The sequence below is a fragment of the Apostichopus japonicus genome, chromosome 12, assembly GCF_037975245.1.
Source record: "Apostichopus japonicus isolate 1M-3 chromosome 12, ASM3797524v1, whole genome shotgun sequence".
In the NCBI taxonomy this organism is placed as follows: domain Eukaryota; kingdom Metazoa; phylum Echinodermata; class Holothuroidea; order Aspidochirotida; family Stichopodidae; genus Apostichopus; species Apostichopus japonicus.
Genome location: NC_092572.1, coordinates 2,573,174 through 2,699,822, shown reverse-complemented (window position 1 = coordinate 2,699,822; position 126,649 = coordinate 2,573,174). Strand labels below are relative to the sequence as shown.

General features: G+C 37.3%; 3 protein-coding genes across 16 annotated transcripts; 1 reads left to right on the top strand and 2 right to left on the bottom strand.

Annotated features, from left to right (window-relative positions):
* Positions 1–15,285: 15,285 nt before the first annotated feature.
* LOC139976784 (uncharacterized) lies at positions 15,286–33,271 on the bottom strand. Of its 4 annotated transcripts, none has more exons than XM_071985553.1 (18): positions 33,078–33,271; positions 32,434–32,517; positions 24,222–24,539; positions 23,292–23,609; positions 22,190–22,522; positions 21,773–21,922; positions 21,370–21,394; positions 21,084–21,157; positions 20,727–20,760; positions 20,164–20,228; positions 19,810–19,977; positions 19,328–19,438; positions 18,368–18,534; positions 18,033–18,152; positions 17,226–17,303; positions 16,263–16,356; positions 15,939–16,020; positions 15,286–15,374 (listed from the first exon to the last, which is right to left on the bottom strand). In XM_071985553.1, exons 1-15 carry the CDS (start codon positions 33,178–33,180, stop codon positions 17,232–17,234), a joined length of 2,142 nt encoding a protein of 713 aa, XP_071841654.1. In that variant the 5' UTR covers positions 33,181–33,271; the 3' UTR covers positions 15,286–15,374; positions 15,939–16,020; positions 16,263–16,356; positions 17,226–17,231. The 4 variants fall into 4 exon arrangements, with proteins under 4 accessions (XP_071841654.1, XP_071841653.1, XP_071841652.1 ...); XM_071985552.1 differs by having other exon boundaries at positions 17,226–17,341; positions 32,434–32,718; positions 33,078–33,270; XM_071985551.1 differs by having other exon boundaries at positions 32,434–32,718; positions 33,078–33,270.
* Positions 33,272–46,966: 13,695 nt separating this feature from the next.
* LOC139976780 (uncharacterized) lies at positions 46,967–71,829 on the bottom strand. Of its 5 annotated transcripts, XR_011796255.1 has the most exons (11): positions 70,165–70,445; positions 67,927–67,986; positions 66,922–67,254; positions 58,840–59,085; positions 58,111–58,242; positions 55,756–55,811; positions 53,934–53,964; positions 53,159–53,241; positions 52,655–52,697; positions 48,230–52,120; positions 46,967–48,183 (listed from the first exon to the last, which is right to left on the bottom strand). XR_011796255.1 is itself a non-coding variant. In XM_071985540.1 (10 exons), the coding sequence occupies exons 1-10, from the start codon at positions 71,430–71,432 to the stop codon at positions 52,011–52,013; spliced, it is 1,110 nt and encodes a 369-aa protein (XP_071841641.1). In that variant the 5' UTR covers positions 71,433–71,829; the 3' UTR covers positions 46,967–52,010. The 5 variants fall into 5 exon arrangements, 4 of the variants coding, with proteins under 4 accessions (XP_071841641.1, XP_071841640.1, XP_071841643.1 ...); XM_071985540.1 differs by lacking the exon at positions 70,165–70,445 and adding an exon at positions 71,417–71,829 and having other exon boundaries at positions 46,967–52,120; XM_071985539.1 differs by having other exon boundaries at positions 46,967–52,120.
* Positions 71,830–73,136: 1,307 nt separating this feature from the next.
* LOC139976985 (uncharacterized) lies at positions 73,137–122,132 on the top strand. Of its 7 annotated transcripts, none has more exons than XM_071985922.1 (20): positions 73,137–73,263; positions 78,160–78,257; positions 80,860–81,180; positions 81,553–81,792; positions 85,083–85,403; positions 85,780–86,013; positions 92,369–92,521; positions 93,660–93,742; positions 97,890–97,920; positions 98,911–98,990; positions 99,808–99,838; positions 109,050–109,114; positions 109,991–110,027; positions 111,395–111,483; positions 114,035–114,077; positions 116,076–116,099; positions 116,300–116,339; positions 118,984–119,021; positions 119,640–119,768; positions 120,537–122,132. In XM_071985922.1, the coding sequence occupies exons 2-20, from the start codon at positions 78,200–78,202 to the stop codon at positions 120,833–120,835; spliced, it is 2,316 nt and encodes a 771-aa protein (XP_071842023.1). In that variant the 5' UTR covers positions 73,137–73,263; positions 78,160–78,199; the 3' UTR covers positions 120,836–122,132. The 7 variants fall into 7 exon arrangements, with proteins under 7 accessions (XP_071842023.1, XP_071842028.1, XP_071842025.1 ...); XM_071985921.1 differs by having other exon boundaries at positions 73,153–73,263; positions 78,171–78,257; XM_071985924.1 differs by lacking the exon at positions 85,083–85,403 and having other exon boundaries at positions 73,152–73,263; positions 78,171–78,257.
* The last annotated feature ends 4,517 nt before the right edge of the window (positions 122,133–126,649 follow it).

Sequence of the window (126,649 nt, the reverse complement as noted above, 5' to 3'; positions counted from 1 at the left end):
TGAACTATCGAAACGTACGGTTGTCATACTTCAGCTACTTGGAAGAGGTTGGTCGTTTAGAAAATGTTGAACTAGGCCTAACGTTAGGCCTACCACTGGAAAACCAATAGGCTAAGCTACAACACTCTTGCTGAGGATCATCGTCAGGAATGCTGTATAGGCATCAGATACTAATCACAGTTGTGCTGATAATCGGAAATAAAGCAAGACCAGAATTCTGAAGACACATTTTTGCATTTCATTATTCCCCGACGATACCACACTTCTTTTTCAAGGTTCGTATACTTATTAGTACAGAAGGTATAATTTATTTAAATTATTTAGTTCATTGCTTGGTTTATGAAGCTAACAACATTATGAGTTTCAAAATTTGGAAACTAAACTATCTCTGACGCGACAATATATGCTATGAATAACAGGTAGCCTTGGCAGGAATTCTTGCTGCGCAAGTAAAAAGTTCAAAGAGTAGAATATCAATAGAAGATCGCTGGAAAAGTGCATTGACTTTCAGTATTTGTTTGTATGATGTGCTTTGTCAGTATAGCGTCCTTTAAACATTACACTAACACTTCGCTATGTTTCTGGCAACAATAGAGTGTCTCTCCTCCCTCCAAAAATGTATTTGCGCATCTGAAGGGAACTATTCAATATTGCAGATTGACTGATAGTCACACAATGTCAAATCAGCTAATGATATGTAATATTGAAAACATCAGAAAGCAAGGGATACGTTCTTGAATCATATTTCAGAGTGTCGGATATGGAAGCAAATTGTCGAAATCACCATTAGGGTCAATACAAAGATTTGAGATACCAGCTGCATATACCTACTACACGTCATAACTGTGTATCCGTAGATGTTTGATATCGTCAACATACAGTCTTACATCACTGCAGCCACTAGGAGTATGTCCACGCGGCCTCCTCTTCTCTCTTCAATTTCCTTCCAAGTGACTTCCATTTAATAGCACACAGTTTATTTCGGCCTGAGCATTATTCCAGAGTTCGGTTTATAGAAAAGTAAAATTTTTGTTCCAAATAACTTTTCACCCATCATCAGTGTATTGCCTTGTTTAATGCAGTTATGGCTTTTATGTGTTATTTTACCCGTTTGTTCTTACTGTTCTTCACTTATATATTTACCTATTTATTTAGTTTAACGTTTCGTTGGTTAGCAGCCTTTGTGCATTTTGATGGTGTTGTATCTTAAGTATTGGATAATGAAATATTTTATACTGTTTAGGGGTAATTTTCAGTTTCAGTGATATCTTCTTGTTTTGTACTGTTTGGTTTTGATATTTCAGTGAATTATATTATGTAAATAACATCTATTACCAGTGGCAAGTTAAACATAACACATTTGCTAAGTTTCCAAACGTACTTGGTCGTTTGATTTTTGACCCATCTTATTGTGTCGAACCATTGGTAGGGGCCAGAACAAACTTATATATTCAGTAGAGATCGATTCGTTATAATGTAAAGGTACAAAACTGACATGCAATGCATCAGCACACGGTATTGAAAGTTTAATTTCTCATATATGACCTAATATGGATGAGATCTATAGCATTGGTGTTACGTGTGTTATCAGTGAGTGAAAAGAATTAAGCTCAAGACACACAAGTAGTTCTATGGTCTAAACTTCAGTTTGGTAACAGATAATAAACCATGACTATATAATGACCTACAACAGGTGACCGACCTTAGCAGCTGCAAACTTATCAAGGTGGGCTCTTACTTTATATTCACATCAATATGACATAGAACTAACAAAAACAGAAGAGTATGGTAATGCCGACAAACTTTCAATGTTACAGGCACCGGTATGTAACCCTGAGGTTTCCGGATCCTTTTAGTTAAATCAGTTACTGTGAGATAGAGTCTGAATGCTTGAAAGACGATAAGCAGGAGTTTCTCATTTTGTAGTATATTGTTCTTCTTTTATGTGTACTTACAATATGTACAGAGATTTTGTTTGAGTACACCTCAGAATGTCACACCGATAATTGGCCACAAGCCGACACACACATATGCAATGTCTATCTTTAATCTGGATGTCATAAACATTACATAAAAACCCTAAGAAGAAGCTAGAGAAAACTCTTATAATCTGTATTCATCAACGTATCACCTATAACCCATTGATCCTCAACACAAAACTTTCGATTATTATAACATACGTGTTTATAAAGACTACCCTCGGCCGGGTGGAATCTTTAATATAATCGCTTTCCTTTCATTTAGTCTACTCATCGTTTTGTTAACCTTTCCGTACATCCATTTACCATATTGCCTTCTACATCCTACTTTCCCTAAAGGGCTTAATTGAATCAAATGGGTAGAAATTTGACTAACAGTCTCGAACTCTTCGTTACACCTAATTTTCTATCTTTGGTCAAAGTAACCTTCGAGTACTCCTACAAACATCTTCTCTCTCAGAGAGTTGAGTCGCAACTGACCAGATTTTGCGTAACGGGTAATGAAGAAAAGCTTCACTGCATTCATAATAAAGTCAAACCACTACATTCTCACAGTACCATTTACCCACTGAGATTTGAGAGAACATGCCACAAGATTAAAAATTCTCTCTCCCCAAACCTCAATGGACAAACCCTTAAGAGGATAATTGTGTTGATAACACGTATACGTTTAATTTATGATATTATCACAATAACGTGAGCACCTGTAAAGCAGATATCAGTTGAACTGGTCATCTGTAACATTTCTTGTAGCCTATGTATATTGTAGTTTAATTAGTATATAGTTCCACGTGCAGCCAAATTCACTTTTAACCATCTATTAAAGATTAACACTGCCAGCTTTCGTGCTTAATGACTAAAGGCACCCATTTGACTTTGAAATGTCACAGAACATTAAATATAGTGTGTGATGTGCAGTCGAGATTGTATTGTATAGCACATTTTAGTTTTGTTAAATGGCTCTTTAAACAGCTGAGATTCATCAAATTAAAGTGTGTGGACTATAAAGTCTACTTAATAGACCACACTGTAGATACATTTAGTTCCTCAGATGTTACACAGATCTCAATGGGAATACGTAATTCTATAAAATGCATAGCTGGAGGCCAACAAAATGTTCCTCTTTTGTTTTGGCTCATACTAAAGCATTTAGGAACAGAAACAATACTGTGGTTCCCGTTTAGTAGAAAGAGACAGTAATTCAGATAAATTTGAAGTCAAAGTTAGCAGATTCTCACTGACCAAAAACGTGATGCGTAAAAGCTCATGAACGCAAGGTCACCATGTGAGGTCATTGTGCGGGGTGAGCATTTTATTAACTGTACTCTTCCAATAAACATTCAACTACAAGAGAACGAAATGTTTGTTACAATTGTTCACACATTTGTTAAACTCATTTAGGAAGCATTTTTTTAATTAATAGTAAATTTTGGATAAAAAACGCCTCAACTTCTGGTCACATTTCGTCAGATTCGTTGCTATGTTACGTCAGTATAGGCCTACATACTGTGCCGTAAGACATCGAGGTATTGCCTACGTACCGTTTGAAATATGTCAACATCTCGGGTATTTATTTATTTTTTGTTAAAATTAATCATGTTTGCAGTTAGTTTTCAGCCAGTGGATACAATATTGAATCCACGAAATATAAAGCTTTGTGCGAGTCTCACTCTCGTCGCCATATTGTAAGGCTATAAGAAAGTCACAACATTACGAAAACAGATACACAAGCGAAGGGAAAGCGCCTGATAGAGTCCATATTTTCATATTCCATATACGAGTTTCAAAAGTTATATAAATTTTAAAACTTTTACCGTCTCAGTACAATATATACATGCCGACAATACATATCGTTCGTACGAGTTAGTGTGCATCACTTAGTGGGTAGTGTCGTTGGTTGTGGTTAAAGGTCAAGTGACACGTAACAGATTTCCTTCAAACTTACACAAATTGAAAAGCTACATATCAAAACCCTATATTCCAAATTTGGAGTTCCACAATTGTTTCTTTGCTGTTTTAATTAAGTTAATAACCAAGCTAATTCCGTAAGATAATGACGTCACGGGGGGAACCGCCAATGTTACCAAAGCTAGATATGCCTAATATGCTAACCGAGATCAAAGCCGTAAACAATACGTCACGAACAGTAAACAAAATATCAGATGAGAATGGGTGCACAACAGTACAAGAAAGTTTCGTGTTCGTCAAACACTGTATACAGCGATAGCTTAGTACCAGTGCACTCAGCCAGCCTAGCTGCCTAAGTACAGATTGGCTTGGACCTTCGAGGAATCTTATGTGTGCAGTGCGCCCTTCACCAGTTAAAGTTTCGATTCCTATCGCCTATCCGCGCAACTTGGACTTGGAACACCCACAGCTCGCCGTCTACAAGACAATGCCGTTCCTTCTCTATTTGGAGAAAGTATCTTCAAATCTCGAGGAGATATAGAAACAAGTAGACCAGTAGTTGCGAAGCTGGATCGGAAAAGAGTAAGTGTATTTTCTGGCCTAGGCCTACTACAAGGACTAACTTGGTATTATTACAGTAGGCTAATTTTTATAATTTCGTTCAGTTAGTTAGGGCCTAAATTAGGTAAGGCGACGATAAAGTTAGGCGTAGGCTAGGGCTATATTAACTTTTATCTGTGGTACATCATGAAAAATCCAGAATAACAAGCATAAGATGTTTACATGTCATTTTGCCCAATATTATGTGCTTCCACCTATCTATCTATATTCTCAGAGTCATAGCTCATATGTTTGACAGTAAATGACATCCTTATATTTTGCCATTTTTGTTGGTAGGGCAGCATTTTTTGTTACAAGAGAAAACGCTTGTGATAGGTACTTTCAAACATATCAAACTGCTTTCTTAAATGAACTTTCATAACTTCCTTGTTATTTTCTTTCCCAATTTTCAATACTTAGATTAATCTAGAAGCTGTTCCCCAACCAACTGCAGTGAAAATAAAGTCAGGATTCTGCAGAATGTACATCTCCATCTAAATGTAGCATTATCTTATAGACATGTGCTTGATATTACTGAAAAACAGTTGGGAAATGGGGGAGGGGAGGGTGGTGACAGGCATTAAAGATTTAAGTAGTCAGTTTTGAACGGGATAAAAGAAATCCCCACCAGTAAAACATCGAGGCATGTATATGAGGGGCAAGCTACCAGACAAAAAGGAGGCAGCAGTATTACGGCCGAAAGGTCCCCATAAATAGGTTTTAATAGAGTGATGAATGGGGAGGGGAGGGGGATGGGGGAGAAAATGTGGTACAGAAGTGTAAGCTAGGGTAATACAAGGAAGAATGGAAAACTTTCATACATCTATAGAGTATTCTATAGCAGAAGTGAGTACAGGGGCCACAATTTTAGAAACAGTACTCGTTGATAGCAAAATAGCAATTAAAACTGCACATTGGGCAGGCTGACTAGGGGATAATATACATTGTATTTTATCCATCATATCCGCCTGCCTGACGAGAGTGGTTGAGGAGGCTGTACCTGATGGCTTCACAGGAAAATATAAAGGCTACATCTATAATTACTGAGAGAAGGGAGATTACATTGTAGTTATACTATATGAATTCAATTCAATTTCAATTCTTTATTTCCAGTATAAATCATTAAAAATTTATAAATAGGAAAATAAATAAAATTATGATAAAGATATAAAATAGTAAATACTAGACAAAACACTGAAAAACAAAATCGCAACAATGGTTCTAGAGCACCATGCTGTATGAACATGGACGCCCTATAAACAAAAGAATTCCTATAAAGTTCAATCCTGAATCTGGGAGTTATTGCAGCATTCCTCAAATTGTAGTTTGTCTTATTGCACAGAGAGTTTATTGCACAATGGAGTGGGTGTCCTTCATTTCTTTGGATGTTATTTAGTAGCCTCTCAAATTCCTTCCTAGCAGCCGTATTAACTTTATCTTTAAGTAGGTTATGATTTAATCCAAAGATTCTCTCACAGTATCTCAGGAAACTTAATAATCTTTTCTTATCTTTTATTTGGACAAAGTGATACCAGACCGGGACAGCATATATTATATTTGGCAAGATAGAGGCCTCAAACACCCTTTCCCGTATATGGACAGGAAAGTGAGGAGCAATATACATGAGTGTGGCGACAATGTGATACACCTTGGCTAATACCTTCGAAATATGATTTGAAAACGTCAGCTTGTTGTCAATGCAGACTCCTAGATACATTGTACTGGAAGTACGTTCAACGGATGTATTGTGAATAATTGTCCTCTCGTCTCTCTTCTCGATTAAACCCCTGTGCTTAATATTGACGTTTTCGAAAACCATTTCCTTACACTTCTTTTTGTTGAGAAGTAGGTTCTTCTGGTCGCAAGTGCTAACTATACTAGTGATAAAATCCTGATACTCATGCTGATTTTGCTGGTGGGAGCCTTTGGTGATATTGCACGATAAAACAGTGTCATCAGCATATTTAATTACTGAGCAATTAGAATTAGAGCGAATGCAATCTGTATAAATAGTAAACAATAGGGCTGATAGAGGGCCACCTTGTGGAACTCCTACTCTGATTTCAGAAGTTGTTGTATAGCCTTTGTCTAGTTTAACTTGTCTCGACCATCCCTGCATGACATCCCTAAGCCAATGAATGAGCCATGGCTCATCGATGAAGTTACACAGGTCATTTAGTAGACGATTGGGCAGGACTGTATTAAATGCACTTGAAAAGTCCAGAAATAGGACTTTAGATATTGTCGTCTGTTTACAGTTTAGCCCAGACACTATGCCATGGACAAGGGTGAGGATTGCATCAGTGCACGAGATACCTTTTCTGTACGCAAACTGATTTGGATCACCATGTTCATCAATGGATTGTGTGACATACGAAAGTAATAACTTTTGCATACAATTGAACCCTATGCTTGATATATCAATTGGGCGATAATCATTTACTGAAGCAGGGCTGCAAATTTTGGGCACAGGAGTAGTTTTGGCATGTTTCCAGTCAGATGGAATAATACTCTGTTTAATACTTTCATTGAAAATGACTGTGAAAATGTCAGCAATTTCATTTGAGCAATATTTAAAAACCCACCAGGGTATGTTATCAATACCTGATGCGACACCTCGCTTGACAAGTCCAAACTGTCTTTTAACCTGATCTCGTTCTATTCCAGGAGTGTCATTGACAGAGCGGTGCGGTAAGTTCAGAGAAATGTCCTTTATAACCGCACTGTTGAATCGGCCGAAGTGGGTGTCTAGCTTAGATCCAAGCTCCCTCGATATGGTGACCTTGTTATCATTTTTGTGAGGATTCCGCACTGATTTCAGAAAGTTCCATAATGACGTGGAATCCGTCGCTATCCTCTCGAAGTGTTCACTCCTCTTCCTATAGATGTATCTATTTATAGTCCGCTGCAACCTATTCCGTTCTGCGTTGTTCCCCACCTCAATTGCCTTCTTTTTTCGTTCTTCCATTCGTCTAATATTATCGTCGGCCGGTAATCTCTTCATCATTTCCGCAGTTGGTACAGTTCTAGTTGGAACGCAGATGTCCGATACAAATTGAATATAACACGAAACCACTTCAGTCAGTTCGTTGAGTGTAGGGCAGGTTTCCGTGAAGATATTCCAGTCCGTAGAGGCTATGGTCTCACGAAGAATACATAAATTGTTGTCTCTAATGTCCCTTTTCCTTCTCCTGGGCCTCTGCTTGGTCTCTCTGTGCTTCTCCGTATACTTAGGCATGAGACAAATTGAGTAGTGGTCCGACGATCCGATGGGATGGCGTCTTGTTGCCCTGTAGTAATGATTGTTGACATATACAGCGTCTAATATGGAACCAGATCGCGGGAAGGTAGCAAAGTCCACAAGGTTTTGAAAGCCCATTGTCTCAAGGAAAGCGATTTTGCTTCGATTTATAGCTGAAGTCATTTGCAATGCTCATGGTGTGAGTGGCCCATATTTTTGCAGCCACACAAAACAGGAGGATATGCTCTCCTTCAGAAAAGATAAGTGAACCATCTAGGCAGCTGACCCCTGTCCAAGAGCAGCCTACTGTATGTGTGTGGTATAATAAGCGTTTATTCTAATTTTCAGTGAATGTAACACATGTATGTAGAAGTCCAGTGTTCACTGGTCCCCCTACCACCATTGAAGTTGCTGACTGGACCAACAGAGACAAGAACACCATCAAAGCAACCAGGGCCATCTCACAGTGGCGATGATGGTCCGTCTGCTGCTGTGGCATCCACATCGGGATACACCGAAAAACCGCCAGGTAGTCCGGACTACACTCCATCAGTTAACTCATCTGAACATGACAAAGATGACGCTTCAATGTAATTTTCAAGATTGATAGTAGATTAGTCTGGAAAATCAATTGGTGCCATAACTTTCTGGAAAGAGGATCATTATTAATTTTGACACCAACACTGTGGGGTAGTCTGGAATGTGTGGTGAGGCCATCAGTCTTTACTTTAATTAGCATATACATACTGTATCTGGTAGAGTTGTCACAGCTGTATGTGAATAAGGAATAACGGCACAAACAAGTAGTTGGATTTAACAGAGTATATTATATCTTCACTCGGCTGGATATCTGCTACTGAATACAAATGGTGAAAGTTGCATCTTATACACTCTTTTACCATGGATTACGAGGGGATGGGACAGGATGTTACTCTGTCCACATGTTTACTTTACTACATAAACAGTGGTTAAGCTACTGAGACAATGACCACACATCCTGCTGAAGATTACATAATCCATAATATTAGGTGCACAAACAGGTGTAGGGTTTTGTTGTAATCAGTAAAAAATATATTGGAATTGTTTAAGCACAAGTTGTCAGGTAAAACCTGACCCATGTATCCACACCAATTGAGGTGTACTCAGCTGTCGCCTTAGTTGGGCATCCAAAGACTTGACTGATAACTGTGCCATGCCTATTGACCGAAATGGAGTGATTGGAATGCCTCTATCTAAATGGTATGTTTTTATGAACTATTATTATATTATTCTTCATATCTTTACTATTCTACAGATTATGTATGGGAACTTCTTGACTGCTTGCAACAACTTCTGCAGAAGTGGAACTCTGGGAGAGGATTGTCCTGTTCCTGTCAGAAAAGAGCCCCCACCACTTGCAAGCTCCTATGTTCATCCGAACAATGAGGATGCCATAAAACAACACCGAAGCAGATTTCAAAAGCTTTGCTGAAGTACTGTAGTTGATGGCCTCCCAATTTCTAATTTTGTTTCATTGTAGCGGGGAGCAATCGACTCTGTGAATCGTCTGTTCACATGATGTTTTGGCACAGCTGCAGAGCAGTGTTAATTAACAGGTCACTACCAGCCTTTAGGGAAGTTGCTAAAGTTTTACATTAAAATTTTACTTACATCTGGTTTCCATTCTAACTAACTAAATGATAACATTATATTTAAAAAAAAGTTCCAATGACAAGTATTCCTCTCTAGAGAGCTTAGACTTCATAAATATAAATTTCATCCTGACTTACTATATGTATGCAACTTTGGTGTTTCAAACATGTTGCCAATTTTTTGTTTTTCTCGAAAAGAATTGACAGAAATTTGCTGTTTGTTCCCCGCATGGGATAAAATGTGATTTTTTTTTATCCCATTTATGATCAAGTAACCTTGATATTCCATGGATTAATGAACAATTTCAGATTGATTCCCATTACACTTTTATTAAAATGAAAGCCCTAAGCTCTCCAGATCCCATTGACATAGCGGTTTAGGGTACTTTATTCAAATTATTCTTCTATTTTAACCTAGTATATTTGAGGTTTCAATCATCCAGATTTTGTTGGCAGGCTACTAGAAGTGACAGCTTTGCTTACAAGAGAGAATACATACAAAACATTAACTTGAGTTTTTATTATTTATTACTGTTATGTACTTCCCGAACTTGAAAATGTAAAATTTCATCCAAGATTGTAGTTAATACCATGAACCAGAAGAATGTAAGCTGGGATTCCAAAATGTTCACCATTCAGCCACAAAACAGACAGGACTGAACCCTGTTTCTATAAAACTTTTCAGAAATGATACTATGACTTGGCATAAACAGTCCACATTCTCACAGTCTTGATAATTTAAATCCTTCATACTGTTCAGATGGTAAAGCTTCTCTAATCCTCCTTACTGCATAGGATGGGAGAACAACACAATATCCTTCCCTAAAAACTGCTAGCTCATCCGTGCAAGTTTTCTGTATGCTCTGTGTCTGCATTTCCTGTAAAATAATCATGAAAACCAGATATAAATGATGAAGACACACAAAAGCTTGGTAGCCATCTGGGGACGTCAATTTTAAAATAAATTTCTATATGATTTCCAGAATTTGCTTGGCCCCTAAATCTGCCTCCCCTAAAGTAAGCCTAGCTATGCCATTTATACAAACTGATCATTGTATCTCGGGGACTAAAATCTGTAAATGGATCGTGCACAAGCATGGTGGACATTTTTAGTGTGGCATTTGGTTCCATGGCTCAGTGTTAATGACTACTATGTCAGTCAGCATGATAAGGGTTAACCTCAAGGGCATTACACCAGTTTTTGGACAAAATGACCTAATCAGAAGCAGGTTTTGAACATGGTGCACAAATTTTCTTGATCAAATCTATATCTTAATGTTATTCCTTTCACAACAAAACAAAACTATGAATACACTCTCTGTATTGTTACATCTTTCAACAGCAGGTCAGAGCAATGAATAAAGGTATACAACAAAAATAATGTATTCTATACTTACTCTTGGATCCTGTTTTCCTGTGCATGTCCACCATACTGTTGACGGTACATGTAGTAGGTTGTCTGAAGGAACAATGGGTTCAGACACATAGCTTCAAAACCTGGGTGTAAGGTGATGCATGCAGCACCTTCTTCATCTATCACAGTCCTTACTTATCTATTTCGCTGCAGCATCTACACTTCCTTGCTGTAGGCATCACAGCACATTGGCCACAATGACACCTGTAAACAATACAAACCAGTTCAAATAATAAAGAGCCAATTCAATGACTTCATACCGACCTCAATTATTGGGGCATACTGTACTAACATGTCAAAATAGAAAAGGGGCACCTCTGAAGGGCAATCTACCGTTGAAGCTCCTTACAAATAACATCACTAGTAAGGAAGGGGTAGCCTCTTATGAGAAGTCTTGCCTCTGTTGGGAGATTGCTGCAAAGGAAAATAAAACAGGCCAATGTTGCCTCGTTTCGAACTCTTTCCCACTTCTGAATCCATTCCCTAGATTGAGAAATCTGGTTATGAAATTAGCTCAAGCAGAAATGACAAAAAGGTGGTGTGAGGTGCCACCTTCTCCATCCCCCCACCCTTTCCCTGATTTGTGGTAACTTCACTAATTTGCCACTACAACTGCTAGGAAATTAATAATAGGCCACCTCTGAATTTGTTGTGCACTCTTCCAATTGGCTTCTTCAATCTACTAACCAAATGAAATATGTCTTTGTGACATGTTCCGGGGCATGTGCTGCCACAACTTTTAAGGAAAATAGTAACTTCCTTAACTTAACTCGACCGCACTTTCATGTTAATTTTGCTGCCCCATCAACAAATTGGCTAGCTAAGAGTATGAGCAAAGTTAGGAAACATTTATCGGTTCTAGGCCTAACTAGTGACACAACTACCCTATATCCACTATAGTACGCTAGGCGTAACGTTACCGTGGTATTCCATCAAGACGATCAATTTCGACATCGCGGTCCGATCCCGCTTCCTCTTCGCTGGTCTCCGGTTCGAACATGTAGGGAAAAACTTCCCCACGATCGCCTACCATGTCCTCCATTTCCCTTACTTCTTCGCCGTTGCTATCTAAATACTGTGTGTCAATGCCACCGGCAGCCATTTCGCGATATGTATACAAAGTGGCTATTCTTACAACTAGTTGTAACAATAATTCCCTTTTGCGCATGCGCAGTTGCTACTTTTACAACTAGGAGTACTATTTTTACAACCAGGAGTAACAATAATTTTCGGTTAGGGTTAGGTTTAGGGTTAGGGTTGGATTGAGGGTTAGAGTTAGGGTTAGGGTTACCCCTACTACATGCGCAGTTGCTTTATTTACTTTGAATTCGCATGAATTCGCCGATGTCATAAGAATAGTTTATAAATAATTGTTACGACTAGTTGTAAGAATAGCCACGGCCATATGTATAAGCTATGCTGTGCTGTGTATATATGCGTACTACAGTGCGTGTATAGAAACTGTATGTGGTAGCAATATCGTATGCGACGATATCATGCACTTTCGGCTTGGTAAACAAATGACGTCTTTGTTTTCGGCTTTCCCTGAACGAGTCAATCTAGCCGATTTTTGCGGAGTTTATGTTGCTTGATAGGAAGAAAATGCAAGGAATTTATGAAAAAAGAAGTCAATGGATGTTTTGTTCGATGTCTTATGTATAAATTTGTAATTTTTCATCTTAATCCAAATCTTAACTTTCTTGTAACAGACTGCTGAAAAAGGTAACATTTTCGAGAAGTTTGAGATTTCTACATACCCAATGCACTGCGCAGAACATATACAGTTTGCACTCTTCTGCGCCCCCCGTGACGTCACTGAATCTATTACGTAATAGTACTTTTTACCGATTTTTACCCCTTTTGAGACGGAAAAAATCGCGGTGTTGGGTTTTTTTTAATGTAAGAATTGTTAAGTTTAATATTATGTAAAGTCAAGTCTACGTGTCGCTTGACCTTTAAGAGAACTAAGTAACACAGGGCCTATTGTGTAACACTGTAAAACTCTCTTTGGTAACATGATTTTAACCCTGCACCTATGTGGTAAATCACGGCTGAAGATTAACAATTGAGTATGCACATTAGAATAACATGGCAATTGTGGCTAATGAGTGTTTAGGCATACATCAAAATTAGGGAAAATTTACCTTGGGAAGGCCTCTGCGTAGACTATGCTGCCTATACGTGTATGTTTGATGTGCGCTGAACATATATTCGCCTGCAGACGATTGGAAACCCCGGAAGCGAGAACGTCCTTGCGGGTGCTACTTAAGAAAACAATCGAAAGCCTTCGACGTTTTACGTCGGTTTGATGACTGGGAAAGTAATATAATGTACCATTCATCAATGTATACGTACTAGTGCAAAGATTTAATGTATCATAAATTTGAACGTGTTTAAGGATATCAAAAAACCACCAGATATGCATTTTCAATATGTGGCCTTAGATGACATGGTTATATACATATACAAATTGACAAAGACAAGTGGTGTTGAATCTGTATTTTACAACGTTGCACATCTAGTTGACTTGTACTTAGCAAAGAATGACAGAATGTATTGAAATTGCATCCTTACACATGTTTCTGATCATGCGGTAGCATACATAGAGTCTTCAATACCAAGCAACAATATTCACATTTTAAAACTGCATGAACATTCAAACAACTGCTCTGCAATAATGCTACCACGGTCGTGATACTTTTTAAATGTTGGCCATGCCTTTAAACAGTGACGTCAAATAATTACGTTGCAAGCCTTTACAGCTCATTAGTCGTTTTAAGATTTTGCTAACAGCATCTCACAGCATGACCCATGTGTAGTATCATGTTACAATTATGGGCATGCACAGAAAGCAGAATCTATCATGGTATTGGGGAAATTAAACATATTACTGGTTCGCCATTTTGATCAAACTTAAATAAAAAGTTTTGCTGACAAAGTTTGTTACGTGGAACCTTACAGGATGGATTTTTTTCGTTGTATTAATGTCTACAAGTGTTTGTGTCAACCAAAAGAGTGTTATTTCAGGTATATAATGTAAAGGTAGGGGAGATGGCAAAGGGAGAGGATTTGGTTCCCCATTCTCAAAATCAGGTGCTTGGAAAATGTGAAGGAATCAAAATTACCAATATCGAAATAAACCATGGATGGTATCATACATTTAACAATGGGTGGTAAATGCTTGAAGCCTAAGGACATAAGGGCATAGTCGATCTGCACGGCGAAGAAGGGGAGAGGGTTCTGGCTTTTGGCTACTTTGGTATACTGTTCATCACATCTAGCTGTAATCGTTTGCTCCCAAACATGTTTATTGTTGTTGTATGTCATGTGATAGTATTTAATTTGCTTAAATAATAACTTGGTCAGTGTTACCCCATCATGGCACATCCTAATCATTCTTTCTTTCAAACTCCTCTGTCACAGTATCTCATTTCTTGTCATCTGTACAGATTTTATGACGTCATCCGGTTTCTAAGATTATGTATTAACCGGAAAACAGAGGACTGTGAAACATGTTGGATCTTTATCCGCGCTTAATAAAGATGCAAACTGGGTAAATACCGCGATATATAATGTACAACTAGATTGGGTATATCATCGGCTAAATGATAAAAAACTGTATATACAAAACCAAATATATAACTTAAGAGCCTCTTACCATATTCAAACCCAAATATATAACTTAAACGCATCTTACCATATATACAAACCCAAATATATAACTTGAACGCCTCTTACCGCATATACGAACCCAAATATATAACTTAAATGCCTCTTACCATATATTCAAACCCAAATATATAACTTTAACCTCTCTTACCACATAAACGAACCCAAATATATAACTTAAACGCATCTTACCATATATACAAACCCAAATATATAACTTAAACGCATCTTATCATATATACGAACCCAAATATATATTTTAAATACCTCTTACGATATATTCAAACCCAAATATATAACTTAAACGCCTTTTACCATATACAAACCCAAATAAATAACTTGAACGCCTCTTACTGCATATACAAACCCAAATACATAACTTAAATGCCTCTTACCATATGTACAAACCCAAATATATAACTGTAACGTCTCTTGCCACATAAACGAATCCAAATATCTAACTTAAACGCCTCTTACCATACATAAAAAACCAAATATGTAACGGCTATACTGGTGATGTTCTACATAGGCTACAGAAAGATGTCTGGCGTTGTGAGTTATCTCAGTGTAAGACCTCAAGAAGATGGGCATCATTGGTCGGATGTGATAACCACAACAAATATATGAAACGTAGTCAAATGTGTTGAATTCAAATTTAATATTTATTAACACATCATATTTTGTCTGTCACAGTAAGCCGCGTTTGAGATAATTGTATGTTCAGTTAAACTTAAAGTATCGATTAAATGAAGTCTTAGCTATAAACATGCACAGTTCAATGTATGGCTTATATCGGTTATAAATAATGGTAAATTCATATTGTAAGGAAACAATTGTCGTTAATATTCTTCGACGTAACTTGCACCCATTGGTGTATATAAAGTTGATTTTGGGATCTCGTAAAAGCTGTGGTCAATCAATTTCTCGAAAATCTGTTAAAAAGTAAAAATATTATCAATAATCAACATCGCATATATAAGTTAAAAAGCAATAACAGAATGAAAGGTATATTTTACTGTTGAAATTTTGTATATCCTTTTGTTTTTGTCTTTAACATAGCCATGTTATTTTATAAAGGGCTTGCAAGCAGCAGCTCTGTTACAGCCCTGTCAATCATAAACGCCTTGTAATTATTCTCAAGGTGATTAAAAAACGAATTATTTTCGTGTATTACTTGATGGAAATAACGATATGTCTTAAAACAATAAAAAAAAAACTGTTATGTAGTTTTAAATTTAACTAAAGTTCGTCTGACAGAAATAGGTTCAAATTTTCATTAAATTCATCCAACATTTTTAATCGAAACTTAACTAAATACAATTTACTTTCATTAATGAATAAATACTAAGCATAAAGTTTTTTAATATCATGCAGTATGACCAAAAGAATGGAATGTATTCCTTCTGAAACGGATGCGTTTAGTCATATGGTAAATCAGTCATTTAATGAAACATGACTTTAACTGTTATAAATTATTTAGCTATTATTATACGAACCGTTTTAAAGGAAGCTTTTAGCGCATGGATGGATGGCCTTAGAGCACAGTTTTCATTCAAGCATTCAAACAGAACAAGGTTTCTAAGAAAAACATGGAGAAGCAAAAAAATATAGTACATTGACAAGTATTTATTTAACCCACATATGTGTGCGAGACTGAAATATCTTCACTTTACACTGTCAAATGTAAAATACCCATGTTGACGATGTTTTTGTTTTTTATGTATTAATCGAATGTATAATAAACAAGACCCAATCAGCGGACTTACCCTACGGAAGTGACCCCAAGAACAAGATATCATTTGTGTTATGGCAATACCAACCTTAACTGTAGAAACCTTTCTGGCCATAGTAAATTAGGAGCGATGATATTATCACCAGGTTTGATCTCTTTATCGACGGAGAAAGGCGGCTTTCCTATAAGAATCAACACAATGAATATTTATAGATTATGTGGTTTTGATAGTATGACAATAACCACGATCTATTTAAAAAGATATATATCACAGCCCAATCCGATTCCAAACTCAAAGTTTGTGCGTACACAATTTCCATGGTTTCATATAGTGTGTCCGGCTGACAGTCAGACAATCAGACAAACAAATGTACAACGTTTCCAAAAGAACGCTTGCAATCAAAATAAAAGAATATATAATACTGTAAGATTCAATCAGTGTAATAAAATAATGATTAAATAACACTACAAGGTTCGATCAGTGTAATATAATAATGAGTATATACCACTGTAAGCATCAATAAGTGTAATATATTAATGATTATGAGCACTACAAGATTCGATCAGTGTAACATAATGATGATTATATAACAATGCAAGATGCAATCAGTTTAATAATGAATAAATAACACTGCAGGATGCAATCAATGTAATCTAATAATGATTAAATAACACTGCAAGATTCAATCAGTGTAATATAACAATGAATATATAACACTGCAAGATTCAATCACTGTTATATAATAATGATGATGTAACTCTGCAAGATTCGATCAGCGTTATAATGATTGTATAACACTGCAAGATTGAATCACTGTAATATAATAATGATTAAATAACAATGAAATATTCAATCGGTGTGATATAATAATGATCATATAACACTGCAAGATTCAATCAGTGCAATGTAATAATAATTGTATAACACTGCAAGATTTAATCAGTATAATTAAAAATTGAATATATAATACTGCAATATTCAATCGGTGTAATATCATCATGATTATATAACACTGCAAGGTTCAAGCAGTTTTATATAAGAATGATTTACCATCTGCTATGACCTCCCATATAACAATAGCTGTAGCCCATACATCACTCTCGGTTGTATATTCACTCCGAAACAAAGCTTCAGGAGGGAACAGATTTAAGGTTTTTGAAACCATTCTGTAGATAAAAGGATATTTGTTTACAGATATGTATTCAAAAATGTCGGGGATGTTGGTATTACCCCCCACCATCTCACCATCCCCCATCCGTGCAGAAAGAGATGTGTTAACTTCATTCTCCATTGATGTATGCGTGTAATGTATATGTAGACATACTAAATTTTAGAAGTGTATTGTCGACATAAATTACACTTATCATAGATATAAGAAATTCAATTTTACAATATAAGAGGTAAAGGCAAAGTATACGACTGTTCTACTACAACAGGAAAAGTTGTCATTGCAATTATCAATGATTGAGTCAGTTATGGCATAGTGATACCAAAAAATTACAATTAGTTTATCATTCATAAACTGTGGAAACTTATTTACAGATTGTATAAGTCTCGATTTTGTAAGTGTAACTAACACCAGAAATCAACCCGTCTTTTATATAAGCTAACTAGAACGAGTAAATTGCAGGGGTTCACAATTAATTTTATATATAAGGGCCAGAAAAGAGGAACCCTCCCGTAATGTTGACCTAATGAGTTTTTCCCCTCATAATTTAAACGTTTACTTATTATTTCCGATAAAATCATGCAGACAGTTATCAATAAGACAACAAGGAGGACGTCTCGTTGTGTTACTCAGTTTAAGAAGAGTTTAGCACATGACGAGAACCATTCATTAAGAAGTTTATTGTTTACCTGTGTTGTCTTGAATGCTATTATCTTTGGTGCATCTTCGGCGAGACAGAAATCATACAATTTACATTGTCCTTGTTTGGTGTACAAAATCTTCTTTGTTGATAAACCAGGATGGAGAAACTAGAACAAAATGTCACAAATAGATAGAATTATATACATTTTGTTGCTTTCGTAATGAATGTCTCTGTTAAGTCATGTACATCATAACACAATATTACATAGAATATCATACCACATCACATTGCAACGCATTAAATCACATCATATCACACTACATTACAATACAACATGGCAAGTCATTGTATACGGTACGTCATATTCAAGAATCAACTTACTCCATAAGACTGTAAGATTTCCATTCCTTCCAGTATGCCCGCTAATATTTCCATAACTTCTGTCACCGACATGATAGTAGTTACCTCTCCCTGCATACTGGAATCACCCGTTATAATGCTATCCAGTGGATCACATACAAGATGTTCGGTGATAAGATAAAGGAAACCTAATAGTATACAAAATAAAATACAAGAGAAAATAATGATGAACAATTTATTGAACTAATTATTGCACCTTAATGACACTTTCTACTACAAGATCATATTAACTGTCTATAAAGTATATAGTGTACGCTTGCAATTGTTATTATCCATTATTTTCAGCCAGTCAAACAACGTGATTCTAAAGAAATTGAAAACATAGTCCAGGTAGAAATTTACTTTTGTGGCGGATGAAAGAGGAACATATGATAAGACTTCTGATGAAATTTCCACATAACTGAAACTGACGACTGATAACTGAAACTAAAACAGTTTTTACCATTCATGAACTTTCAACAAACACCTAAGCCAGACGTGATATCATAGTTGCACGCTGACAGCAACTATATTTCATTTTAGCTTTACCGGTCATTTCATTTTTTTAGAAATGCATTGAATAGGGTTTCAGCATTACTTATCGTGATGTGAAATTAGCAATATAACAATGAGCGTAGCCTATTCGCACGTTAGTGCAACCATTTAAAATCGGAAGTTGAAATTTTGATTTGAAGTTTAAAGTTAACTAAATTGTAGTTTTCAAAATAAAGCAAAATAATATTCAAAGATCTTGAGGTCAAAGCAAGGTCAAGCTACAATGCCAAAGCAATGTCTAGCAACAAGGTCAAAGCAAGGTCAATTTACAATACCAAGCCTTCGGTATGTAAGGAGAGAAATGAGCGCAAGCATAAAATATAGCGAAACTGTCTCAGACCTTATCACATATCGATGAAATCATTTTAAGAATGAATAATGTCTCACTTTTTTCAATGCCAATTCCCTCAATTTTCACAAGATGATTTGTTTTAGGAAGATCTAACGTTCTCTTGACAAAATCATCCCAATGAACATCCTTGTTTTTCACAGCACCATCTGAAATAACAAATTAATAAATACTTGAGTTGATTTGATTGTAACTGAAATAATGTAAAAAATACATATAAACCTTTAGGACGCAATGTTACATTATCAAAAGCAACCGAAATGAAAGTCTTACGTCGCGTTCAGGTGACAATGACATCACCGTGTTCCCTTTTAGAAGTCTTCTTTTCATTTTGTAAGTTATGAACTTGAGACATTAATTATTTTTTATTCTTTATTCACCGGGTACCCTAGTTAACAATTGAGCACCCCCCCCCGCTCCCCCTTCTCATGCCTGCATGAAAGAGAGAATGTATGTGATGGAAGGACTCCCTCAAAAATATTCTGTGACATCATAGAAGATAATATTGGCGGTATCCTACCTCCTAAAGCAGTTAATACAACACATTTACTGACGTCACGAGAGACAGTTATTGTTCCCATCCATCTGTCATAGATCCTCCCTTTCTTCATTTTTAATACGAGACAAATGTCTTTTTCATTAAACATTCTTTCTCGACAAGGACTGTCCTTGGTTGCTGCATAATAATCTGGAAAGAGACCCAAAAAAAAACATTCTAGACATACAGTAATAATGTTTGACTGAATTGATGAAAGTCCCAAGCTATCTGAGGTTTGTGAGATGTTCTGTTAGCGATGGTCAGTAACTACATACATTTAAAACACTTTTAGACTATGAGAACTGTCACTTTGTTTATTTGAGATAGATGACTTACTGCTCTCGCTGCTTTCAGAATGCTGAGAAATTTGCTCTTCAGTTGGTATGTCAGGTAACTCTGATCTTCAATAAAACAATAAATTAGAAAAGAAAATCAAACAGTACACTTATTACTCTTTCTTTTTAGCCCACGAAGATTTAGTGGGGGTGGGGAGGGTTGGGAGTTTATAAAAGTAAACGCAATGCACAACATTCCGCAATTCATTAAGCTTAGCTGTACACCAGCTGGCTACATCAGTTATGTAAATGAAAAAATACCATCATGCCCTTTATTTCTCATTCCTATTAGGTTATCCGTACTGCCCACTTAAAATGCTAACAAGTCAAATAGTGGTCCTCCACGTTCAATATCGAAGAAGCATTTAACTGCCACATCCAAAGCTTTTTTTCTCACTGAAGCATTGGATTGTCTACTTGGCCATTCCTCAATGGCGTCCCTAACATATGTAGGCAACATCGATAATTTCTAAATAAACAGAGAAGCATGTCGGATCGTTTCACACAACAACTATATGATACTTTATTATTTGTTATCTGTAAATGTTATTTATAATAACTTACTGTGGTTTCTTCTTAGGAAGAGTTTTCCCCAGACCTGTTGAAAAGCAGAAACTTGTTTGGTTTTTGACACGAAAGAGTAAGAGAGAGAACATAGATCTGAGACCAGGTCAGCCTGTTAGTGAGATCCAGTATGAATGTTTGGCTCGCTAGTATTAACAAAAGTCACATTTGTACGTAGCCTGATTTATAGTTTATGTGGATTTTCATCGTTTATTGGAGATGTACAACATTTTATTGTTGCCGGAATGATGTATAATCATCCTAATGAAATGTTGGAGTTTGACATATACAAAATTTTGAATTGATTATTATATTGAGCGAGTGTCATGTAAAGCTATACAAAATGAGTTTAGTTACTTGATTGGTCGATTGGTTGATCTAAATGTGTCATCTCAACGTTTGCTCGTCCATCCGATGCAGCACCGATATTTCTGGAAGGAATGACATCAATAAATATATGAAGCTTTATTGTATCACAAATTGATAGTGAAAAATAGCCTACATTTAATTTAGGCAACCTCATTAATGTAAGCTGTTGCACAAAGCTATAAGAGTTAGCATATTTCACATTTATTTATAGTAGGAAAAAATTCTTTTCCAAAAGAAATGTCAGTAATTATGTGTGAACATATTTTTAACTTACGTCGATAGGCTAGCCCTCCTGGAGACTGCAAGAGAGAGAGCCATAGAATGAATTTTTGATAGAGATTCTTTTCTATCCTCACACTTATCTGAGAAGCCAGCGATATCGTGTATAAAATAAGCGTATAATTGATTTGATTGATGATGGAAGACTGGCACTTATTTAGTTCACCTCCATTTTTACAACGACTGTGTTTTTGGGGAGGCAGGGAAGGGAGGGAATGAGGGAAGGGAGGGAAATGTTTTGTTTACCATCACGTGGGCAAGGTGATAACATAAACTCAGTGATATTAAACTTGATGAGTCCTCGAGAGTTGTAATTTTACTATTTCCTCTCATAATGACGTAAAATACTTTTATTTTACTTTATGGATGGATGGATGAAAGCGGTATAGGCTACTCACATTTGCATTTCTTGATTATTATGGAACAGCTAACGATAAAGAGGCTGATGAGGAGAGCCACTGTCCCAATAATTACCCACTGAATATAACCATCTATTGATGCCTTAGTAGTGATGCGTGGTATTACGGATACAAAAGGCAGTTCAGAAACTTGGAAAATAATAAAAATGCAATACAGTGATATGTATGCTTATTTGAAAATGAAATAATTTGGAAAAGAGTTGATTCACATCAAAAGTATTTGTAGATACCAACAATAACACCAAAACAGCGATGTTTAAGGACACATATAGGTACAAAGTAAGGGTTTATAAGAACACTTTGTAAAAAAGTATGGGTTTTTACCAAAAATTTCATGAAGTTAGGGGTGGGGGGCTTGTTTCTTAATCCGCCCGGTGTGTTTTATTTTTTACTCACCAGGTAGTGTGACTTTCCTTGATACATTAATTTTTATATCAACTTCTTGTAATTTACTAAGACAGAATATCGTAGTTTCTTGTGTCAGAAGGAAAAATTGAAACGACAGAGACAGGTTGAAAATGTTTCCATGTCTGGTATAATCCTGTATTCCTGATATATTCCTGTCGGTCATGCTGGAGTTAGGATCACTCAGTTTACAGGATAACGATGAGTATGGTCTTCCTCCAAAAGAACGGAACGTAACTTTCACAAGAGTGTCATTGTCCGGAAGATGAACCGTATCAAAATAATCTTGGTCATTAATTATAATTGATAGATCTGTCGGTACAACTGAAATCAAAATAACGTTAAATGTCTTAAAATAATGTATCAACTATTTTTAAATTTTAAACCGTTAAGAGAAATAAACAATTTATCTGAAAGTATTTTAGTATAAAATTGAACAACACCAATATGTTAAACCTTTTAAATTAAATTAAAATTGTGGTTACATCGGGCAATAGCACAGTAAGTACTTAAAATGTTTATGAAGGATATAACATTTCCAAAAGTTAGTTCATTTTGATATCATTTTACATTATAGATAACGTTGACAGCTAAGCATGCACTCCAATACATTTGAAGGGTAAATGAACAAGAAAATTATGTTTGGAGAGTAAAGTTTTTTGAAGAATATCTGCCACGATGACGTCACAGACCACCTATACTGTGTTCCACTAACTGAAGTGAAAGAGGGTTTACCCAGTTAAACCATGTTCCATGTAACCAACCATATTTCGAGTTATTGGGAAAAGATATTGATATGGAGATTTCCCTTACCAATATTTTCCTCTCTTAAGGTAATTGTTGCGTTTCTGCCACCGGAATACACCTTTAAAGACACTCGAAACACATACCGTGTTCTGTATAAAGGAACTAACGTTATAAGTTTACATTTAAAGGTGAGAATTTCTAAGGTGAGCCTGCTTGTTCATTTCAGTACCTTTTTTTGCATGTTTGAGAGGGTGCCTTCCTTGTTACAGTAATACTTTCATCTCTCTCCCCCCTCCCCAAATGTACTGAAACCCGTCTTTTCACTAGTGTTTCGTTTTCTGCTTACCGTATGTGTTCAGCGTTACTGACGTATAGTAATTTGTATCCGACTTGCGTCCACCAAATGTAGCCGTACACGAGATATTTTCTTGTTCGTTTGTCGGTACGTGATGCAGAATAGATGTTGTATTAAACAAGATGTTATCATTTGTGACACTGGATGAGGAAGCATTTTTACTCTCGTTCCTAATTGTCCAGGATAAAGTCATCCGTGGTTTTGCTCCCACAGCAGTACATATAACAGTAATACTATTTTTTTGTTCTACCCATTGTCCTATTGCAACATTCTTACTGTCTATTACCTGGAGAAACATAGTTGGCGGAACTGTATTAAAACGAGAGAAAAGTATTACTTATCCGCCAAGGTAGAAAGAACTATAAACAATTATTCTACTGGTATTCAACTGTGATACATATTTTTCCTGCAGTACTGCTAGTATATTGAAGCAGTAAGTTAAAATCAGTCGCTGTTGTAGTCCATGTAGGCCTATAGCATCACATCATAGACTGTTGCGCAATGCACAAATAACAAATTTAATACATTTTGATATTTTATACTTCAGAAAAACGGATCTAGCTTTGTGACTGGGCCTAATACCAATGTGCGTCACTTTACAAGATATTTATTGTGTACATACATTTTTCGTGCGATGTAACATAACATGTACGATGCTCCCTCGTGTTTTTGTCACTTGAAACGTAAACCACCACGTTTTATTACATTTTGAACAATCAAATAATCGTGCTCTGTATAAAAGGAACCAACGTTATAAGTTAACATTTAAAGGTGAGATTTTTTAAGGTCAGCCAGCTTGTTCATCTCAATATCAATTTTTTTATGTTTGAGCGGGTGCCTTCCTTGTTAAAGTAATACTTTCATTTCCCCCAAATGTACTGAAACCCGTTTTATTCCACTAGTCTTTCGTTGTCTGCTTACCGTATGTGTTCAGCGTTACTGACGTATGGTAGCTTGTATCCGACTTGTGTCCATCAAAATTAGCCGTACACGAGATATTTTCTTGTTCGTTTGTCGGTACGTGATGCAGAACAGATGTTGTATTAAACAAAATGTTATCATTTGTGACACTGGATGAGGAAGCATTTTTACTCTCGTTCCCGATTGTCCAGGATAAAGTCATCCGCGGTTTTGCTCCCACAGCAGTACATATAACAGCAATATTACTTTGTAGTTCTACCAAGTGTCCTATCGCAACATTTTTACTGTCTATAACCTGGAGAAACATAGTTGGCGGAACTGTATGAAAACGAGAGAAAAAAAATTGACTTTACCGCCAAGGTAGCGAGGTAACTTTATAACAATTATTCAACTGGGATTCAACTGGGATACATATTTTCCTGCAGCACTGCTAGTCTAGCTGTAAGTTAAAAACAGTCGTTCTGTAGTCCATGTATGGCATCATAGACTGTTAGACAATGCATAAATAAATATTGATATTTTATACTTTAAAATAAACACCGATCTAGATTTTTGACTAGGCGTGATACCAATATGCGTCACTCTACATGCTCCTTATTATTTTCATATATTTTTGATGCGATGTAACAATAACATAAGCAATAATCCCCCTGGTTTTCCGTCACGCGAAACGCAAACCTTCACGTATCATTACACTTTAAAGAATCGAATAATTGTTTCTTCCAAATTGACTAAAAAATACAACAAACGAGAAAAATGGACGAAAGATAATGTCTCGACAAGCCGGAATTCGCATTCGACGGGTCGATATGACCAACGCTGTACCTTAGCAGAACCATATCTCTTAACTTGAGCGAAATGAGTGTACCTCATATCCCAGGTGAAAATTCCAGTTAATACCTGTTGAACTGGTTTTAACAGGTACCTGTTGCAACTGGTATTGGTGACAGGTAATAACAGGTTTTAACTGGTATTAACAGGTTTCAACTGTTTTCAACAGGCATTACAGCTTTTAAACTAGTATTAACAGGCATTAACTAGTATTAACAGGTTCCAACTGTTTTCAACAGGTTTCAACAGGCGCAACAGCTTTCAACTGGTATGAACAGGTATTAAATTGTGTTAACATGTTTTTAACTGTTTTCAACAGGTGCAACAGCTTTTAACTGGTATTAACAGGTAATAAATGGTATTAACAGGTTTCAACTGTTTTCAACAGGCACAACAGGTTAAATAGTAGTAACATACTGTATGGACAGGTTTCAACTGTTTTCAACAGGGGTAACAGGTAACTGTTTCCAACAGGTCTTAACTGGTATTAAAAAGGTTTCAACAGGTAAGAACATGTATTAACAGGAATGTTTTAAAAGGTTTCAACTAAAGTTTCAACTGGTAACTACTAAGTAGGATTTAACACAAGTTCATTTGTTTTCAACAAGTTTATCTGGTAAAAACAGGTGGCGATGAGTTTCAGCAGTGTAAAATTACCCTTTACAGTTGCACATGATGTAGGTCCAATACTTCACAAGCAAGTAAAGGCGATGGAAAACTTTCAACTGAGGAGTAAATATCACTGTAAACATAAGTCTGAAAATATCATTTTATTCCAACATAGTTACGACAAGTTAATGGACCAAACATGAATGGAAAAGTATAGTACTACACAATGATGCAAAGTTGAGGGCAATGAAAAAGAAAACATAAATTTGGAGTTTTAACAAGAAAGAAAACTTCTCAAGTAAACACTTTCAAATAACGCATTAAAAAACACATATATTATGAAATACCAGCTAAATATGTTCATGAAAGCAATGATTCCATGCATTGCTGTGGCAAGTTAGAAGGAACTTCTATCTGCTTAAACAATATGAAGGTTTTCTTTTCCAATCATTATATCAAAATAAAAGTTACAGCTGCATATATAAAGTTATTCAATAACTAGCATAACCAAACCATGTAGTCTGCAATTCTGCATGCTAGGCAGACAATAATAAATAGCTAGTCAGACAGTAACCTTTAGAAGGGAATTCATTCTTAAGTTGGCTACCCATCAGATCTTATAAAACAATATTTACCTACAAAGCATGTATTTGTTGAGCATATTTAAACTGGAACACATATGTGACTACAATATACTGTCTATTTTGGAGTTTAAATAAAAATCTGAATACTGTGTAATGGCATTTGTACAAACTGATTACTAGAAATGCTAATTCTTTAAAAAAAAAAGACAAAAGTGGATGGATGACTTTGCCAAGTAAAATTCAACATCAGTCTATAATAGTGTTGGTTAAACCGCTTTCAAGAAACAAAAACTGTCCAGAAGATATCCATCGAAAAGTTAAGTTGTTAGTGACAGCAACATACTTTCCATTTCCTGGATTTGAATAGAAACTAAATACCATCTAATGGTAAACAATAATTGTTAAAACAAAATAATAAATAGGGGTTTAATCCCACTTTAAAAAAAAGAACTGTCTGGAAAAATTCCTCTGAAAAGTTAACTTGTCAGTGACAGCAATATGCTGTCAGTTTGAATAAAACTCAAGACTGTTTAATGGTAAGCAATAACCATTGAAAACAAATAGTATATGTCAGGAATGTTTTAAGGCCTTCTTCGTTTTACGATTGATGCCAGTTTCTCGGATATGGATTTGCTGAACCTTGCAGCTTCCTCAGTAAATTGCAGCTTTATTTCAAACGCTCCATAAATTGTTCTGCAAGAAACAAAGTGAATGAACACTTAAGATTGACTCATCATGATTCACAGCAACAGTTTGATCCTAAAACTTAAAAAAAACCTCTTGCATTGCTAGATGAATGCTTTCATGGAAAGTTAAGTTCAAACTTTCTGGGGATTAGAATGTTTCACGATATTTATCTATGTTGGTATCCAGCCTGTATGGACTAGTAATCACCGTCTAACCAAGTACATTGTTTTGTCTCAAATCCAAAGGGACAACCTTCTCCCCTAATTGAAAGATGTACTTTAAAGTTGAAGCAAAAATGGTTTCTTGAATTATGACAATCACTAAGTTCTGAAACCCTCCAAGGGCAAAATATACACCATGAATTAAAGCAACTTTTTTCTTGGAGTTATAGCATTGACAAGTATTTTAGAGTTAGACCATGAACCTATAACAACAACATATAGGTAGAATGCTTACCAACAACAATTAACATGATTGCACAAACTTGAAATTTCAAGTGAAATTATGCATTCTATCATAATCAGAAAGTAATGCAATATCAAGGTAGCTTAAAGAACATAATGTTAAAGAACTTCTACCACCCAACGATGGTTCTATAATTAGAAGAGATTAACTTATTCATGTATGTACCTAACAAAGAATGTCTCTTCTGTTTTGCATGCATTTGAGCTGTTGCCCTTGGTAAAAGGGCAAGCTAGCTTTTGTTTTTAAACATTGGACGGACAATTTTGGTTTGGTTTAGAGTTTGGGTACGCTCAATCTTTTGGTTGGAAAAATTCATGAGATTGTAATATAAATGGTTACTTGTTTGGAAGATTTTCATAATGACGAACCTTTCATAGCATTAACCTTCACGGGAGACAACAGCGGTTTTGTATCTCTGTCACTGTTGAATCTTGGGAAAGCGTTCCTCACGATTTTCGTTTTAAAGCGTTGGTACCCCAAATCGACACCAGTAAAGTCTTTACGAACAAAGAGTGTTTCTCTTAACTACAAATGGCCTCCCACTTATTTTCGGGAAGCCAAAAATCTGCACCAATATTGACCTGTGAACAGAAAATAAGATATACATGTAAGCATAGATACAGATATATCACGTGATAACTCACATTATCATAAACATACATTTACATTACAATTTTTATAGTATATTGGGAGGTCAACATTTAAATCCACAGTAGGTCCCTCAAATTATAAGCCAGGGATAGCAGCTTTACCAAATAATTATGAGCTTTGCACAGCATAACACCAAGTTATTTTTCAAAGCTTAATAATCATGATCACAAATCAGTAAGAATGTTGCCGAACTTATAAAGCTTGCACGTAAATGATATACCAGACTGTTTTTTTTAAACAGGTTATGAAAAGTATCTTTAATATCATTAAACAGTCAGGTACAATAGTTAAACTCACTCTCCCATCTTTTTCTCTATGGTTCTTGTTCCTTTGCTTTTTGGACTCTCGGATAAACTCTTTTGTTCTGCGTAGGGTACCAATACATCATCTTAAAACATACTGTCTTTAAGCCATATATAACACAGTTCTCCTCCTCTGTTGTTGCCTCCACACTTGTGTCGTAAATCACAGAAAACCTTACCCTTGACCTGGATATTTGGCTTTTCAATTCTTCCTGGAAAAAGGAAACAGCACAGCAGAAGTATTCATCATTTGAAGAAAATGAAATTAAGTTGTCACCATAAAGTTATGTGAGCTTCACTTCCACTATTGTCTCAAAAAACAATCCCAAAGTTTGAAGCAGACTGTATAAAGCTGAACATTTGAACCACGTGTCATCATCATTGCAACCAGAATCAAATGCCCAGACTACAGAGATAAAACATGGGCTAAATCTTTGATTGTTTTTATGATCGAAAAATATAAAATTTTAGAAACAAAAATGCACTGAGCCAACTTATTTATAGGCCTAATCGTTATTTAACTTGCTCACTTAACAAGCCTGTTTAGACCTTGGCTAGAGAAGAATCAGTACTTTGTTGCACTAAGTTTGTCTTTCGGTCGTTTTGATTTAGTACTGAAGTATATAATACCAGTGACTATCCACTATAATTTGTTCAGCCTAATGTAACTGTAAGTTTGAAGGTCTAGCCTTGCTTATTCAAAATCACATATCCTACCCATTTAGATTCACATAGGAAATTAAAGGAAATCTTTACCAAATAAGTGTAGACTTCAAATTAACTGTTGAGACTTAGTCCCAGCATTTGTTTGGGAATAAATTTGAAGATTATGTGCCACTGTTCAATCCAGCCCAATACACACAAAACACATTGTTAATCGGTGTTTAGAATGCACAGTTTTGTGTTGAGTATGCACTGCAGTACTCAGTAGAGAACCTAGGCTACTCACTGTCATTGCACTTGTGTATTGCGAAACGCTAGCCTAACAACAGTCACAAGTACTGCGTAGCGTAACGCTAACCATAAAACTACTTTGTGCCAGTGGCCTAACAATTAACGTTATGCGAGACGGACTGGATGAAAGTGATATTTTCCTAGAGCACATACGTTTTACTTATTTTTTCTGAAGACACTTTATATTTTGGATTTTCGTGATTGTTTGCTGATTTTGCTACTATTTTCCAGAATATATTCTGCCTTCTTATATTTTGATGGTCTAGAAGGGAGACTACGGCTAAAGCCCTAGCCCCCTTCCCCGTCTCTGCCCTAAACGATAGTCCTTCATGATTTATTTAGCTCATGTAAGCCAACTTAGCCAAATAATAACTTAATGTTAATATATATTCACATTTGTGAATGTAGGCGTATGTGATAGACGTCGACGTTTTGACTTACGCGGACGTTTTGACCAAAAGCGGGGACGTTTTGGTACGGGACGTTTTAGTAAAAGTACGTTTTGACTGGTAAACAGTTTTACTTCAAAGTTTAAGGAACAACAGGTAGGCCGATGGTGGCGGTTAATACTTCCATTCTTCTATAGATCTTCTTAGGTGATTTACAGTTGAAAGTTGCTTATAGTGATCGTATTAAACTATGCCAAGCAATGCTTACGCTGTGCAATGCAAGCTGCCGTTGCTTCTCGGTTTCGAAATTGAATATGGTGTTGAAGTCAAAGTTCAACTTGACCTCGTACAAAATGTGATTATCAAAAAAATTGAGAAAATTGTCTTAGGCCTCCCAATTTGAAAGTTTCATGTCACTGAAAATTACAAATATCATTTATTTATATTAAAAATTTAAAACAACAGGAAATAAGAAAGGATTAAATCATAATACAATTTAAACATTAATTATTTTTATCTTGATCTTGACTTGGCAATATGCGTCTTACTTTCTTAGATCATGAATCACTGATCTAAATATAGATGCGAGCTCATCTCAATCTTTTGTTGTATGTGTATGCTACGTATTCATATACTATCTGGAAGGGCTCTCTCATAAATTATGTGAATTTTACATTTTACCTTAATGTACCAAATAGAATAAACAATTCAGTGATCAGACATATGTTATACCACATCTTTGCAGTGACAAAGCCAGCGAGGGTGGGGGAAGGGGGGCAGGGGAAAGAGTACCTCAACAAAAAAATTGGGGACGTGATATCCGACGGTGAAAAAAACGAAGGGAGCAAAAAAAAAGGAAATGATAGCATCATTTTGCATATAGCCCTTTTTGAGAAACAAAAATTTTCAAGCCACCCCTCCCCTCATAAACCTTCCCCGACAACGGCGATCCACCATTATGTGCCTTAAAGTGGAGACATAAATTTGAGCCCCCCCCCTCCCTCTCTCAAAATTTGAACAAACCAACATGCTTCGGCTATGGTGCCCTGCAATTAGTCAATGGGTTAGACATCCAACAAAATTATTTTATCTTGAGGACAGAACAAGATGTTGTCTTGTCCACAACTCATAACAATAGCGCACCCTCGTTCTATTAAAGTTTACTATTTGTTTGTGCCATTGTAGCCCCATATTACCCGGTTCACCTACTTTTGTCAAGCCATGTCCTGTTCTAGCCTCTAGCAATGACAATTTGTGTTTTACAAGTTGAAATTGTGTAAGTTAAAGTACAAAACGTACACCAGTAATGATCCAATGAACACGGAACCGTCGAAAATTTACCGGTTTCAACTTGACAGGTACCTGTTGTTCACTACATGTTAACAGGTACCTGCTTAGAGCAACTGGTACCTGTATTTGTTAAAAGCAACTGGTTTAACAGATGCCTGTTAAAACCAACTGGTACCTGTTGAATGCAACTGGTGTAACAGGTACCTGTTAAACCAGTTGTTTTCATCAGGTACATGTTAAACCAGTTGTTTTCAACAGGTACCCGTTAAACCAGTTGTTTTCAACAGGTACCTGTTAAACCATTTGTTTTCAACAGGTACCTGTTTAACCAGTTGTTTTCAACAGGTACCAATCACTCCGTTAATTATGTTAACAAATATCACAGATTGATACTCTGAACTTCAACAATTGTTCCATTTAAATAGTCAAATTAAACCACATTGCATGCTTAACTATTATGTTATTAATATGTCGAAAATTGCTTATCGGTTTGCAAGTATGTTGAATTACGGGAGTAATGGTGTTCGAAACATCGTCGTAACGCGATAAGCTCAGCGCGACCAGCATAGTTTGGGGTGGGGCAGCTCTTTATTATATATATATATATATATATATATATATATATATATATATATATATATATATATATATATATATATATATATATATATTGTGTATCTATATATATATATATAGAGAGAGAGAGAGAGAGAGAGAGAGAGAGAGGTGGAGAGAGAGGTGGGTGGAGAGAGGTGGAGAGAGAGGTGGAGAGAGAGGTGGGTGGAGAGAGAGGTGGAGAGAGAGTTGGTTGGTTGGTTGGGGTCTATCTTGGCGCAGAGTGCCCTATGTCTGGCGGACAGAGCGGAATATATGTATGCAATATAACTCTTGTTGTCTGATGATCGCGTGAAACTCTGAGTTACAACTACTAGTGTTCCACTGGTCTCAACACACACACACACACACGCACACGCACATATATATATATATATATATGTATATATATATATATATGTGTGTGTGTATTCATATATATATATATATATATATATATATATATATATATATATATATATATATATATATATATATATATATATATATATATATATATTGCAGGAATACGTATCCGTGGTTATTTTGCATGTTCAAAAACCTCTTTGTAATTTCAAAAGTTTCTTCCGAAATTTCGGGAAATGTTTTTCTGTGGCCGCAAAACGCATCCGTCTTAAATAAGTTAGTACAATTTGGAAAGACGTCTTTATAATTTTGAAGAGATTCTCTTGATTTTTTGAGCAGCATTTATCAACAAAAATATGTGAATATGAATATTTGACTGTTCCGTTTACTATCTAAAACTTGGACATAAGATCAAGTAGTTTAGTAACTGGTAACTACCTTCGTACATTTTTTTTTATCTTAATAACAAAATGATAAGATTGCTACTTACAAATTAATGATAGGTCGTACACAGGTTCCTGTTGTTCTTTATTTAACAAACAGATGTATTGGCCACTGTCCGGAGATACAAAGTCTGTAATAGTAAAGCTCGTTATTCCGTCGGATGTATCAAAAAACAAAGGAGGTGTTCTGGAATTAATCTCTGTAATGTCAGAAAGTCTGACAAAAACAATGTTGCCATTGTGCCTCAATTCTATAAGTCCAAAGCCAGTATAGCTGAAACTAAAGTTCAGATGAATGACACTGCCTTCAGGAATAGATATTTCAACATTTGCTGCAAAGAAAATAGCATTAAAACGAATCGTTTATCGATACAGTAAAACTAGCGATAATGATACGCAACGAATTCATTCCCACCGAACTTCCGACCCCCCCCCCATGCCTTATTCATGCGATCTGACTTATAATGCTTGTCGCTTCACTTCTTGCTGCAGTATAGTTAGGTTCATTCGTTTCTAGAGTTGCTGCAGACAGGAATGTGGTACTGCCACTACCCTGTTAATATAGAATTTAACTTCCATTTAAAAGACGGTTTTGTAACAAAGCCACTGAATTTACAAACTAAGAAACATTTTAAGCAAGAACCTTAATTTCCCATTATTTCAAAACTTTACTGGAATTTAAATTACTTACCAGAACAAGGATTTATCAGAAACATTACATTCACTGTTATGAATGCAAACATGGTGAAGAAAAGCAATTTGGGTGGTACTTCTGCAGTGTGCATAGCAGCCATTGCAAACGTTCGCCACAAACAGTATAATACGTTAACAGTATTGAATCTGTTTCGTTATACACTGTAGGCTAAAATAACAAACTGAAAGCAACCTTGGGAATCAAGGAAACTATAATAACGTACTTGATCGTTTGTACAAATGCACAAAAACAACCGCTACATATAGAAACGAAAATGAAAATCTGAAATTGAGGGGTAATTTCATGCGCCTGTTATTTGAGGTGAACTTGTTTTTTTGTTCTTTTGTTAAGCCCTCAATTTCATCGTCAACTTCGGCCGTTATCAGAAAACTGTTTTATCTGACTTCAACGGAGAACGGAAAACGAACAAATGATCTTTTCGAGAGATTTATAAACGTTTAAATAAGCAATTCGTAGGATTAACTCCCATCTACGTAAAGCAGTGGTTTAGTTTTTCCAATGATTTCTTAGGGTGTTAATGACTTCAATCTTTAACTTAACGAAACACATATTACAAGTTAATTTGTTACCAAATATGCAAATGTATAGTTTTTAACGAAGTAGGGGTGGAAGTGGAATGGGGTAAGCCCCACATCGGTCTTCTGTACCGGGTCAATTCTCCAAATAATTAACCAGTTATCCGTTCTGTAATATGACGATTAGCCTGTTCATTGTAAAACTGAACTGAACTTTTTCTGGTTTCTGCAACTGGGGAAGTGGCATAGTAGGGAGAGGTGCAACAATAAACTAGGCTTGGTGGGTAGCTTTTAATCTAGACACTCGGCTATGACCCTCTTGAGCTTTCTCTATAGATGACGGAATTACTTCTGAATTTCCAACTTGGTAGGTCTCCGTAGAGACGTTTTGTAGTGGTCCGGTGTCAGTAGAGGGTGTTTTCATTAAATTAAAGTTATTTATATCTTTTAAGTGCCAGGCTGAGGAAATCAAATTATCCACAGGTGGGACACTAAGTAATGGTGGTCGTGGTGTCAAGCTTTCCTCCTTGAAATGGTAAAAAAGATTTTATTTAGTTATTTATTTTATTTACATTGTGCTGTATAACTAAGGAAAGTTCCTCGTAGGATCCTCACCAGTATGCTGAAGCTATTGTGGGGAATTTTAATTTCTTGCATTTAATGTGTGTATTGCCTATGTGTTCTTAACCTACTTGGCCTCCCATAGAGAATTTGCTCTTCCTTACTGCTGAGTAGCTGCTGCTGTGTTCCGTGCCTCCTTCAGGGTACACGGAGATAACATCGAGGCTTAATGGGTAAGATCCGATAGAGTTATTTTCGTTAACGTTCACTTACGGATCTGAAGTTCGAATTAAGTAGAAATCAATATAAGGTGTTTGAGAGAATGTCTATGAAGATTGAAATGTTCAGAAACTGGGAATCCTGCAAATTATGACAAATATATTTTTTGAGGATTCAGTTCATTTTTCCCTAGCCCTGTTTTAAGGGCCGTAGACATTTCTCTCAAACGCTGCCTTACTCGCTTCTACCAAACCCCCCCCCCCCCCCCTCCACTTTTTGATGTTGTCAAGCCAACCTTTGTTTCACCTCATCTCGAATCGTTGTCAAAACTAAACTAGTGCCTCTTCTCTTCGAGTGATCATACTTTCTTTAATTTCTCTTCCCTACTTCTTCCAGCATTCCTTCTCTACAGTGATACCAACTCTCCTTTTAATCCATTCGTTTGTACGTCTATCTCTCCAGCTGAATCTTAGTACCTTTCTCCAAAGCCACAGCTCAAAAACGTCAATTGCCTCCTCTTCTGTATTTCCCAAAGTCCAGCTTTCACAGCGGTACAGAACAACACTCGCAACTTCAAGCTCATGTCCTTTGACTTCCATACATCAGATAAATTTGAAACTATGCTGTTGGGCTGTCCTATTTTGACCTTGATGTCTGCAATGCTGTTTCCTTCATCAGTTATGTACGATCTCAGAAAACTTAAATTTCCTCGGATTTTCAAGCTCATCATCCTGGATCTTTTCATTTACCTTGCCATGCAGAGTCATGGTGGATGTGTTTGAGTTGTAAATACGAAGACGTATCTTTAATCTTTCTCGAATTAGGTGTTCTACAGTGTTCTTTATTTCCGTCTTGCTATTAGCAATCAGAGTGGTGCCATCGGCATATTGGATCCTCCACACCGCTCGTCCTCCTATGATCTTACAACGACACTCTGTGAGTTTCTGCTCTACGTTTCTCACGATCCTCTCCCCCAATTGCGTTGAAAAGAAGTGGCGAGACTAGACAGCCCTGTCTCAATCCACTGACACTTGCATACAGCTTCTTGACCATCCAGAGTAGGTGCTGTTGAACTTCACAATCCACAAGAGTCTTCCACAGAGCATCATGGTATACATTATCAAATGCTTTGGAATGATCAACAAACAACAGCCACAGTTCTTCATCATCTTATTTTATGCTACTTTTTGGGTGATGTTTCTCACAGCTAAGATTGCATCAGTTGTTGTTTTGTAAGGTGTGAAGCCGAATTGATCCTGTGCAATTTGAGGTCCCAGAGAGTACTGTAATCTTTGACGGATGATCTCCAGCAATAACTTGGATGCATGGCTCATCAGGCTTCTTGTTTTGTATTTTGTACAATCCTAGGCCCCTGTACATTTAGGTAGAGGTATTAATTCTGACATCACCTACTCCTCTGACCAAATGACCGTACTCCAGGTTAAGTCAATGATATTCTTCATTACTTTCACAATTGTCATTCCTCTGCTTTCAGAGCTTTAGCTGGTATCTCATATATTCCTACTGCTTTGCCAATCTTCAATTTGTTAATTGCAGCTTCTATCTCACTTTCAAGCACCTTTGGCTCTTCTTGTCCTTTGTCCATTTCAAATTGGGCTTTAGCGACTCCACCGAAAAGCTCTTTGCTAGGGTCTTTCCATCTTCTGGAGATATCTTCAGAAATGTAAAGCATCCTTTCATCAACATCTTGTTATGCCAATTCCAGGCTGTGTTGTTTGCTTCTTCATTACTTTATCAATAGTCTTGTATATATTTTGGGTCTCCTCTCTGCTGTTCTTCCTCCGGGTAATGTAACCCTTCCCTATACCACTTCCTTTTTGCTTTACTTGGTGTCTTTTCACTTTTCTTGCAGCAACACGGTGTTCAGAGATGTTAGGAATGTCTCTCCTTATATCTCTCTTCTCCTCAATGAGTTTCCAGCAATTATCTTCAATCATGTTTCTTGACTTCTCGTCTCACTGGGCAAGTTCACTGATTGCTTCTACTATAGCCTATTTAAAAGTTGGCTATGATTTATCTTCTTTTATCTTTTCCTTTAGTAGACTTTCAAACTTTGTTTTTGCGTCTTCTTCCTCTTCAAATCTCTTTTCACTTGACTCTTTTGTTGGCGTTTTGCACACCATGCCTTTTCTTTAAGCTGTGCCTAGACCATCTGGTGATCAAAGTCACAGACCGCACTCACTAACGCTTTGGAGTCCTGTGCCTGAGATCTATCTCATCTTCAAACAATGATATGTCTTTATACTGCCCGCCAGGAGAGATCCATGTATAACAATGGAACCCACACCAGCTTGGTGCTTCTGTCAACCTGAGTAATACACTTCTTATCCCTCCGAAGTAACCAGTTTACCATTGTTAGTCCAACGTGTCTTTAGCAATCCCCAGCACATCTATGCTCGGGCGACCAGCTTCCCTTCTTGCCTGCTCAAGGTTCCCATTCTGGCACATGGGCCTAACATATTATCACTCGTAGCAGAGGATTTCTCTTGATGCCGAACGAAGACACCTCTACAAATCTCATTCCGTGCGCGACCTTGATGACGAACGAAGACACCTCTACAAATCTCATTCCGAGCGCGACCCTGGTAACGCTGTCAGATCCGTTTCCGCTGTTGCGAGAATCTCCATTATGTAATATACCATAAGAGAAATATAGGGCTATAGTCGAAGGGGCGCCACTCTGCAGACGACGGTTTGACTTCAGGGTTTTCCATCCACCAGCCTTTTCCTAAAGAGGCGAGACCTACAAGGCAGTAAGATTTTGCTCTCCTTTGCTGCACAAGGCAGCTAACAAAGAAGAGTGCCTATTTAACCCATATAGGGGACCTTGGCAGGTGCTACCACTCTGTGCCAGAGTAGACCAGGATGTAATTGCGACTCCACACTCCCCAAAACTCAAGGTTTTCTGCAACGGAAATTACCTGCGGAGATGGAAACTGGGTAAAAGAGTCTGGAGAAAGAAAGTAGAAATCTAAGTTCTAGGGTTGACGAAAAGCTAGCATTGGGGTACCTAAACGATTCTCCTACCGACTGATCGTTTTGGAATAGAATAAATTCCTGTTTCATAAAGGATTTGATGAAGGCATTGTAATAAATTACAAATGGGATGCGTGTGTTAGGACTTGAATTTAAAGAAGCCCTCACGGTTCAATTGTCAGCCATAGATAATGTCCTGTTTAATTAAATGAATGGGGTATCCGACGTTCAAGAAATTGCCAGTTAAATTGAATACCTGGTGTTCATAATCACGTGGGTCGGGGCAAATGCGTTTGAGTCTAAGGCATTGGCTGTAAACAATATAATTCATGAGACTATATGGGTGAAAAATATTAGTGTAAATATATATGAATATCGATATAATAGACCGAAGTGGTTAAGGAATTGCTATACAACTTGACCAGAACATTTAGACAAGGTATTTGGTGTTTAGAAACTTCGAAAGAAAATCTGATGCTTTCATGTCAGTAATTTATATGATCAAAGAAAACTTAATAACAGTTTGATAAATAGTAAAATCTATTATGAATAATATAGGGCTTGCTGAATTATGTGATTGGGATTTTTGGAAATATGTGATAAACTTTAACCAGTCCCAGTTAGGTTGATATGAAAACGTTGAAGCCAGAAGAGAATGTTGTGAATGCTGAGAAGTGATATCAATTAGTTATCAGACCACCAGGGTTGAAGCAACTTTAATATGTGTCATATTTGAAATTTTCCGATTTGTGAAAAGACAGGTGAGATTTAGGTATACAATAAGTAATTTTCTGTAAGTACCCAAACTAGATATTGGGCTATATTTATAATTTTGCATGAACAATTAATAGCAGTTGAATATTTTTCATTTCCATGGTTCCTTCAAAAGGAAAACGATTTCCATCACGACATGAATTCTCCTCTTAAGACATGTGTAGTGTGTGCCAAGGCTTCATGGGCAAGACACTTCGTTCTGACTGCCCCACCTCAACCTTGACTGCGGACAAAGCAATGAGTAAAATCGAGACAGTGAATTGCCATTTCTTTATTATTGGCACCAAAAATTGCTGCCCATTATGCGTATTCCATAGAAAATAAAGATATTGTTAAAAATCCTCAGAAAGTCAACCTCCGGTAACAAGAGTAATTTGTGAGGGGTAGGTGGTATGCAACACAAGCTTTTGATACCAGAAGAAAGCAGCTGATGGTATCAACCGTGCCAGCATAGAAAGGGATGTCGAAATCAGAGTCCATGTCCGAACCAGCTTCACAAAATATGTACGGTTAACCACATAAACAAAAGGATATCGCCTGAAGCATGAAAGATACTGTAAAAAACGTGTTGAATGGGCCACTGCTGTTCAAGGTCGCATCGAGTGTTTTGGAGGCGATGTTCATGCAATGTTAACTTTCGCACAATGCGAGAAATTCCGAAAGATTTCAGGTCAATCAATTCTGTCAAACGACAAAAAAAAAAAAAACTGGGAGACCAAAAAACATTGATTAGGAGGGAGCATTCCAATAGGTTTGCATATACATGGAGGACAACTATAAAGAGCAGATTACAATTTCAGTCCTTGTCACGAAAATGAGATAATACTTATATGAAACAGGCAATAATCTGTGACATATGGAAATCAGTACCTGAAGGAGAGGCTTCAAAAACGATATGGGGACTCTATATTTGTGGCTGAGGGCAAGGGAGTGAAAAAACAATGTGACCTTTATGAAAAACACGTGTAAGATGCTTCGTGATTATTACAATGCACCTCGAGAAGATGACAAAGAAGCACAAAAAAAGAGCTATTCTACAAACAGCAGCAAACCTTACCGAAAGCTACATAAAGCTTCATTAAAAAGTTCCATTACTAGGGGGTGCATATTCAAGTCCAGCAGAATTAAAATTCCGGCATCATTGGATTACATCCCTACACGCTTGCGATTCTTGTTGCAGATCGGTCTGTTGGGAAGGATACGTACAGAAAGGTTGCAGGAATTTGGCAAGCAGTTATTCCAGTAGGGCGTCCAAGAGCTGTAATTGAGCATTTACAGATTAGACTCGCAAATGCACTCCCTGTACAGGTTGCTGGAGACAATATGGACCATAACATAATAACCTTGGATGGAAAGAGTATCTCTCATGGGATAGGGATGAAAACAGCCATCCCACCACAGAAGCAGGCTAGTCGCAACCTTCCGAGACAAACAATATCTAACTAGAAAGTTGCTACACTGATGTAATATACTAACGCTTTGCAAGCATGTCAATTGCAACGTCAAATTTCTCAGCCTACATCATTCCCACGGTTGATATTTCATGGGAAATGTCATTTCGTTTCCACCGAGTGTACCTAGTTGGCATGGCAGGATATATTTACTGTACAGAGAATGTGATCATCCGGGGATATCCTCAGTATTGTTTCCCCCCATGATTAACATGACTCCAGTGAAACCATAAATCCAGTACATTGTCCAGCCTATATTAACTTTGCAAACTTGCCTCAAAGCACAAAATGCCACCAATCATAAACTTTGATCGACCATTTCTTTTTTTATTGTTACGTTGGAATGCGAGAGGTCTCGATAATTAATTTTTAACGAGACACAAGCCTGGGTTCGTTTTTGAGAGGAACACAGACAAATTGACGAGTCTAGAGAATTTGAATGAGAACGAAAACTATATTGAACAATGGAGTTTGAACCAACGACAACAAGTGGTAATCACAAACATATAGAAAATTACTCACAAACTTAACACGATAGGATACACTTTAAAACACGCTGGTCTCTTCCAACGGCGATATCCTCAGCGGCCACGACCGTGATGACGACGATTCTCGGTCCGTTGTACCGCGAAATTGACTGGTCCTCGACGAAGTTTCTCGCGATCCCAGAAACAGCAGTCACCTTCTTTCCGGCGATGCTCCAAAATAGAAGACGGACTTCCAGCCACAATCGAGTGAAGCACAAGTCGAACTTCTCGCCGACTAAACATTACCAGAGTCAGTCCAAAATCAGCTTTATAGCCACCAACTCCTGGCGTAACGAACTTCCTCAACGGAGACAGAAATTCTTCACCTTCTCCGAAATAACGAATCGAAAACTGTAGTTTCACAGCAAAGTCCTCTTCAAACTTCTGAATGGAAGTGTAGAATCAATCTTGGTATCGATATCTCAATCCCTCAGAAACTACTGGCAGTTGAGCACTGACGATATATAGTAGAATGGTATAATATGTGTCGTCGCTTGTATTCGTACAGAAACTAAGAAACGTTCCGATCTGGGCGGGTTTTTATACGATTCGCCATGTCAAGAATCATCCAGATCTTTCTCGATACACCTGAGTAACAATTCGACCAAGTTTCTTCCTTCCCGGAAGTCCTTTGCTTATCTCGCGAGCATTCCAGAGAATCCACGAAGATGTGTGCACAGCTTACACGCGATTTCACGTAAACCGACGTTAACCCGAGACCAGCGTGTCATCATAAGGAATATACCAGAACAATCGTGTATTATAACATTCTGACACGGCAACCCGACCTAATTTCTCAAATATTGATTTGTCACGTAGGCAATTTCAAATACTTTCTATAATATAACATTATGAAGATTCAGAAATAGTGAATGCTGCTCTAGATGAAAGCCAAATCGCGAAAGTGGTGTAATTGCTTGGGAGCTTCCATACCTTCATGAATTTATTGGATGCCATTGGAACTTTAATAAATGGAGGTGGACTTAAGGATATCGTTGAGAGAGTTTACAGTGAACATGCCGTGGTACATATGATGAAAGGAGAGGTAGTGCAACTAGCGTTTCTTTGATTCCTGATGGTGGATTGGTGTCTTACACGTCAGATTGTTGCTAAAGTCAAGGAGGTTGATCCTGAGTTTCAAGACCAATTGCATGAGCTTGAAAGACTATGTACGCTGATGGCAATTGTCAAAAGTGACTTAGAGTCATCCTTGAAATCAGATTGCTTTCGAAGAAAATTTGAAGAAGCTATAACTCTTGAACAAGAGGAACTGTCTGAGACTTTCAAAACAAGCAAGATGAGAGTCAATTACCAAACAAATGGTGGACATTTCTCGGACATTCATTGGGAATGATCTTATGGGGTCATGGAAGATGCACTTTGCTGCCATCTCATTTGCTTACCAATATTCGAGGCATCTGGCCAAGATGCACTCATTGCAGGATGGCTACCCTGAAGTCCATCAGAAATTACTGTCTGGTTTCCATGTAATGCGCAACAATAGTTACTGGTCTGACATGGTTCTACAGACACAAACGGCTCACTTAACAGCCAAAGGGGCATAACACGAGGAAGTGGGATGTCACAACACCAGATAGCAAAATGGAATATGTCTGACACTGTCACATCATCTTAAAAAAATTGCCATGCAGAAACTGACATTGAATATTTATTGAACCATTGAGCAGTATAAAGACATGTCCACCTCCTGAATGTGAAAAAAATAAGGCTGACTTTGAGAAAGTTACAGCAACACTAGACATTTTCCGATGATAATTAAATGAGATCCATGGACGATCAGTCTATATTCTTGTATTCTCACAAAAGGAGTTAATCACAATGTTCTTAATAGAAGATCACTTTGTAATCGCTTAAAATAGACTGTTGTAAAGTATTCTATTTACCAATTCAGTTTTAGACCACTGACGTCTAGCAATGTGGGCATTATTTAAAGCAGATCAGAACGACTTGTGTAACTCCTGGACACTGCCACTAGCTGCCTCAGTTTGTAACTTTCACTACCGCAGGATGGGTTACAGTGATGAAATGGAGCCTTCTGAGTGGGATGGGAGTTAGAGAAGGATATAACCTTGTGCCAGTTATGACTGACAAAAGCCTTACACCAGAGTAACTTCTTCTGGTGATTCACTGCAACTGCTCCGGAGGATGTAATACACTACATAACTGGCTTGAACGCACCACTACATGTGTGCACTGCCAAGATGGCAACTATGAAACATGATAAATGACCTAGAGGAAGAAGTGGGAGATGAACAAGGCATTTGAAAAGCCATTGAGGTAAATATTATATATGTTCACATAAGTATTTCATCGATATGAATGACGTCATTGATGATATCAAGAAATAAAAAAACTTAACTGTGTTACAGCATTAATCATGATGGGAAAAACGATGAAAACAATTGATAAAAATATAATAAGAAATATATCAAATTTGAAACTTAAAACAGACGTTACTTGATTATTTCGTTTATTATTTATACAATTTTTGCTGGCGGCGGCCATTTGTTTTTAACATAATTTTTTCAAACTTTCCCGTGCTTCATCATTGTCCAACCTTTGATATGTCATTCTCCGCATCAAAGAGTATAATAAACAATCATAAAACTATTGGTTCTTAGTGGTATACTCACGAAGAAACTGTTAACAAGCGATAATTCCCTCATCATGAGGGATACTAGTATATAAAGAGGATAAGTCCATAGTTACAAGTAAGGAATTAATCGGTAACACCTGCATGTTATTAAGGAATCTCAACAAATGTTTTTAGTGCCTTATATATATAAGAAGGAATATTGTCAAGTAGAAGGTTAAGTATGGATTCGATGTATCCTAAAAGATGTTCTGCAAGAGTTCCAATTAATGACATAATTCGGTTTGTGAGGACTAGCTTAAGTTTCCTGGTAAGTTTACGAATGTATTTTCGGCTGATTTTCTCATCGGGCTATCAATTTGAGAAGTTTGTGTACTTTGGGTAAAGTGTAGAATGTTCCTAACGATAGGTGCTTAAATGTGAGATATAAAATCTTGGTCGCTACGTGTTCCGTTGTTGTTTGGCACAACTCGTCAATGTTGGGGTGGAAGAGTCTGGAAGGGGCTTCCGGTAATATCTCGTAGAAATTAGAGTCGATTAGATGTGCCTCAGATGCTTCAGAAATGTAGTCAAGTGTTAAGATTGGTGGTGGCACCTCCTTCATCCGCGTGTCCTATAACGATAGCAGGGCACTACGTAGCTTCCTACTGGCCCTAAATTGAGCAACGTTGATGTTAGAGTTAGGTGGACGGTTGGTAGTTTCTAAAATGAATTTGTCCAGATGTGTTTTAGCTTTGAATGCAAAGCAATATTGGAATTTGTTGCGTCCTTCTACTGGTGTCCGAATATACTTTTTGTTGGAACCATGTAGTATTAGGTGCGTGTCCTTGCGGTTGGTGTCTGTATAATTGTCGAAATTTATTTCAATCGGAGCGTAGACCAACTGGATCTAGTTTACAGGAGGGACAGAAAGATACCCCATTGTGTTAAACGTCTTGTTTTCATTTGGAAAGAACATTATCCGAACACTTTATGTCGTTATCAATAATGACGTTGTGAGCCCGGCGAGTTAATGACTTTGGAACACAGGGTAATATGTGGGCGGACTGTGCTGTGCATATGATGAATTAGCGTGGCCTGTGTTGTTAAATGTTCAAGTTTTTTTTCATTTTCTAGGCAACAAGTTTATGTCCCTTTCGGTAAGTTGTGTCCAGAGCGTCGGTCAGAAAATTTAATTGGTGGCAGTGTCTGGTACCAGATTCTGTAAGATTTCTTTGGTAAGTAATAGTTCCTTCGATTTTCTGTTCTTTAGTAAATACAAACTTAGAAACATGGTTTAATAGTTGGTGTGAGGCTCATGTGCAAATGGCGTCAGATACACTATCTATGCATTTTTATTCACTGTGTAGAGGATTGCGGATATTAAAAATGCGATACGCCTTATCTTCCCTTCCTGAGATATCGTACATACATGGTTTTCACACATTGACCCCTAATGACCACAAATTACATTTAACCTCCACACAAAACAATGGACGTCTTGTAATCGATGTGGTACTTCTACATACCTAATATGAGGTCTGCATTAGCTTCTCCACTTGAGATATCGTGTTTACAAAGTTTTCACAATTTGAATACTGGTGACTCAAAATGACTTTTGAGCTCCATCAAAAACTATAGGGTTTCTTGTACAGAGTGTGGTTCATATACATTTTAATACGAGTTCTGCCCACGCTTACCTTCCTTATATATCGTGTTTACAATTTTTTTCACAATTTGACCTCTGGTGACCCCAAAGGACATTTGACCTTCACAAAAAAACAATAGGCTTTTTAAATCAATGATTCTTGTAATTAATGTGGCACTTTTAGACACCAAATATGAAATTGGTCTGAATTTCCTTTCTTAAGATATCATGTTTACAAGCTGGGCGTCACAAATACACTCACACACACACACGCTCACACACAAATACAATCACACATAGCTATCATGAATGCAAAGGTTACGATTATGATCGAAACCTAAAATCGAATACTAGAGAGTTTTAAGTTAAAAAATATAAGTGTCATTGATCTGCCTTCGTTATTCCCTTAAAAACGTTTGAAGGAGGATTGCATTTTAACTGTCAAGAACGTTCTGTAAGGGGTTCTCAATTTTAACGCTTATTCTACAGTTCTTCCGCATTGAGCAAGTGCTTTATTACCACCAACCAAGAATATCAACTATATTCTAACTTATTCTTCGTGAAGTTGTGCCGTTATGGTGAGAGGTAGGCCCAAAAGGAAGCAAAAATAAGCCAAAGGTAACTACAACTAGGCCTACAATAAGCGACATGGCTAGTAAAAAGCCTACCATGCTAAGTCAACGCAGTAGACAACGTGGTTCGAGCTCTGAATCAGAGACGACGCCCAGCTGGAAAGAGGCATTTGAAACATTTTAGTTGTCATTACGTGACGATTTCGAGAAAAAAAAAACATTGGTGTGTTGGGAAGCAACCTGAAATAGCTATCGAACCCTTTATCTGAACGAGTGGAGGAGTTAGAGAAAAGAGACGAAGATTATTCAAATCGCCTTTCAGGAATTTCTAAAGCTTTAGAGAAGGCCAACGTCACCATCAACGAAAATGCTGAATGTATCAATACACAGTGGCGTAGGAAGGTACTTTTGAGTGCGGGGGGGGGGCTGAAGACTGATGGCCGGCCTGGGGGAGGGGTCTAAGGGGAGGGGGTGTCCCCCTCCCCTTTGGAATTTTTTGCATTTCCAGGTGGACTCAGATGCAATTTGGTACAATATAGCACACTTCAACACCCACTCCATTTTGTAAACTTAATTTTGTATTTTCACCTGGCCTTAGATGCAATTTGGTGCTCCAAATGAGATTTTTTTTTTCTCATTTGGAAATGAAAAAGGGGTTTTCTGACTTGCGAAGCGGGGCCGGGATGATACTTCCACCCTTCCACATTTTCACTGGGGGGCTGGCGCCCCCCACCTCCCCGGTTCCTACGCCCTTTTTAATACACTTGAGCGGCATTGTAGAAGGAACAACTAGAGTCGTAGGAATCAAAAGAATTGTAAACGAGAATTGTTCGACTATTTTACAATAGTTTCCAAAATGGCCACAAGATACGTATTGAGATTGCCATCGGGATGGACGGTGTGTCGGGGATAAACCGCCTCATATATTAGCGAGATGCCTGTCTTTTCAGGATAAGATTATAATGAACTCGTGGAGAACTCACCTGAAGGATCAACACTTTTCTTATTGTAGACGATCTTACGAGGCTAGATCTAGAGGAGAAAGAAGCCCGATCGGCTAAGGTGAAGGAACTGTATTCAACTGGAACAAAACTACAATTCGTGGCGGGGAAGTGACGGGATGCTCGGGGGAAAGCCTACCCGTTTGAATAAAAAACAACGTCGTGGAACCCACTAGTGATCTTTATAGATGTTCTGTAACCCATTCAAGCTAACATCTGGACCATATTTAATTGTATTTTTCTGACGAGTTTTCTAAATTGATCTCTTTAATTCATATGGAATGTTCGGTTGTTGAGTCAAGGTTAGTCCTCATTCCCATTCGGAAATTATTGAGGTTCCAAGTTTGTTTTTTTTGTGCGTGGAAAGACACCGGCGAATATCGCCTTCTCTTTTTCGAATAGTGCCCTGAAGTAACGAGGCAGGGGTGTGTAGTCCTGCTCCCGGGACCGCAATTTAACGTCTCCTCCGAAGGACGTGAGTACCGCTTCCCACGTGTAGCCACTTTCCTACCACGAGAAAGGAGCGGGGTGAAAATTGGTGTCAGTGTCGACACCGAGGTTTGAACCAGGGACCTCAGGTACTGCAGACGTGCACTCTCCCGTTCTGCCACCTTACCGCTCTTCCACCTCACCGCTCTTTCTGTTTATAGATACAAAAAGAACTATAGATACAAAAAGAACTATATAAACTAGCACACATAAGGCATAGCTTCTGTGCCTCAACACTGTGGCACAAAAAAAATGACCAATCAGTGTCCTCAGATTTGGGTATTCTCTGTCAGGTCCATTAAATGACTTGACAAGTCTATGTATCTGTTTATAGATACAAACAGTTCTTTTTTCATTTTAAAGGCTTTAGTTTCTCCCTAATAATGAAAAAAGAATTAATTGTTGTCTCCACTCAAATATATCAGGGATTCCATGAAGGAATTCTCTATGTATCTATCCTCTGCTTGTTTTTTTTTTAGGAAAAGAGATGCATACTTGAACATATAAGAATAGCAGTTGGTCTCTCTTCTTTATTCAACTCATATCCACAGGTAATTTTCATTGCCAACATTAAGATATTAGTAGAACAAAAGGTTTTTCATATCAGTATTGCAAAAATATGGGACAAAATCATGGAAAAAATGCTGTAAATGTACCATCATTTTTCATAGTGTTACCCATATATGTTCTACTGTGGTAAAATCATGGTACAGTTATGGTAAATTTACCATAGAATAATTGCACCGAATAGTTTTACCCTATTTTTACTGTGGTTAATCATGGCACAATTGTAGGAATTTCACATATATGTAGTTTAATTATGTACCATATAAACTTACCCTACTTTTACTACAGTAATATCATGGTAAAACTATGGTAAATTTACTGTAGTAAATGTACCACACTTTTACCTACTTTTACCGCGGTAATATAATGGTAAAACTGTGGTAAATTTACCGTAGTAAATGTACCACACTTTTACCCTACTTTTACCGCGGTAATACCATGGTAAAACTGTGATAAATTTACAAACATAACTTCACACCGTCACCCAGGGGTTAACCCGTTGAAATTTATGATCAGTTAGGCATAACTAGAGCATCAAACCTATAAAAATTCAAACATTTTTTAATTGCCCATTTTCTCCCCCCCAAAATACTATTTTTTTTAACATTAATTGACCTTTGGTGACCTCGGACCACATGACCGTTAAGTTTTAAATTATACCCCTATACCATATGCAACTTGTCACAAAATATCAACCATGTCACAACTTGGCACTGGGAGTTATTGTACTAAATGTCTGAAAATTAACTTTGATGTCATATAACTTAACAGACAAAGGTCACATAGGGTCAACCCATTGACATTTTTCATCGGTGAGACTAAATAAACCTTTAAAACTATAAAAATTCAAACATTTTTAATTGCCCATTTTCTCCCCCCAAAATACTAGTTTTTTTAACATTAATTGACCTTTGGTGACCTCGGATCACATGACCATTAAGTTTGGAAATATTCCCCTTTACCATTTGCAACTTGTCCCAAAATATCAACCATGTCACAACTTGGCACTGGGAGTTATTGCACTAAATGTCTTAAACTTAACTTTGACCTCATATAACTTAACACACAAAGGTCACCTGGTGTCAACCCATTGACATTTTTCATCGGTGAGACGTGAAAAAATTATCAAAACTATAAAAATTCAAACATTTTTTTCTTTGCTCATTTTCTCCCCCAAAATACTAGTTTTTTAACATTAATTGAACTTTGGTGACCTCGGATCACCTGACCGTTAAGTTTGAAAATATACCCCTATACCACTTGCAACTTGTCCCAAAATATCAACCATGTCACAACTTGGCATTGGGAGTTCATTGCATTATATGTCTAAAAAATTAACTTTGAACTTGTTAGACAAACATAACTTCACACCGTCACCCAGGGGTTAACCCCACGTTGAAATTTATGATCAGTTAGGCATAACTAGAGCATCAAACCTATAAAAATTCAAACATTTTTTAATTGCCCATTTTCTCCCCCCAAAATACTATTTTTACGTTAATTGACCTTTGGTGACCTCGGATCACATGACCATTAAGTTTGAAAATATTCCCCTGTACCATTTGCAACTTGTCCCAAAACATCAACCGTGTCATACTTTGGCACCGAGAGTTATTGCACTTAATGTCTGAAAATTAACTTTGACCTCATATAACTTCACACACAAAGGTCACCTGGGATTAACCCATGGACATTTTTGATTGGTGAGACGTGAATAAAGCATCAAAACTATAAAAATTCAAACTTTTTTTTCTTTGCTCATTTTCTCCCCCAAAAAACTAGTTCTTTATCATTAATTGACCTTTGGTGACCTCATATCACATTACCATAAAATTTGACAATATACCCCTATACCATTTGCAACTTGTATCAAAATATCAACCGTTTCACACCTTGGCACTGGGAGTTATTGTACTAAATATTTGAAAATTAACTTTGACCTCATATAACTTCACACACATAGGTCACCTTGGGTCAACCCATTAACATTTTTGATCGTTGAGACGTGAAAAAATTATCAAAACTATAAAAATTCAAACATTCTTTTCTTTGCTCATTTTCTCCTCCCAAAATACTATTTTTTTTAACATTAATTGAACTTTGGTGACCTCTGACCACATGACCGTTAAGTTTGAAATTATACCCCTATACCATATGCAACTTGTCACAAAATATCAACAATGTCACAACTTGGCACTGGGAGTTATTGTACTAAATGTCTGAAAATTAACTTTGATGTCATATAACTTAACAGACAAAGGTCACATAGGGTCAACCCATTGACATTTTTCATCGGTGAGACTAAATAAACCTTTAAAACTATAAAAATTCAAACATTTTTAATTGCCCATTTTCTCCCCCCAAAATACTAGTTTTTTTAACATTAATTGACCTTTGGTGACCTCGGATCACATGACCATTAAGTTTGGAAATATTCCCCTTTACCATTTGCAACTTGTCCCAAAATATCAACCATGTCACAACTTGGCACTGGGAGTTATTGCACTAAATGTCTTAAACTTAACTTTGACCTCATATAACTTAACACACAAAGGTCACCTGGTGTCAACCCATTGACATTTTTCATCGGTGAGACGTGAAAAAATTATCAAAACTATAAAAATTCAAACATTCTTTTCTTTGCTCATTTTCTCCTCCCAAAATACTATTTTTTTTAACATTAATTGAACTTTGGTGACCTCTGACCACATGACCGTTAAGTTTGAAGTTATACCCCTATACCATATGCAACTTGTCCCAAAATATCAACCATGTCACATCTTGGCACTGGGAGTTATTGCCTTAAATGTCTGAAATTAACTTCGACCTCGTATAACTTCGCACACAAAGGTCACACAGGGGTCAACCAATTGACATTTATGATCAGAAGGTACCTTTAACATCTGAAAATATCATCGAAACTGTAAAAGTCCCCAAAACACTTAAAGATCACCAGAGGTCAAATTGAGGTCAAGGGTTAACCAGATGCGGGTCGACAATGGGATTACTTTATAGCAACTCCCAACCCTAACGGACCATTCGTTCTCAAGTTATCGCAAAAATACTAGTTTTTTAACATTAATTGACCTTTGGTGACCTTGGATCACATGAATGTTAAATTTCAAAATGTTCCCCTAACCAGTTCACAACTTGTCCCAAAATATCAACTTTGTCACACATTGGCACTGGGAGTTGTTGCAGTTTTAATATTTTCGTTTTTTGAACCATAACTGACCTTTGAGGGCACCAAAAACAATAGGGTACACCTTCTCCATATTGCGGTGCTTTAGTCCAGACACAAACGCATACCAACCTGACTACATATAAGTCTTCAAATTCTTCCTAAAAATATTAAGATTGTTCAAATTGAGATCTGAAGGTAAGCTGTTCCAAACAACCGGAGCAGCGACAGAAAACCGTCTATCTCTGTAGAACTTGGTCCTCGAGTGATGTGGGTGCCGTAGAAGAAGTTCAGATGATGAGCGGAGAGACCGGCCAGGAACTTATCTTTGATGTGATCCGATATGTAAGCAGGAGCCACGTCATGAAGAGATTTGAAGGTCAGCATTGCTATTTGTAATTGACACTGTATTCTATCAGAAGACTGTGTAGGTCGCTTAGAATCGGTGAAATAAGACCATGCTTTCTGGAATGGGTCACTAGACGGGCAGCGGAATTCTCTACTGGCTTAAGCTTTCAAATATTGCCCGTTTGTAAACCATATTATAAACTATTGCAATAATCCAAACGAGAAGTGGCGGAGGCATGAACGAGCCTCTCTGTGGATTTCTGGTCGAGAAATCTGCTTAGCTGACCGATTTTGTGAATTGGGAAGCAAGCAGCAGGTACGATGTTCTTCACGTGATCCATTGTCCATTGTATTTGTGGGTTATTTAGAAGAAATCTTCTAGTATGATACATGCTGACAGGTGATAGCATAGATGCATTTTAAGTTAGGCATAACCTTTTTTTTATCCAATGTTAAAATAGACGATTTTTTATCAGTCATGCAACATATTAATTTGTATGCAAAGTATGTGCCACAAAATGTCTTTGTGCAAAGCACTTTTATTGACCCTGAGAAACAAAGTTTAGATAACCTGCAGGAGATATCAGCCATACTCAACTATCACAATTCACTTAGTCCTCGATGATCCAATGTACTAGCTGAGCATGTGTCACTTTTACAAAAACATAGATAAAATTGTGGTACAAATTAATCGTTTGTACACTCTTTACAATAATCGTATCCATGTGTAGAATTTTTGTCATTCACTTCAGCAAATCATAATCACCCAGTTTTAGCATGTGATTTCTTCTATGCTATTAAGGCAGCCTCACCTTTTCCTTTAAATGCAGGGCTGATTCTTCCATTTTTATAAGTGTGGTCAAACAAAAGGAAGAAAATAAATCAGCTCATTTGGAAATGACAACAGAACATCAAACAACTAATATTTCTTCACTTACAGCTTTTATATTAACTTTCAATGCAAGACAGAAAAAGAATCTTACATTCATGTCATCCTTGTCTAGTTCAACATCTTGGTCATTTCTATTCACTTTCAGATCGATTCTATTTGTATTCTTTACAGTGTATCAAAGAGTTACAAACTGTTTTGAGTTGCTTCTAGATATAATTTAAAACCTTTTACCAGCTTTTTGAATTTGTTTACCAATTTTACTAAACATACTTCAAGTATTACTCAAAATATGAACACAATAGATCACAAAACATGCCAACCTAGCTGTTCTTCACCGAATGAAAGTTAACATGGAAGTGCGCAATGCATTTGATTTGCCTCCTCCTAAAACAGCATCAAGCAAGCAGATATGGTGGGGCACTCATGCTTCAAGTATTGATGGCAACCACTTTAATCTTAAAGCATGAAGACAATTAGTTGTACTGAAAGAAGGCAAAATCCTCAAAAAAATTATACTACTGGAAACGTAACCAACCCATGATCACAATTCACTGGCAACTTCAAGTTTGTGGAATTAAATGATTAAAGTTTTAATACACACCTGTTTCTCCTTCTGCTCCAGTTGATCTTTCAGATTACTCACTTCTTCCTCTCTTTCTTTCAATTCTGTTTGCATGTTATTTACTGTTGAAAGAAATAGAAATGTACAACCAACTGTAGCATATTGCTTCTTTATCTTAAATGAGTATAGCAGGCAATAACTACCAATTGTAGTTGGAAGTAAATTCTCAGTGTCTGCTGTAAAAGAGAATCAAATTCAGCCATTATCACTGACCCAAACAAAGCAGACACTTATCAATAACAATATCACCAAACAGCTTAGAAAACATTCATGTGTTGAGCTTAGCCTTCTCTTTATTCACACTGTACAGGAAGCTCTTTCTAAACAGAAACTTGATATATGGAGATGGGACTGAGAATATTTCATCTGACATGTAACAGGCATGAGCAAGCACATCTACAATTAGGAATTGAACTTTCAACAAGCAGTGATGTGAACAAACAGTCTATACAACTCATGGTAGTACAAAAGCTATTCTACTTTGCTTATAATAGCCTGATAATAAGTTTACCAATGTATGAGATAGCAAGTAACATAGCTGATAACACTAGTACAACAATGGGTCTATATGCCCTAAGTTACTCATAAAATCTTACTTTGCTCGTTTTGCTCTTCTAGTTTATTCTTCATTTCTGTCTCCTAAGGGTGAAGTAAAAGAATCATCAAACAAAATATTCATTGAAGCCATCAATTGTTTAATGACATTTATAATTAACAACACAGTTCATTAACACTGCTTCTAGTGTGTGTAAACAATACTTTTCATATAAATTGATAAAAAACATCACAAGTATGTGTCTGTAGAGATGAAGCCCAACACAGCTCACATTGTACTGTTATTTTGTATCTTGCAAGATGCTCTCTAAATGATCAGCCTCCTCCTAAAACCTTCAACAAGCAAGCAGGGCACTGGTAGGGCACTCATGTTTTAAATATTGATAGAAACCACTTTAATCTTACAGCATGAAGACAATTTACTTGTACTGAAAGAAGGCAAATCCTCAAATAAAATGTCTATTGGAATCACCCTCAACCAATGATCACAATTCACTGACAACTTCAAGTTTGTGGAATTTAATGGATAAAGTTTTAATACATACCTGTTTCTCCTTCTGTTCCAGTTGTTCTTTAAGATGACTCACTTCTCTCTCTCTTTCTTGCAATTGTGTTTGACTTGTATTTACTGTTGAAAGAAATAGAAATGTACAACCAAATCAGTGTAGCATATTCTTCTTTATCTTAAATGAGTGTAGCAAGCATTAGCTACCAATTGCTGTAGTTGGAAGTACATTATCTGTGTCTGCTTTAGAAGAGAATCAAGCTCAGACATTATCAATAACGATATCACCATACAGCTTAGAATACATTCATTTGTTGAGCTTAGGGTTCACTTTATTCACACTATAGAGGATGCTCTTTTCTTAACAGAAAACTGGATATGCTGTTTACTTTTGAGAAGCAATTCACCTTGATTATATTTGTGAATGCTTCTACCACTTTTCTTAGCATCTTCTTGGTTATAAACAGAAATTCACAGTCCAGTAAGGGACTTTTACATTTTAATGGCTATTCAAGTCTATGTAGGACTTGTTACTTCTGTCTATACTTTAGAAGTAGTGTTACTTTACACTAGACACAGTCTGTAATGCCTTTAGTATTTGGTAAGTCACATCTACAGCAGTTCTTAGTATAGATCTTCCGAGTTTCCATGTTTTTGGTGAGCCAGGTGTTAACATTACATGTTATGTCTGTTTCTAGGTGCTGTTGTTAGTGTTATGGTGTGTTCAATTTTATAGTCATTTTACAGTTTTTTAGGCTAAATTGATGTCACTATCAGCTATCCTGTCATCTCAAATTTATAAACAAATGACGTACGTTTTGCCTCAAGTGCAGCAATTTTGTCCTTCTAAACATAGAGGAAAAGAAGAAAATTCGAATATTAAATTCATAGAGTTCTAAAATCAAAATAACAATATGATCATTTTAGTTAAGAAGCTATTTTTATGGTGTGTTAAACATAGCATGACAAACCAAATGGAATAAATAATGCCATTACCAAATAAGTGGCATTAAATGCTGTATCCCTAAAGATGTAGTAGGCTGTTCTATGCCACCTCTAGTACAGTACACATATTAGGTAGATAAAACTGTTAACAAGGTTTTACACTTTAGATTAAATATGATCTTTATCCACTACCAAAACAAGCAATGACATTAATTCCACTGGGATGCTTCCACATACCCACTATGAGTCCTGTTCAAGTTGCCTTTCTTTAGATACCATGTTTGCAGGTCTGTTTACATTCATTACTGACTGGACCTTAATGCCCATCAACCTCCAGTGGCGGCGGAGCCGGGGGGCTTGGGGGGGGGGCCCAGCCCCCTCAATGAAAAAGTTGAGGGGGCAAATGCATGATAAGCCCCCCCAATATTTACCAAGGCTCCGAAACGTGCATCTGCCCATTTTTCAATGCATACTTGTCGATCTGTCCGATGCACACGTATACTATATAGGTGTAATAATTTTAGTAATTGCTGGGGACCCTCGGCCCATCCCCTGGCTATAGACCACATTGTCACCCCAACCGCGTCTTCACGCCCGTGAAAAGTGGAAGCAGTGAGTGTGAGTACCGGTAAAGCGTAACACAACTTTGTCTTAGGCCAATGACTTGCCTCATTTCAGCCAGTTCTCCAACATCCCCTTACATAGTGGCGGAGCGTCCATATATACAGTCAGGGGGCGGATGCCCCTCCCGACGGACTCAAATGGACTGCTGACACCCTTTTCAGCTTTTCAATACTTTTAACTTATTCGCGATTATTGACTATTTTATTGCGCTCTCATATACCTATTGACATTTGTCATATTCTGTTGGTGTAATTTTCCGACAAAATGGCGACGACACCTATTTATTCTCCGTTTATCTGCAAATTAGCAAGGCCCGGAAAGGGTCATTTCCTGCAATTTAGGGAGTATCTTTACTCAAAACTTGTCTGTACGCTCCGCGCCAACCTGTGGTGGCGCTCCGCTTAGATATTGTCGAAAACGCCCCTACAGACCATTCTTGCCCCCCCCCTGACCAATACCACTAGCTCCGCCACTTGTCTTTGCGAGTACACTACGAGTAATAGCTACTCTCTTAAAACACCATCGAATACACAAATTACAACGTTTTTACAGACTTTTACGTGCAATCTGAGAAATTGCAGGCTTGAGACCCATATTTTAGGGCTAGGTATTCGCAGCATAAAACACTCGGGAAGTGCCGTTTCCGGCCATCTGGGGGATTAAAAAAGCCCAAAATTTTCTTGTACGCTCCGCGCCAACCGATGGTGGTGCTCCGCTTAGATAGTCTCCACACATTAGCCCCCCCCAATAATTTTTCCGTTCCGCCGCGCCTGTCAACCTCCACTAACAAAAGTACTTCTAGTGCTTAACATGGAGCATTATTCTGCATACCTCAGAAAGAAATACTGCTTCCCTTGATGAGAGAAACACACATTAACATATAACTAATGTTACCATTGTCACTGAACCAAAACCCATTGGACAGACTGTAGGAAGCTTATCTGAAGTCTACCTTGGTTGTTTGAAGGAAAATAGTCAGTGCATGTTGTTTAAGGTTTAATTTATTTTCCACTTGAGGGAAGTGAGAGCATTTTGTAGCTCTGATCATAGCTTTTCTTAAATACTGACCAGATCAGAAATCTGCTTGTCTTTTGTTTCACTTCTTTTCTTCATTTCTTCCGCAGCTGTGTGTTTAAAGAAAACATGATTACAGAATGAAAATTCCAAATGGTATTAAGTTCCGCTACACCAACCTCCTTACTACTTATTCAAATAGCCGATCAAGTCTAAAGTATAATTACTTTGCCTCCAGCTGATGAAATTAGAATACTATTTATTAATTATTATTAATTTATTATTTATTTATTTTACTACAAATAAGAACAAACCATCTACACTGACTTCCTTACATTACTGGTATCTAATTCAGGCAAAATTCTAAGATAAAACTAGATATCACTTGAATTCACGAAGCACCAGATTTTGTACAGGGTACTGGAGAGGATAACCAACTTATTGCTATTGTAATTTGAACTATAGCTTGCAACATAATATGAATTTGGATATCATTAGTAATAGCAATGTACTGCAAGTACAGGGCAAAGTTTAAGGATTTTTCTGGTTGTCCAACGTTCAACCGGGCCTTACACTTTCGATGCCCAAACAGCAAGTTTGGTTGTAAGATAACTTTAAAAATGTAGCAAAATAAAATAAAAAAACAATATGTATACTGTATCTCCAAAGTGATCGAGGGTAATACTTAGGCTATTAATGATTAGACCTAATTAGGGATATTTGGTTACAATGTATTCTGAATTTGATGAACAAAACTGGTCTTCAGTTAGACAGCAAAACTTGATTTTGATTTTTGATGCCTTGCCAAGGGCAAAAGGTACAATGGTGGTGGGGTCTTGTGGGCTTAATGTTGTGCTTTAAGAAGTGCTCTTTGGTTGCAATAAACGATGTAATGAAATGTGGCACAGCCATTCCATAGACAGATACTCAATACTGAATTATTGAGGAAAGGAGTGCACACAGATATTCATCCTGCAGACTTCATTCAGACTTTAATCTGATCCTCATCACCTCTCCCTTTCATCTCACTTCACTTTCTACTTTGGCCTTATTCATTTTATCAATTCACAGTTCAAGTTAGCTGTATGTCCATTTGTCTATTTAAAACGTCTCCTTTTAGTCTGTTGTAGTTTCAGTTAGCCTCTGAAGAATATCCTGCAAGGATGTTAATACCACAGTCTCTAAATGTAAACAATAACAATATTATATTGAACTACACAGGGAGTTACAGTAATACTAAAAAATAAATTGTCACTTTGGAAGGTCCTAAGATACTTTCGTGGTTTTCTAAGTACATCAAATCAGTGTTATTTTCATGTTCCACTGGCTTCAAAGTTTGTGCCTTACCCCAACTATAAACCCCCCGACTATAAACATTCAATCCTCTATTCCTAAAGATCAGGTGAGTGTGTGAAATATTGATGAATAGATAAGGAAGATGCAATAACTTGTTAGTCAAATTAGGTTACTATTGCTAGCTTAATAATTGATATTAGAATTAGTAGTATGCCCAATTAGAATTAACAGTGCAATGAAAAGGAAATTGTTGAGTGTGATATCAGTGTAGATCACATAGTGTCACAATATTGACAGACGGGTTTTCTAGTTGCAACAATGTTGAGTTCTTCTTGCCCCCATCCCATCCAACCAATTCCTTCCCGATGGTGATCATATTTACAACATACTTCTCCATCAAATACTCCTTGTGAACATTTTGGTAGTTTGTAGCCAATTTAATTTGAAACAGAGTTTAAATATCCTGAGAAAAGTGTGTTGCTTTGAAACAAAAACATCACTAATAACTTAGCCTAAAGTTCAAATTTCCCTTCCTTAACTACTTCCATTATCCTCAGTAATTGTTGACATTAACAACTGGCTAATTAGGATGCTATGGATTGTAAAAATAAATTGTAATTTCCTAGAATTCCTATGGCACATTAATCAGGTACACTCAATGTGAGTGTGGTCAGATGTGGTGGAATATTATTTCATCATAGGTTAATAGCACTCTCTTTCTTTTTTGAGGAATTGAAATTTTGTTTTGAGAACATTAGCACCTAGTTTTGATAAAACAGTTGGAATTGCCTTCAAATGACTGATAACAGAAAAAGAGTCCATGTGCATGATATGGGGAATTCACATAATACAAATGAGATACAGTTTAGGTTTCTTAGAAGATAAATTGTTTGCAGACCTTTGACCTCATATAACATCATTGGGGTTCATCTACATGACACAGAGCATCCAAACATTAAATATGAGATATATCCAACATTCAATTCTTGAGATATTGTGTTTACATGGTTTTCAGACTTTGAGAGCATGTTGCAATCATGCTGTAACTAACATTTAAAACGTTCAAACCTACTCAAACTATTATTAATTAGTGCCAATTAATTGATCACTTACATGCTTTCCACCTTTTGAGATTCTTGTACATGTTACAGCAAATCAATATTAATACAAAACTTATTAGTATTGTAATAACCAAAAGACTAAGGAAGGCCTTCCTCCAACCAGGATGCACCCAATGAGTTATGACTGTGAATATGAAAAAAAGTATTTCATTTTGTGGCAAAAGAAGATAAATAGTGGAGCTAAGCTTACTTTTTAATATATTCATTAAGTATAAATTTAGGTAACAAAAAACTGGTTACTTCTTCCATGTTGCTGGTTTCTCCCACACAAACTGTGCACACTATGAATAAGCAAGAACATGTACTGTAATACTTCATTAGTTAAGAAACCTTATCCACAATAAGTACTACTATAGCAGGTTTACCTCAACATAGTAGGCATGTGTAGTCTACTAGATACATTAATGAAATGGTGCACTCATGTCAGGATTCAGTCAGGTGTACGGTGAAAGTAGTGAACTTTAGATATAAATATCACTCACACAGACAGGCTGATAGTAAACATTTTGTAGCAGATAATATTATAAGATACCAACCTCTGCAAGTGTAATAAACTTAATCAGAAGTTTAATAGGTGGATGATGCATGCCATTTGAAAGGGAACACCTTGGGAGATAATAGGAGTGGAAATTGAAAGCAAAGAGGACTTCTCATCAAATAGTCCAGAGTATTCAACAAATCAGTTTCTCTAAATTATGAAAACTGTTTATAAATTACTAACTTGTTACAGGAAATGTCACGCTGTCCATCAGCCCATCTGAGTCAGTACAATTACACTGAATAGTCTCATATTCTCTGTCTACAATCACACCAGCTGGTGGATAGCAGACTACTGGGAGGTTCCCATCCACATCATCTTCACAGACTGGAGCATTGTAGCCATGTAGCACACCCTTCTTACCAATGTGATAGGAAATTACTGACTCTCTGTGAGGTGTTTCAATTGACGGGGGAGAAGACGTTTTCTCTAAAGCAGCAAGGAAGAAAGAAAAGGAACTATCCATTTAGATGTTTCTATGGAGAAACTATGTGTAAAAGTAAGTTGGCCTGACGTTTCGATCCTAGCAGGATCTTCTTCAGAGGCTAAATGACAAGTTACAGTAACAGAGGGGACAAAAACACGCACAGAAGACAGACAGGTTAATGAGCACGGTGAACACAATGAGATGGATGAAAGGGGATTATAAGTAGAAAGCAACAGGAGAAGAGGAGAGGAAGGAGATAAACTGTGGAGGGACAAAGGTTACACACCAACCAGCACTAGGGACACTCCCTCCAGGACTCCAGAGAGAGTGGAACCGAGTCTTACACAGCACCTCCATCCGTCTCATCAACATCCTCACCAAACACTGCCAATTGTCCTTAGATAGCCTCAACGATGATATCCTGAGGCTGAAGCTTGAATTACAGTCATGCTGCACCGATGACGAATGGACTCAGTACACTAACAAAATTAACTTGTGTTTGTCTCAGCAGAACATTGAACTCACAGAAAGAAGAAATAAGAAAATGACTGACCTTCAGAAAAGACGCAAACGTACCGCTTGCAACCGTTTTAGAAGGCCCCAGACTCCATCTGAGTCTGCACCACCATCCTCAACTGCAGTTGTTAACTTATCTTCTTCTACTCTTACCAGTGCAGACCTTAGGCTTCTCTCCAAAGGACTCAACTTCTGTCCTACTCCTCCAGCATTTGACCAAGCGGAACTGAGTCAAGATCTTACTCATTTCTTTCGCAGAATTCGCCTTCGTGAGTTTTTCCTAGATGATCCTCCTACTGAACGGGAACCCTTCTGCAAGAAAAGTTCTTGGATGCCTCCTAAAAACAGAGTCCCTGTTTTAGAAGCCTACACACAGGTCGTCAGCTCTGAGACTAACCAGTCAAACTCTCCTCTCCGCAGAACACACGACAACCTTCCAAGAGATGAGCGAACAGCACTCTCCTCACTGATGTCTCGCAGTGACATTATCATCAAGCCAGCCGACAAAGGTTCTGCAGTTGTCATCCAGGATCGACAGGATTACATCAAGGAAGCCATGCGTCATCTCTCCAACAGTGATATTTACACTCTTCTTGATTCTGATCCCACAGATATTTTCTCCCAGCAGATAAAACAGACCATCACTGATATGTACCAGCGGAACCAGATCTCTAAGAAGGCTGTTTCTTTCCTTTCTCCCACAGACTGTAAGGCAGCCAGGTTTTATCTCCTGCCCAAAATTCACAAGCCTGGTAACCCTGGTAGGCCTATCATCTCGGGCAATGGGTCCCCCACCGAGAAGATATCCTTGTTTGTGGACCACTTCATCAAACCTCTTGTTCCTCAGATTAATTCTTATATCCATGACACTCCAGATTTCCTCAGGAAACTTGAAGATATCAAAAACCAAATCCCCAGTACAGCCATCATCGGTACTTTCGACGTCACTTCTCTGTACACTAACATCCCTCATGCTGAAGGCATCGCAGCCACGTGTGCAGCCCTGTCTAAGAAGGTCCACCCTTGTCCACCCATCTCTGACATCAAAGCTCTCATGCAACAGGTTCTCACCAAAAACAACTTCACGTTCATGGACAAGCATTACCTTCAAAGACACGGGACAGCCATGGGAACCAGGATGGCTCCTTCCTATGCATGCCTGTTTATGTCTAGCCTTGAAGAACGCATGCTCAGTACGGCTCCCTGTCGTCCCCTTATCTGGTGGCGCTACATCGATGACATCTTCTTCATTTGGACCAGTGATGAGGATAGCCTGCTCACCTTCATCAATCACATCAATTCTTTCCACAGCACCATCAAATTCACCTCTGATTACTCTCACCAACAGGTTAACTTTCTCGATGTGACTGTTCGCAAGGAACACGATTCTCTCTCTACAGACTTATACACCAAGCCCACAGACACACACCAGTATCTCCATTCTTCAAGCTGCCATCCCCGTCACTGCAAGTCTGGAATTGCCTACAGTCAAGCACTTCGTCTTCGTCGCATTTGCTCTAACAATTCCTCTTTCATTCGCCATACAGATGCTTTGGAAAAACACCTTATTGCCAGGGGCCATAGTGCCAGAAGGGTGCGTGAAGCCATTCAGAGAGTCCGCTCCCTTTCCAGATCATCTACTTTGGCAGTGAAGGACAAAAAGGGACGAGATTGCGACAACAAGCTGCCCCTCGTTGTTACTTTCCACCCAAATCTTCCTCCCCTTCAGAAAATCACCTCTAACAACCACAACATTCTCCTCACTTCAGATAGACTCCAACGAGCCATCCCTGAAAAACCCATCATCGCCTACAGACGACCACGCAACCTACGAGACCTTCTTGTATGTGCTGCTGTTCCACCTCTAACTTCTAACCCCACACCCATTCAGCATGGTACCTTCAAATGTGATCGTACTTCGAGATGCATCGTCTGCAGCCACCACATTGTTGAATCCAATTCCATCACCAGCCACAGCATGCAACTCACACACAAGACTAAGGGTCACATCACTTGCACTACCACCAATGTCATCTATCTGATCTCTTGTAGAGTTTGCGGCATCCAGTATGTTGGCGAAACCAAAACCACCCTCAAGAAGCGATTCTATGGTCACAGATCCACAGTCAACACCATGAAGACTGAGACCCCAGTTGGAGAACATTTTAACCTTCCCAACCATACCATTAACGACATGTCCCTACAGGGGATTGAATCCTTAGGTAGCCGTCCTGACCTAGTACGTATCAGCAGAGAGAGGCTCTGGATGCAACGCCTTCGTACCGTTCAACCTCATGGGCTGAACATTCAGGAAGGACATGACTAACTTTCCTCTGTTCCCTACTCCTTCTCCCCTTTCTCCCTTCCCCCCCCCCTTTCACTCTTCCTCTCACAGCTCTCTTCCCCTCCATTTTTCTTCACACCTTTCTGTCTTTGTCCCTCTCCAGTTTATTCCTTACCCTGTGCCTTTAATCCTCTCTTTGTCCCTCCACAGTTTATCTCCTTCCTCTCCTCTTCTCCTGTTGCTTTCTACTTATAATCCCCTTTCATCCATCTCATTGTGTTCACCGTGCTCATTAACCTGTCTGTCTTCTGTGCGTGTTTTTGTCCCCTCTGTTACTGTAACTTGTCATTTAGCCTCTGAAGAAGATCCTTCTAGGATCGAAACGTCAGGCCAACTTACTTTTACACATTCTATTACACAGGCTCTCTAGTGGATAAGCAGTTTGCTAACAGTTTTATTTCATTTTATGGAGAAACTAATCTAAAGTAAAACAAGAGCCCAAGGGCACTGTGGTTCCTTGCTTGGGGTATATGACAATACACATAATATTATCAAGCAAGATTGGGCTCAAATAGTCCAAGTAATTGTGGTCCTACATGTACGCATAAAGTAACCAACACTATAGCCAACACTTTTGTGATCACAAAATGTGATCGGATTTTTGATCAAAGGCACTTTTGAGATCTAAATATGGCGTCGAAAATGTAAGAAGTATAAGGTCACCTACAAGCGGGTCAACAGATATGATAACATTGGTGACCACAGATGACATGACCTTTAAGTTTGAAAATGTTCCAACACCCCATTCACAACTTGTCCCAAATTATCAACCGTGTCACACCTTGGCATTGGGATTTAATTGCATTTAAATGTCTGAAAATTAACTTTGAAATTGTATACATAACTTCACACACAAAGGTCACCCTATGTCAACCAATTGACATTTTTGATCAGTGATACCTAAACGGAGCTCATCAAAACTGTAAAAATTCAAACATGTTTTCTTTGCCCATTTTCTCCCCCTAAAATACTAGTTTTTTAACATTAGCTGATCTTTGGTGACCTTGGATCACATGACCGCTAAGTTTGAAAATATTCCCCTATACCATTCGCAACTTGTCCAAAAAAATCAACCTTGTCACACCTTGGCACTGGGAGTTATTGCATGAAATGTCTGTAAATTAACTTTGACCTCCTATAACTTCACACACAAAGCTCATCCAGGGGTCAACCTATTGACATTTATGATCAGAAGGTACCTTTAACATCTGAAAATAGCATCGAAACTGTAAAAATCCCCAAAACACGAAAAGGCCACCAGAGGTCAAATTGAGGTCAAGGGTCACCCAGATGTGGGTGGACAATTGGAATATGTAGAAGCAACTCCCAACCCTAACTGACAATTCATTCTCAAGTTATCGCAAAAATACTAGTTTTTTATCATTAGCTGACCTTTGGTGACCTTGGATCACATGACCGTTAAGTTTGAAAATATTACCCTATACCATTTGCAAGAACTCCAAAAGTATCAACTGTGTCACACCTTGGAACTGGGAGTCATTGCATTAAATGTCTGAAAATTAACTTTGACCTCGTATAACTTCGCACACAAAGGTCACACGGGGGTCAACCAATTGACATTTATGATCAGAAGGTAACTTTAACATCTGAAAATAGCATCGAAACTGTAAAAATCCACAAAAAACAAAAAGGTCACCAGAGGTCAAATTGAGGTCAAGGGTCACCCAGATGTGGGTGGACAATTGGAATACTTAAAAGCAACTCCCAACCCTAACGGACATTTCGTTCTCAAGTTATCGCAAAAATACTAGTTTTTTATCATTAATTGACCTTTAGTGACCTCGGATCACATGACCGTTAAGTTTGAAAATATTCCCCTATACCATTTGCAACTTGTCCCAAAATATCAACCGTGTAATACCTTGGCACTGGGAGTTATTACACTAAATGTCTGAAAATTAACTTTGACCTCATATAACTTAACATACAAAGGTCACCTTGGGTCAACTTATTGACATTTTTGATTGGTGAGACCTAAATAGAGCATCAAACTATACAAATTCAAACATTTTTTTCTTTGCCCAGTTTCTCCTCCCAAAATACTAGTTTTTTAACATTATTTGACCTTTGGTGACCTCGGATCACATGACCGTTAAGTTTGAAAATATTCCCCTATACCATTTGCAACTTGTCCAAAAATATCAACCACGTCACACCTTGGAACTGGGAGTTACTGCATTAAATGTCTAAAAATTAACTTTGACCTCGTATAACTTCGCACACGAAGGTCACACGGGTGTCAACCAATTGACATTTTTGATCGGAAGGTACCTTTGGTATCCAAATCTAGCATCAAAACCAAACATTTTCTTTTTTGCTCGTTTCCTCCCAAAATAAGCACATTTTTTCTAATGTGACCTTTGACCTTTTGACCTTGGTTTCAGATGTAGTTTAATCTCCTGATTCCAAAAAACAAAACGACAAGTCTGTACAACCATCCTAACTCCGACCGAAAAACTTTGACCCCATATAACTTCGCACATAAAGGTCACACGGGGTCAACCTATTGACATTTATGTTCAGAAGGTACCTTTGACATCTGAAAATAGCATCAAAACTGTAAAAATCCCCAAAAACACGTACAGGTCACCAAAGGTCAAATTGAGGTCAAGGGTCACCCAGGTGCGGGTCGACAACTGGATTACATTGAAGCAACTCCCAACCCTAAGGGACATTTCGTTCTCAAGTTATCGCAAAAAAACTAGTTTTTTATCATTAATTGACCTTTGTTGACCTTTGATCACATAACAATTATGTTTGGAAACGATGCCTTACCCCATTCACAACTACTCCCAAAATATCAACCATGTCGGACCCTGTCATTGGGAGTTATTGCTGTTTTTAATATATTGGTTTTTGGCATCTAACTGACCTTTGGTGAACTTTGCGGGCACCAAAAACAATAGGGATCTTCCTCTTACTATGGGCTATCCACCCAACAAGTTTCATCATGATACATCATTTCCTTATTGAGATATCGTGTACACAAGCCAAGCGTCACATACACACACACACCCTCACACACGCCAAGTTGAACACATAGGTTCCTTGCTTTGCAAAAAGCAAGGAACCAAAAAGATCGATATACCTTTAAATACTATGTCCTTTCACCGTTCATATCCTGGATTGTTGCTAACGCTGGAATCCTCAGGCTAAGTCAGCTGGTGTTTAAGTTACCAGACTCTGTATAAGGTTGAAAGCTAGATACTACGGGCTAGATACTACAGGCTAGATGCTAATGATGGCGCTATGACGCTAAATAATATACGGCTTCCGCGATCCAGTGGCTTCCAGTAAATAAATGGTATATGCTGTATCGCGTGAAGGCTTTCGCGACCGAATAGCTTCTAGGTACTAAAATGATATATGCATGAACACGTAAACACTCCACGAATCGGTGGCGAATATTTTCGCCAGCCCCTTTTAGAAGTGTTGATGCTCACGCTACATCTAGGTTATAATAAAATATAAGTCCTGGCTCGGCGCGATGGCTGTAGATATAAGTAATAGTAGGTAAGGCGGACTTACGTATAAGTGCTATAGGTAGAATCAACGGTAGGCTATATATAATTGGTAACGCTAAAATGTTCCTCGAAGTTAAGTCGACTTTAAGGTTGGATAAAGTGTCCTCGGGTAAAATCCACAGATAAAAATAAACGTTCTGTGGAAAGATCCTTAAATATACTAAGATTCGAGAATCAATCGCTGTAGAAGTCGTTCGCTACAAAATATATACGGGAGGCCAGGTTAATCGCTCGCGTCGCTCCTCGGTTGTGCCCACGCTTCCTAGAAACTTTCTAACCCCTGAAAATCAGGGGCTTCCGGAAACCCGTCACGGAATGTTCAATTTTAAAGGAGGTTGGACGAAACTAAATCACTACATCCACACATAGTTCTCTGTTTCACTAACAAACCAGAATGCAAAAATGCACTGTGGTTTCGATGATGGAACACGGGCAGTTTTCTTCATGAATCTGACGTTATGTACACAGTGATGGTGAACATGTATACAAGGGTGTCACAATTTGACCTCTGATGACCCAAAACGACCTTTGACCTCCACCAAAAACAATAGGCTTTTAGTAATTCATTTGGTACTTCTACACATTAAGTATGAAGTTGATCTGACCTTTCCCTTCTTGAGATATCGTGTTACAAGGTTTTGACAATTTGACCCCAGGTGACCCCAAATGACCTTTGACCCCCATCAAAAACAATAGGCTTCTTGTACTTAATGTGGCACTCCAAATTTGAAGTTGGTCTGACATTCCCTTCTTGAGATATCATGTTTACAAGCTGGGCATCACAAAGGCACTCACACACACCCATACACCCACACACATACGCCAGAATACATGCAAAGGTTACAATTTTCATCAAAACCAAAAATGGATGTGGTGCTCTCATTATGAGATCCTCATATAGAATGAGATTCACCTCAAATTCTTTATAAAATCATTTAGCATGTACTTCACTATAATAATGAGATTGGTCAGAGCCTGTCAAAACTAAAAGACAAGAGTTAGACATCTGTTTGTAAGTATTTATCATGAAAATGCATACAACTTTAACAACCAGTGACTACAGACATTTTGACCAAACTAGGATTTTGTGGTCAGAATAATAGTTATACCCATGTTCATCTCCTCTTAGGCAATGGTAACATTTCTAGAGTCCACACACAGATCTATAGTTACAAAATGAACTACTCAGCAAATATCTGATTATATTGATCACACACACAGAGATTGCACAACAATTTCGTTCACTAGCAAGACCTTAATGAGAGCTACATAATAACTATAACAAAATCATAAAATATGACAGCCACAGTGTGCAAGAATGACTTAACAGTCACTTGAAATCAAACACTGCTGTCAAACCTCAAATCAACCTAGATTAAGACATCTGTTTGTTAGTATTTATCGTGGAATGCATACAACCAGTGACTACAAACCTTTTGACAAAACTAAGAGCCTGTGATCTGAAAAATAGTTAAACCCATTATCATCTCCTCTAAGGCAACGGTAATATCTGGCACCATCTTCCTTGCTAACAGACTCCAGTTGTATACTACCATTGGCGTGTATAGTACAATTGATGATTCTGTCGTTGCAGTCAGTATGTCCATTTCTGAAATGAATTGCTAAGACTACAGTAGTATCATTTGTCATAGCTTCCCATCTCAGGTATCCTTCTTCCACTGTAGTCTGTAACCCACATTCTATTATTGCATCTTCCCCTTCCTTAACAACTGTAGTACTGAACCCCTGTGCCTGAACAAATAACCCTGCATGATGGAGGGAAAATCAACATAAAACAACACTGATAACCTTATTAACATGTTGATACATAATTTGTATTTTAGTTTAAAATACACAAGATGTTTTCTAAAAATTCTACCATATAGCTACAGTACATAGCTGTTTTAAGGCTACAGCCTGAAACAATAGACAGCTAGCTTTGTATGATATTGACAGACTGTAATAGTAATGTTTGCACATTACAAGAGAAGTACATTGTTTTGTAAATTGTTCATGTACAAAGTCTTAGATCAAAACAGTTTGACCATTTCTCTCTTTGTAACATGTTAGCATAGCAACAGGTCAACATGAAACAGCTTGAGTCCATGAAAAGACTTTACAACTTTGAACTAATGTTTTCAAAAAACAGATTACAGTATATTGATCACACACACAGATATTGCACAACAATGTTGTTCACTAACAATCAAAACCAAATAAAATATGACTGCCACAGTGTGAAAGAATGATCCAACAGTCATACAAAATCAAACAGTGCTGTCAAAATAAAACCGTCCTATTTTTCAAGTAAAATAAACATAATGGTTTACTAAGAGTACCTCATTGACCTACTGTAATGTCGATAATATTGGATATCTACTGTAGCAGTTATAAGTAAACTATACTGTTCACAATACATTAAAGAGTACTTCACTCACCAAAAATAATCCAGTGCATTAACCATACCATTCTGGTATGATCCCACCTTTTGTGTAGGTCTGAAATGTAATGTAAATATCATATGTATAAAATATTGACAAGATTATCATGTGAAACCTGGCTGCACAACCTTGGCTGCAGGACAAGCACTTGGGAATACCAAATAACGTTCAAAAAGCATACATGGTATGCAGCTCACAACAATTGGTTTCTTGTCCATATTGGAGTTAATAGGATGGGGGTGGAAAATGACACAGTCAAAGCAAAGAAAATGTTTGAAATTGTGTGCATACAAATTTACTGTGTAATTATGGTAAACATTTGTAATAATTCATACAATCTTAACTGACTGAACTCATAAAAAAATGAGCCATTTCAGATATTCAGGCTACTGAATGAAGACCAAAAGTAAGCTTGTAATTCAAACATGGCAACCACAGTGGCTATCACTGTAGCAACATATCTTTAACACAGTAGCTAGGCCATGTTAAGAAACACTGAAAGGGACTGAACACCACCATACCTTACGAATCCTCCAAATTACGATCTACAGGAAAAGATATATCAGAGAGCCAGTTAGCCTTGTAATTCCTTGCCCTACAATTTGTTCAAAATTCCACTTACCTATCTTAATTACTAATATCGAGCATGTGGGTTAAAATTGGTCAAAGAATTAAGTGAGAACCAAAAGAGATCAGAGATAATTTCCAGCTCTCATGTGTGGGCCTACAGTAGCACTCCGACTTGTGGGTATCAACCAATTAATTCATTGATAAGGTTTTACAATATAGAATTTTCATTCCAAATGTTCACTATCCAGAAAGAACAGTCTTCCTATTTATCTGGAATACAGACACAGATGTTCTACCTATGAGCAAATGAGCCATGATACAACCATTCCTTAAATAAAAGTTTTAATAATAATAATAATAATAATAATAAAGTAGCATAACACATGAGCTCAGTGTGGGACAATTGGTAAGGGCCACTTAATTAGTGACTTTAAAGAGTATCAACTCTGTGAAGCAAACTTGATTTCCTATTATTGAAGAATTTGCCACTTCACAAGCTAAACTGAAGTTGGGTTTTTGTACTCTCCAAGCCAAACCTACATACAAACTACAAAGTTCAACAACTGTGTCATTCATCTGAAATGTACACAAGGTCACATTAATGTGATGTTGCAGCTAAGTAATGATGTTAATGTGCTGGAATTTAATAGAAAATTATATATTGAAAGTTGATTGGCGACAGTTTTGTAAAGGACTGGGTGGTTAGGGATGTCTGGTTCTCCCTAGGAGCTATATAGGGCAAGGGGTTAATAGGAAGAGTAACATACTGTAGGCAGAAGCTACATACAGTATATGTACAGTAGCCTACATCAGGTAAATGTCATATTAGCATCCCTGCTTACCATCTCTAATTCCAACAAACAAGTTTTAAACAGAATCCATACAACAGCCTATCACTTTGCACTAAAAATCCCTTCTTATATCGGAACCTGGCATGTTCTTCATGCGGGCAACACAAGTCCTATTTTGAAACTTCTTGAAGAATTTAACATTAACCTATAAAAACAACCTTGATAAAGACCCATTAATTGAAGATCTCCCACTGAAAAACCAAAACCAAACACTTCCCGAATAAACGAAACCAATCTGTCTTCTCATTCCTTAGTACTTAAGAACTTAAATTCCATTCAATAGAAATCTCTCCCTCACTGGCTCTTTGTCTCCTTTGTCCCCTGACTTCGGGTTCTTTCCTCCATTCACCCATGGCTTTCTATTAATCTATTCAATGCTATAATAACAATACTTCACTTATCAAACTCAACAACGACAACTGATCCTCAAAACAAAAACAACAACGTTGTCTTTTCTTTGATAACAAGTCTATCATCCCCCGCAGGATTGCGAGGTCGATCAGGGGTGAAACTTCTTTACTACTGTCATATTACAGAGTATCAGTGAGCAGACGGAGAACTGAGATTGTTAGGTAGATGCATATGGACATAAAGTAGGTCATCGTATTAAACTACCATGTATTCGAACGTGCTTTTACGCATTTTTAATTGAGCCTGTTCCATCACATAATGAAATTGTAAGTATTACTGTATTGTGTGTGCGTACCGAGTCTGCTTGTGCAATCAATATATACATATAACGTTCGAATATAAGTTCCAGAAATTAGAATATAGGCTAGGCCTACTGTAGGTATATCTGCACTGTGTGTGATACCTTTAGGCTTTAATGCTAAGCCACGTGCGTTGCATGGAAGCAGTTCTTGGTCGGTTGTATTTCTCCTGCTATGTGAAGTTAACGAATATTTACGCGGATGTATTATCAGCCAAATCGTACTATACTTCTGACACCATGTGATAGCTAACGGTCTTGAAAAGTATAACAAAAAACAACGAAATAAGACTGTATAGACTGTAAGTATTGTGATACATGTGCGTTCGACTCCGAGAGGGTGCATACTCTTAAAACGTACAAGTGATATACTATGTTACACGTACAAAAAACTCAGTTTTGGACAAATGCATAATAGGCCGTCTTCCATATACCCAAAAAAAAGTGCTTGGTTTTGGGATTTTGCTCACTTTCTCGGTGACACCTTGATTTGAATAAAAATGAGTACAATTTGATACTGTTTGGTTTTCTGTTTGTTGGCAGTGACAAAATGTGCACATGGCTGTGCCAGAACCAAATGGCGCAGTGGCGGAACGGCCAAACAGTCAGCCCCCCCCCCCCGACGGACTCAAATGGACTGCTGGCGCCCTTTTCAGCTTTTTTTCCACTTTTTACTTATTCGCGATTATTGAGGTCTCATCTTCCTATTGACACTTGTCACATTTTGTCGGTGTAATTTTCTGACAAAATTCTCTAAAAGACACTTCTGGCGATCAAGGGAATATCTTTACTCAAAAAAATTCATGTACACTCCGCGCCAACCGGTGGTGGCGCTCCGCTTAGATAATGTCGATAGCGCCCTTACAGACCATTATCGCCACCCCCTCCCCCCCCCCCCCCCCCGTGATCAATACCCCTAGCTCCGCCACTGAAATGGCGGCTAGCTGCCATAGGCCTATTTGGCTATGACTATTTTTTTTTATTTATATTTAATATCAAGGTTTGGAGAGTAGAGTAATATAAAAAAATCACTATGAAGGGTCTCCTCAAGGACAACAAGCCCACCAAATTTCCAATACTAACCGGGGAATAATTAACAGAGAGAGTGCCCCCAATACTACAGTAGTTGCTTCTATTGTTGCTTTTAGAGTTCATTTTTAGTATAAAGGAACTCTAGTTTCTTACTGAGACGTATACGACTCTGCTGTCCATATCGTCACACCGCACTCAGTGATATATCATGCGTGCCTGTGACAAACTCCGGGTCAGCACTTTCTCCAGCTCTCAACCTCAAGTCACTCCCCAACGAGCGTAGCTCCGCCCAAAATTGGATGGAAAGCATATAAACAAGGCTTACCTGTGTTTACAGACATATTGTAATACAGCAGAGGGTTTTTGGTCTTTGTTCATGCCTGTAGGGAATTGGCTTTCAGAACTGTAGTAGCAACACAACTTGATCTGAACATAAACAGAGATACAGGCCATGAATGTTGTATTGTTCTTAGTTTCAACTCTTTCAAACATTCCCAAGAGGCCAGTGAATATTCGCTTCTGTAGTATATACTGTACCTGTCACCAAAGAAAGAGATGATTTGATTTGGTGAACAATATCTATTAATTTTGTATTGAATCAAATGAATAGTTAGACTTGAATTACCGTAATCATGCCATGTACCTTGTTTGGTTTCAATTTACTGATATCACAACTTCAAACTGATTTAGAAGTCACTTTCATATTAAAATAAAAAATATCCCACAAAATCTCAAACTTGGTAATATATGATCCAAAGTGCACCCTCATTTTGTTGTCTCCTAAAGATTTTATTCACCATATATCATGCTATAGGTGATAGATGACGCTGTGTGTAAGTATCTATGATAGTGCAGTACCTGTTACAAGATATTAATGAAAAAAATTGTATGACATCCATATTATGTCAGTCTTATTGAGCCTGTTGTCAAACATTTGAAAAGGGTTAAGTACACATTATTAATGAGTACAATGTGTTGTTCACTAACTTGTTCCTTTTTATGTTGACTCAGTGATGCATTAACATCTGTTCTGGTGATGTAGAAGTAATCTCTACAAGTGGTTCAATTCCATTGGCAGATTATGAGTACTTCACTGTATGCACTTCATATTCAGAAACAGGGCAAGCAAAGGTGTTATAACTTAAATGAATTAGAATGTTTGAAATTGGTTTTGCCTCAGAAAATCTAAAATTTGATATAAGTAACATAAAGCTGTCTTGTTTTGCTCTCATTTAACCTTCATTTAAGCCCTAGACAATTTTGCTCACACAGGCTCAATTTCACTCTCCAGAATTCCCACTTTAGTGTAGTCGATTATAATACTGTTCCACTATACTTGAAGAGTTCTGCTATAAGTTTCAATATAGGAGATATTATCAATTTGTTTTCTTGAAATTAGGACATTGAAAAGTCATATAGATAGGTTGCTAACAGGTGTTCATCAAGCACTGGTTTTGTTAGTAGCTTTATGCCTTCTGCTTGTGTGTTTTCTTTTCTTTTATTTTTAGGACGTACCGTAATTAGCCAATTATTGTTCCAGCATTTTATCAAACACAACAGTAACACATGGATCTATGTTAGACATGCAGGAGCTATGATACCAGAGTCTTTCTAATTTGAACAGTTTCTTCCTTTTGTGTTTTATTGAATTGTTTAATTAAAAAGTAATGTCCAGTTGGTTAAGACCATGTGCTTGTGGTTGAGTCCTCACTCAATCGCTTTACTGAGCTACCCTGAGGTGCAGCTGAGTTTTAACTTCAAAAACACCCAAATTGTCCACAAATGTGTCTGAAATAAGCTCAAGGTGTTTCCAACAGACTCTTTTGTAAATACATGGTCCTGTTCATAAGTCATTACCTTTTTTTAGAAAGAAACACCAATTAAGAATTTCATATGAAAGTCCGTACGAAGCTTCCGTATCGTTTTAGGCTAGCTAGGTGGAGCTATTTTTGGTGGGCGTAACTGATTTACATGTCATTATCTACCCTGAGGTGTAGAAGTTCAAAGCTACAACCCCTGATGTTATTGTTAGTGACGTACAATTGAATGACTCATGGGATTTCCCTTCATTCCCCGTAAGTCAGGCGTGCTGCTAGTGCTACTGTTAGTATTTCGTTAGTGTTGTGAACTCAACATATAAGCTGTGATTTGAGACTTGAAACGAAATCAAAGGTTAGTATCGGGAAGAACTATTTATCACCTTTCGACATTTTGGGTGTCTGTGTGCTGTAGTCGAATGATTTGTTATATATTCGCTACGTATTCTGCAAGGAATATGAAGGAACATAGGCCTATAGGCTATAGGCTAGGCTAACTCGAACTGTTGGCTTAGCCTAGGGCCAATGCATACATTGGCTACGCTGTCGTTTCCTGTAAAATTTGCGTAACACATTTTGGCTTACTAGCGTAAACACTGCTATTAGTGAGTGTGTATTTACGAAACGTTCAGCATGTTTTCGCGACTTCCCTTCTTTTAGTTCCTGTAGTATGTAAAGTTTGGATCTGTGGTTTTCATTAGTATTAGATTATGCCACATTATTGTTGATTTATTGATAAATTTGCAAAAGAATGTCACAAAATTGACCAATGATAATGTTAACATTGCAGTAGCTAGCCATCTCCTGGGTTATGTTTCTCCTTTTTCTGACATTGTATGGTATTGTAGAGCAGTTGATCATATTTAAATGTGGAGGCTTAATCAGAAAATCTCACTGATTCACAATATTTAAAGCACAATTACTTGTAGCTTTAAGTTAATTACATTATGTTTGCACAACTAGGCTATATGTTTTTTCACTAGATTTGCTGTGGTTTGGCCTAAGGTCACAGGAAACACTGAAAATCCAATATCAGATTAGACTGTAGCTGGGGTAAGACATACTCTGTTGCTAGAACATTGCTAAAGTATAGTCAACGGCAGGTGTATTTTGATATTTAATGAGTAACATGTTGTCTCAAAGTCAATGTTTAAACTTAAATAAAGATACTGTAGGACACCCAAAGGCTAGGTATTACAAATTAAAGGGTGTGAAGACTCGGGCACAAAGAAACGTCTCATGGCGGTAAACTGTCCTAGTTGAATGAGGTGTAATGTAGTGTTAGACACCACCATCGATCCCAGAAAATACACACACAGCTTGCTACCGTCGGTAATTAGACACTAGTGTACAGTTAATACATACAGCTATGGTCAATACCCACAACACAGTGTACTGTACATAGCAGCGTGGACATCTCAGATCTTGATAAAAGCTAACAAGGTATCATGTTTCATTACTGTCTGTATTTTGTAGCGACAAGAAGAAAACTTCACTTGCAAGCAAAGGAAAGTTAACTTGTTCAAAGCACGGTACAATTGGGGCGAGTCTTCAATGCCTTTCAGGCAACACTGTGGGTTCATTAATAACACACTTTTAAGAATTGGAAATGTCAAATATAACTCATCGTTGAGAATTTTCTCTATATCTTCCTATCTAGTCTTTGAAATATGTTACCAAGATTCACATTGACATTTTTCAGTTTTCGCAAAAGTTTGACGTAACTGTTGGCAATTTGCTTGGCAGCTTCTTCGCAAACAATGGTGCCTGGCAACCATATACCAGGACCTTTTGCATCATGCATTTTACTTTAAAAAGAGAGACATGCCACTGGAATGCACTTGGATGATCATAAATTATTGAACTTACCTGATTTTAATGCAAGCATGTTAATTGAGTAAATTTTGTTCATTAATAACTTTGCACTCAAACAAATAACAGTCTGGCAGATGTGAGTAAGCTAGCACTTTTGGTAGTGATGATTTGTATATGACTTGGCAAATTCTTGTCATTATCAGGCAAACTGATGACAATTTCTTAGCTAAAAATGTGTGAAAAGCACAATGGGACATTGTGATTACTAGCACACCTCAAGTTTGGTTGTACCTGTACTCTCTGTAATATCTTTGGATTAGCAATGAAAGCAACAAGTCTGTGGTATTTAATGTTCGTATAAACCAGAGGTAAAGCTTTATATTCATACTATACCTCCGACTACATGTGCACATATTCATGGAACACCAATACAGACCTAGTCGCATAGCAAATATACTGTAACACTTTCACTAATTGCTATATCTATGGTCTCATCATGAAACTTCCAAAAGTGCATCAATAATGGTTCTAGATGTTACAATAAGTCCCTAGACCTTATATACTTAGTGTTATGTTGGGATGCCGAGATAATGTGACCATGGCATTATGGGCCAATGTATGCCCCCATATTTATGAACTAAATAAAGTATCTGGGCAAATGTGCATTGCCTAGCCAAAGTTTTACCCCATATGCACTGCACTCATAAACAATGGTTATTAATCTAGTGACTTCTTAGTAAAAGGATGTAAGTTCTTGTAAAGCAGAGAGAGGCCCAAAATTCAAGTTTACTCACTGGCTGCCTAAAGGTACCTCTCTGACTTTATTCTAACTCTAGGGCTTAATTTACATCAAACATACACCCCTGGAGGGCACAGACAGAAATGTACAACATACAAGAGAACTAGGGATATTTAGTATATATGTACAGAAATACTTCTAGGATTAAATAGCTGAGACATGTATTCTTACCTTAGGCATATTGCCTTCATTGATAGGTACCCACTCTCAGTTGTTATTAATATTGGTTAAATGTTAACTACCTAACAGATAATGGCAATTTGCTTTGAATTAATGCTTTCAGGATATGCAGTTAATAGAGAGGTAAATTTTATTCTGACAAACTTCAAGTACTTGGTGGTTTATGTAGTCAGAGGACAGTTAGTCGAATGTATGTGTTTACTTTATGATATTATCACAATGATGTGGCACCTGTAAAGTAATGGCAGTTGATGTAAACTTTGTATCCTGTATAGTAAGACGGGGTAAAAAAAAACCACAGGGTAGTTGGGGTAAAAAAAAAACCATCCCCCAACTACAAGTCGTGAGAAATAGAAACACATTTTTGTATGGTGTATGTGAAAACCATGGTGCCCAAGTCAATTCTGACATACTTTATTGATTGTTTCTATTCTTTTCCATTGGCATACCGATACTTTTAGCGCCGACTTTTCCCATACTCTAAAAATAGCAAATATTTAAGTTCTGAACACTGTCCTTTAACTTTATCCCACAAAAAATATTAGAACTGATATAGAGGTTTTTGTTTCTTGGTTATGATAACAAGAGGTGTACCTACATGAATCAGTAATGTAATTACCCGCACGATCTGACATTTTTCTCGAATGACGTGGGTTTTTTTTACCCCAAGGTTTAGTGTCCGTTTGGGGTAAAAAAAGACCAGTCCTAATTTCCTCCCAAAATCGTTTATATTTATCACAGAATGTTAGAATTGCTATATGATTGACACAGGGAGTACATCTATGCTCCTCTAATTTCTACCAATATAATCATTTACATTTTTATAACTAACTGTTGCCTGTTCTTAACCTAAGTTATTGCTATGTTAGCCTAGTGTTATAGCCTAACACAATATATGTCTGCTGTATATATGGTTATCTTGTTATTTTTAGAGTCCTAAATTATTCTCTACCCTAAGTCCCAACCCCACAGCTGGATGTGATAATTATATATAGAATAAAACTCTTAAAACATGGTCAATAATGTTTTAGGGGGTATTAAACAGTCTTGATAGAATCTTGCTTAGTCTCGGAAGGTGGGGTTCATTTACCAGAGTTTATCGTTTGGCAGTAGGTTAATTCATGCAGAACTCGATTGAAAATGCCCAAATAAAGCTTTTCTAAAGTGTGCTGAAAATATTTCTGGTGGTTTTGCACATTTTCTTTGGTAGTATTTTGTTTTAACAGTGTGGACTTTTTTTACCCCAGCAGGGTTTTTTTTTACCCCAAAAATGACTAACAGCCGGGGTAAAAAAAAACCACCCCTTTTCTGGAATTTCTCCTTTACTCATTGTGATTGAAATTTTTATTATGGCTATTTAGGAAGGTATTCCCACTTGTCAACTGACAAAGCTAAAATATCTACCTAAGCATCTACCTAACGAGTTTTATGTTTAACTTTAAGGAAACATTTTTTTTTACCCCATCTTACTATAATTTAATTAGCATATTATATGGTTGCTTATACAGCCAAAGTTCTCTGGTAATGAACTATTACTTACAGATGTTGTACATAGACCAACACTGCTGGATTGAGAGATTTATGACTAGAGGCAGACACTTTGTCATGTTCACTCAAGTAACCAATGTATGAGAACACATTAAAGATGAAACTAGATACAGGTACAGTATTTTGAGGTGGTGTTTATTTGATCGGTCACTCACAGGAGTCCCTCACATCAAGTTTTCAGCACTAAAGTAGTCAACAATTAACATGCATTACAAATATACATGGTGGATATCACAGACTTGTCTTTTAAATGTTGCAGACCACTAGAACATACTATCATGTGCAGTCCAGGTTTACTTTATAGCCATTTAGGTTTTGTGAAGTGATCCTTTAAAATGCTGAGATTCATCTTGAAAATGAAAGTTTGTTGACTACAAAGTCTAACTAACAGACCGTACTGTTGATACAGTACTTCCTCAGATGCAACACAGATCTTAATGGGAATATGTAAGGCTGTTTAATTAACATGGCCTCATATGACATAGTGATCATAGTGATGACATAGTGGTTACTGTATAGCACATTACAAATTGTCATGGAAGACGAGTCGTGTTGAATAACTTTCTTTTTAAAATGTTGCAAATTCACAGTACTTAGACAGAATGTATTGAAATTGCACTCTTGCACATACAGTACGTACATTGTTTCTGATCATAAACGTGATCAATGTTCAATTAAACCCGGACAATTTCCTGCCTCGCAAGTGTATTGTGTTCATTATGCTGCAAGCCTTTACAGCTCATAAGTTGTATTGAGATTCTGCTAACAGCATCTCACAGCATGACAAATGTGCAGTATCATGTTACAATTATAGCCATGCACAGAAAGCATCATCTATAATGGTATTGTGGGTAATCAACATATTACTGCTTTGCCTTTTTGATCAAACTTTAACACAATCTTTGTACGTTATTTTTCAGAGTCTATGGATTCTCGGAACTAACTGAAAATGAAAAATTTCAGAGAAGGTGTTACTTTTCTCAGCCTATTATACTGCTCCAGTTTGGGTAAGTTGAAATTGTGTTTATAGTTTGTGTTAAAGATGGTTGCTATTACTGCAAAGTTTTGCTAACAAAGATTATTAAGTGTATATACCTAACAAGACGGCTTTTCTGGTTATGTCTAAGAAAGTTTTGTTTCAGTAAAGCACAGTATATCTGAGTCAGTGAACCCTTAGTAATACCTAGTAGATGGGTCAGTGAAGAGGGAAACATTATATGAGGCAGTGAACCTAATGAAAGGCACAATATCTGAATCAGTGTACCTTTCTTAAGGCACAGTAGATGAGTCTGTGAACCCTCGGAAAGGGACATTAGATGAGTCCATTACGACCTTCCCTGCCTATAGCAAATACTGTACCAGCTGTGTCCCCTGTTTTCGGAAAAATACATGGGAGATTGAATATTTACCCGGGTTGGTAATGCTAGCAATTCTGAACGCTCCTATGCACAAATTCAGGATTAAATACACAGTGTATTATTACAGTGGTCAAGCCACATAAGTTGTCTCCACACAGAAAAGTAGTGCTGGCAATTAGGGTACTTGTGCTTACAATCATATGGTGGCTGATGAATTAATTAGGTGCGCTCAAGGGTGAATCCTAATGGCAGTATTTGGGGTAGTATAAATGGTAACGAGTAACACATTTTGCTATAGGCTTGCTTACCGTCATATCAGTGAACCGTTAGAAAGGCACAGTATCTGAGTCAGTGCACCCTTAGAAAGGAACTCTATCTGAGTCATTACACCCTGAGAAAGGCATGGTATGTATTAGTCAGTAAACCGTTAGAAAGGCACAGTATCTGAGTCAGTGCACCCTTAGAAAGGCACAGTATCTGAGTCATTGCACCCTTAGAAAGTCAGTGAAGCCCCAGGAAGGTACAGTATCTAAGTCAGTGAACCCTCAGAAAGGAACATAAGATGAGTCATTGCACCCTTAGAAAGGCACAGTTATCAGAGTCATTGAACCCTTAGAAAGGAACATTAGATAAGTCAGTGAAGCCCCAGAAAGGTACAGTATCTAAGTCAGTGAACCCTCAGAAAGGAACATAAGATGAGTCATTGCACCCTTAGAAAGGCACAGTATCTGAGTCATTGCACCCTTAGAAAGGAACATTAGATAAGTCAGTGAAGCCCCAGGAAGGTACAGTATCTAAGTCAGTGAACCCTCAGAAAGGAACATAAGATGAGTCATTGCACCCTTAGAAAGGAACATTTGATAAGTCAGTGAACTCTTAGAAAGGCAAAGTATCTGAGTCATTACACCCTGAGAAAGGCACAGTATGTATTAGTTAGTCAGTGAACCGTTAGAAAGGCATAGTATCTGAGTCATTACACCCTGAGAAAGGCACAGTATGTATTAGTTAGTCAGTGAACCGTTAGAAAGGCACAATATCTGAGTCATTACACCCTGAGAAAGGCACAGTATCTGAGTCATAACACCCTGAGAAAGGCACAGTATCTGAGTCATTACACCCTGAGAAAGGCACAGTATCTGAGTCATAACACCCTGAGAAAGGCACATTAGATATATATAAGTCAGCGAAGCCCCAGGAAGTTATGGTATTTAGTCAGTGAACTCTTAGAAAGGCACAGTATCTGAGTCAGTACTGTACATGCTGAGAAAGGCACATTAGCCCAGTGAACCATTAGAAAGGCACAGTATCTGAGTCAGTGCACCCAGTATTTGAGTGAATGAACCCTCATAAATTGACAGTGCATGAGTCAATGAACCCCTTTCAAAACATCTGTGACTAGATTCCCCAACTGCTGTTATTGCTGCTGGTTGACCATCAAGTCATTTCTATGTAGCTTAAATATGGGTCTGTAAACTTGCTGGTAGGGTTCAACAACCAGACTGGAAGGACGTGATAAAATGTAGTTACAGTAGTTTAGAACTTTGCTTGTAAACACTGTTAATATACACTGTTCTTTAAACTGCTCACACTCCAATCTTAATATGCTAATTGTTCACACAACTATTCATTTGCCTCACTGTAACTATACAGTTCTTTAACAACAACACTTAAATCCCACAGCTGCCCAGTATTAGAGAGGGGAAGACAAAGTCAATACTAACTCATGAATGTACAGCCTTGATGTATATACAACTAACTAAACCAGCAAGCTTTTGTTCTTTGAAGATCCATTAACACATCCTTGCAGAACTTCACTGTACATCATGCAAGTCAAATAGCTTGTACCATACTGTAGACTTTCACTTCACATACAAACACAGCCTTACACAACTTTCGATTCCTATTCATGGATGAGGGTGTAAACCTCCGTCAATGTGCTTGCAATTCCTAGCATCAAGTTATTTTATGAAGATTTTACACTCACTTTATTTACTTTTAAGCAGTGCGTTTTATTTTGATTGATCTAAACTGTGTATTCAACTCTATTCATGTGCAGTACTCCAACACGCTCAAACGTGCATGCTTTTTGTTCTTCATACTCATATATATTTTATTTTATTCTGCAGTTTTACTACATATTATGTGTCATATATATTTTTTACTGTTACATAGCGTTTTAGAGCACTTTTGTGGATGTTACGCTGTATAAAATAAATGATTATTTTTATTACTAAAAACTTCTTATCATCAGTTGTTCAAACATGGGCTACGATGGAGATACCTGTACAGTCAGGGGGATCAGTGACTTTGGATTGTGGCTTCGAGACAACAGTTACAGGAAGACCTCTTCAATGGGTCACTATATCGCCTGGCAATGAACCTGACCTGTTGGCTTACAGTTTGGAAGGAGCACTTCGATGCTCAGAAGAAAATCGTTGCACTCTGCATCCTAATGGAAGCTTAGAACTGCAAGACATATCTCTGGAGGATGTTGACAGAATGTACCGTTGCCAAATAGGTGATGGAGAGAATTATGAGTATTATTCAGATCATCGTTTGAAGGTTTTGGTCGGTAAGTCTTGATGTTCTTGACAGCTGAATATTGCATAGATCTTGCCATAATCTTTGTTACCATATTTGTAGTCACTGTCTGATGAGCCTACTTTGTTGTTAAACATTAAACAGATACATTGGTCGAGAGTATTTCTTAAAGATTTGGTTGAATAGAGATATAAGTGTACTGTTGATGAGATTTCATGGTGTCATTATCAGCATTTGTCGATCAGTCTGCATTCCAAATGTTAATAAAAAAGTAAATGCCAAGTGTCTAGTACAAATCTCACACCTTACTTTAGCCAAATTGATCTACAGTATATGATTGCTGTTCTCACACTCAAGAAATTTATTGACTTATTTTCCTTTTTTTTTTCGTATACATTTCAAGAGACTTGTCCTTTGATTAAACTGTCAACTGCTACCTCAGCAAAGGGTTTCAAGATTGATGAGCAAGTAATGTTTTCATATACTGAACCGACCTGTGAAGATAATGCGGATGAAAACTACAGAGCAACCTGTTACCCACCACCAGGTATACTAATGGAGGGAGATTATGAGAACATTCAGTGCAGTTGTAGGCCTACTGACTCAGCATGTCTCACAGACCGTTTAAATATAAGTATTGCAAGTGAGTATGTCATAGATTCTTATTCTCTAGCTCTTTTGGAGAGACTTTTGGACTTGACTTTTGCCTTTGCATTTTGAATTTTTGTATGTTCTCTTCACCATGAAACTGAAATGGTCTGGAAACATTCTTAGTATTTATGGACCCATGAAGTTCACAATGAGTCAAACCTATAGTGTATCTGACCGATATAAACCTTCCATGTACATGCAAGTGTACCTGTACATGGCTGTACATAAGAGGTTAAGATATAACTCATCCTCCTACCCCCTTCTATCTCTCTCCTTACCTTGTACATTTTCAGAATACAAATAAAAATATTCCAATGATTTGTAAATATGATCAAATATATCTGTAAGCAATAATGTTACTTGGTATGATATTGTACAGGTGAAATTTTCATTCTACAAAGATTAATATTTTGAATAGGACTTATCACATCAATTAGAATATCAAAATCATTTCAGGGGACCTAGTTTTAGTTGCAAATTAGATGTAGATAGGTATACTTGTATCACATCTATGAAAATGCATCCTCTTGCAATTGTTGGGGAGAGCAACATCATCATACTTTTCCCCCAGTATGAACCCTTTGGAGGGGCTATTGACCCCCCTTTCCTCTAGCTACAAACACACGCTACATTAAATACTGTACAAGTGAGAGTGTTGAAAACTGTTGGGTTCTCAAATCTTTAAACTGCATATTAAATTCCTTGCCAATGGCAGAAGGAATCTATGCGATGGTAATGGTGAGTGTGGGTGTGTGCGCCCCTGTGTATGTATGTGACACTTGCTCGTAAACACCCAAACTTCAGGAGGATAACTGGAGTTTATTTTCATATTTGAACTAGTGGAACTAGTTTGGGAGTGTTGTTGGTATTCGTCAAAGGTCATTTGAGGTCAGCATGGATCAAAGTCTGAAAACATTGTTCACACAATATCTCAATAATTGGGAGTTGCAGGAAGTTCAAACTTGGTGTGTACAGTAGTTTGCCATTGGTAAGTAGACAGTCTGCAGTCTCAGAAAGGAACATTAGATGAGTCAGTGAAGCCCCAGAAAGGCACAGTACTATCTAAGTCATTGCACCTTTAGAAAGGCGCAGTATCTGAGACTTTGCACCCCCATCTAGTAGTCAGTGAACCTTAGAAAGGCACAGTATCTGATTCATTGAACCCTCAGAATGGAACATTAGATGAGTCAGTGAAGCCCCAGAAAGGTACAGTGTCTACTGTAAGTCAGTGAACCTTAGAAAGGCACAGCATCTGAGTCATTGCACCCTTAGAAAGGCACAGTATCTGAGTCATTGAACCCTCAGAAAGGAACATTATATGAGTCAGTGAAGCTCCAGAAAGGTACAGTATCTAAGTCAGTGAACCCTTAGGAAGGAACATTAGATGAGTCATTGCACCCTTAGAAAGGCACAGTTATCAGAGTCATTGAACCCTTAGAAAGGAACATTATATGAGTCAGTGAAGCCCCAGAAAGGTACAGTATCTAAGTCAGTGAACCCTCAGAAAGGAAAATTAGATGAGTCATAGCACCCTTAGAAAGGCACAGTATCAGAGTCATTGAACCCTTAGAAAGGAACATTAGATAAGTCAGTGAAGCCCCAGGAAGGTACGTATCTAAGTCAGTGAACCCTTAGGAAGGAACATTAGATGAGTCATTGCACCCTTAAAAAGGCACAGTATCTGATTCATTGAACCCTCATCTAGTAGTCAGTGAAGCCCCAGAAAGGTACAGTATCTAAGTCAGTGAACCCTCAGAAAGGAAAATTAGATGAGTCATAGCACCCTTAGAAAGGCACAGTATCAGAGTCATTGAACCCTTAGAAAGGAACATTAGATAAGTCAGTGAAGCCCCAGGAAGGTACAGTATCTAAGTCAGTGAACCCTTAGGAAGGAACATTAGATGAGTCATTGCACCCTTAAAAAGGCACAGTATCTGATTCATTGAACCCTCATCTAGTAGTCAGTGAAGCCCCAGAAAGGTACAGTATCTAAGTCAGTGAACCCTCAGAAAGGAAAATTAGATGAGTCATAGCACCCTTAGAAAGGCACAGTATCAGAGTCATTGAACCCTTAGAAAGGAACATTAGATAAGTCAGTGAAGCCCCAGGAAGGTACAGTATCTAAGTCAGTGAACCCTCAGAAAGGCACAGTATCTATGTCAGTCGACCCTTAGAAAGGCACAGTTATCAGAGTCATTGAACCCTTAGAAAGGAACATTTGATAAGTCAGTGAAGCCCCAGGAAGGTACAGTATCTAAGTCAGTGAACCCTTAGGAAGGAACATTAGATGAGTCATTGCACCCTTAAAAAGGCACAGTATCTGATTCATTGAACCCTCATCTAGTAGTCAGTGAAGCCCCAGAAAGGTACAGTATCTAAGTCAGTGAACCCTCAGAAAGGAACATAAGATGAGTCATTGCACCCTTAGAAAAGCTGAGTATCAGAGTCATTGAACCCATAGAAAGGAACATTAGATAAGTCAGTGAAGCCCCAGGAAGGTACAGTATCTAGATGTCTGTCGACCCTTAGAAAGGCACAGTATCTATGTCAGTCGACCCTTAGAAAGGCACAGTATCTGAGTCATTGCACCCAGTATCTGAGTGAGTGAACCCTCAGAAATTGACATTGCATGAGTCAATGAACCCCTATCAAAACATTTGTCATAGAATCCCCAACTGCTGTTATTGCTGCTGGATGACCATCAAGTCATCACTATGTAGCTTTATATTGGTCTGTAAACTTGCTGGTAGGGTTCAACAACCAGACTGGAAGGACATGATAAAATGTAGTTGGTTTAGTTGCTAATATAAACACTGTTAATACATACACTGTTCTTTACACTGCTCACACTCTAATCTTGATAAACTGATTGTCAACTGTTCATTTGCCTCACAGTAACTAATATACAGTTCTTTAACAACAACACTTACTGTAAAACCCTGTACAGCTGCCCTGTAACAGAGAGGGGAAGGCAAAGTCAATTTACTAACTCATGTACAGCCTTGATGTACAACTAACTAAACCAGCAAACTTTTGTTGTATGAAGATCCATTAATACATCCTTGCAGTTACTGTACATCATGCAAGTCAATGGCTTGTAGACTTTCACTTCACATACATACACAGCCTTACACAACTTTCAATTCACATTCACAGATGAGGGTGTAAACCTCGGTCAATGTGCTTGTGATTCCTAGCATCAAGTTATTTTATGAAGATGTTACACTTGATCTACTTTTAAGCAGAGCATTTTATAATTGACTAAAAACTTCTTATCATCAGTTGTTCAAACATGGGCTACGATGGAGATAACTGTACAGTCAGGGGGATCAGTGACTTTGGATTGTGGCTTCGAGACAACAGTTACAGGAAGACCTCTTCAATGGGTCACTATATTGACTGGCAAAGAACCTTACCTGTTTGTTAACAGTTTGGAAGGAGCACTTCGATGCTCAGAAGAAAATCGTTGCACCCTGCATTCTAATGGAAGCTTAGAACTGCAAGACATAACTCCGGAGGATGTTGACAGAGTGTACCGTTGCAAAATAGGTGATGGAGAGAATTATGAGTATTATTCAGATCATCATTTGAATGTTTTGGTCGGTAAGTCTTGATGTTGTTGAACCCTGAATATTGCATAGATCTTGTCATAGTCTTTGTTACCATATTTGTAGTCACTGTCTGGTAAGCCTACTTTGTTGTTATACATTAAACATACATTGGTGGAGATTATTTCTTAAAGATTTAGTTGAATATATTGATCTATATTGATATAAGTGTACTGTTGATGAGATTTCATGGTGTCATTATCAGCATTTGTCGATCGGTCTACATTCCAAATGTTAATAAAAAAGTAAATGCCAAGTGTCTAGTACAAATCTTACACTTACTTTAGCCAAATTGATCTATATGATTGCTGTTCTCACACTCAAGAAATTTATTGACTTATTTTCCTTTTTTTTTCCGTATACATTTCAAGAGACTTGTCCTTTGATTAAACTGTCAACTGCTACCTCAGCAAAGGGTTTCAAGATTGATGAGCAAGTAATGTTTGCATATACTGAACCGATCTGTGAAGATAATGCGGATGGAAACTACAGAGCAACCTGTAACCCACCACCAGGTATACTAATGGAGGGAGATTATGAGAACATTCAGTGCAGTTGTACGGACTCAGCATGTCTCACAGACCGTTTAAATATAAGTATTGCAAGTGAGTATGTCAGAGTTTCCTATTTTCTAGCTCTTCTGGAGAGACTTTCGGACTTGACTTTTGCCTTTGTATTTTGAATTTGTGTATCTTCTCTTCACCCCATGAAACAAAAATGGTCTTAAAACATTCTTAGTATAATGGACTCATGAATTTCACAATGAGTCTCGCTGCCTGTCGTGTATTTGACCGATCATAAACCTTCCATGTACTTGTGCAAGCGTACCTGAAGTGAAGCATGTACAGTATATGGCTGTACATAAGAGGTTAATATGTACTGTACAGTACCTCCCACTACCTGCCCTTCTATCCCTCTCCTTACCCTGTACATTTTCAGAATACAAATACAAATATTCCAATGATTTGTGAATATGATCAATATATTTGTAAGCAATAATGTTACCTAGGGTATGATATTGTAGAGATGAATTTATTTCTCATTCTACGATCAATGACTAATTTTTTGAATAGGACTAATCACATCAATTAGAATATCAAAATCATTTCAGGGGACCTGGTTTTAGTTGTAGATTAGATGTAGAAAGGTCTTCATACTTGTATCACATCTATTGGGGAGAGCAACATCATACTTTTCACCAGTATGAATGCTGTGGAGGGGCTATTGACCCCCTTCCCTTTAGATACTAGCACACGCTGCATTAAATACTGTACAGATGAGATTGTTGAAAGAGAAGAGAGTTATTCCTTGCCAAAGGCAGAAGGAATGCAATGGTAATGGTGAGTGTGTGTGTGTTCGCCCCTGTGTATGTACAGTATGATAAACTTGCTCGTAATCGCCCAAACTTACGGAGGATGACTGGAGTACATTTCATATTTGAACTAGTAGAACTAGTTTGGGAGTGTTGTTGGTATTGGTCAGAGCTAGGTAATTTGAGGTCAGCATAGGTCAAAGTCTGAAAACATTCTTCACACAATATCTAAACAAGTGGAAGTTGCAGGAAGTTCATACTTGGTGTGTAGCTTGCCATTGGTGAGTAGACAGTCTGCAGTGTTTGTCATAAATGTCAAAGGTCATTTGAAGTCAACAGGGAAAAAGTGTAAAAATCTTGTGAACATAATATCTCAAGGAAGGTAGCTTTTGCAATTCTTATATTTGGCATGTGGATTTTCTGTCATTATTTAAGTGAACCCTATTGTTTGTGGTGGAAGTCAAAGGTCATTTGGGGCCAGCAGAGTGCAAAATGAATTCTCAGTATTTACTTTGACACAGAACACTTGACATTAACCCATCACAGTAGCCCTAAGTAGTGTTGGCTTTTATTTCAGAAGTACATTTAGTGACAGATATTGTCTAACTAATTCCCAAATATGCTGCTAATTTAAGGTCATTTGAAGTCTAGTACTTGACTTTAGGACACATTTTCCCTACTTCTAATATATAAACTTATAAGGCAAAGAATCACTATAATGCCTGCTGGCTTTCTGGTTGTTATCTCAATACATTACATGTATAGAGATATTGTAACAGTAAGTGGGACTTTCTCTTCTCTTAAAAATTTTTCAGCGTCTTCAAACAAAGTTCTTTTTCTCTGGAATTTCCAGAGCAAGAATATATCATATAGACCAACAAAAGTTACTATTTTTTATTCCAGAATTGTATCTCATTCTGTGACTTTTTCACCGATTTATGTCCAAATCGGGCCAATTTGGACTGAAAACACACTTTGTCACACCTGTTTTGCACACGCTCCAAAACTTATGTTTTATGAAAGAGAATAGAATAGAACTGTCTTTCAACAGTGGTATCGTCTAAGATAGGGTCCTATGTATTATATATTTTATTAAAATTTTAAACTTCCATTTGTTGTTTACAGGTAGGTATTAATAAGAATTTTACTACTTGTATATGACATTTAATGGCTTTTATTTGCTTTATTTGATGTTTAAATGATTTTTCTTTCTTAAAACAACACTGAGCTGCCGCCCCTACTTTTAGTAAAAAGGTCCGTTTTTGATGATTAAGCCCCGCCCCCAAGTCTGTTTTGTAGCAGATTGGCTATGACTCATAACAGCTACATGTTAGATATACGAAAATGGCTACCCTCGCGAACAATTTTCTGTTCTGTAGTTAGGTACGCGAGGTGTTAGTGTATTGCATGCTAACTACATTCTGTACTGCTGAATTCTACGTAACATCCATTTAAGGATAGTACTGGTGTAGTGTTCAACCGATTAACCTAATCGGAATCGGAATCGGTACGAATATTGCATAATCGGTACATAATCGGTATCGGTAAAAATTACGTGGAATACCAGTTATGTCATACCGATTATTCAAAAACATATGGAAGGTGAAAATATCATTATTCAAAAACATATGGAAGTTGAAAATATCAACTGATGAATTAGGTTTGTTGTTTTACTACGAAATATTAAAAAAAGGCACCCCCTATACCCCCCTATACGTCTTTCACAGTGTATACTTTCATCAAATTAGGCTGCCCCCAGGGTTGCCGATTTTGCTTCCTTCGTGGTTATTGGCTGCATATTTCTTGGCACAGTAAGCATAGCAGCAATAGCAATTCGCGAATTCAGGAATGTGCTGGACAGGGTAGGAAATAAGCGGGGGCAGCGGGCGATTCGCCCTCGCAAGTGCTAAAAAGCCCTCCTAAAGCACAATTACGAGTGCGAAAAAGAAAAATGAAATATAAAAAAATCGCCCTCTTTATATCAGGTGTCTGTGTAAAATTAATTGTGACATGCGTTTGCTTTAGCTAGGAATTGCAGTTGCATCGCGAATCGCGCAGTTTTCTCACCCCGCATCAAAATTTGAAGCAGTGCGAGAGGGTCGCGCACAATCAACGGGAACTTCCCGTGGTAAATTACGGCCTGCAGTACCAGCGAAAATAACCTAAAATCCTCACAAATCTCCGACCACATAGTAGCCTTACTTCACACTAAATCAACTGCATGGAAATCTAAACTTGACATCTGTTTATTCGCTCTAGTTGTGTCGCAAATAAAAACTAAAAATATCCACGGAAACTGCAATCTTCGACCACATGTTAGCCTAACAACCACACTAAGTCAATGAGAAATGTAGCCTAACCATCGGTTTGCAAAAAAAAAAAAAAAAAAATTGCGTAGCTTAGTTTACAACTTTCAATTTGCTGGAAATCGGCATTTGTTTGGAAGGTAATGTAAGTGATATGTCTTATAGAGGGAATGTTATATTTTATATTGGAGTAGTTTCTAGTTGTTATTATTTCTTTACATCAATCTGGTATTACATTTTAGAGTAATTTTAAACAAGTTACGATGGTACAATTTGCTTTTCAGTTTGATTGGCCTAAGCTTACACTTTCTAATTGAACCTGAATGGAGTTATATAGGTAACGAATAGGTATGTTTAACTTCAAGTTCGTAACATTTCTATTTGTTCATAAACGGTATAATACTCAAAATAAGTACAAAATATTGTCGGAATGAAGGCAATATGTCATTAAAATTTACACTTTGGTAAAGATTGCAGATGGATGGTTTGTCTGAGATACTTTTTGAGATGGATATTTTGAGTAACTATTCGTAGCCCATTTCAAGCCATTAACAGGTGACATTTACGTCGAGGTGGTTAGGCCATTCGCTTAGCACAGTGCTGACTAGGTAGGATGTCATATCTCCGTATTTTGGAAATTAAAAAAAAAAAAATTCTTTCCGAGAAACTCCAGAGGTAATTTGGTACATACAAAATGGTACCTTAGAGCCTTGTATAACAACGAAGCAAAAGGAAACTGGGGAAAATCACAACAATAATTGTTTCTGTCAAACTTTATTGCCGATTTCGTATAAACGGGATATTTTCTCATTTTCAAATAATCGGAATCGGTACGATTATGAAAAAATAATCAGTAATCGGTATTTTCTGTTATGCATAATCGGTTGAACACTATAATGGTGTTCAGGTAGCTTTTAAGAGCAAGGGCCATGATAAGTTTGTTTGATTGCCCTTCATGTATTTTGTATAATTACGCATACACATTCTTGTATTTCTGAAGGCTATTTACTGTAGGCCTAGTGCAATTTAAAAAAAGAAATATATATATATATAGGCCTATTAGGCTTTCGGTGATAGCCACATTAGCATTGTACTGGTGTTCAGACAGCTTTTCCTAGGAAGGACCAGGGTAAGTTTGTTTGATGGGTACGTATAAAAGAGGAGCCGGCCATAGCATCACAACTTTGATAAGACAATAAAAATTGTATAAGGTTATGTTTTATTTATAAGGATATAGGCCTAAGATGTATAAGGTTATAAGAAGTATGTTTAGCTTTCTTTTGAACCTGTAATGTTTGACATCAAATGTACAAAGAATTAAAATAAAATAACAAAATGGAGAGGAACTGAGGTGGCTATTAGGGGAAGAGGAGGCCACCCATCACTTGCATATAAAAACTTGTAATCTTCTTTTACATTATTTTTGTCCAAGTCATAAATCCATGAAATCTTCATGTCCGAAAAATTGAGATGGAAAAACGTGGGTTGTTTTGATATCTAGAAGTGGACACAGTTTTGATGGTAGTCACCACTACAGTCTACATTAACATACAGTAGGTCAATAGGCCTAGCTCTCAAGGCAGGCATCAAGAATATGGTCGAGTTGTTCGCCTCTTCTAATTTGGCTGTTGTCATTGACATCAAACTATATGACCAAAAAGTCCAACAGAGACTGACCTAAGATGAAGGATACCACATGAAAAACAAGTTCTTAAATATTCTATGACATTACTAAACCTTGCAACGTCGTTCTTTCGACTAACAGGCAATAAGCGCTAAAGGCAAGACTAGCAGGATAAAGTGTAACCTGCAGAGACTATTCGTGGCAAAGTAGCAAAAATGCAAGTTATATATTTGTTGTACCATGATTGATATTGATAATTGTAGAGACAGAGCAAAGATTTGAAATTAGGAATCAAAATTAAAACTTCCAGTATTGAGATACTGCATCATTGATGCTCTTGTTTTAAGTCTGCTATAATTAGCACAATGAGACTGTACAGTATCACACTGATTATACAAATACTATTTGACAAATGCTGCTACTGCTTTTAGTATGTAGAAAATGTTCAATATTGTTCAATGTTCAAATGTTTTTGCTGTGATGGATTGTGGTAGCTATGAAGTATAGTTATGTGGGGTTTCTGTGGTCAAGTGGTTAAGACAGTGGACTTGTGATCTAAGGATTATAGGTTTGAGTCCTGGCCAGATCATTGTGTTGTGTCCTTGGGCAAGGCACTTTATCTCCATTGCTTCTCTTTGCTCAGGTGTATCAATGGGGACTTGCGAGGTAACTTGTAAATATAGATGTGTGCATCGGGTGCCCCCTATGGGAAGTCCCGGGGACACATAATTGCAGGGCACTATGGTGCCCCAGGATTGATTGAATTGTTCACACTTTGTTGTGTAGGTGTGACAAGTTACCAATGACCAGGGTTAAGTTGTAAAGTTGTGTGAGAGGGACTGTAAACCTGCTGCACCAGGAGTATCAAGTTGACAGATGTGGCGCATTATAAGTGGCCACTTTATTATGATTATTATCATTATGATTATGACAGTGATGGACTACTGCAACCTTTATCTGATGCTACTGTACTTAATAATAGTTTGTTTTTATGCTAAAAGTGGTTCATGTAATACAAATGGTTTGATGTGGCTAATTTTTATATGCCAAGTTGGTGTTGCTGCTAATTTTGGTGCTATGATTGCTGTTCACATGATTGTTTTTCATGCCATGTTGCTACGTTGGGTTCTCATTCAACAATCATGATTTTATACCATTTGGGCACTGTCATGTTTCTTTGTTAGATATATGAGTTCTTTTAAGCAATGTTTTATTTTATTGCGAAACATAGTCATGCTGTACAGGACAGATCTCGGACGACATGTCCAAGATTACATGTTGACAGATGGAGAGACAGGGTGAAGAAGGACGAGCAGACGGCATGCTGTAACTTACATGTAGATATAAATGTGCAAATACACAGCTCATTAACAACCAGATGCAGATTCTACAATGTAGTGCACTGTTTGCAAATGAACATCTTATGAATATTCAATAACATTACGGGCGCTATATTGTAGGATGTCCAATTATGTGTACTTTATGTATGGCGTGGTCAGAGTGTCACATAACTCAAATTACAGTTGTAATTGAACGATTTCTAAAGTTTGTTTGATCTTGACTTTTGTTACAGCATTCTATTTTTTGTGTGAAAATAGGTTTCAGCTTCATTTTAAACATAATTTTTGCCAAATGGATACTATTACATTAAAAAAAAAACTACTGTTTATGTATACACATGTATAATATTAATTTTCTTGTGTATTTTTTTCTTGTAGGCACTAAAATGCTGAAGGAAAAGATGCAGCCTTTAGGAATTGGCCTAATTACAATTGCTGTTGTGTTAGCTATTGCAGTTGCACTTGTAGCTGCAGTTTTTGCAACTTACTACACAACCTCACGACTTTACAAAAAGAATGAGAAAGGCACAGGTAAAAAGTCTGTCATATAATCGTTGCATGCAGTGTTTGCTTTCTGTACTTTTGTATTGGTGGTGTTTCTGAAAAAGGAGACTTAGGTTATTACAGTAGGTTCTGTCTTGAAACGAGTTATATGCTTTTACGTCTTTAACTGGGTGGATGGAGTGGAGAGCTGCACACAAATGGCAACCACTACTAAATGAAGCCTTATTTGCATGAACTTGAAAAATGTTTAGTTTAAAGAGATAATATGATCTCTGGGATAAGTTGAAACTATCACATATGAAATAAGTCTGCTTGTACATATATAATACAATGTTCATTTAAATATTGGCCAGGTGCAGAAAGTTCTAGAATAATGATGATGGATCTAAACCTGGGACTTTCTACCATCCATAGTTTGTTGAATTCTTGTACAAAAGATGGTCAGTTTATACAGTACTTGGTTTAGAATTGTAAGGCTTGTTTGGTTATAGATCAGGGTTGTCCAACCTACGGCCCATGGGCCACAATCTGGCCCGCCGCACGGTTTCATCTTGCCCGCCAGAGATGCTCTACGGTGCAAAATTGTTGTCAGCAGATTTATTGATAACAATTTGAAGCTATATAATCAATCATTTGAACCTTCTGGGTCCAAAAAACTGCAAACAGGTCAGATTGTGTGACACTCTCTCAGCGGAGGAGGGGGGGGGGGGGGCAGCTGAACTTATTCATCTGTTTTATCAGGAAGGAAAATAAATCAGTGCGCTCTGTGGGCAGTGCTCACATTTTGTTGCCTTGTGCTTGGGGCAAAAAATCGAAAAATGGAGCGGCCCCTTCTTCATCATAATCATATTTCATGTGACCCTCCTCTGCAAAAGGTTGGACAACCCTGTCATAGATGATAATTTATTGGTAATGTTATTGATTCATGTACTGCTAATGCAGTATGTGACATTAATATGTTGAGGAATATGTGAGCATAATGTAACATGCTCTATAAAATAGGTCAGCTAAAGTGAAGTGTACATGATATCACTGGATGTTGTAGAAGCTTAACATGGTTTGTCTAATATCAAGCCCCTGTATTCAGCATTTCACATAAATGGCATTAATCATTCAAAATGTCTATATATGTCAATAACATTTATACCCTGTGGTTTACTTTAAGCTTCATCTCAAGAAAGTGGAGTACCAAATTCAACTAATAACACACAAGTTACCGACGGTGCAAATGAGATTAAAGCTGTACAGGTAAGAAATTAAATTAAAGCATATTTTGTAACTAACACTGGAATCCTGTTTTTCCACTACTGATGTACCTACAGTATATCCCTATTTTATATAAACAAGTGAACTTTTAAACCATGAAATATGGGATAAGTTTGCAAATTGGCAGGGCAGGAGAGATCTATACAAATTTAAGCCACAAAATACAGAACATGACAGCATGTGTTTTAATCTTGAAGATTTTAACTCACTCTTTTATTACAGTAATACCTCTGTAACACTTCTTTGAGCAGTTTTGTGTACTTATCTAATACTCTAGTTCATGATAGTGAGTCCAATAATCTCAGAAATTAAGTATTTCCTGATAGAGACATGACAATTAACGATGCAGTAAAAGACCTGGCTCAGTTCAGTCTTGAAAATCACTGGTAGTGTGACGTTAGTGATGAAACCTTAAAATGAAAATGGTTTCTTGTAACTCTGGGCTACTCTCAGATTGCATGGATTGTGTTACAGCTTATATCCATTATGAAACTAAACAGCATAAACTGAGTGGAACAACCATTTATAAAGTTACATACCAATTAATGAACGAAAATGCAGTGGAGTACCTTTCACTGAACATAGCATCCATGTTTTGTAACTTGGTGTTGGATGTGCTTATTATGACGTAAGTTTTATTGGGTATTGTAACTAACCCATTCAGACATTCCTTAAACCATTTGTTTGCATTCCATCCTTTCATTCTTGCTAAGGCATGCCAGTAACCTTCATTCCATGCTCACCTTATTTTATTAACAATTCTCCTTCATCCTTCAACATTCCATTTCACCACTGCACCATTGTTTAGTCCTTGGTGGTCAGGACTGAACTAGTAGCTGTTAGTCAGAGCTGTCCTGGCTGCCTGGGTGTGATGATGTGCCTTTTTTCTGAAGTAAGATAAGTTTATTTAACTTCAAGTTGAGCATATCAGACACTTTGAGAATTTCAAATCTTTTGAGATTCTTGACTGCATGGTAAAAATTCCAGAGGCTAGCAATTTCAAACTTATTGCAATATATCGACCGCCACCCTCTGTGAAAAAGAAACTCACTTATACTCCATTTCTATGTGAATTCAGTTCTCTGCTTGAAGCCATCAATGTTGTTGATGCCAACATTTCATCGGTGATTTCAACATTCATGTTGACAATAACAACTCTATTGATGCTGGTAAATTTCTTGATTCCTTGTACACCACTGGGTTTCAGCAGCACGTTCATGAACCGACTCATCAGAGTGGCCACACCCTGGACCTCCTAATTTCCAGAGCAGGTGATGACTTGATAGTTGACGTGAACATTTTGAGACAACTTCCATCTGATCACGCTGCTGTGGTTTCCTCATATTCTGTGAAACGTCCTCCCCAACAAAGAAGAAGGTTACTGTCAGAAAGTTTAGAGATCTTAAAGAAGTACAGTTCAAACGGGATATTTCAAGTTCACTTCGGAACTTATTGTCTATATCGAATCCATCTGATGCAGTTGTGCAATATAACTCCTCTCTCCATCTGATAGACAAGCACCTCCCCGTCAAGACTTCATTTGCTTCGCTGAAACCAAATGCTCCTCGGTACACAGAACAAATTAGTGAATCTAAGTGGATGAGACGACGTGCTGAGTGCACTTGGATTAAAACAGGGTTAAAAGTGCATAGACAGTTGTATAGTGAGCAATGCTGTATCTATTACCAATTAATTGGTAAAGCAAATCAAAATACCTAACAGCAGAAATCACTAAGTGCAATAGCAATAAACCTCTCCTGTTTCGTTCGAAAGCTGTCCAGTCAAGTCTGATCCAGTCCTTCCAGACCACGAGTTCGATGAGGCATTAGCTAACGATGTCGATGCTTTCGTTTACAACAAAGTCAACACAGTCACCACCAGTGTTGAAAACCCAAGTCTAGTTGTTCTTTCCGATGTGGGTGCTGATTGCAAAAGTGAATTCACCTCCTTCGAACCTGTCACTGAGAGTCATATACGCAAGACTATCATGGCGTGTCCTTCAAAATCCTGCAAACTGGACCCTATACCTACCTCGCTGGTGAAATCTTGTATGGACATTCTTCTCCTGTACATTACTCACAAAAAAATTCTCTCTCTTCATGTTCATTTCCAGAACCTTTCAAAATGACCCATGTTTTACCACTGAAATCAAATTTAAATTATAATGACTTAGGTAATTACAGACCCATTGCCAATCTAATGTTTCTCGGGAAGGTTTTAGAGAAAATTGCTTCTGCGCAATTGTTAATTTATTTACACGACTGTGGACTATTATCTATGATGCAATCGGCATATCGTAGTTTTCCCTCTACTGAGACTGCTCTCATCAAAATCTACAACAATATGCTCATTGTTATTGATAAAGGTATTGAGGCTGTCGTCGTCTTGCTTGACTCTTCGTCAGCTTTCCACACGATTGACCATTAAATCGTCATTGCAAGATTGCAGCATAGCTAGGGTATTACTGGAATAGCTATAAAGATGCTTGAGTCCTATCTTGAAGACTGAAAGCAAACTATCATTGTTAATGTTCTCTTTCTTCTTCATTCCTAATACCTTGGGGTTTCTACAAGGGTCTGTCCATGGACCACTTGAATTCATTTCGTATACTGGTCTTTTAAGTCATCTTATCGATTCCCATAGAGGTGTTCAACACGTTATGTTTGGTGACAATATGCAACTTAACATGATCATGAAACAGTTTGATCATGATACATGTCTAACCATGTCTCTCCAATTGTATCGCTGACATCAAGCAATGGTTCACTTGCAACAGTTTACTCATTAACGATTCAAAGACCAAAGTCATCCACGTCACCTCCCAGTTTAGAGATTCGAGTAATCTACCTGACCTCACTCTTGGTACAAATGTCATAACTCAAAATACATGTGATCTAGGTGTCTTGCTTGACGATAAACTTGATATGCGAAAATATATTCAGGTCACTTGTCGTTCAGCTGCGTATGGTATTTACAAACTTGCTAAAGTCAGGAGGTATCTATATCAAGGCTCAACTGAATGACTGGTTGAGGCTTTTGTTTCCTCCTATCTGGATTACTGCAACAGTTTGTATGTGAACTTGCCAGTTTCTCATAAAGTTCCCTTTCAGAGAATTCAGAACGCTGCTGCGCGCCTAGTCTCACTCACTAAATTTTTTATGACATCACTCCTGTACTCTGTTCATTGCATTGGCTTCCTGTCTCTCAGCGCATCAAGTTTAAGATCGTACTTCACACCTACAAAGCAATCAAAGGGCTTGCCCCTCAATATATCACTGACTTTCTTACTTCTTTGCGTCGGTCAACTACAGTTACACTTCACTCTTCCTATTATGCGCATTTGCAATTAACTCCTGGTCCACGTACCCACACTCGTTATCGGTATTGTATCTATTCTGTCGCTGCGCCTTCTCTATGGAACAAACTCCCATTTCACGTTCATGACGCTCCCTCCCTCTGTGTTGTCAATAGACAACTTATAACATTTCTGTTTGATTCCTACAGTAGTTTCTCTTTTTTGCCTTGGTTTCCTTTGTCTCTTTTCTACTTTGTAATATGTCACTGACCATGTTACCCCTTTGCATCAGTCAACTACAGTTAAGTTTTATTCTTCCTATCATGTACATTTGCATTTAATTCCTGGGTCCACGTAACCACACTCGTTATAGCAATCGTGCTGTTTCTGTAGCTGCGCCTTCTCTTTGGAACGAACTCCCATTTCACGTTCATGACACTCCCTCCCTTTGTATTTTTAAGAGACAACTTAAAACGTTTCTGTTTAATTTGTAGTTTCTTTTTTCCCTTGGTTCCTTTGTCTCTTTCCTACTTTGTAAAGCGCTTTGAACTGCTGTATTAAGCGCCATATACAGTACTGTAAATGTTATATATTGTTATCTTTATTCTTTGGGTTTCTTGCCTTTTGGAACCTTAGCGGCTTGGCCTTGTTTCAGTATGATATTACAGCTTTAAATCTAAGTAAGCATTTTTGCCTGAATATTGCATATCTAAATTCAAATGAAGCTAAACAGGAAAGTTGCCAAAACAAGTATTGACTATCTTAAATAATTCTTCATGTTTAATAGTTGCTAATACTTGTTCATTATATAGTGTTCTTTTTTATTTTCTATAGCCTTCAGATCAGGCAATAACTGAAGCAAGTCGTAAGTACTGATGTATTTGTTTTAAGCTTTGTAGCAGATTAGTAACACATGCTAAATAGAAACAGTATTTTACTATAATAGAAAAATTGTTATGTGACTATGCCTCTCTATTTGATTCTCAGTGTATGTGTGGTTTTTGTCTCTCAAAGACTCAGACAGCAATGTACTTTAAATGGAAAGGTAGGGAAGCTGGTAAAGGAGAGCTTTAAAAGTATCAAACTGAACAATCTGATGTCACTCGGATAAACGTACTTGACTACAACAGAGATAGATGTTAATGGGAGATATAATTGTGCATAGACTGTAGTACTCATACTTGTAACTTGGGGAGTTTTGTTTGTACTAGTATTCTCATGATGTGTACTCATCATAAGTAGTTATGAGTAAACTATGTACAAATTAACTTGTGGTGATGGCTAACTTCTTCTAGTAATAAAGTTTGTAGTTACACTTTAATTTGCATAGCTTTGCTCCCTTGCAATCACATGTATGGTCAGTCTCAATAACTAGGCTGAAAGTCAACCTTAACTGGCAGCCATGAAAGGTTTACTGGATCATGTGCGGTCATAAGTCATTATTGGAAATTTACATATATACTGCAATGTCAGAGACATGTCATTTAACTTTAATTATGTCTCATCAGCTTGTGTCGAAAAAGAAGAGTTAAAATTACTACACATTTACAATTAAAAATAAAGTACTGTATGTAAATAATTGATTATATGTTTCATATTGACTCAGTCTGTTCAGTGTTTTGACTATACTGTAGTATGGCCCCTTTCATCTTGACTTAGTCTGTTCAGTGTTTGGACTATACAGTAGTAGGCCCCATCACTTTTACACATTTGAACTCTTTTTAGGTAGTTTGTTACTTGTTGTGACAGGATACTGAAAAACTGATTTTCATTCCCCCAAATAAATTAGAGAATATATTTGAAATGTCAAATCATTACATATGCCTTTATTTATTTTTTTCTAATTCTGAACAAGTTGCGAGACCAGAAACAGATGAAGTTGACTCAGGAAATAACAGAGCCAGTGCCTCACCCGTAAAGACACATCCTGTTCAGGTCAGCAAGTTAAACTCAATATTGTTTGGATATACTATGTACTTATATGTCATTCAAAGTCCATGAAGTCACCACAGACAGTATGTATTAATACTAGAAAGTGCCTTTCATGTCCTTTATTGTTTCATCAGTAATAATGTTCTAATAAAGCAAGATATATCTGCCATAAATCTTCAGTGTAGCTGCGTTTAATGCAATACTGTTATTGTACTCTTTGTCTGTGATTTTGAATTACTCTTTTGCCTGATAAAAGTTCTCTGAAAAATGATGTTTTGATTTTTGTACATAAATTATGCATAGTATTCAAAGCTTTTAGTTGATATTGTTTTGCCTCAAATTTTGTAGACAAGTCAACCCAACATATACAACTGTGGTGAATCTCATACTGCGTATTTCGCTACATTATAACTCCTTGGTAGCTAGTATTTTTGGTGAAGATCATTGAGCTTTAAGGATTGGGTTAGTTATCATAAGTTGTCATAATGAATTGAACAAAGTATTACCATATTTCTATCTAACTTATTTGGTATGTGTCAAGGAGGCAATGTTACAAATACCTCTACAGAGGTCAAGGGAACTAAACAATTTCTGCTCTGGTGTTGTTGACTTTACTCTTCCAGGACATATCTAAAAGTTAGTTGATCAATCAATCAGAACCTTGCGTGAGTTATTTTACTGCAGGGGATCACAACTCCTAAGGATTTTCTGGTTGGATAATGACAGTTGTCTCGTTGATTCAAGTATGACATAATATTTTTCAGTTTAGTTATTGCATATAATTCATGTTGAATACTTACATCTGTGTCCATTATTACAGACTTCAGTGTGCGGTGATGTAGAAATGGCTGGTAAGTATGGTTCCTCACCTTGTATAGTTTTCCAGAGTGTTTACATGATTTATACTCAAATTCTGCTTGGTCTTAGAATACAATGGTGTGGGGTGAGGTGACACTGAAGAAACTAGTAAAACAAGAGATACCAACAATTAGTAGCTTCCAAATGAACTATTGGCTTATATTGTAAATAAATGGAAACAAAATTGTGTTCAGCTTGACACTAACATATGAAGCCTAATACACACAAAACGATTGCATCTAAAAAGTTTCTCAGTGGACATAAAAGTTACAACTATGTGAACATCATGATCTCATTATGTTACCTTATTAAGCCAATTTAGATTGCAGTAAAGACTATATAGGATACGTTGATGAAATCCCTAAAATGTTAGTTTTGATAGAGAAATTGTATTTCCAGAGTAAGAAACAAACCAGTGATCTCAGGAATACAAACCTTGGGCTGTTTCAATTAAGTTGGATCAACATTTTGAGTCCTACATTGCAGTATTTCTCTTTTCCTTTTAACTTCCTTTCTTTAATGTTTATATTATTTTACCTTTTACCATATTTTGAATTGTTTAGGTTAGTTGTATCATAAATGCATGAAATGTATCTTGTATTTGATTCCTTGCCAGAGGCAAAAGGAATCTATGCTATGGTGATTTCATGTGTGTGTGTGTGAGCATGCACTTGTTTTGTATTCTATGTTGGACACACTGGAGCTCAAAACCTTGTAAACCCCAAGCTCAAAACACTATATATTGGTGGAACTTCATATCTAATATGTGCATGCATCTTACAGAGGGAAGAACCCTACAGTTTCTTGTCAGGTCAAGTGAGATCAAAGAATGAAAACCTTGTTAACATGATAACTTACAAACTGTAAATCGGATAAACTTTATATGTGGTATGAGGATGTGCCATATTGAGTAGAAAAAAACTCTAGTTTTTCTGTTGAGGTAGAAGGTCATTTGAGGTCATCAAAGGTCCAAAAATTTAAACATGTCAACTCACAAACTAGATGTTGGATATACTCCATTTGCTGGATGTGTATCATGTGTATGCACCTTATTGAGTAGAATAACCCTGTTGTTTTCTGTGGAGGTGAAAGGTCATTTGAGGTCACCAGAAGTTAAAGTCTGAAAACCTTTAAAACACAATAACTAAAAGACTGTAAGGTTAATTGGTGAACTTGACGTTTAATATGTGGCTGCACTGTATCAAGGAGAAGAAGCTCAATGTTTGTTGGGAAGGTTGAAGGACAAAATGTGAAAGTCTTGTAAGGACTCAAACTCAAAATGGAGAGCTTCAGTTTATGTGGATCCAACTTACTGAGTACAAGAAATCTTTCGTTTTGCTGAGGTCAGAGGTCATTTCAGTTGTCAAAATGTAAAGTTGGCCATATTGGTCACCTACAGTTTCCACTTTTTGGTTCCTTGCTTTAGCAAAAGGAACCTATGCAGTCAGGTTGGCGTGTGTGTGTATGTGTGTGTGTGTGTGCGTCTGTGACACTTGCTTGGGTACGCTCTATCTCAATAAGGGAATGTTGGATTGAGGCCAAACTTGGACTATAGATCCCCCATATGGAGAAGGTGTGCCCTATTGTTTTTGGTGCCCACAAAGGTCACCAAAGGTCAGTTATGGTCCAAAAACCGAAAATGTTAAAACTGCAATAACTCCCAGTGCCAATGTGCGACAAGGTTGATATTTTGGGACAAGTTGTGAACTGGTTAGGGGAACATTTTCAAACTTAACGGTAATGTGATCGAAGGTCAACAAAGGTCAATTAATGATAAAAAACTAGTATTTTTGCGATAACTTGAGAACGAAATGTATGTTAGGGTTGGGAGTTGCCGCAATGTAATCCAATTGTCGACCCGCATCTGGGTGACCCTTGACCTCAATTTGACCTCTGGTGACCTTTTCGTGTTTTTGGGATTTTTACAGTTTCGATGCTATTTTCAGATGTCAAAGGTACCTTCTGATCATAAATGTCAATAGGTTGACCCCGTGTGACCTTTATGTGCGAAGTTATATGGGGTCAAAGTTTTTCGGTCGGAGTTAGGATGGTTGTACAGACTTTTCGTTTTGTTTTTTGGAATCAGGAGATTAAACTACATCTGAAACCAAGGTCAAAAGGTCAAAGGTCACATTAGAAAAAATGTGCTTATTTTGGGAGGAAACGAGCAAAAAAGAAAATGTTTGGTTTTGATGCTAGATTTGGATATCAAAGGTACAGTACCGTTCACATTAAATCGGCCGTGGCATCGTGTATCGTGATGCCCTTATCTTTTTCTATCGTTTTCTATCGTGAAACCTGACTACTGTCAATTTTTTGTACACGCTACCACGATATAACGATATACCACGATCACACGCTATATCGTGATACCGCTTTCTAGTCACTTCGCCCAACAACCATTTCGCCCAACTGCCATTTCGCCCAACCAGCCTGGTCATTTCGCCCAACCAGCCTGGTCATTTCGCCCAACCAGCATGGTCATTTCGCCCAACCATCATAGTCATTTCGCCCAACCAGCATGGTCATTTCGCCCAACCAGCATGGTCATTTCGCCCAACCTTATTTTACTAATATTCAGTCAGAATAATATTACTTTTTCTATTCCACTAGTTCAATTTGATTTATTTTGGGTTAGGTAACTTCGTAATAGGTAAATAAAAAAGTGAAGTCCGCTCGATATCGATCGGAGTCTGAGCAGTTATTTCGGGTATAATATGGGAGGATTACACTACTTTAGGCCTTTACGCATACAATGGAAGTTATATTATTATACAAACACAGGGGAATCGGTCTTCATAAAAACCTATCAAACCTAACCTCTAAATCACTGATCCATCCTACTGACTAACAATTCCCGAAAGTTTCCTTATTAAATTGAAAAAAAAATTTATAAAACCCGTCCGTAATATTGAATTACTATATTTAATCAATGTAACCACTTTATCAATGTAACCACATATGTAATCACATATGTAATCAATTTAACCACGACTTCAAGTTTCCTTAATGTTCGGTTCGTATCCTGTAACGTTAAAAATTCCCGAACATTTCCTTACTAAAGTTATACAAAGTAAAGACTTCAAGTTCCCTAAATATTCCTTAATATTCGAACGTTTACTATCAAACCTAACCCCTAACACACTGATCAATCCTCAAGTTTACTTAATATTCGGTTCGTATCCTGTAACGTTAACAATTCCCGAACGTTTCCTTTTGAAATATCATATTTAATCAAGGTTGGGCGAAATGACCAGACTGGTTGGGCGAAATGACCAGGCTGGTTGGGCGAAATGACCAGGCTGGTTGGGCGAAATGACCAGGCTGGTTGGGCAAATGACCAGGCTGGTTGGGCGAAATGGTAAGGTTGGGCGAAATGGCAGTTGGGCGAAATGGTTGTTGGGCGAAGTGTCCTGCTTCCGTGATACCAAGCCTTCACAATAGCAAACATGACTGCTACATTCACGCTAACACGTTATATCGTGATTTCAAGCTGAGCGCATCACAATTCGTTACTTCGTTTGGGCTTTGGGTTTTTATTATTCACGCTAATATCGTGTATCATGAAGTTCCTACTCTACTGTGCGAAAATCGATCTTTTACAGGAGTTCCGCCTTGAAAACTTTTTGATGTCAGCTCACAACTTTACACGTTTAACTTTTTATTTAACAACAGTAACGTTACGTACGGATAGCGACTTTTCTGTTACTAGTAGTGTTAGTTGTAGATTTTATGTTCCACGTTACTTTGAATAGTTGGCAACATTTTGAAGAATAATAAAATACTACTAAGCCTTTCTTGTGTTAATTTTTTATATAATTTATTGTTGGTTCGAAGAGAATGAAAAGGGAAAAAAATTCCACCGCAACAACTTTGAAGCAGGGCCGGTTAAAAACAAAACATCTTCATCGTCCCCGCAAGGGGCCTCCCTTTTCCTGATTCCCGAGTCTCTATTCGGATTCAAAAAATCTAACTAACCTTAAAAATTATTTTGTTAAGGTTGCCACATATTCCAAACTAGTATTAGCGCATGAAAAGAAGAAAAACGTCAGCCTGTTTTTTTTCAGATCTCAGTACGAGAAACATGTATTTTATTTGGATAATAGAAAAACTTTCTTTATTGTGGTTAATTAATATTTTCCTACCCTAGCTATTATATGATAAAACCTTCATGAAAACCGACTTTTTAGAAAATGGATTTTGAAGCTCAGTCAACAATTTAAAAAATGCTTACCGTTAAATACTGGCGTCAAAAATACATTTCGAATTTATTCCAATAAAGATCCACGAAGGATAAAAATGCGAAGAACAGCTTACTAAATAGAATTGAAACTGCATGTACAGTACATGGTCATTTTAAGTATCCAAATACTATACAAAGAGATCGAGTTCACCGAAATACCCCTTTTCCCTACCACCTGAGGAAAAGCGTCTTTTATAAATTATAGTACCATACAGTACTTTACATTTGATACAAAAGTAACATCTACAACAACTTCCCAAAATTTGTATGTGTCACAATAGGTTAAGTTTTAACCGCACAGTACCATTAATAATTTGCATATTACATCAAAAGTTACACTCGGGCGTCCAGATGGCGGGAAAATGTACAATCATGTACAATTTGTTGTGTCGTTCCCACGGTGCAATGAACTTGGGCAAGTTGCCAAGTTCGAATGTCGTTGACCTACTTATGTTCCGTAAACAATGTCAATGGGAATTATGTGTGTAAAAACTTGTGTTTTTTCCATGTGTTATATATATATATATATATATAGAAGTTTTACGTAAGCGGAGTGAATTTCGGGGCGGCTCGTTGATTGTGAGGAAGCACTTATCTAAGCATCAATATTTGTGAAATATATCGTACGGTTTTTCTTCAGAAAATATTTTTGACTAGTATTTTCTCAATGTATTAAGAAGGGTGACATACCCTATGTTCCGACGTCTCTATGGTCCGACGTCTCTTTAAGTTCCGACAATTTTTTGGGACTATAATTTTTTGAACCCAATTTTTTTCTGGGGGGGGGGCTCAATTTTGTTAGACCCAAATTCTGTCTGACTAATTTTTTGGGGATTCAATTTTTTCGGACCCAATTTTTTTGGGGACTCATTTTTTTTTACCCAAATTTTGTCTGGCTTAAGTTATTTTTTGGGGGGAGGACTCAATTTTTTTGGACCCAAAGTTTCTTTGTGGAATCAATTTTGTTAGACCCAAATTTTGTCTCACTAACTATTTATTAGGGGGGACTCAATTTTTTCGGACCCGATTTTTTTTGGGGGACTCATTTTTTTTTTGACCCAAATTTTTTCCGGCCTAATTTTTTTTTGGGGGGGGGGACTCAATTTTATATGGACCCAATTTTTTTTTGTGGAATCAACTTTTTTGGACCCACAATTTTTCTGACCTGATTTGTTTGGGGGGACTAATTTTTTTCGGACGCGCCAATTTTTATTTACGAAACAAAAAATAAAAGGGCCCAGAGTTTTTTATGACCCAAATAGTGCTTGTCCGAAAAAAAAATTGGTCATAAAAAATTTTAGAGTAAAAACAATTTGTGTCATCAAAATATTTTGGTCCAAAAAATTATGGGTCTTAAAAAAATTTGGTCCGAACTCCGAAAACATATTGGTCAAAAATATTGGTCAAAAGAACTTCAGAGTAAAAAACAATTGTCGGAACGTAGACACGCCGGAACCCATAAAATATAGTGGGTCTACCCCAATCATTGCATTTTGAGGGAATGTGTATTTAACTACGTTACATGATGCTTAAACACATGTTTGAACAAAATGAAAAATTCAAGTATTACCACATAAATATTCAAAAAATATACTTTTGTTGCATGGTATGAAGGATTTGGTGAAACTAAACATGTCTGGACTGGTTTGAAAATTCTACGAGGTTCGTGATCAACTTGACCGTCTAGTATTTTCAGAAAGTAAGGTTGCTACCATACAAAACTGTCCGGCCAAAAGCAATTAAATGACTTTATGACATTTAAATAAAAAAAAGCTTCTAACAGAAGTTATGACCAATTTTGTATAATTTTTAATGTGCGCGTCAATACGGGTTGCCATCAGGATCATATCGATTACTGATGCTATGCAAAAGAAACTGCTTATTTGAGCATATCATATGGTGCGGAAAAACATTCTTCAAGCAAACAATTTTCTCGAAAATCTTGCAAAATTCGATCGTGAAAACAATGTTCAAACATACTAAAGTATGCCACCCTATGCATCCCGGACGGTGAAAAAGCTACTGTAGGCCTATATTCAGCGTTACAATGCATATTAACCCTATCGTAACATTTGGGACGATTTGCTAGTACAATTAAAGCCTAGGCTGATATTCTTGCATACAAGAAGTTCAGAACGAATGTTTTGTTCGAACTGAAAATATTTTGCGACCGCTATTTTTTTTAAAGAAGGGGTTTGTATGAAGGAGTTTGGATGAGTAGGCCTACAGTGTGTTCATTAGGCGTATCGTACTAGTTTTGCGATTATGAAACTTGTATGTCGATTGACACTTAATTTTGGTGACACACCAAACTTTTTGATCAGAATTTGCAATAAATCTATTGCACATTGCGTTGAATTGATGATTTCATCTACTGCGGGAAGAAGCCTACCCCAATTCTTTCAAATCACGATGAAACGATCGATCGTTCTGCAACGTGATTCACGCTATAACGATAACATCACGATAGTATACAGTGCCAGTGAAATGATGCACACATTATCACGATATTACGACCACGATGCGACGCACGATATCACGTTAGGTACTTGCTATAGGCGTAATGGAAACGATATCACGATAGACTCCACGAGTCTCCTCATATTTTGTCACGATACACGATGCCACGGCCGATTTAATGTGAACGGTACTGTACCTTCCGATCAAAAATGTCAATTGGTTGACACCCGTGTGACCTTCGTGTGCGAAGTTATACGAGGTCAAAGTTAATTTTCAGACATTTTAATGCAACAACTCCCAGTTCCAAGGTGTGAAATGGTTGATATTTTTGGACAAGTTGCAAATGGTATAGGGAAATGTTTTCAAACTTAATGGTCATGTGATCCGAGGTCACCAAAGGTCAATTCATGTCAAAAATCAAGTATTTTGGGGTTAGAAAATGGGCAAAGAAAAAAATGTTTGAATTTTTATAGTTTGATGCTCTAATTTTCGTCTCATCAATCAAAAATGTCAATAAGTTGACCCAAGGTGACCTTTGTATGTTAAGTTATATGAGGTCAAAGTTAATTTTCAGACATTTAGTGTAATAACTCCCAGTGCCAAAGTGTTACACAGTTGATATTTTGAGACAAGTTGCAAATGGTATAGGGGAATATTTTCAAACTTAACGGTCATGTGATCCGAGGTCACCAAAGGTCAATTAATGTCAAAAAACTAGTATTATTGGGATAACTTGAGAACAAATTGTCCGTTAGGGTTGGGAGTTGCTTCAATGTAATCCAATTGTCGACCCGCATCTGGGTGACCCTTGACCTCAATTTGACCTCTGGTGACCTTTTTAGTGTTTTGTGGAATTTTACAGTTTCGATGCTATTTTCAGATGTTAAAGGTAACTTCTGATCATAAATGTCAATAGGTTGACCCCCGTGTGACCTTCGTGTGCGAAGTTATATGAGGTCAAAGTTAATTTTCAGACATTTAATGCAATAACTCACAGTTCCAAGGTGTGACAAGGTTGATATTTTTGGAGTAGTTGCAAATGGTATAGGGGAATATTTTCAAACTTAACGGTTATGTGATCCGAGGTCACCAAAGGTCAATTAATGATAAAAAACTATTTTTTTTGCGATAACTTGAGAACAAATTGTCCGTTAGAGTTGGGAGTTGCTTCAATGAAATCCAATTGTCAACCCGCATCTGGGTGACCCTTGACCTCAATTTGACCTCTGGTGACCTTTTCATGTTTTGTGGATTTTTACAGTTTCGATGCTATTTTCAGATGTTAAAGGTACCTTCTGATCATAAATGTCAATAGGTTGACCCCTGTGTGACCTTCGTGTGCGAAGTTATATGAGGTCAAAGTTAATTTTCAGACATTTAATGCAATAACTCACAGTTCCAAGGTGTGACAAGGTTGATATTTTTGGAGTAGTTGCAAATGATATAGGGGAATATTTTCAAACTTGACGGTCATGTGATACAAGGTCACCAAAGGTCAATTAATGATACAAAACTAGTATTTTTGCGACAACTTGAGAACAAATTGTCCGTTAGGGTTGGGAGTTGCTTTTATGTAATCCAATTGTCGACCCGCATCTGGGTGACCCTTGACCTCAATTTGACCTCTGGTGACCTTTTCATGTTTTGTGGATTTTTACAGTTTCGATGCTATTTTCAGATGTTAAAGGTACCTTCTGATCATAAATGTCAATGGGTTGACCCCCATTTGACCTTCGTGTGCGAAGTTGTTTGAGGTCAAAGTTAATTTTCACACATTTAATGCAATAACTCCCAGTGCCAAAGTGTGACAAGGTTGATTTTTTTGGACAAGTTGCAAATGGTATAGGGGAATATTTTCAAACTTACCGGTCATGTGATACAAGGTCACAAAAGGTCAGCTAATGTTAAAAAAGTAGTATTATGGGGGGAGAAAATGGGCAAAGAAAAAATGTTTGAATTTTTACAGTCATGCTCTATTTAGGTCTCACCGATCAAAAATGTCAATTGGTTGACATCCGGGTGACCTTTGTGTGTGAAGTTACATACAAGTTCAAAGTGAATTTTTTGACATTTAATGCAATTAAATCCCAATGCCAAGGTGTGACATGGTTGATATTTTGGGACAAGTTGTGAATGGGGTGGTGGAACATTTTGAAACTTAAAGGTCATGTCATCTGAGGTCACCATTGTTATCATATCTGTTGACAAGCTTGTAGGTCTCTTATATTTCTTACATTTTCGACGCCATATTTAGATCTCAAAAGTGCCTTTTGATAAAAAATCCGATCACATTTTGTGATCACAAAAGTGTTGGCTATAGTGTTGGTTACTTTATGGGAACATGTAGGACCACAATTACTTGGACTACTTCAGCCCAATCTTGCTTGATAATATTATGTGTATTGTCATATACCCCAAGCAAGGAACCACAGTGCCCTTGGGCTCTTGTTAATTTCAGAAAACAATGTTCATTGACTCACTGGCTTTTTTTTTTTTTTTAGTCCGCTCAAATGAAGAAAAAGACAAACAAGGACATTCAAGTAGTGACTATACTGGATATCATGCGGTAGGTCTTACTAAATAAACTCAACATATTTAAGGTGGATACAAACCCAACCATTATCCTTTGTAACCTATATGACAGAGATCATAGTGAAGAACAACAAATAGCTAATACAAATTTTGCTCCATTTGGGACATATTTTTGTTTCAAAGTCATATCCCAGGCTGCTCTTTTGTAAATCTGTGACATGTTACCAATATACTTGAAGGCTTCATCCATGTGTGTGATTTCTATGAGATATCTTACTAATGGAATAGCAGTTTCCTTTGCTGTAAATGGAAAGTTTAAGTTCGCACTATTACAAAGATCAGCAATGGTTGGCTTTGTGTCTCACTTAAAATGCCACTTCATTGATAGGTTTATTCCAGTAGCTGGCATTGTTTAACTTACAGTAAAGACAAGTCTAAATGTAATTGCTTGAAGGTAATCTATTTTTGTTTTTCAAGAAGCACCCATTGCTGCTTCAGGAAATTAATCAGATTTTATGATTGTCATCATGGCTAATTTATTTCTTAACAAAATTCACCTCTCTTTAAAATTGTTTTCATTGATGTGGCCTGATAATATATCTGATAGAATAGGAATATTCCTTAGATAAACTCTTAATTGAATGTTTCATGATAGGATTGAGCTATGAGAGGATATATGATAAGAGTTATGTTACTAAAATGTTTTAATTCAATGAGTTATCCATGATATTGACAAACAATTGGGCTTATGTTGAATTCATTCATAAAAGTTTGAACAAATGTGAAATATTCTAAATCAAAATATGGTTCCAGGAAATGTGTAACATTGAAAATGTGTTGCCATGGAAATGATAATCTGCAATCATTTGGTGACAATTTTATATTTTATACTTATTTTCCATGTTTATAGGATCTGTTGAAACGAAAAGATGATGAAAAGCGTGTAGGTATGTACCGCTTCTTTTATAATTTTTAACAAGGATAGCCCTATTTGGTGCTAACCCTATGAATATTAACAAGGATATGTGGTCAAACGAAAATTAGAAGTATTGCTGTGGTATTTTTTAGTGTTTGCACTTGGATAAAATTAAAAAACTCAGACCATGGTAGTCGATTACATTACATTGCAATAACTCTTCACCCTCAAGTCGGATTGTAATCAAACTTGGTATAGATGTTGGTTAAAAGCTGGTACATGTAGGCCTCAATATTTTGGGACCATATGGGTCCCAAAATATTAGGGACCTATTTTGGTCACTGTGAACCCAAATTTTATTTCCAACTCAATTGCAGGTAGGGACACATTCTTTGGGCCAAAATTTGTGGGGCCCAATATGTTTTGAACCTTTTGAGCCCACATTTTCTTTACATTGCAATAACTCCACAATGTTAAGTCGAATTGCAGCCAAAATTAGTGTTTAGTTATTGGTTAATAGCTGGTACATGTAGGCCATCTGGGCACCCAACATTTTTGGCCCAGTTTTGGGCCGGGTGGGCCAGATACCTTGCTTCCACCTCAAATGCATTTTAGGACACATGCTTATGGCCAGAATGTTTGAGCCCATTTGGGTACACATTTTGTTGTGGTCAATTTTTGCATGGCAAGTTTATTTTTGATCCACTTTACTTGGGCCAAATATATTTTGGACCATTTAGACACCATATTTTATCAGGCTCAAGTTTTAGGGAAAGGGCTAAAGCCTTAAAATTATAATAACTCCAAAAAGTTGAATCATATTGTATCCAAACTTGGAATACTTGTGTTGGTTAATAGCTGGTACTGTATGTGGGTCTAAATATTTTTATATTTTGACCATTTGAAATCAATTTTTTTTTTAGCATTTACATGACAATTGGAGTGACTGATATGGTAACTGACCATGTGTGAAGTTGATACTATGCATATTCATAAAGGACAGTGTAATATTGTATCAACTTAGGTTGGTATGATGATAGTATTGGGGGGATGACATATTCAATGCAAAACCCAACCATTGTGCCCATTGGGCTGTTGTTACAACCAATCTTTATTGTTAAGTACATACCCACATACAAGCTGTGGCATGAACAGTGCAATGACCTTCTTTATGAAACAAACCAGTTACCTGTAGAATGTAATACCAGTTTTAACCAACTTATTCCATCTTATAGGTCACTGGTTTGGATCCTTTCTAAAGAAATAATTGTCTCTGCCCAGACAACAGTTACTTACAATTAAATGAGTTTTGTGTAACTGTAAGACCTTTATCAGAAATACAATAAAATGCAGTACTCAGTTGGTTTGGATAAGAATTTTTCTTTTGCCTTTGTACAGAAACAAGTTTCACAGGAGCAACAAATACTGATACCGATAACTCAGACTATGATGGAGACAGTGATCATGAAGAGGGCCACCCATTATTGGTAGGTAGTACTCAACTCCCATACTTCCCCTTTGATTGGAACCATGCAGGAAAGCAAATATTATATATTCAACTTAATCATGGCCATTCTCAATGTAATTCAACAGGCACTCAGCTTGTCAAACTGTGTAAACATTTCTTGCTCACCATAAAATTTCAATATAATTTGAAATTGTCACTGATAGCACCATTTTTCATCTAGGTCATATTACTTGTAAAATAGTGGAGGGACACAGCATCCTCTTACACACCTTCCCCAAATCAGTCCTATAGTTCCTTGCCCCAACCCCTAGATTGCAAAGGCTGGTAATGCCACTGATATGAGCTGGGGCACCCCCTTTAACAAAAAAAGACATAAGCAAAAGGTTCATCATCTGCATCTAGATCTCTACTACAGTCCAATTGTCACACTACCAGCTTCAGTAATGTAAGACCAAGTGTTAGTACTTTGCAAGGTCACCTCAAGTAGCTTTTGATTCATGTGCTGTAATTCAACATGGTTATAGCTTGTAATAAAATACTTACATCATAAAAATCCTGTAAATGAAGGTAATTTTCCGACTTGTGGAAAATCTTATATTGAGAAGAAAAACGTAGAGAAAAGCAAAGGATTTCCTATCCTACTGGTACAAGTTCTCTGACAAGACTTTAATAAACTGTGACATCTTCCAAACTTGATCAATGAGTTTTGCTGTTTGGGCTTGTGCCTGGTTAATACTTAATTTCCTTTTCATGGTAATATGTGTGTTCAACATTTGTGAAACTCACATTTTTAGCTCATCCAGCATGCTGGTGTGAGCTATTGTTACAGTGCGGCGTCTATCACTCTATCCGTCAACAATTGGTAAAACAGCTCCCACTCGCACAGTGTTTAATGGAATTTCATGAAACTTGGACACAAGGACCATTGGGTATAGGGCCATTAGAGATGGTCCGAAATTTAGGGTCAAAGGTCACGTGTGGGCAGTAATGGGCCATTTTGTGGAAATACGCAAAATGCTTCTCCTACAGATTCCATGGTACAATGTTGAGGGTTTGTCACGATAGTACTATGGAAGTTTTACCTTCAGGGTGTTCATGAATTTGAGATCAAAGATCAACTAGGGGTCTTTTGTGGCCCGGGCCGCGGCCCTATATTTTCAAATTGCTTCCGTTCGTACAGTGTATGGCCAGTTATAATGAAACTTGGTCACAACGTTCCTCGGGATGAGGGTTATGAGGGGTGTTCGGAAAATTGAGGTCAAATGTCATTTAGGGGGTCATCGGGGGTCATTCTTTGTAATATTTTCAAATATCTCAATCTCCTCAAGATTTTGATGGATCACATTCAAAGTTGAACTGATGGTTGTTGGAGTGTGTATGAATAAGGTGATGCCTAATAATTTTTGGTCAAAAGTTAATTAATTACAATTAATCCCCATTGTTTAAAAAAATCTGAGCCTTCACCTTTTTGCCAAAGCTCCTTTAATTTGTCTCCCAGTCTCTGCAGTATTTGTTTACATTTGTGGTTAAGCTCTGCAGAGGCTGTTAGTGGAATTATAGCAGGAATGGGAGTTGTTATTAACTGTTGAACTGTAAGCATGAGAGCCCTATAGCCAATCAGCACTTGCTGATTCTTAGAAGTCTTTGAGCCTGAGGTATGTAGGTAGGCAGCCAGCCAAAATTTTGGGAAGGCGTGCTTGTGAAGTTCTGTCTGCTCAGGTAGAGGGGAGAAAGTTTAATAGGGTAGGTCAGTGTTATTGTTTGAGAGAGTGGGTAAAATAGGATTTAAAGGGGGAAAATAGGAATTATAGCCAGTGGTGTGGCCAGGATTCTGCTACAGAGGGGGGGGGGGGTTATCGCCGTTTTGAGCTAGGGGTATAAATTTGTCTTTGAACCTAAAATGTTTGGCCTCATGGGCCTAAAATTGGTGGAATCTGAAAAATGGCCTGAAATTTGGTGGGCCATAAAGTTTTGTGGGCCCTACATTTTTTAGCTCGAAAAGGTATGAGCTTCTGCACCATTGGTGCTCTAGTTGAAAATTTGACCTCTGATCTTAGAGTTAAATTATTCAGGTCTGCTAGACACAAGTACTCATCACACACAGTGATTAATAGGGTACCTTCCTATCAAGTTTGAAGACAAAAATGTTAGCCAAGCTGTTTAGGAAGAGCTTTTCAAAATAAAATTGCACCGCAGTTGTGATATGGTATGGTAACCACTGTATGGTAACCACTTATGTTGATAGTACTTGACATTCCTATTCAACCAATGCAGATTCCAAATGAACTTCCCCTTGGAGCTTCTCACAAAATTCACTTTCTACTTCATTCAACCTCTGATATTTTGTTCTGACTGTAATACAAGTTGCCATCAAGTGACACCTTCCTACCAAGTTTGAAGAACATTGTAACAGCTGGTTAGAAATTCTGGACACAAACTTTGCGTATCTAATCCAGGAGAAACTAATTACAGGATTTCATCCTCCCTATTGGAGTGATGAGATAAGAATTTGTTAAAATTGGTTTTGCACATATATTTGCATATTTCAAATGTTTGTCCATTTTTTGTAGGATTCCAATGACCAGAATGAAGTACTTGCTAAACTCCCTGCTGGTAAGTAATAACAATGCATAACAACACTAACAGCAGTGGAAATCTTTCTAGTGTTCTAATGGGTCAATAAAGTGGCATGCTCTTGTTGTTGGGGATGGGGGTGGGAGGAGAGGTGTTTCAGCTGTTGTTTTGATGAGTGACCATCATGCACAAATGGAGGAGAGATTTTCACAATATTCAACAGTGATTATCATTGGCTGGATACCTCAACACCTAAAACTTACATGGACCTCATACTTTGTATCAGTGAGTCCTTCACTACTTTTGAATGTTCATGATATGATCCAAAACATACAAACCTGCCAAAAAAAGCTTAAAAACTGCAGCTATGAGGAATCCCATAGTTTGGAGGTAGATGCCTCTGACTAAATATTGGCACAGAAACTGCAGTAGACCAAACAGGCTAACTCAGCAATTAATTAAGCACTGGTGCTGTCATAATTTATAGACTAATACCTCTGCCTGATTTCTGAGTTGCTTTGTATTGGTGGATATTCATAGATATTCATCTGACCATTGTGTAAAGAGGCTCATTCAATATGTTCATCATGCTTCTGTGAATCTCCCACTTGGGAGCCAATGTAAATGAATAGTTGGGTGTAATTTTTCTTGGCTGACAAGTTTAGTCAACTTCAGTCAAGCCTGTTATGATGCATGGTGAGCTTGATCATGAGTAGTAGCATTTGGTTCGGTTAATAGACATTCAAGACTATGAACTGTCCAGTTTCATTCTTTGTCTAAATTACACATGTTTCTCATTTTTACATTTTGCAAACATTCAAATATTTATTAAACATACTTTCACAAAAGTTTATTTTTAAACTCTGGAATATTACTGCAGAAGGGTCTTGGATAATAAAGTCACCATTAGGTATCTGCTCTGGTACCTGTTCTGGTACTACCTACTGTACAGGCTAGTTGCAAAGAGTGGAATTTGATAACGTCAGATGAGTTACACAATAATGCTTACCTAATACAGATATGGTAAGGACAATAAGAAAAGTCTGCAAGGAATCACTTGTGAATATTTCTTCATTGTTAATATCAGATACAAGCACACAACAGTTGAGCTGATAAAGTTAGGATAGCACAGTATAAAATACTTGGATGATTTTAACCCAGCTGTGAAAGCTTTCATGAGAATGTGACTTAACATTGTAAAAACAACATATATGAAGTGATGATATTAAGTGCTGGAAAATTCCAAATATTGCATATACAGCTATTTGTTTCAGAAAATTGATGCTGTTGTATTCATTCAAAGACTTTTACACAGCTGCCATGCTCAGTTTAAGCAAAGACCAACTCTCTATACTGTCAAATTTTCAAAATTACCATTTGTCTGTGATAGTAAGTGATTTTAGGGAAAGAATTGTAGGCAGTAATATTTCACAATGAATTAAAACAAGCTTTTAGGTTTCATTAATGAAAGTTTAACAGTGGTCACTGACAAGATTGATTGTTATTTCAATATGTTTCTCAAATTAGAATGTCCTTGCTTTGATCATGCAGGTACATGAATTGTTTCACGCAGGAAGGCTTGGTTTTGAAATTGGTATGAGACTTTACGTTCTGTAAAAGAAGGGTGTTTAAGCCTGATCAGTGAAAACACATCTGAATCAAATGCTTTGATATGCATAAATTGTATGCTCAATGACCCATTGACTGCACAAAATAATTGATGCAAATATTGCTTCTCCAGCAAACTAGCAAATCCTGGCCTCAAAATTCTCTCAACTGAGCTTAAATAAACCGAGGAGCTGATGAAACACGTTTTGTTTCTTATCTGACCATTAAATCAGAGATACAAAGTAGTTAAGTTTAATACATACATACACAACAACAAGTAAACTATTTCACTATCTGATCAAATGGTGTTGTTTCTGTTAATAATTGTTTTGTTTCTGCAATTGTAAACGGTCAAATACACTTATCTGAAAGTCACACTTTGCATATTTGTTTGAACATTTATTTACTGCTTTTCCCCCAAATAACTAGGCGATACAAAAGAGACCACTGAAGGTAGGTAACCTGTTTTTCTATCATATAATAAGACACATGTACCCCACCATTGTATGCAAAGAGAAGGTGTTTTGCAGTATTGGCATTTGCTACACCACTTGTGAATGGTAGAGTGAGACGTTTTTGCTATATATATCTCTCCTGAGAACCTACTCAAGTTTAATACACATTGTCTCTGAATATCTTAATTCTCTCTACAGCTCAAATGACTGTTTTGTTGAAAGATAAGAAGACTGTCAGGTGAGTACAAATTTGGGATAATCACTCATAAATATATTAAAAACTATATATTCATCATTATGCTATAATCAGAACCATATGTTATGTTCATCAGTCATTTGGTATGGCTGAGCACTTTCTAATCACAACCTGGGTTTAGTTATTATTTACCCTACTATGTATTATGATACATGTAATCCATCAATGCACTCACACCCATCCACAGACCTTTGTTATGCACATAATACTAGGCTGCTTATTTATCTGCTTGAGTGACTCATTTGTATTCATTTGATCTGCTTGAGATGAATAAGGTTCCTCCAAATATATCAATGGGGAAGTATACGAAATGCTTGTTACTATCTAAAAGTCAAGAGTATGAACAGAATATTTCTTATTATTACTGTCATTGTTGTCACCTACAAGAGCAGGGTACAGTTTGGTGTGGTCCAACAGAGGCTATCCGACCAATATAAAGACACAGTACAAGAAATTCAACAACACATTCAAGAATATTGTAAGCTTGACAATAAATGTAATTCTTCAAAGTTACACAAAGTTTTGTCTTCTTTTAATTAATATGGGTATAATGCTAAATTATCAATACCTTGGATTCAAATATTAACCAGATAATAGCATGTACCTCAGGTACTACGCAACATTGAAACCATCTGCACGAGATTAACAAATGTTGGGTGTTTCTACATAGATTTTTACAAACTGTAACGCTTACTCAATACCCCAGCGGTTCATTTAGCCTAAGAATAGCTAAGTAATATCTCACACATAGATAATGTTGGTTATACAACAATATATTAAGAATGGCTTCTTGTGAACAAGATATTAAGTATTCAAAGTTCAAGACGTTCCATTGTCCAACGCTTCTCAGTTTTTTTTTATGTTCTCGTAGCCATTTAGATGTTTACACCAGTCAGTTAAGGTTGAATAGGCTGAATCCGGTGAAATTCACACTATTATGGCCCCAGGCTAATATGGGCTTTTCAAAAATGAACTATATCCCAGAAAATATTCCGCATCTATTAGCACAGATAGTAAGATCACATGGACATTGAGCAATTATATAGCATGCTCAATCTACCCATACACCTGTCTATATCATACTGGCCCATTCCTACTACAGAGTCACCATTACTGTACTAGATCTGAATAGTTCCCCGGACTATAGTCCAAGTTTGAGTACACAAACGCCTGTTTACTCACACAAAAGATGGCCCAGCTTACTATTGCCATAAATACCATGGCATATTAACTCTAATGTGACAATTGTTTTACCTAATGAAGCTTACATGAGCGATGAGTTTGATTGATTTTGGTGTAAAAACATGGTACAGGATCTCAAAAATAAAATCTTATTGAACATCATTTATTAACTGGATAAACCGTATCAAGTTCAATATCATTTCTGGTGGAGGTCAAAAGTCATTTGAGGTCTGCAGAGGCAAAAAGTTTGTTAACGACAAAGTTACAAGAATAAAATTTATTTAAATGTGTCTCAAATATAGTACATGGATGCTTCATATTGAACTGAAGAACCGCATTGTCTGGTAAACAAATGTCATTTAATGTCATTAGAGTTCAAGTATCTGATTTATAAAAGATGTAGATAATTACATTTTAAAAACCAGAATGCAATTTTTGCATTTCGGGTTTCTGTTTCAATATTTTATCACCCAGATACATTTCATTGTAGAATTTCTGAAGATGATTGCTTAGCAAAACCTCTGGCTTTTTGTCTGCATCTCTAGGTCAACACCACATCCTCATAGTGTTTCAAGATACATTTGCTTTTCCAATTTAATGAATTTTGTTTAGGCATCTGGCAACAACAGAGTGAAAATGTCATCATAGCATTGCATCTGTAAATGTGTTTTATTTTCTTCTGATAAATTGTAACTTACTTATTCACAGAATAAAATCACATTGGGGAAGGTGGTGGGGCTGTGGTGTACACTTAAAAGTAGCATATGTGAGTGGTTTGTTGAATGATGAAATCTTTTGTATTATTTAATTGTAAGGAATATCAATAGTATTTTGATGATAATCTGGAGAACATTGACAGCAAGCAAAGCATTTTAAGGATAAATCAACAATCTGGGAAAGTAAAGCTTTGTACTGTAAGGGCATCAGCTGTGTTCACAGCACAGACAACCTTCTGTGAACCACTGCTTGTAAAAACAGGGGAACTGAGCCAGTCAAAATAAGTTAACTTATATCAAGCATACCATGCATGAGTAATGGCCAATATGTTCAGATGGGGTTTTCAACAAGCTGCATGGATTATACTTTCCTCTTTAAAAATAATACTTGTTAAGTCATGTGTCTAAGAGAAATCTGAAATTTAAATTTGTCAATCCCTCTAAAATGTGTTCAACAAAACTTGAGTTACCAAGCAAATGAACTGCATTGTAATGAAATGATGAAAAGTGGGATAAAGAGTTTCAGATTATTTCTTTGTTTACAACTTTTAAATGTAGACTTATTTCAGGTATCCACATTGAACTAAGGATGAGATTACTGAATGGTTCAATTCGTTTTGTATTTGCTGCTATGAGCAAACTAATTGTTCCATCTTGACATTTGTTCAATAGTCACCTTGAATTATAACTTATGCATGTAATGTCATAACTCATGATTTTTTTTTCAGGCCTCATGCTGATAATGGACCTAAAAGACCATGCAAAGGTGATGATCTTTGTTTGTTTTCTAACTTTTCTTCTGTTTGTTTTGTATCTTTATTAATAACATGGGAAACATCCTTTGATAATTTTCTACGTAAAATACACAGTGCAGGTGTTAAATGTCAAGCAAACATTTGCTGTCATTTCGATTTTTGATTGTCTCTTAGTGCTCAGATTATATTATAAACATTATGCATTCTTGCAGTCTCTGCATTCTCGAAACTTGCATGCTATTGCCATATAGGACCAAGTCAAAGTGATCAACTCTAAGGGGACTACTGCATTTAACGGTTTCTGACAAAACGTGGTGTAAATCTTATGAATGAAAAACACTGAATAGAGTTCTAACTAGAAAATGGAATGTCAGTTAATAGTAAAAGGCTTGCAATTCTTCAATTTGTTTTTAAAGGATACTGGATGGCTTACTAAACATCCTTGTATGAGATAGTGAAATGTGCTGGTGAATTTACTTGCAACGTTAGTTATTTAGGTCTCAATGTTTAAAGTTATAACAGCTATAATATCATCAAGAACACTGTGTTAAAAGTGAATATCAACACTGTGAGCTGTTCCTTAATTGACGTAATTAGAAGTATAATCTTTTCTTTCCTCTGGTACACAGAATATCGCATACTAGATGATTCTAAAGGTGAAAGATCATTTTACTTCCAATTTGAATTAAAGAAGCCAGGTGTACATCTTGTACTATCAACTAGAAGGGAGGAAAATTCACCATCAAAATGTGAAATTTGTGAGTTACATATGTTTCATTGCTTTTTGAACCTGCTCAAATAAGAAGCATTTGCAGCGCATATTTCAATTTCCTTATGAGCTATTAGACAGGTGATGGGGAAATATAAAATGGTCATTGTGTGCGTTGATGTTGCTTTGATGATGTAAAACAGTTTTGAGTAAACTTAATGGTTACAAATGAAAGGCTGATTCCACTTTTAATTACTTGATTTGGGCTCTCAGAACACTGCTAACTTCTGCAGAATGTTTAGGACTGTGCAATCCCATTGACAAATAACGAAAGAGAATAACCACCCGACTGATGAAGTTAACTGTCAGCCATCGAACTGACTAGTATTTATATAAAACATGCAGTCACTGTACACCAATCAGGCCCCATGTTCTCTTTGTGGCTTGTTGCTTATTAATGGATATCTTATGTCTTCAAAATTGTTTGAAGTACAGTTCTTAAAGTTGTCTGAATACCACCAAAAATGAGAATTCAACTAAATTGCAGACTTCACACTTGGCTTGAAGAGAACATTTGAGACATCAGGCCCTCTTCATTTACAAATAGACACACACATGTAAACAATGAAAAGCACATTGTCTTGATTCACAGGAAGACTATACAATCTTAAACATTGATTTGGAATTGTCAAATGTCACTGTTGTATCTCTTGAAAAGGAATAAATGCATCATGAGCCTTGCTCAACAAATAATCATAGTACAGGTTGAAAGTTTTGAGTCTGCATCATTGTGAACTTCCTTCTTATTCCTCAAAAGATTTCGATGAGGGAAAGATAAGAACAACTACTGAAGGAAAAGAAGGAGATTCCTTCCCGTATGAAAACTGTGGAATGTTTAGCATGATCATGCAAGAAGAGAAGCTATCATTGTCCATTTTTGATGAAGATGAAGGCTGGATACCATTGTTGAAATGGGAAGAAAAAGTATGTCTCAATGAATGCTGCTTTATTGTTGTATTCAATATTAAGTTCCTAAAAGTAGAGAAATGTAAAAGGCTGACTGAATTTGAAAACCCTACAAGCAGGACTTTATCTTTGCACCCAAAGAGAGAATAGTGTGTGTTGAGAACTCCCCTAAACCATTATTCAGATCAAGTTCAAATTTAATGGGTAGGTGCCTGACCATGTCATAGTTCAAAGGTAAAATACCCCCCCCAAAAAAAAAAAAAAAAAAAACTGTATTAGCTATATGCTTTTCAGTATGTTGAGAAAGTCAATAAACCACAAGATATGTAAAGAGTAATATGACATTTTAAAATAGTATTTATATAGTAGTTAAGGAGTGAGGTCAATGCAGATCAATTCGGTCGTAGGCGAGATGATATGTGCAACTCCATGGATGTCCATCTTGTTCTAACTTTCCTTACAGAGATGATCAAGTTCTATAATGCCAGTGCACATTATTCATCTGATGCATACACTATTTACAAGTTTTTTAAATTTTACAAATCTTTTTTGTATAAAAAAACAAGAAAAGCTTATCTATGACTTCTGCCTAGTTTGCTTCAGGTTCACTTTTGGGTAAAAACTATGTGAACATGATAGTACCTGATATCGGCATACAGGTAGGCATTTCCCCCTACTACCCCTAATTCTTAAAACATAAGAGGGTTATTCGTATCGTTTGGCATGCTAAATTTTTGAAACATGATTCTCAGCATTTTTTAAGTTAAGAACTTAAAAGTTACATCATACTATAGATTTCAACACAGGTGATTTAATGTTCAAAGTTGTTCACATGGTTTTACCTTCAACTCTGCAAATTATTTTTCCTTAGTTTCGAATAAACGATTCAAGTATAATTTCTATGTAAATTATAATGAATAAATTATGCAAGTACAAGGAAAAACAGTTTTTCCATCATCATATATTAAACTCTGGAACGGATTGGGTTTGACTTTACTTAAGTCATCCTTAACCTTGAATTCTTGAGAAAAAAAATATTATGTCAACTTATCAATGCCAAAACTAGTTTCTTACTGCAATTTTTTACTGCATTGATTAGCAACAAATTAATTTTCTTTCATTTTTTTATATTATTTAATTTTGGTTTGAAGGTTTGTTTCCTTTCACTTAGTTTCTCTCCAGTATATGTACATATTTATTATATTCAAATTGGGAAAACATTCTATAAGCATTGCGCTTCTTTTTTGTCTCCTTTTCCATGCAATTGTATATAGCTGAAATATAGCTGAAATATTGTATATACTGTAAATGATCATGATGAATGTTTTTTACTCTGTCCTTCTAGTTTATCAAAAATAATCGTGAATGGTTTGTTTAACATTCATGAATTGCACAAAGTGACTTAAATAAACTGTTGGCATTGTCATTTAATGCAAACTTTTCACAAGGTGTTCGTTTTGTCCCTGTTTTATATTTCATAAGTTAGTACTACGCTAACTGTTTTATTGAAATATGTACTGAATTTCGGACGTTCTCTGTTTACCTCTGTTTATTTCAAACCTTGCTACTTCGATAATCTTACATGGCGCTGTTTGTTTGAAGTCACTGTTAGCCTCGGCTGTCTTTGAATACATAAATTAAGGGAATATTTGGGTACCTGTGTGCTTTCAAGGGCGACATTTGTTTTAAGGAGCCTCAAAGCACCAGGAAAATACATTTCCATGCAAAATGACATCCACGATGTCATGAAAAGATCTGGTAAAAAATCGCCACAGTTCGCGAAGGTGAAGGTAAGCTCCGATGTCTCTCCCCAACGTTACAACACAGGACCTATGCAAACGTAACGGTGCCCAATTCTCAGGAGCAACGATATCCGTGCATGAGTGGACACATCTTTTAAGAAAGTGATAAAACAACTATTGTTAAACTATGTGTGTAAAAGTAAGTTGGCCTGACGTTTCGATCCTAGCAGGTTCTTCTTCAAAGGCTAAATGACAAGTAACAGTAACAGAAAGGACAAAAAACACGCACAGAATACAGATAGGGTAATGAGCATGGTGAACTTAAAGAGATAAATGTAAGGGGATTACTGGACAAGGGATGGAGAGAAGAAAGAAAGAAACCAACTGGGGAAGAGGAGGAAGGAGATAAACAGTGGAGGGACAAAGAGAGGATTAAGGGAAGGGGGTAGGGAATAAACTGGAGAAGGACAAAGACAAAAAGGTGCGGAGAAAAAAATGGTGGAAGAGAGCAATGAGAAAGAGGAGTGACGGGGGGGGGGACAAGGGGAGAAGGAAGGGAGGACAAGAAAAGTTAGTCCTTCCTGAATGTTGAGCCCATGAGGTTGTAGGGTGCAAAGGCGTTGCATCCACAACATCTCTCTGCTGATTCGTACTAGGTCAGGACGGCTACCTAAGTGTTAAATGCCCTCTAGAGACGTGTCGTTAATGGTATGGTTGGGAAGGTTAAAGTGTTCTCCAACTGGGGTCTCAGTCTTCATGGTGTTGACTGTGGATCTGTGACCATAAAATAGCTTCTTGAGGGTGGTTTTGGTTTCGCTAACCAGGCGCGTATCCAGGATTTTCTAACCCGGGGGGCGCGAATTACTATCTAAGCGGAGCGCCACCATCGGTTGGCGCGGAGCATACAAGAAAATTTCCGGTTTTGATACCCCCCAGATCACCGGAAATGGCACTTCTCGGGCTTGAAAATGAGCAACCAGATGTACACTTTTGCCTGAGAACCAAGTATTTCCCAAAAGTTTTTTCCATCCATAACCTTTTTGAAGATTGTCACCAGTCACACATCATGTTCGACCTCATTGCTTTGTAGGTTATTCTACGTTACGGCCCACAATATCCGAAAGCCCCACTTTTCAAGGTTTTAAGCCCATTGTTGAGAATTTGAAAATTCACTTTTCTCGTGAATAAAATCACTTCAAAACATACCCATAATGTTGCACAACATTCAATCTATAGACAACGAATATAGAAAAACCTCCTTGAACCCCTAACAGACAGGTCAAAATTGAACGAGTAGAGGAAAGTATGATGAAGAATGTTGGTGAGGAAATTTTCGAAAATTCCGACACAGTTAATTTATTGGTGTAGAAGTATTGCAACCTCTTATATTGGCTTTTACAAAACTTCGTTGAAGGAACAGAAAAATAGCAGATATTTCCGATATCAGGTATATCGAAACCGAACACTTCACTCATAGGCGTAGGTCCCGTAGGAGGCGGGGCTGCAGCCCCCCCCCCCAATTGTTTTCCCTTTTTTTTTTGGGCACCTACTGAAAGAAAAATAAATAGCAATGAATAGCTTAAAATGATCTCCTTGGTAATTTAAATAAAGTTGTAAGCTTGGCCGACATAACTACTGTAAAAGAGAGTTTTGACATAAATGGATCTGTATGGTTTTTCTCCATCTACATAAGACATGTCGTTGTTTACATTAGCATCCGGCGGTATACTGTGCAACTTTCACGGACCGTAAGGTACACGATGCCATATAATGTAATGACCGATCTTGCCTATATGATATTGGCATCGACATGTTGAATGCGCGCTTTGGCTTTTTTTTTCGGGCAAGTCATTACAGCCCCCAAATCCAATCTGGCTCCTACGCCTTTGACTACACACATTGACAGTTTTTGAGGCTGTACATCGTGGAACATGCATTTCAATGCTCATTGATATGATGTTATATCTGCTCTTTGCTTTACAAATCTGAACTGGCGTGTAGCGAGTAATTGCCAAGGGAGGGCGAAGCCTGTAGGCAAACTATGAGTTGGCGCGAAGCGTACAAGAAAAATTTTGGCCGAAAATGCCTCCCATATCGCTGGAAATGACACTTCCCAGGCCTTGTAAGTTGCATCTAAGCATTGTCTATTTTGAAATTACTAGCGATGTCATAAAGAAAATTTGCCGAAATGCGTTATGTTCCCCGACGACTCGGTCGAGTTCAAGTACATTAGTGAGAGAGGAAAAACAGACGTCAAAAATGGAGTTGTCGGGGTAAGGGGTAGGGTGAGGCGCACACCCCCTCCGTAATCCTTGATCTGTCACTGGCTACCCTGTGTATATAATAGGGATCTTTCTCTTCCCGAGGTCTTGGCTATCTTCTACTCCCTCCTTTTCTCCTTTTTCCCTCTTTTTTCTTTTTCTTTTCCCTTCCTTCCTCTCCTCCTTTTCTTTTTTCCACTCCTTTTCCCGTTTTTCTTCTCTTTTTTTTTCTCTCCTCTTTTCCTTACCCGGGGGGCGCGCGCCCCCAACGCCCCCCCCCCCCTGGATACGCACCTGCTAACATACTGGATTCCGCAAACTCTACAAGAGATCAGATAGATGGCATTAGTGGTTGTGCAAGTTATGTGACCCTTAGTTTTGTGTGTGAGTTGCATGCTGTGGCTTGTGATGGAATTGGTTTCAACAATGTGGTGGCTGCAGATGATGCATCTCGAAGTACGATCACATTTGAAAGTAGGCCTACCATGCTGAATGGGTGTGGGTTTGGAAGTTAGTGGTGGAACAGCAACACGCACAAGAAGGTCTAGTAGGTTGTGTGGTCGTCTGTAGACGATGGTGGGTTTATCAGGGACGGCTTGTTGGAGTCTTTCTGAAGTGAGGAGAATGTTGTGGTTGTTAGAGGTGATTTGCTGAAAAGGAGGAAGATTTGGGTGGAAAGTAGCAACAAGGGGAGCTTTATGTCTCGTCCTTTGTTGTCCTTCGCTGCCAAAGTAGATAATCTGGGAAAGGGAGCGGACTCCGTCTGAATGGCTACACCTACCCTACTGGCACTATAGCCCTTGGCAGTAATGTGTTTTTCCAAAGCATCTGTATGGCGAATGAAAGAGTAATTGCTTGACTGAAAGACCAAAATCACCTTCACGTTCATGGACAAGCATTACCTTCAAAGACACGGGACTGCTATGAGTACCAGGATGGCTCCTTCCTTTGCTTGCCTGTTTATGTCTAGTCTTGAAAGAACGCATTCTTAGTGCAGCTCCCTGCTCTCGTCTTATATGATGGCGCTACATTGATGACATCTTCTTCGTATGGACCAGTGATGAGGATAGCGTGCTCACCTTCATCAATCACATCAATTCTTTCCACAGCACCATCAAATTCACCTCTGATTACTCTCACCAACAGGTTAACTTTCTCGATGTGACTGTTCGCAAGGAACATGGTTCTCTCTCTCTACAGACTTATACACCAAGCCCACAGACATACACCAGTATCTCCATTCTTCAAGCTGCCGTCCGCGTCACTGCAAGTCTGGAATTGCCTACTAAAACTTACACAATGAGTAACAGCAACAGCTCATCGGCAAGATCGAGCATATCCTTGGTGATCTACATATAACTGACCGAATTGAGTTAAGTTTTTACACGCAATTGGTACGTGAGAAAGTATCTCGCGAGAAGAGTTCTCACAAGAAGACGAAACTATTATAAACAATTAGGAAGATCTCTTATGTGAAGACTGGGTAATTTAATTATGAGTACGTGTCTCATGAGGAGATATAGGAAAAGTTTCTTGGGGGATACATGATTAAAGTTAGTTACGAGTAAGTCTCTCGTGAGAAGGCAGTCTAATATCACTCTCGAGTAAATAGCTAGTAAGGAGATCTCTCGCAAAAAGGAGTCTCGTGTGCATAATTACCCGTAAGAATATTTACCGTGAGAATAATGACTCTTGAGTATAATAACTCGTGGGAAGGTATCGTTTTTTACAGTTACTTGTGAGAATATTTCTCGTGACAAAAATGACTCAGGAGAAGATGACTCGTGAGAAGGTATCTGAGTATTACAGCCTTGTGCTACTGACTGAAAATATTGATTTTTGCAAGTTGACGTTACTTTTCAATATTCTTTCCCTAAATTGTTCCTTTAGGTTAGTAAACATTTGAGCCAAATGGACACAGGCTCTCTAGGTCGTAAATACTATTACGAAACAAAAGAAGG

Bases quoted from the DNA above. Each gene is read 5' to 3' on its own strand.
- LOC139976784 (XM_071985551.1), bottom strand. From the start codon at position 33,180: ATGGCTGCTATGCACACTGCAGAAGTACCACCCAAATTGCTTTTCTTC. The intron at 20,229-20,726 runs GTAAGTTATTAT...GTTTTATTGAAG, and splicing joins CTTCCTAAGAAGAAACCACA to ATCAGAGTTACCTGACATAC. The intron at 19,978-20,163 runs GTAAGTCATCTA...GTCTCTTTCCAG, and splicing joins TTCTGAAAGCAGCGAGAGCA to ATTATTATGCAGCAACCAAG.
- LOC139976780 (XM_071985539.1), bottom strand. From the start codon at position 70,405: ATGCACCCTCTCGGAGTCGAACGCACATGTATCACAATACTTACAGTC. The intron at 53,965-55,755 runs GTCAGTATTTAA...CTCTATGTTTAG, and splicing joins ACAAGCAGATTTCTGATCTG to AAGGACAAAATTGCTGCACT. The intron at 52,121-52,654 runs GTAAGATTTTAT...TTCTTTCAACAG, and splicing joins AGAAGAGCAAAACGAGCAAA to TAAATAACATGCAAACAGAA.
- LOC139976985 (XM_071985922.1), top strand. From the start codon at position 78,200: ATGAAAAATTTCAGAGAAGGTGTTACTTTTCTCAGCCTATTATACTGC. The intron at 81,793-85,082 runs GTGAGTATGTCA...TCTTATCATCAG, and splicing joins TTTAAATATAAGTATTGCAA to TTGTTCAAACATGGGCTACG. The intron at 109,115-109,990 runs GTAGGTCTTACT...CCATGTTTATAG, and splicing joins ACTATACTGGATATCATGCG to GATCTGTTGAAACGAAAAGA.